This window comes from Lithobates pipiens, unplaced genomic scaffold (genome assembly GCF_037356315.1).
Source record: "Lithobates pipiens isolate NorthernLeopardFrog02 unplaced genomic scaffold, aLitPip1_a1.2 Scaffold_28, whole genome shotgun sequence".
Lineage (NCBI taxonomy): Eukaryota > Metazoa > Chordata > Amphibia > Anura > Ranidae > Lithobates > Lithobates pipiens.
The window spans coordinates 81843554-81973947 of record NW_027507789.1 but is presented as its reverse complement, the minus strand read 5'-3'; the positions used below and the strand labels follow the sequence as shown (position 1 = coordinate 81973947).

The 130394-nt window shown below is 47.7% G+C and overlaps 31 pseudogenes; 20 read left to right on the top strand and 11 right to left on the bottom strand.

Annotated features, from left to right (window-relative positions):
• The first annotated feature begins 1940 nt into the window (after positions 1–1940).
• LOC143936481 (5S ribosomal RNA) lies at positions 1941–2059 on the top strand (annotated as a pseudogene).
• Positions 2060–16698: 14639 nt separating this feature from the next.
• Positions 16699–16817, top strand: LOC143936822 (5S ribosomal RNA; annotated as a pseudogene).
• Positions 16818–17433: 616 nt separating this feature from the next.
• LOC143936961 (5S ribosomal RNA) lies at positions 17434–17552 on the top strand (annotated as a pseudogene).
• A 3399-nt stretch (positions 17553–20951) lies between these two features.
• Positions 20952–21070, top strand: LOC143937391 (5S ribosomal RNA; annotated as a pseudogene).
• A 103-nt stretch (positions 21071–21173) lies between these two features.
• On the top strand, positions 21174–21292 carry LOC143936711 (5S ribosomal RNA; annotated as a pseudogene).
• Positions 21293–29923: 8631 nt separating this feature from the next.
• LOC143937355 (5S ribosomal RNA) lies at positions 29924–30042 on the top strand (annotated as a pseudogene).
• A 322-nt stretch (positions 30043–30364) lies between these two features.
• On the top strand, positions 30365–30483 carry LOC143936666 (5S ribosomal RNA; annotated as a pseudogene).
• A 320-nt stretch (positions 30484–30803) lies between these two features.
• LOC143937448 (5S ribosomal RNA) lies at positions 30804–30922 on the top strand (annotated as a pseudogene).
• Positions 30923–31244: 322 nt separating this feature from the next.
• On the top strand, positions 31245–31363 carry LOC143936537 (5S ribosomal RNA; annotated as a pseudogene).
• Positions 31364–40555: 9192 nt separating this feature from the next.
• Positions 40556–40674, top strand: LOC143937032 (5S ribosomal RNA; annotated as a pseudogene).
• A 3944-nt stretch (positions 40675–44618) lies between these two features.
• Positions 44619–44737, top strand: LOC143936480 (5S ribosomal RNA; annotated as a pseudogene).
• A 95-nt stretch (positions 44738–44832) lies between these two features.
• Positions 44833–44952, top strand: LOC143936583 (5S ribosomal RNA; annotated as a pseudogene).
• An 8348-nt stretch (positions 44953–53300) lies between these two features.
• On the bottom strand, positions 53301–53419 carry LOC143937454 (5S ribosomal RNA; annotated as a pseudogene).
• Positions 53420–53522: 103 nt separating this feature from the next.
• Positions 53523–53641, bottom strand: LOC143937485 (5S ribosomal RNA; annotated as a pseudogene).
• Positions 53642–66077: 12436 nt separating this feature from the next.
• LOC143937678 (5S ribosomal RNA) lies at positions 66078–66196 on the bottom strand (annotated as a pseudogene).
• A 322-nt stretch (positions 66197–66518) lies between these two features.
• LOC143937765 (5S ribosomal RNA) lies at positions 66519–66637 on the bottom strand (annotated as a pseudogene).
• Positions 66638–70163: 3526 nt separating this feature from the next.
• On the bottom strand, positions 70164–70282 carry LOC143936622 (5S ribosomal RNA; annotated as a pseudogene).
• Positions 70283–70948: 666 nt separating this feature from the next.
• On the bottom strand, positions 70949–71067 carry LOC143936821 (5S ribosomal RNA; annotated as a pseudogene).
• Positions 71068–84829: 13762 nt separating this feature from the next.
• LOC143937079 (5S ribosomal RNA) lies at positions 84830–84949 on the bottom strand (annotated as a pseudogene).
• Positions 84950–85044: 95 nt separating this feature from the next.
• LOC143936937 (5S ribosomal RNA) lies at positions 85045–85163 on the bottom strand (annotated as a pseudogene).
• A 3935-nt stretch (positions 85164–89098) lies between these two features.
• On the bottom strand, positions 89099–89217 carry LOC143936889 (5S ribosomal RNA; annotated as a pseudogene).
• A 1772-nt stretch (positions 89218–90989) lies between these two features.
• LOC143936796 (5S ribosomal RNA) lies at positions 90990–91108 on the top strand (annotated as a pseudogene).
• Positions 91109–91428: 320 nt separating this feature from the next.
• Positions 91429–91547, top strand: LOC143936358 (5S ribosomal RNA; annotated as a pseudogene).
• A 101-nt stretch (positions 91548–91648) lies between these two features.
• On the top strand, positions 91649–91767 carry LOC143936654 (5S ribosomal RNA; annotated as a pseudogene).
• Positions 91768–101141: 9374 nt separating this feature from the next.
• Positions 101142–101260, top strand: LOC143936479 (5S ribosomal RNA; annotated as a pseudogene).
• A 95-nt stretch (positions 101261–101355) lies between these two features.
• Positions 101356–101475, top strand: LOC143936990 (5S ribosomal RNA; annotated as a pseudogene).
• Positions 101476–117180: 15705 nt separating this feature from the next.
• Positions 117181–117299, top strand: LOC143937021 (5S ribosomal RNA; annotated as a pseudogene).
• Positions 117300–120829: 3530 nt separating this feature from the next.
• Positions 120830–120948, top strand: LOC143937484 (5S ribosomal RNA; annotated as a pseudogene).
• Positions 120949–121270: 322 nt separating this feature from the next.
• On the top strand, positions 121271–121389 carry LOC143937300 (5S ribosomal RNA; annotated as a pseudogene).
• Positions 121390–128563: 7174 nt separating this feature from the next.
• Positions 128564–128682, bottom strand: LOC143936960 (5S ribosomal RNA; annotated as a pseudogene).
• Positions 128683–129298: 616 nt separating this feature from the next.
• On the bottom strand, positions 129299–129417 carry LOC143936819 (5S ribosomal RNA; annotated as a pseudogene).
• Positions 129418–130394: the final 977 nt, after the last annotated feature.

The following is a 130394-nucleotide window of genomic DNA, read 5'->3' as shown; positions in this document are numbered from 1 at the left end:
GTTCCTCAAGGCCGGGCATGCCCAGAAAATGTGTCCCATGGTCCCCGTATCTGAATTGCACCTCCAACAAACATCCGGAATCGATCTATTCATTTTATTCAGAAGGTATGGGACTCTATACCAGCGTGAGACTATCTTGTATCCTGATTCTTGATATTGGTTTGCGATGGAAGCTTTATGTACTAATGTCAGGATATTCCCTATCTGTTGTGGGGTAAATGTGATGCCAAATGCAATCTCCCATTTGTGGATAAATGGTGGGGTCGACTCCTCCTCCTGACTACTTAATAGGTTGTACAGGAGGGAGAGGGTGTGTTGCACAGGTTCCTTTTTGTGACAGATGGATTCATAGGGCGTCAGGTCTCTAGGAGTGTAGGGGGCCCTTTGTATGGCCAGAAGAAAGTGACGAAGTTGATAAGCATTAAACAAGTCAAGCGGAGGGTCAGAAAGCTCGGCGACAGTTTGCGTGGTCGGGAGCCCTCCCGAGGACCACACCTCTCCCAGACGCTGTTTCCCCACCACTGTCAACTGTCGCAGTTTCTTGTTGGTAAATCCCGGTGGGAAGTCTGGATTACCTATAACCGGAGTCATTGGTGACGGCAGGGGAGCAATGTGTGTGCAGCGGAACAACCTCCGCACAACAGCCAACGTAGCTCCCACTACGGGGTGATCTCTGAGGTCTTTTGGTAGGGAGGACAGGAGCCACGGGGAGGTCAATAGGGGAATGGATCCATCCTCAATCTCCATCTCCACCCACTGCTTGTGTGGGCCATTACAATGCCAATCAACGACTCTCGCTAGCAGAGTCGCTCTGTTGTATTGTCTCAGATCTGGGAGACCCAGACCCCCCTTGTCCTTTGGTCTGGCAAGCAATTGCAAACGGGCTCTGGGCGGTTTGCGCGCCCAAATAAAGTCCAGGAGCAGCACCTGCTGATGTCTGAAAAAGATTAGGGGTAACCGGATCGATAATGTCTGGAACAAGTATAAGATCCGCGGGAGGGCCGTCATTTTGAATGCATTACAGCGCCCGAACCAGGTCAGTGTTAAATCATGCCAGTTTCCCAAATCAGATTTCAGTCTATTCAGGAGAGGAAGAAAATTAAGCGGGTACAATTGCACCAAATCCGCTGCGATGTCAACGCCCAGGTAACGTATAGATTTTTCAGCTCAGTAGAATGGAAAAGCGGAGCATAGCCTCTTGGCCTCACCATCCGGGACCGATATATTCAATACAGCCGATGGTGCAATTGATTTTATAGTTTGATAGGCTGCCGTATCGCCGGAGAGCCACGAGTATATTGGGAAGCGAAATGTGTGGATTGGAGACGAAAAAAATTAGATCGTCAGCGTACGCCGCAATTTTGTGGTGTGCCGAGGGTTTGGATATGCCAGTAATATTCGGGTCATTCCGAACGTGACACATAAGTGGTTCCAGTGTCAGAATAAAAATTAGGGGAGACAGAGGGCACCCCTGCCTCGTCCCATTAGTGATGGGGAAAGAGTCCGAGCACTCTGAAAGCACCCAATCTCGTCTGATCTTGGAGGCTAAGAAGAGTCAGGCCTGGTTAGTACCTGGATGGGAGACCACCTGGGAATACCAGTTATTGTAGGCTTCTTTTTATGTTGTTGGCCTTGATTCGTTTTGTTTTTTTTTCGCTTGTTTCCCAAGGTGACCATCTTGGCATTTGTCAAGAGGGTTGAGAGTGCCCAAAGAGATTGCCTATGGGCACATAAGCCTGAAAGCGCCCGATCTCCTCTGATCTCAGAGGCTAAACAGGGTCGGGCCTTGCTAGTACCTGGATTGGAGACCACCTGGGAATACTAGGTGCTGAAGGCTTATTTTTATGTTGTTGGCGTTGACTTGTTTTTTTTTTTTTGTTTGTTTACCAAGGTGACCATCTTGGTGTTTGTCAAGAGGGTTGAGAGTGCTTGAAGAGCTCGCCTATGGCCACATAACCCTGAAAGCACCAGATCTCGTCTGATCTCAGAGACTAAACAGGGTCGGGCCTTGTTAATACCTGGATGGGAGACCACCTGGGAATACTAGGTGCTGTAGACTTCTTCTCATGTTGTTGGCGTTGACTTGATTTTTTTGTTTGTTTCCCAAGGTGACCATATTGGCGTTAGTCAAGGTTGAGAGTGCCTGAAGAAATCTCCTACGGCCACACCACCCTAAAAGAGCCCAATCTCATCTGATCTCAGAGGCTAAGCAGGGTTGGGACCAGTTTAGTATCTGGATGGGAGACCGCCTGGGATTTCCAGATGCCGTAGGCTTCTTTTTATGTTGTGGCCGTTGACCTATTTTTTTCCGCTTGTTTCCAAGGTGACCATCTTGGTGTTTGTCAAGAGAGTTGAGAGTGCCTGAAGATATCGGCTACGGCCACATCGCCCTGATTCTGTTCCATCTCGTCTGATCTTGGAGGCTAAGCAGGGTCAGGCCTGGTTAATGCCTGGATGGGAAACCGCCTGGGAATACCAGGTGTCGTAGGCTTCTTTTTTTTTTCAAATATAATTTTTTCTCCAAATAGGGGAAGACGGTCCCCCGAGTACATAATGCAACAGAGAAATACAGAGCAAAAAGCAGCTGAACAATACTTGATACAGGTATATTCGCAACTGTGAGTCTGCCTTCCATCAATCACAATGATTCGAGGCACGGATAAAGTACTGTACCAAGATCCAGGGTCACACAAACCCCCAGGTCCCTCCGGCATAATCCATCCAGAGGGGGGTGTGGGGCCGTCATTCCCAATTTTCCACTCTTTCCAAAAGAGAGAGGGGGTGGAGGGGGTGAGAGATAGGGGAGGAAGGCAGAAAAGAGAAGGGTTGAAAGATCAGAAAAGGAGAAGAGGGGACGAGACACGATGGCAGCCACTGTCCAAGGGGCCAGTCAAGGAAAGCTCAGAGCACTAAGGCGATAGCAGGCGACATCCTTCCAGTGAGAATATAAAGGTATTCCAGATGTCTCAGGTTTGTTTAAAAAATTCTTGTATACCTTGTGATGTGAGGATCAAGTCCTCCATTTTTTTTAATGTCCTCTATTTTCTTAAGCCAGTGAGTAATGAAAGGGGGGGAACATTTTTTCCAATAGAGAGGGATGCAGGATTTCGCCGCATTTATCACATGACGTAAAATAGATTTTTTTGTACTTCTTAATGGGAATCTGTGAATGGTGCAAGAGAAAGAATGCAGCCTCCTCCTGGATGGAGAAGTCTGTGAATTTTTGTGTTATGCATCGGATCTCTGTCCAGAAGTCCACCAAGCTGAGGCAGGACCAAAAAATGTGCAGCAACGTGCCCTCTTCTTCTCCACACCTCCAGCATATGTTCGAGGAAGAGGAGAAACATTTCTGCAGCTTTGATGGTGTCAAATACCACCTGGTGAGAAGTTTAAAATTCGTCTCCTGTATCTTCGTGCACAGCGACATTTTGAGAGCCAAAGTGATAATGCGTTGTCTCTGTGCTGGGGAAAATTAGCAATTAAGGTCCTTTTCCCAGTTGGACAGACAGGTTAAGTGTGGGTAATCTGTTTGAGAGAGAATGTGGGCCAAAGGGCCTTCGCTCCTGCATAGAGTCTCAAACTCCATCTGAGGGCGGGCGAACGTTTGAGGATTGGGGATGGAATGGAGAAAATGATGTCGTTGCGCCGCTCTCCAAAAAGGCAGTTGGAAAAGCCCTGTCGGATCTGTTAGGATTGAGAAAGAAGGCCATTTTCCATCAATGACGAATTTAGACGCATTGTCTAGGTTGGAATTTCTAAGTGGGTCCCCAGTTCAAAGGTTGGATGGCCACGTATAGGGAATAGGGGGGAAGTCAAAGACGTGAGTGTGTTTTGGGTAGCGATCAGGTGACTGACTTTCAACTAAGCCCCTATAGTGGGATGTGACATAAATTCTGTGGGTAAATACTTATAGAACTACATGGCGCTTCTTAGCGGAATTCGGGAGTGAGCTTAGAAAGTTTGTTTCGATTCCAGTCCAATACACGGCCCAGATGGGAGGCCAGGTAGTAGCGTCGCAAGTTAGGGAGAACCAACCCTCCCTGTTGTTTAGACAATGTCAGCTGTGACCGCTTAAGTCTGGGATTTTTGTGGGCCCAGTTAAATTGAGTGAGCAAGGATTGAGCTTGCTTAAAAAACAGGACTGGAATCTGGATCGGGAGAGCTTGGAAAAGATAAGTAAATTTAGGGAGTATGTTCATTTTAATGAGATTGCATCTGCTGAACCAGGAATGGAGGCCAGAATGCCACCCGTGAAGCAAACTGCGGATCTTAGTGACAAGGGGTGGGGGGAAGTTCAACATAAACGTACGCGCGATGTCCGGTGGAATGTAAGTACGTGAGTATATCTTACTTATCCATGCCAGCATCCGTTCACTCAGACCTATATGGCAAAGGACCGAGAACATTAATGTCCATTTGACCCGATCAAAAGCCTTCTCGACATCAGTACTCATGAAAAGACAAGGGGTCCCAGATGACTTTGCTTTACGGATCAGGGTAAGCACCTTAGTGGTGTTGTCCTTATCTTCCCTGGTGGGAATAAAACCTAACTGGTCAATATGTATAAGGGACTACAAGTGATGTGCCAATCACGTGGCGAGGAGTTAGAGAATAGTTTTAGGACCGAATTTTGGAGGGAAATGGGTCTGTAGCTCCCACATAGGCCCGGGTCTTTGCCCTCCTTAGGTATCAACGAGATGTGGGCTCTAAGGGTATCCTCAGGAAAATCCCCATTTGAGCTCAGAGTATTAAATAAATTCACCAAGCGCGGGCCGAGAATAGGGAGGAAGGTCTTAAAGTATTGTGCGGTATATCCGTCAGGGCCCGGAGCCTTACCCACCTTCGGAGGTCCCACGGCCGTCTGGACTTCTTCCAGTGTGATCGGGTCCTCCAAGTACTCCCGTGATTCCGATGAGAGGGTTGGTAGACCAGAACCGGTTACATATCTGTCTATATTGTCCTGTCCAGACCCTGAATCGGGCAGGTTGTAGAGATCAGAGTAACATTTTTCAAAGACTTCAACTATTTGGGTTGGGGTAGAGGCCCTCTGGCCATTCTCATCTATCAACTGTGGTATGTAAGAGCAAGATTTCAACTCCTTTACCGACCTGGCTAAGATTTTTCTGCATTTGTCCTCTGACTCCTACGTCAGTTTACGACAGAACTGGAGTGCCGCTTTCGCTTTATAATGGAGAAGGACAGCAATATGGGTATGGAGTGTCCCCAATTCAATCTCTAAGGTCCGTAAGGGGGTATGTTTATGTTTCGCTTCCACAGAGGCAAGTTCACGAAACAGATTAGCAAGCTGTTCCTGATAAGTACCCTGCGGAGTACTGACTTGTGAGCCTCCCAAATTATCCCCGGGTCACAGTCCTGCTTTAGTTTTCTTGGAAATAAAGGTTCAATTCCCTGGTCACATCTGCTAAAACTTCCGGTATCTGGATGAGGCTCTCATTAAGGTGCCAGAATAGAGACCTAGGTGAGGGGTAGGGAGCGAGGAGCAAGAGGCAGAAGTGTCAACCGATGGCGAAAGGGGACATTAAAGTCCCCACCTAATATCAATTGGCCCTCCCGAAAGTCACATAATCTGTGCAGGGTAGTTCTGAGGAACGTGTCTTGGTGATCATTGGGAGCGTACACAGTGGCAAATGTAAAAAGGCGCTCTCCAATGTGGCCCCTAAGAAAAAGATATTGGCCCCCAGGGTCCACCAGAGAATCCTGGAGAACCCAGGGGAGCCTGCTAGAGATCAGAATGGAGAGGAGGGGTTAGTAGAGTGGTAGACCTTAGGGAAGGATCTCGACCATAGAAAGGGGAGGCTAGTATTTTTAAAATGTGTTTCTTGTATAAAGGCCACATCAGTACAGGATGTGTTCAGTTTTCCCAGGAGGATCCACCGTTTTTCAGGGGAGTTCAGTCCCTTAACGTTTAGAGAGGTGACCTTGACTGAGTCTCCCATCGCTCCTCGGGGAGGGGGAGGGGGACGTCAGAGAAAAGCAAAGAAAGTTGAACCAAGGTAGGTTTTGGGTAGGTAATGCATGGCGGGAACTAAGGGGGAGAAAGGAAGGGCAAATGGAAGGAAAGGTAAAGGGAAAAAGAGGCCGGGCACCCCAACCCCAGGGGGAGAGGGAAATTAAGGGTTGTCCGCACTCAACAGTACAGGAAGGGTATACTAAAACAGCACAATTATGCTATAGCGCTTACCAGATGTACACTGGGTTTAAAGCGCTGTCCTACTTGGGTTATTGGGTAGACAGGTCGGAGAGGGAGCCCCCGAATCCTAGTCCCCCCAGTCCCGGCAGTGGTAAATGTCACGTCTGATACCGCTATGCAAATAAAAGACAATCAGTAACATCAAAGAAACAAAAAACAATAGTATAACCAAAACAGAGGTAGAGCATATAACTGTCAGCACTGAGGGGTCTCCTCGGCTCGCCCTAAACATAGGCATGCACGAGGGAGCCCGTCACAACAGAAAAGGCATCACAGAATGGGATCCACCACCCCCCAACCCATACCCCTAAAGTACATGCAGTCCCCGAACAAATGCATTTCTCCCTTTGGCAGATTGTCCTCTCCTTACCCCCTCTCCCCTGTCCACGCCCCGGGGGGAAAAGGGGCAGGGAAGGGGGGAAAGGGGGAGTGGAAGGGGGGAAAGGGGGAGTGGAAGGGGGAAAGGGGGAGGGAAAGGAGGGAAGGGAAGGGTGGGAAGGGGGGGAAGGGAGGGGGGAAACAGGGGAGAGGGGACAAACATGCAGAAATGTCAAGTCCTTTAGCGCACTCCCACCAGCAAACACCCGGACCCCATAAATTTCAACTCCTCCCCTCCATGGTCACCACATCAAGATGAAAGAGGAGCAGCCCTGGTCGGTGCATGGAAAATCCGGCAGGCAAGGGGCTGGGGCCACCATCCCTCCATCCAATGGGAGACTTCACCCGAGCAGCAGTCCTAGGGCCCGCCAATTAGTGTCTCTCCTGCATCGCCATCGGGGGCTGTGTAGAGCATCCAGAGGGAGGCTGGGACCGCCCAAACAGTAAGGGGTAAATCCTCCAGGGGGGTCCAGAGTCACCCTGGAGGGAAGCAGTGTCTCGTACCAATAGGCTCAATAAATAAGTCATCCAGGGTCCCCGAAAGCTGCAGAAGGCAATGTCGGCAAAGAGTAGGTGGGAGCCAGAGGGGGGGACAAGGGGCACATCCAGGGGGAGGGGACACATATGCGGGAATGTCAAGCCCTTCCAGTACAGCGCATTAGGTATCACTCAGACCCCCCAAAGTGCAACTCCCCCATCTAAGGTCAAGACTCCAGAAGGGAAGATGAGCCGCCCTGGTCTGTACATGAAAGAACCTGCTGCCAAGGGGTTGGGGCCATCATCCCTTCCTTCAATGGGAGATGCCACCGGAATGAAAGCCCTGTGTCCTGTCAAGTGGTGCCCCTCTGACAATGTCGTTGTGGTATATGTGGAGCATCCAGGGAGAGGCAGGGACCACCCAAACAGTGAGGGGTAAAGCCTCCAAGGGGGACCGGTGTCAGACAGGAGGATAGCTGTGTCTTGTACAAGTTGGTTAATTAGACAAGTCATCCAGTGTGTTCCTGTGAGCAGCGGAAAGAAAGGTCGGTAAGGATTATGAATGGGTGGGGGCCAGGGAGTGCATAAAACTGCCACCAGATGACCGGGGCAGAGAGGGCAAGGGGATGAAACTCAGATCTGGTAGGTGGGGGCGGGGGTGAGGAGTGTCCCTCATATTACTCACGTTGGCCATACCTTGAAGCTGAGCGCTCTGCATACCCAGGACGTTCTTCTGTATAATCTAGCCTATCTGTATACATTAGCCTGTCTTTTGTACACATTAGTCGGTCCTCTGTATACACTAGTCTGTCTGTATACACTAGTGTATACAGATAAACTAGATTATACAGAAGAACGTCCTGGGTATGCAGAGATGGAGGCTAGGGTATACAGAGAGAGAGGCTAGAGTATGCATACTTGCTAGTGTATACAGACGGACTAGTGTATACAGAAGACCGGCTAGTTTATATAGGGAGGCTAATGTGTGCAAAAGACAGGCTAGTGTATACAAATAGGCTAGATTATAGAGAAGAACATCTTGGGTATGCAGAGAGAGAGGCTGGGTTACACAGAGAGGCTGGTGTATGCAGACTTGCTAGTGTATACAGACGGACTAGTGTATAGAGAGGCTTGGGTATACAGAGAGCTAATGTATAAAGAGCAGCTAGTGTATACAAAAGACATCCAAGGGTATAAAGAGAGACTCGTGTATGCAGAAGACCGGCTAGTTTATACAGAGAGGCTAAAGTGTACAAAACACAGGCTAGATTATACAGAAGAACGTCATGGTTATGCAGAGATGGAGGCTAGGGTATACAGAGAGGGAGACTGTGTTACAAAGAGAGGCAGGAGTATGCAGACTTGCTAGTGTATACAGATGGACTAGTGTATACAGTAGACCGGCTAGTTTATACAGAGAGGCTAATGTGTACAAAAGACAGGCTAGTGTATACAGATAGGCTAGATTATACATAAGAAGGTCCTGGTTATGCAAGAGATGAAGGCTAGGGTATGCAGAGAGAGAGGCTTGGTTACACAGACTTGCTAATGTATACAGACGGACTAGTGTATACAGAGGACCGGCTAGTTTATATAGAGAGGCTAATGTGTACAAAAGACAGGCTAGTTTATACAGATAGGCTAGATTATACAAAAGAACGTCCTGGGTATGCAGAGATGGAGGCTAGGGTATACAGAGAGAGAGTGAGGCTGGGTTACACAGAGAGGCAGGAGTATGCAGACTTGCTAGGGTATACAGAGAGAGAGGCTAGAGTATGCATACTTGCTAGTGTATACAGGGGGACTAGTGTAATACAGAAGACCGGTTAGTTTATACAGAGAGGCAAATGTGTACAAAAGACAGGCTAGTGTATACAAATAGGCTAGATTATAGAGAAGAACGTCCTGGGTATGCAGAGATGGATGGCTAGTGTATACAGATAGGCTAGATTATACAGATAGGCTAGATTATAGAGAAGAACGTCCTGGGTATGCAGAGAGAGCAGTTGGGTTACAAAGAGAGGCTAGTGTAGGCAGACTTGCTAGTGTATACCGGTGCACTAGTGTATACAGAGAGGCTTGGGTATACAGAGAGCTAATGTATAAAGAGATGCTAGTGTATACCGACGGACTAGTGTATACAGAGGACCGGCTAGTTTATACAGAGAGGTTAATGTGTACAAAAGACAGGCTAGTTTATACAGATAGGCTAGATTATACAGAAGAACGTCCTTGGTATGCAGAGATGGAGGCTAGGGTATACAGAGAGAGAGAGCGAGGCTGGGTTACACAGAGAGGCAGGAGTATGCAGACTTGCTAGTGTATACAGATGGACTAGTGTATACAGTAGACCGGCTAGTTTACACAGAGAGGCTAATGTGTACAAAAGACAGGCTAGTGTATACAGATAGGCTAGATTATGCAGAAGAAGGTCCTGGTTTATGCAAGAGATGGAGGCTAGGGTATGCAGAGAGAGAGGCTTGGTTACACAGACTTGCTAGTGTATACAGACGGACTAGTATATACAGAGGACCGGCTAGTTTATACAGAGAGGTTAATGTGTACAAAAGACAGGCTAGTTTATACAGATAGGCTAGATTATACAGAAGAACGTCCTGGGTATGCAGAGATGGATGGCTAGTGTATACAGATAGGCTAGATTATACAGATAGGCTAGATTATACAGAAGAACGTCCTGGGTATGCAGAGATGGAGGCTAAGTTATACAGAGAGAGAGGCTAGAGTACGCATACTTGCTAGTGTATACAGATGGACTAGTGTATACAGTAGACCAGCTAGTTTATACAGGGAGGCTTATGTCTACAGAAGACCGGCTAGTGTATACACATAGGCTAGATTATAGAGAAGAACGTCCTGGGTATGCAGAGATGGAAGCTAAGGTATACAGAGAGAGAAGTTGAGTTACAAAGAGAGGATAGTGTAGGCAGACTTGCTAGTGTATACCGGTGGACTAGTGTATACAGAGAGGCTTGGGTATACAGAGAGCTGTATATGTATATGTATAAAGAGATGCTAGTGTATACAAAAGACAACCAAGAGTAGACAGTGAGGATCGTGTATACAGAAGACCGGTTACAGAGAAGCTAATTTGTACAAAAGACAGGCTAGTGTATACAGATAGGCTAGATTATACAGAGGAAGGTCCTGGGTATGCAGAGATGTAGGCTAGGGAATCCAGAAACACAGAGAGGCTAGAGTAGGCAGAAGAACGGCTATTTTTTTTTACAGATAGGCTTGTGTATACAGAACACAGTCTGGAGAATTCAGTGAGGCTAGTGTATGCAGAGAGGCTCGGACACCGAGACTATTGTAAAAAGAAGGCAGGCTAGTGTATATAGATTACGGGCACCTGTATACAGAAGACAGAGAGGCTAGTCTATATTGAGTGGCTGGTGTACACAGAGAGATTAATGTATACAGAAAAGCTAGCGTGTAAAGAAGACAGGACTTTATTTTTTGCTAATGCAACTACTTTTAAAACATATAAAGTGCTTTTTTCATATTTTGGTGCTGTTAAAAAGTGGTGTATTGTCAGTGGTGATATCAATGTGACAGTTAATGTGGAGAACTACAACTATTCAAAATAGAGCAAAAGAGTGCTAAGTTTATTTTGTTAAGTCATTGACTGATAGACGTTAAGTAATTGGCCGTTATTGGTTTGGCAGTACATGGTTTATTTTGATGTAAGATAGTTTTATTCTCTACTTATAGCCGAGTTTTAGACGACTTTATTATTAGCATTATTCGCATTATTCATATATATTATGCAGAGTGTAAGTATTGCAGTGAGACGATATTGCTTTTAAAAGATTTGTATTATTATACATAGCATTGTTAGCAGACCAATAGGACAATTTACATGGCTTAATATTGCAGAGCGTAATTTATCAGGAAAGAGATTCAAAGCGTTAGTTGCAGTAGCTTCATAAAACTGAGAAATCGTTGCATTACTCTAAATTTAAAATATGTTCCGGCAGCACTGAAAAGACGATATTAGATGAGTGATCTACACATTTCGTTTACTATTTCACTATACCGGCTAAATGTTAATATGTTAATATGTGCTGCGTGTAAGGTAGAAATTTGATGGTTTAGTGTGAGCTGGTTTACCAGGATTTAGAGATAGTAATCTGTTTTTACTAGTAATAAATATAGCAAAATAACTATAACGGGTTTAAGTGGAAATACACGAAATAACAGCAACAACGTGTGTAGGTTTTTATCAATCAAGTTCATTACGTGTCTTTAATCATGTAGTGAATATACCCCAATATTGGAGCACAAGGATGAGAAAGCATAATAACTAACAGAGGATGGCATGGCAAAAAGACAAACTGCATTAGAAATGTGAATATGAATTAGAGTTGAAATGCCAATCTCCAGGGCTACGTACAGCAAGGTGTGAGCTAAGCAGCTAAATATTCTGCAATAGCAGAGATTAAGTATTGCAGTCGAAATGAGATCGGAAGCGTTAGTTGCAGTAGCTCCAAAATGACTGAGAAATCATTTCATTACTCTAAATGTAAAAGTTATCCCGGTAGCACTGAGTGGACTGATATTAGATGAGTGATCGTTCTAGTACAAATTCAGTTTCCTATAGCAGAGAGATACCAGCTAAATGTGAGACGAGCAATTAAACTGTTCACGGTAGCTTTGCATTACTCTTAATATGTGCAGCGTGTAAAGAAGCAATAAGATGGTTTTGTATTATCCTAAAATTAGCAGTATACGTAATAAAGGTGAGTAGGTAACCTGGATTTAGACATAGCAAACTCTATAATCTAATTTAGCAAAATTAGAAAAGATAATATTGAGACAGTATATACAGGTCGAGTTTAACTGGAAATACACAAAATATCTAGCTTACCTTTACATTGTTCAATAGAGCGTTGCAAAGTAATACCAAGGCAGAATTGTCGGAATAGCAATTAGATGAGATGATTGCTGTAATCATGAAATATCAGCAACGACTAGGTTTCTATCGGATGAGAAAGTATAATAACTGGCAAAGTATGACATGGCAAAGAGACAAATTGCATTAGAGATGTGAGATGGACATGAAATGTCAATCCCCATTGGTTACTTACATGTAAACGCGGCTACATACAGCAAAGTGTGAGCTAAGCAGCTAAAGGGTATTTAAGAGTAAATTGACGTAGCTTGAAAATTCCAACGTGTAAATCGTTCCATTAAATATGTTACGCACGAAGACGGCTTACACTGACTGTTTTCCGTTTCCATTGGTCATCGGCATAATGTATCAGTAACCATGAACATTAATAGTGATAGACAGCTTACATTAGGATGTATGCATGATGTGAATGTAAAATGAATGTAAAATAGTTGCATTATGTGTTATTAATGTAATCAAACTGTATTGCTATGCTTTGCTACTGCAACCACTTCTCAATCAAGTCCCACTGCTTTTCTCACTTTTTGCCGCTGTTAAAAAATGTGTTGCAAGTGTTATGTGTTACAAATGGTTATCAGTGTGACAGTTAATGTGGAGAAAAAGTAATACACAAAATAGAGTCAGAAAGAGACTAGAGGTAGAGGTAGCATAGAGGTAGCGAGAGATGGTTGCATTAATCTTAATGTGCAGTGTGTAAAAGGTTTTAAAAAGATGGTTTTGTGTGACTTTTGCTTTAACGTAAAATTAGCTGTAGACATTATAATTTGTTACAATGATTTAGAGATAGTAATCTCTATAAAATAATAATTATAAGTATTGCAAAACAAATTAGGAAAATTTTGAGGCAGTATGTATAGTCGAGATATAGTGAATACACAAAAGGGATCAAGGGATAGTAGCAAAGTCAAGGGATAAGTGCAAAGGTACTCTATTTAACAGTAAATTGACGTAGCTTGCAAATTCCAACGTGTAAATCGTTCCATTAATTTTGATGCTCAAGAAGACGGCTTACACTGACTGTTTTCCGTTTCCACTGGAAAGAGAATCCTATTGCATAGAGGTAGCGAGAGATGGTTGCATATGGCAGAAAGACGGCTTACACTGCTTTTCTCACATTTTGCTGCGGTAAAAAGAAATGTTTTGTCACTGTGTTTTAACTGTGACAGATAAGGTGGAGAAAAAGAAGTAATACAGAAAATAGAGTCAAACAGTGGAAACTTTATTTGTCATGACAGCTGATACTTGGTTGAGCAATAAAACTGTTTTATTTAGATGTAAGACTAGTTTTATTATCTACATATAGGGTTTTCAGAGAGTTGTATAATATAGGCGACCAATAGGACATTTAAATGGCTTAATATTGTAGGGAGGAAGTATCGCTGTTCAAAGGTAAGAGATTGAAAGCTTAGCTTGAAAATGGCCGAGAAATAGTTGCGTTAGTCTAAATTTAAAGGATATGCCGGTACCAATGAGAAAGCTTATATTAGACTAGTTGATGTTTGCATTACACAATCCTATTATTATTATTATTATTATTATTATTATTAAGATCCAAGTGCAGAGAGATACTCAGTTAATGTCAGAGATACTCGGTCAATGTCAGAAAAGCAATAAAACTGTTTACATCGTTAGAGAGCGATATTTACATTACTCTTAGTATGTGCAGCATGTCTGGTAGCAAATGGATGGTTTTGTGAACATTTTGCATTAAGGTACAATTAGCGGTAGAACTCATCGAAGTGAATAGATTTAAGCGGATTTTGAGATAGTACTCTCCATTTCTAATAAGAAATATAGAAAAATAAGTCAGGATGGTGTGTCAGGACTGTCACATACTCACAGTCCCGTTACAAATATGCAAAATAGAGCGAAAGAGTACATGGTTTATTTTGATGTATGATAGTTTTATTGCATGCTTGATGTGGATGATTAAAATCGTGTAGTGATCTATATTTAGCATAAGAATGAAAAGGCATAACATGGCAATGAGACAAACTCCATTAGAGATGTGAGCTAGATGAAATGATGAAATGTCTCTGTATAGCCCAGATTGTCTTCTGTTATCACTTAGCATACCCTCTAAATTCACTAGCCTTCTCTATATACACCAGCATGTTTACACTAGCCGGTCTTCTGCATACAATAGCCTGTCTTCGATATACACTAGCCTATGTTCTGAATACACTAGCCCGTCTTCTGTATACATTAGTCTCTCTGTATAAACTAGCATCTCTGTATACCCCAAACTGTCTTCTGTAAAAACTTGTCTCTCTTTATAACCTGTCTAGCCTTTCTTCTGTACACACTAGCTTCTCTGTATACACTAACCAGGCTTCTATATACAATAGCTTCACTCTATGCACTAGCCTCTCTGTATAATCTAGCCTCTCTATATACCCTAGATAGTGTTCTGCATCTCCGTAGTGGTAGCCTCTCCGTAGAAGCCAGCCTTTATTCTGTATTCACTAGCCTTTCTTCTGTATGCTGTAGTCTTCTATATATACTAGCTTCTCTGTACACCCTTGCATCTCTGTAATACACTAAACCCTCTGTATACCACAGCCTGTCTTCTGTATACACTAGACTGTAAACACTAGCTAGAATACACCAGCCTGTCTTCTGTACCCACTAGAATCTCTGTATACACTACCCAGTCTTCTGTATACACTGTCAGCTTGGATGTATACCCAAGCCTGTCTTCTGTATACACTAGTCTCTCTATATGCACTGTCCTATCTGTATACACTCGACTCTCTCTATACACTAACCTCTCTATATACACTAACATCTTTGTATATACTAGCCTCTCTTTAAATTAGCCTCTCTGTGTACCCCAGCCTCATTGTTTACTCTAGCATCTCTGTATACTCAAGCCTATCTGCGTACACGAGTCTGTATTCTGTATTCACTAGCCTGTATTCACTAGCCTTATATATACTAGCTTCTCGCTTCTCTGTACACCCTTGCATCTCTGTACACTAGACTCTCTGAATACACTAAACCCTCAGTATACCACAGCCTGTCTTCTGTATACATTAGACTGTAAAAACTAGCTAGAATACACCAGCCTGTCTTCTTTACCCAATAGACTCTCTGTATGCACTACCCAGTCTTCTGTATAAACTGTCAGATTTGATGTATACCCAAGCCTGTCTTCTGTATACACTAGTTTCTCTATATGCACTGTCCTTACTGTATACTCTCGACCCTCTCTATACATTAACCTCTCTATATACACTAACATCTTTGTATATCTCTCTTTAAATTAGCCTCTCTGTGTACCCCAGCCTCACTGTTTACTCTAGCATCTCTGTATACTCAAGCCTATCTACATACACGAGTCTTCTGTATTGTGTATTAACTAGCCTTTCTTCTGTATGCTGTAGTCTTCTATATATACCAGCTTCTCTGTACACCCTTGCATCTCTGTAAACACTGTGTAAACTAGCCAGTCTTATGTATACACTAGACTCTCTGAATACACTAAACTCTCTGTATACCACAGCCTGTCTTCTGTATACACTAGACTGTAAAATCTAGCTAGAATACACCAGCCTGTCTTCTGTACCCACTAGACTCTCTGTATACACTACCCAGTCTTCTGTATAGAATGTCAGCTTTCATGTATACCCTTTCTGTATACACTAGCTTCTCTATATGCACTGTCCTTTCTGTATACACTCGACTCTCTCTATACACTAACCTCTCTATATACACTAACATCTTTGTATTTGTCTTTAAACTAGCCTCTCTGTGTACCCCAGCCTCACTGTTTACTCTAGCATCTCTGTATACTCAAGCCTATCTACATACACGAAACCTGTATTCTGTATTCACTAGCCTTTCTTCTGTATGCTGTAGTCTTCTATATATACCAGCTTCTCTGTACACCCTATCACTGTAACAGTGCTAGGTTCCTGTATTACAGAAACAGAACACCAGCAATAAGGTGTATACTGTGCAGGAGGCACACAACACCGACTCTAACTTCTGCACTGCAGATGCATGTATTGCAGAAATTGAACACCAGTAATAAAGGGTAGCTTCAGGTGTGTACTGTGCAGGAGGCACATAACACCCACTGTAACAGTGCTAGGTTCCCAAGCAGTAAAGACACTGTCCCTGCCTATCGTCCTCTTTCCCTGACCACCGCAACACACTATACAAGGCCGCCGTGCTGGCGGCCTTATATAGTGTGGGGTGTGTACTAAACCCCCCTGAGCTATAATTGGCCACAGGAATCCTGCCTGTGGTGAATTGTGGCTCTCCTCACACAGGATGTCACATCTGTTCTTATTATATAGAACCTATTATGCTCCTCGTAAACTTTTTCAGTTTGGCCGAACGGCTGGACGCAAGTTGCCCCCGGTGCGGGAACATGGGGGGAGACATGATGCACATGTTTTGGAGATGCCCGAAGTTGATCCGCTACTGGACAGAGGTGACAGGAACCATTGATCGGGTGGTTGGAACCTCCACCAGGATGGGGGCGAAGTATTGTCTCCTGGGATTAGTTGAAGGAGTTGGAAACTCGGGAAGTAGCCAGATGGCAGTTCTGAGATGCCTATTTCAGGCAAGGAAACTGATTGCCCAGCCCTGCTTAGCCTCCAATGTTGGCAATGACTTGTTTTTTTTCGCTTGTTTCCCAAGATGACCATGTTGGCGTTTGTCAAGATGGTTGAGAGTTCCCGAAGAGATCGCCTATGGCCCCATCACCTTGAAAGTGCCTGATCTTGTCTGATCTCGGAGGCTAAGCATTGTCGGGCCTGATTAGTAACTGGATGGGAGACCAACTGGGAATACCAGGTGCCGTAGGATTCTTTTTATGTTGTTGGCGTTGACATGGGGTTTTTTTTCCGCTTGTTTCCCAAGGTGATCATCTTGGCATTTGTCAAGAGGGCTGAGAGAGCCCAAAGAAATCTCCTACGGCCACATCCCCCTGAAAGCGCCCGATCTCATCTGATCTCAGAGGCTAAGCAGGGTCCGGCCTAGATAGTATTAAAGGTGCCGTAGGAATCTTTTTATATTGTTGGCTTTGACCTGTTTTTCTTTCGCTTGTTTCCCAAGGTGACCATTTTAGCATCAGTCAAGAGTTTTGAGTATGTCCCAAAGCGTTCGCCTGAGGTCACATCACCCTGAAAGCGCCCGATCTCAGAGGCTAAGCAGGGTCTGGGTCAGATGGGAGACCGGCAGGGTCTATGTTGTTGGCGTTGACCTTTTTTTTTTCACTTGTTTCCCAAGATAACCATCTTGGTATTTGTCAAGAGGGTTGAGAGTGTCTAAATAGAACACCTATGGCCACATCACCCTGAAAGCGCACAATCTCATCTGATCTCGGAGGCCTAGCAGTGTACGGCCTGGTTAATACCTGTATGGGAGACCATCTGTGAATACCAGGTGCCCAACAAGAGGGTTGAGAGTGCCCAAAGAGATCATCTACGGCCCCATCACCCTGAAAGCGCCCAATCTCATCTGATCTCAGAGGCTAAACAGTGTCGGGCCTGGTTAGTACCTGGATGGGAGACTGCCTGGAAATACCAGGTGCCATAGGCTTCTTTTTTTGTTGTTGGCTTTGAACTGTTTTTTTTCGCTTGTTTCTCAAGGCGACCATCTTGGCGTTTGTCAAGAGGGTTGGGCGTGTCTTGAAGAGAATGCTTACGGCCACATCACCCTAAAAGCACCCGATTTTGTCTGATTTCAGAGGCTTAGCAGCATCAGGCCTGGTTAGTACCTGGACGGGAGACTGCCTGGGAAGACCAGGTGACATAGAAGGATCTGGCCTGGTTAGTGTCTTGATTGGGAGATCGCCTGGGAATTCCGGATGCCGTAGGATTCTTTTTATGTTGTTGGCTTTGACCTGTTTTTTTTCCCTTGTTTCCCAAGGTGACCATCTTGGCATTTGTCAAGAGGGTTGAGAGTGCACAAAGAAATTGCCTACGGGCACAACACCCTGAAAGCGCCCAATCTCGTTTGGTCTCAGAGGCTAAGCAGGGTTGGGCCTGGTTTGTACCTGGATGAGAGACCTCCTGGGTTTTCCAGATGCCGCAGGCTTCTTTTTATGTTGTTGGCGTTGACTTGTTTTTTTTGTTTGTTTCCCAAAGTGGCCATCTTGGCGTTTGTCAAGAGGGTTGAGCGTGCATTTGATCTCAGAGGCTAAGCAGGGTTGGGACATGGTTAGTACCTGGATGGGAGACCGCCTGGGATTTCTCGATGCCATAGGCTTTAGTTTTAAGTTGTTGGCATTGACTTATTTTTTTATTTTTATTATTCTTTTATTAAGTAGAACAACATAAATATAACAGTCAACCATACAGCATGACCCAGGGTCACAATTACATGCTAACAAAAAAATAGGCAGCCAAATATTTCTGGGTTCTCAGAGGGGAGTCCTACAGTTTCATGCAGAAAATAGAGAAACCCCACCTCCGACATGTAGTACAGTATAACTAGTGCAGCTCTGTTCGGACAAATGTAATCATGGAGAACAACTGGGACCACAGCGAGCCAGCTTATCATGACCTACGTGAACTAGAGTAAAATATGAGCCGGTCATGTCCAGAACCCTGGGGTTCTTCTGGGTCCCGAAGGCTAGTAAGGAGACAAGGCATAGTCAAAAGGGAGGACGGGGGAAGAAGAGAGTGCAAAGACGGAGAGAGAGGAGGTGGGGGGATGGCGGCGGGGAAAAAATGAAAAATAAAGACAAAAAGGGAGGGGGGGAATGCCACCCAGGGCAGACATGGCCTACGTAGGTAAACGTTAGATGTTCAGTCGTTTTCTGGGACGGAGGCACTGCTCACCTCCCGAATGTAGTCTCGAGTACCAGTGAAATACCTCCAGGGCCTCCATGTAACACTAAATGCCTCTTCAGTGTTGTGAAGGGTGGCGGTCAATTCTTCCATCCGGAGAATATGATTGACTTTGGAATACCACAGCACCTTGGATGGGGGCTGAGGCTGCCTCCACAGTGCGGGAATGCAGGCCCGGGCGGCATTCAGGAGTTGCATTGTGAGGGTTTTTTTGTATTTTCGAACAGGCTGTTCGGTCAAGTGTAGAAGGCACGCTACTGGGAACCCAAAAGTTCCTCAAGGTCGGGCATGCCCAGAAAAGGTGTCCCATGGTCCCCATATCTGAATTTCACCTCCAACAAACATCCGGGATCGATCTATCCATTTTATTCAGAAGGTATGGGACTCTATACCAGCGTGAGACTATCTTGTATCTTGATATTGGTTTGCGATGGAAGCTTTATGTACTAAGGTCAGGATCTTCCCTATCTGTTGTGGGGTAAATGTGATGCCTAAGTCCCTCTCCCATTTGTGGATAAATGGTGGGGGTCGACTCCTCCTCCTGACTACTCAATAGTTTGTACAGGAGGGAGAGGGTGTGTCGCACAGGTTCCCTTTTGTGACAGATGGATTCATAGGGTGTCAGGTCTCTAGGAGTGTAGGGGGCCCTTTGTATGGCCAGAAGAAAGTGACAAAGTTTATAAGCACTAAACAAGTCAAGCGGAGGGTCAGAAAGCTCGGCGACAGTTTGCGTGGTCGGGAGCCCTCCCGTGGGCCACACCTCTCCCAGATGCTGTTTCCCCACCACTGTCAACTGTCGCAGTTTCTTGTTGGTAAATCCCGGTGGGAAGTCTGGATTACCTATAACCGGAGTCATTGGTGATGGCAGGGGAGCAATGTGTGTGCAGCGGAACAACCTCCGCACAACAGCCAACCTAGCTCCCACTACGGGGTGACCTCTGAGGTCTTTTGGTAGGGAGGACAGGAGCCACGGGGAGGTCAATAGGGGAATGGATCCATCCTCAATCTCCATCTCCACCCACTGCTTGTGTGGGCCATTACAATGCCAATCAACGACTCTCTCTAGCAGAGTCACTCTGTAGTATTGTCTGAGATCTGGGACACCCAGACCCCCCTTGTCCTTTGGTCTGGCAAGCAATTGCAAACGGGCTTTGGGCAGTTTGCGCGCCCAAATAAAGTCCCGGAGCAGCACCTGCAGTCGTCTGAAAAAAATTGGGGGTAACCGGATCGGTAATGTCTGGAACATGTATAAGATCCGAGGGAGGGCCATCATTTTGAATGCATTACAGCGCCCGAACCAGGTCAGTGTTAAACCATGCCAGTTTCCCAAATCAGATTTCAGTCTATCCAGGAGAGGAACAAAATTAAGCAGGTACAATTGCGCTAAATCCGCTGCGATGTTAACGTATAGATTTTTCAGCCCAGTAGAATGGAAAAGAGGTGCGGAGCCTCTTGGCCTCACCATCCGGGACCGATATATTCAATACAGCCGACTTGGCGCAATTGTTTTTATAGTTTGATAGGCTGCCGTGTCGCTGTAGAGACGCAAGTATTTTGGGAAGCAAAATGTGTGGATTGGAGACGGAAAAAATTAGATCGTCAGCGTACGCCGCAATTTTGTGGTGTGCCGAGGGTTTGGATATGCCAGTAATATTCGGGTCATTCCAAACGTGACACATAAGTGGTTCCAGTGTCAGAATTAAAATTAGGGGAGACAGAGACCACCCCTGCCTCGTCCCATTAGTGATGGGGAAAGAGTCCGAGCACCACTCGGTCACCCGTACCGCTGCCGATGGCGTGGAGTAAAGCGACATTACCCAGCTCATCATGTTGGGGCCAAGACCTATATGTTCCAGGGTGGCCTGCATAAAGTGCCAAGGTGACCATCTTGGCGTTTGTCAAGAGGGTTGAAAGTGCCTGAAGAGATTGCCTACGGGCACATCACCCTGAAAGCACCCGATCTCGTTTGATGTTGGAGGCTAATAGAGTCGGGCCTTGTTAGTACCTGGATGGGAGACCGCCTGGGAATACCAGGTGTCGTAGACTTCTTTTTATGTTGTTGGCGTTGACCTGTTTTTTTTTCGCTTATTTCCCAAAGTGACCATCTTGGTGTTTGTCAAGAGGGTTGAGAGTGCCTGAAGAGATTGCCTATGGCCACATCACTCTGAAAGCACCCAATCTCATCTGATCTTGGAGGCTAAGAAGAGTCGGGCCTGGTTAGTACCTGGATGGGAGACCACCTGGGATTACCAGTTATTGTAGGCTTCTTTTTATGTTGTTGGCGTTGATTCGTTTTCTTTTTTTTGCTTGTTTCCCAAGGTGACCATCTTGGCATTTGTCAAGAGGGTTGAGAGTGCCCAAAGAGATCGCTTACAGCAGCATCACCCTGAAAGAGCCCAATCTCGTCTGATCTCGGATGCTAAACAGTGTCGGGCCTGGTTAGTACCTGGATGGGAGACCGCCTGGGAATACCAGGTGCCATAGGCTTCTGTTTTTTTTTTTTTTTTATTTAGTAGTATGCGACATACAATGCAAAGGCAACTTCACAGAATGTGTGATACAAATAGTTACAAACAAATGATCATATTGCATGGATATCAGAGCCAATGGTAAGACGTCTGAGGAAAATAGCACGTGTACAGCTTTGCGGTCATATCAAGATGAGATTAAAGCTCCATCTCGTTGGGATCCTCTACCACTTAAAATATTATTGATACTAGCCCTGCTACCCTCGAAGAGTTTAGATATCCATAGATAGGGGAAGAGTATTGTGTAGTAGTCAAATGGGGTCGGAACATACCATTTTCTTTTCCCTTTTTTGAGTTAAGAAGGGAAATAGTAGAACTGAAAGGAGGGAGAAGGGCAAAGAGAAGATTGGGGAAGGAAATGGCAGAAAAGGAAAAGAAGGGGTAAGGGGGTGTCGTGGGTAGAGTGGATAGGATGGGGTCCCCTCCCAGGGAGCAAGAGACGCCCTCGGCTCACCAGCTCATCAGCTGTCCAACGTTTGGAACAGCGATCACCATGAGCTTACTATGTCTCGCGGAGGTATTCTTCCGAAAAGCGAAACTGGGTCCAGTAGAACCATCTGTTCCCATGCTCCTCCGTTTTATCCCTCATTGTGGCAGTCAGGTCTTCCATTCGTTCAATATCATTTACCCTTGCGAACCACTGGGTCACCATTGGAGCAGATTGCTCTTTCCACTGACTTGGGATGCAGGCCCTAGCTGCATTGAGGAGATGTTTAAGTAAGGACTTATGATAACGCTTTCTCGACATAGGAGTTAGATTGAGAAGAACTGCTGCGGGATCATTGGCTAAGGAAATGTCTGTGAACTTGTGGATGAGTCTCAGGACAGGCTGCCAGAATGTTTGTAATTTAGGGCTTTCCCAGAAAATGTGGAGAATGGGGCCACATTTGGTCCACAGCGACAGCAGCGGTCAGATTGACCGGGGAATATTTTGGCCAACACCACCGGTGTACGATACCAGCGTGTGATCAGCTTATATGAGATCTCCTGACATTTACTGCAGAGTGACGACTTTTGGGCGAAAAAGAGTATTCTGTCCTTCTGTGGTTTGGAGAATGTAGTTTGTAAGTCCCTTTTCCATTTAGCTAGGAAGGGTGGATCCGTGGAGGATTGTGCGTCTGTCAGGATTTGGTAGGACCTAGAGAGGGAACCACGAACTGGGCCATCATCCAGGCAAAGTTCCTCGAAGGGGTGGAATTGTCTAGAGAAGAACGAATGGTTAGGTAGTGATCCGAGGAAATGGATTAGCTGTCTAGCTCTCCAGCTATCCAATGCAACAGGTACTTGCTCTAGCAGTATGGTCCCCATGGGAATCAAGCCCGTGGGTCCAAGAAATAGGGCTGCTCTCAGAAGCCCTTTCGGGGCTTGCCTGGTAAAGGCCTGGTCAGACAGGCCCGGAGGGAATCTAGGATGTCCAATAATTGGGGTCATAGGAGAAGGGAAGTTAGTCAGGTGGGAAAGGTGAAAAAAACTATCCATCTCGGCGAGCGAGGGGCCAATTAACGGGTGAGTAGTCACACAGGGCTCCAATGGCCTCCCCGCCCAAGGCAGACCAGCCAGTGGAACCCGCGCCATCTCCTGCTCTAGCTTGACCCATAGCTTCAGTTCCCCATGCCGGTGTCTTATCACATATGGTCCCCCATCGGATAGTGTCCGCTGTGTACTGCGCATTCCGAAAATTGCCGAGCATGAACGGCGCCTGCGCACTGAGTCCAGGTTCTATCCCCACTATCCAAGTGGACATAGAGTAAGAATATAAAAGAGCCGAGCGCAGCGAGGCAAAGCCCGAAGCGTGGCGAGCGAAGCTCGCCTGCAAGGGACCCTCTAATATTCACAACCCTATGTCCGCTTGGATGGTGGGGCTACCACCTCCACTCACCGCGCAGGCGGCGTTCAGCTTTGGAGATTTTCCGAAGCTTCGTCTGCTCCGTACTGTGCATGCGCAGTACGGCGCGGACACTATATCATGACCGGACAGTATATGGCAGAACACCGGCACCAGTCAACCACCGGTGTCATGTGCGTCGCTGTGTAATATAGAGCAGGGTCCGGGAAGCCAATACCTCCCCGCAATTTCGGTCGCAATAGCATTGCCCTACCAATACGCATATGTTTTCCGCGCCAGAGGAACTTGATAAAGATTGAGCGAACCGCATGAAAGAAAGTCTGGGGTATTTTGATAGGTAAGGCTTGTAGTAGATACAGAAGTCGTGGCATCGTGTTCATCTTCAACACATTACAGCGTCCGAACCATGACAGAGCTAGTGGGTCCCATCTTTTAAGGTCCGCTGTAAGCCCATAGGCTTCTTTTTATGTTGTTGGCTTTGACCTGTTTTTTTTGCTTGTTTCTCAAGGCGACCATCTTGGCGTTTGTCAAGAGGGTTGGGCGTGTCTTGAAGAGAACGCTTACGGCCACATCAACCTGAAAGCACCCGATGTCGTCTGATTTCAGAGGCTAAGCAGCGTCAGGCCTGGTTAGTACCTGGATGGGAGACTCCCTGGGAAGACCAGGTGCCATAGAAGGATCTGGTCTGGTTAGTGACTTTTTTTTTTTTTTAATTCTTTATTTACGGATTGCAGGTAATACAGAGACAAACTGTAAAAGACATAGATCCCTCAGTTTTCCAGGTTAACAAAAATACATAGTTAATACTTTGTGGGGGACCGGGGGAAACCTAACAACTTATGTCAGCAGCAGCCCCAGCCGTGGCTAGGCCACCACATTATCCCACTCTAATGATCTGGCACCCCAGTGTCTACTTATAAACCAGGGCAGTCCCCGGGGCGATCCCCCTCAAGGCCCAAACTGAGGGGCCTCTAACATCGGTCACCTTCATTCTACTGGTCAAAGAGCTCAGCCGGGACCACCCCGAGGGCCGCCAACCCCTGGCTGGGAAATCGAGGGAACAAAACGAAAAGATCCTTGCAATCACCATGTATTTTAATTATACTTGGGAGTTAGGGGGTAGGGAAAGAGGGGGGAGCAAATGGGCAGGAGAAGGGTATGGGGGTAGAAAGAATGAAAGTTATAGGGGGCTAACAGTGCTACGAGGCAGACGGGGGAGAGAGTGAACCAGGGTGGTATACGAGAAGGGAGAGAAAGAAAGAGGACTCCGATGGGTTCCCGCGACCGGACCCTTCCCTCTATACACGTGCCAGAGCCTACAGATAGGATCTGTATGCATCGGAAAACCTGAACAGGCTCCAAGACAACCAACGAGCAGTGTGCTCTTCCTCCCTGTCGCCTAACGCTGATGTGAGCTGTTCCATACGGTAGATGTCGCAAACTCTTGCAAACCAGTGAGACTTCAGTGGAGCGGCCTGCTGTTTCCACATGCTAGGTATACATGCCTTGGCCCCACTCAGAAGATGTTTTAAGAGAGATTTATGGTACTTCTTGCTCGAGAGTGGGGTCAGATTGAGGAAGATCGCAGCTGCGTTGTTCTGGAGATCAATAGCCGTGAGGTCAAAAATGATATTGAGAACCTGTCTCCAGAAATGGGCCAGTTGAGGGCATTCCCAGAAGATATGTAGTAACGTGCCGGCTTGTTCACCGCATCTCCAGCACAAAGGGCTGTGACCGGGAAACATAGCCGCCAGGACAGTGGGGGTCCTGTACCATCGGGTCAAAATTTTATAAGCTATTTCCTGGTATTTACTACATAGGGATGACTTGTGCGCAAAAAGAAGCACGCGGTTCTTCTGGTCTGGCGAGAGCCGGACATGCAGGTCTCGCTCCCATTTTTCCACGAACACCAGGTTACCCTGGGAGAGTTGGTCCAGTAGGATGCGATATGACAGGGAAAGAGACCCTCGGGTCGGTTCCTCTCCTGAGCATACCTCCTCAAACGATGTTAGGGGTCTGCGGAATTCGCCACTGTTTGGCAAAGATTTCAAGAAGTGGGAGAGTTGGGCAAACTTCCACTGTCCCAGGGCCGTGGTTGCTAACGCCTCGTACATAGTGGAGACCGCTGTCCACGTCCTAGGGCCAAGAAAAGAAGAGGCCCGCACAAGGTCCCGGTCAGGGTCGAGGCGGAAAGACTTTTCCGTCATGCCGGGTTCAAAGCGTGGGTGTCCAATAATAGGAGTCATGGGCGAAGGGAAACTGGGCACGCCCGTCAGGGTAAAATATCTGTCTAGCTCTTGTAACGTTGGCTCAATGAGTGGGTGTGCCCACGTCGCTCCCGACCAGCCCGGTCCACTCCAGGGCAAACCCTCAAGTGGAAATGGTACGGATTCACGCTCCAGACGAACCCACAGCTTATCCTTCAGGTGTCTGCACCAGTCAACTACTCTGTTCATGTGCACCGCCGTATATTACCATGCCGGATCTGGGAGGCCAATCCCTCCCTTGTCTTTTGGTCTGAGCAGTAATGTTCGGCTGAGTCTTGGAGGCCTGCCCTGCCATACGTATCGAATAAAGATGGAGCGCATGGCTTTAAAAAATGATTGGGGGATTTTTATCGGTAAGGCTTGTAATAGATACAAGAGTCTGGGCATTACATTCATTTTGAGCACATTGCATCTCCCAAACCAAGAGGTCGCCAACTTTGACCACCTCTCTAGATCTACGGCAACATTTTTTAGAAGCGGCTGGAAATTCAATTGGAAAATCAGATGTGGGTCCGGGGGAACCAGCGACGGGAGGTTTGCCGAAGCTAGGTACTCGTCAATGGCCGCTGTGCCGGCCTGGAGGGCGTCTCCTGAGTCCCGGGGGTGCAAGTTATAAAGGGCTTCATAGAAAGATCGGAAACACTCCGCTATCTCCCGTGAATCATGAAGCTTGGCACCCGAAGGGGAGGTTATGGTTGGAATGAAGGACGCGTTGCGTTGGGCACGCAGGGAGTTCGCTAGGGACCTACTACACTTGACTCCATATTCATAATACGTCCTGCGGACCCACATGAGTCTGGTTCTAGCCTGAAAGAGAGAGAAATCTCTGATTTGTTCTCTAAGATCTCTCACCTCCACCTCCAGCGCAGCAGTCGGCTGGGATTTGTGTCGTTGTTCACACGCATGCAACTTGGCAATAAGTTTGGAGAGAGCCTCAGTTTTGGCCACTTTGAGTCTATGACCATGTTTAATAAGAATGCCCCTAATGTAGCATTTATGAGCCGCCCATAACATGAGGGGGTTGGAAACAGAATCACGGTTATGATCAAAGTAACTTTCTAATTCCCTAAGCAGGTCTGCGTGGGTCTCAGGGTCCTTCAGGAGAGACTCGTTCAGTCTCCACCAGGACTGACCACGCGACTCCTGTTGTAGCTTCAGCATCAAAGAAATCGGGGCATGGTCAGACAGGGCTATGTGGCCTATCTGAGCGTCTGTGACCGCCGGGATAGCATTGTGGGCGACTAAAAACATATCTATACGTGAGTAAGAACCACGAGCGGTGGAAAAGAACGTATAGTCCCTATCCTGTGGGTGAAGCGTACGCCACACATCGATCAGTCGGTGGGAGTGTAGCAGGTCTCTTATGTGTGAACGCGTTCTCGCAGAAATCGCAAAGGTGCCCGATGATGAGTCTCTGCGGGGGTCCAAGGTGAGGTTAAAGTCCCCCCCAATGATCAAAGTACCCTCTGAGAATGCAGCCAGGGCATCCAAGGATGCTTCTAAGGCCAGCAGCTGGTCCACATTCGGCATGTATAGGTTGGCAAGAGTAAAAGTTTGCGAGTGGAGAGTTCCCTTAATGAAGAGATATCTCCCTTCACTATCGGCTTGGACAGCTAACAGGCGCCACGGCAAGTTTTTAGCAAGAAGAACACACACTCCTCTCGATTTGGAAGTAGGGGACGTGCTGTGGTGGGCCAGGGGGAAGTGCTTACTATAAAGCCGTGGTATTTGGTCTGTCCTGAAATGGGTCTCCTGGAGGAAAACTATTTGGGGCTTCATCCGCCACAATTCTGTTAGGCAGCTGGACCTTTTTTCAGGTACATTCAGCCCTTTCACATTACAGGAAACCAGCTTCAGGGCCATGACGGCAGTGGTACCCGGCCGGCGGTCCCCACCAGAGTCAGTAGTAGATATAGAGTTCAAGCACAGAGGAAGAGGAGGAGAAAAAGGAAAAGCAGTAACGAAGCGGAGAAGGTCCGGAGTTAGTAGGGAGGAGGAGGGTAGGAGGGGTGGGGATAGATCGGGGAATTGCTAAAGCTCCTATCGGAGAGAACCTGCCGGTTAGGGCAGAGGGGCCTAGTGGGGGAAGAGGTAAGGCACTGCAGAGGGAGGAACTCGTCGGTGCAGTACCCCTCCAGCATCCCATGGTCCATGCAGTCGCAATCGGGCGTGCACGGAGCTTCTTTGGCATCTTAACTACGACATCAAACGCATTATAGAACATCACTGCAGCAGGTATCGGGCAGTTAACAACAGTAGAACAGTGCATAATTAGACCAACATATTAAACTTTTCAACACAGAGTATAGATAACTTTATACCACCCAGGCACCCACCCCTCCCCCCCCCCCAGAAAAAAAAAAAAAGGAAAAAAAAGGGGGGGGGGAGGAGGAGAGGGGGAGGGAGCAGGAACGCCGCCCAGGGGCACCCGGGGGCACCACCAGGCAGTCCAAAAACACAAAGAGCGCCGAGACTAGGGCACCTGTAGATAAACAGTAACGAGAATGGTGAACAGTACCGCCAATAACTCAGGGCTTCGTCCAGGAAGCGCAGTGTCCAACTCTGTTCTTCCAATGTCCTTCCTCTCCCCTAGCTGGGGCGCTGGGAACAATGGCCCGTGGCATGGTAAACAACACAAAGCTGGATACTCCAGCCGTCTATGTTGGTAGAGAAAAAGAAAACAAAAAAAAAAGGGTATAACACAGGAATAATGGAAAATTACTGTACTCTCTCAGGGTTCACGATCTTGAGGGGCCTGCGATCTCTGATGTTGGGATCGACGGTGGCGTCTCACTCTCTGTTGCCTGGTTGAGGGGTTGTTCGTCGGGGCCACTGCTCCCTGGGGGACAACAGGAGCCAACCAGTCGGGGACCTGAACCGAGGGCAGGCCCAAAGCCTCCAGAAAGGACGGGACCTCCGAAGGGTGTCGTAGCGCAAGGGGCCTCCCATTTTTGCGCACTATAAGGTGAAACGGATGGCCCCACTTGTATGGAATCCTCCGTTCAGTTAGGTGTTCCAGAAGGGGTCGCAGACAGCGTCTCATCTGGAGGGTCTTGCGGGATACATCTGGCAGAAGGGTGACTTGGGCCCCGTCAAAATCAATGCTGCCTTTGCGCCACGCCGCTTGCAGGACATCCTCCCTAACTGAGTAATTGTGGAGACAGCATAAAACGTCACGTGGCCGGTTCTCTGTGGGGCTCCTGGGGCCCAGGGTCCTGTGGACTCTATCAATGGCTATTACTGTGTCAGCAGCGCGGTCCAGACAGGCGTTAAATATAGCTGTAACTGTGGCTTTGAGGTCTGCCTGGCCAGCGGCTTCGGGCAAGTCTCTGATCCTGATGTTGCGTCTGCGGTTGCGATTCTCAAGGTCATCCACTAGGAGTTGCAACTGTGTGACTCTTTCAGCAAGGGTATCATGTGCGGCTTGCAGGCCAGAAACATCAGTGGTCAGGGAGGTCACATCCGATGCCAGGGTGGTCACCCGCTCGTTCGTAGCCGACACGTCACGTTTGACCCCTGCGATTTCATGTCGCAAGGTCGTTTCAATCCTGGCTGCCATACAGCTAAAGTCTGCTTTAGTGGGAAGGTTTTGGAGTAAAGCTAGGATGGCCTTGTCCCCCAATAATGCCGGTGCTGGTGGCAGCGGTGGGTCCCCCTGTGTGTCTGAGGTAAGAGCAGCCCGGCCATTCGGTCCTGGGATGAGGCTTCCACTGCGGGAGGGTCTCTGGGACAGTTGGGAGTTGTGAGGGAACCAGGGTGGCAGGCCGCTATGGTCCGGGCTGTCAAGCGAGGCCATGGACAGTGAGCGGGGGAGACACGGGGATAAGTCACTAGGCGGGGAGAACGGGGGCATGTCGTGTCCCTGCATAGCAGTCTGCTCACCTTCCCTCTGTACCGCGTGTCCCGGAGCGCCGGAGGCCGCGGGCGCCATCTTGACTGGATCCGGCGTGGAGGCCGGAGGCTGCAGCGGGACCAAGTACCTGTCCATGGCAGCAGCGGCGGACCCCGCTCGGCTGGCTGTGTTCCGCCGAAGCGCGGGGATGTCGGCGATGCCGAAATATGCGACCAGACTGTGGTAAAGGGGTGTGGAGGGGTCACGGACCGGGAGCTCCGGAAAAGAGCGTCCTCACTCCTTCATGCCTAGGTCACGCCCACCCTGGTTAGTGTCTTGATTGGGAGATCGCCTGGGAATACTGGATGCCGTAGGCTTCTTTTTATGTTGTTGGCTTTGACCTGTTTTTTTTAGCTTGTTTCCCAAGGTGACCATCTTGGCCTTTGTCAAGAGGCTTCAGAGTGCCCAAAGAGAGTGCCTACGGCCAAATCACCTATATAGTATCTTATATATAATAACTAAAAATATTATTTATTATTATAGATATAGATATATAGTATAGTGATTTGGCCGTAGGCACTCTCTTTGGGCACTCTGAAGCCTCTTGACAAAGGCCAAGATGGGTTGAGAGTGCCTGAAGAGATTGCCCATGGCCACATCACTCTGAAAGCACCCAATCTCGTCTGATCTTGGAGGCTAAGAAGAGTCGGGCCTGGTTAGTACCTGGATGGGAGACCACCTGGGAATACCAGTTATTGTAGGCTTCTTTTTATGTTGTTGGCGTTGATTCGTTTTTTTTTTTTTTGCTTGTTTCCCAAGGTGACCATCTTGGCATTTGACAAGAGGGTTGAGAGTGCCCAAAGAGATCACTTACAGCAGCATCACCCTGAAAGAGCCCTATCTCTTCTCTTCTCTGAGGCTAAGAAGGGTTGGGCCTAGTGGGTACCTGGATGGGAGATGGCGTTGGAATACCAGGTGCCGTATTCTTCTTTTTATGTTGTTGAAATTGACCTGTTTTTTTTCGCTTGTGTCTCAAGGTGACTATCTTGGCATTTGTCAAGAGGGTTGAGAATGCCCAAAGAGATTGCCTATGGGCACATAACCCTGAAAGCGCCCGATCTCCTCTGATCTCAGAAGGTAAACAGGGTTGGGCCTTGCTAGTACCTGGATTGGAGACCACCTGGGAATACTAGGTGCTGTAGGCTTCCTTTTATGTTGTTGGCCTTGACCTGTTTTTTTTTCCACTTGTTTCCCAAGGTGACCATCTTGGCTTTTGTCAAGAGGGTTGAAAGTGCCTGAAGAGATTGCCTACGGGCACATCACCCTGAAAGCACCCGATCTCGTTTGATGTTGGAGCCTAAGAAGAGTCGGGCCTTGTTAGTACCTGGATGGGAAACCGCCTGGGAATACCAGGTGTCGTAGACTTCTTTTTATGTTGTTGGCGTTGACCTGTTTTTTTTTCGCTTGTTTCCCAAAGTGACCATCTTGGTGTTTGTCAAGAGGGTTGAGAGTGCCTGAAGAGTTTGCCTATGGCCACATCACTCTGAAAGCACCCAATCTCGTCTGATCTTGGAGGCTAAGAAGAGTCGGGCCTGGTTAGTACCTGGATGGGAGACCACCAGGGAATACCAGTTATTGTAGACTTCTTTTTATGTTGTTGGCGTTGATTCGTTTTTTTTTTTTTTGCTTGTTTCCCAAGGTGACCATCTTGGCATTTGTCAAGAGGGTTGAGAGTGCCCAAAGAGATCGCTTACAGCAGCATCACCCTGAAAGAGCCCTATCTCTTCTCTTCTCTGAGGCTAAGAAGGGTTGGGCCTAGTTAGTACCTGGATGGGAGATGGCGTTGGAATACCAGGTGCCGTATTCTTCTTTTTATGTTGTTGACATTGACCTGTTTTTTATCGCTTGTATCTCAAGGTGACTATCTTGGCATTTGTCAAGAGGGTTGAGAATGCCCAAAGAGATTGCCTATGGGCACATAACCCTGAAAGCACCCGATCTCCTCTGATCTCAGAAGCTAAACAGGGTTGGGCCTTGCTAGTACCTGGATTGGAGACCACCTTGGAATACTAGGTGCTGTAGGCTTCTTTTCATGTTGTTGGCCTTGACCTGTTTTTTTTTTCACTTGTTTCCCAAGGTGACCATCTTGGCGTATGTCAAGAGGGTTGAGAGTGCCCGAAGAGATTACCTATGGCCCCATCACCCTGAAAGCACCCAATCTCGTCTGATCTCGGATGCTAAACAGTACGCTAAACAGTACCTGGATGGGAGACTGCCTGGGAATACCAGGTGCCATAGGCTTCTTTTTTTTTTTTTTTATTTAGTAGTATGCAACATACAATGCAAAGGCAACTTCACAGAATGTGTGATACAAATAGTTACAAACAAATGATCATATTGCATGGATATCAGAGCCAATGGTAAGAAGTCAGAGGAGAATAGCATGTGTACAGCTTTGCGGTCATATCAAGATGAGATTAAAGCTCCATCTCGTTGGGATCCTCTACCACTTAAAATATTATTGATACTAGCCCTGCTATCCTCGAAGAGTTTAGATATCCATAGATAGGGGAAGAGTATTGTGTAGTAGTCAAATGGGGTCGGAACATACCATTTTCTTTTCCCTTTTTTGAGTTAAGAAGGGAAATAGTAGAACTGAAAGGAGGGAGAAGGGGAAAGAGAAGATTGGGGAAGGAAATGGCAGAAAAGGAAAAGAAGGGGTAAGGGGGTGTCGTGGGTAGAGTGGATAGGATGGGGTCCCCTCCCAGGGAGCAAGAGACACCCTCGGCTCACCAGCTCATCAGCTGTCCAACGTTTGGAACAGCGATCTCCAACGATCACCATGAGCTTACTATGTCTCGCGGAGGTATTCTTCCGAAAAGCGAAAACTGGGTCCAGTAGAACCATCTGTTCCCATGCTCCTCCGTTTTATCCCTCATTGTGGCAGTCAGGTCTTCCATTCGTTCAATATCATTTACCCTTGCGAACCACTGGGTCACCATTGGAGCAGATTGCTCTTTCCACTGACTTGGGATACAGGCCCTAGCTGCATTGAGGAGATGTTTAAGTAAGGACTTATGATAACGCTTTCTCGACATAGGAGTTAGATTGAGAAGAACTGCTGTGGGATCATTGGCTAAGGAAATGTCTGTGAACTTGTGGATGAGTCTCAGGACAGGCTGCCAGAATGTTTGTAATTTAGGGCATTCCCAGAAAATGTGGAGAATGGTGCCAGCCTGTTGCCCACAGCGACAGCAGCGGTCAGATTGACCGGGGAATATTTTGGCCAACACCACCGGTGTACGATACCAGCGTGTGATCAGCTTATATGAGATCTCCTGATATTTACTGCAGAGTGACGACTTATAGGCGAAAAAGAGTATTCTGTCCTTCTGTGGTTTGGAGAATGTAGTTTGTAAGTCCCTTTTCCATTTAGCTAGGAAGGGTGGATCCGTGGAGGATTGTGCGTCTGTCAGGATTTGGTAGGACCTAGAGAGGAAACCACGAACTGGGCCATCATCCAGGCAAAGTTCCTCGAAGGGGTGGAATTGTCTAGAGAAGAACGAATGGTTAGGTAGTGATCCGAGGAAATGGATTAGCTGTCTAGCTCTCCAGCTATCCAATGCAACAGGTACTTGCTCTAGCAGTATGGTCCCCATGGGAATCAAGCCCGTGGGTCCAAGAAATAGGGCTGCTCTCAGAAGCCCTTTCGGGGGGCTTGCCTGGTAAAGGCCTGGTCAGACAGGCCCGGAGGGAATCTAGGATGTCCAATAATTGGGGTCATAGGAGAAGGAAAGTTAGTCAGGTGGGAAAGGTGAAAAAAACTATCCATCTTGGCGAGCGAGGGGCCAATTAACGGGTGAGTAGTCACACAGGGCTCCAATGGCCTCCCCGCCCAAGGCAGACCAGTCAGTGGAACCCGCACCATCTCCTGCTCTAGCTTGACCCTTAGCTTCAGTTCCCCATGCCGGTGTCTTATCACATATGGTCCCCCATCGGATAGTGTCCGCTGTGTGCTGCGCATGCGCAGTACACAGCAACACAGATTCCGAAAATTGCCGAGCATGAACGGCGCCTGCGCACTGAGTCCAGGTTCTATCCCCACTATCCAAGTGGACATAGAGTAAGAATATAAAAGAGCCGAGCGCAGTGAGGCCGAGCCCGAAGCGTGGCGAGCGAAGCTCGCCTGCGAGGGGCCCTCTAATATTCACAACCCTATGTCCGCTTGGATGGTGGGGCTACCGTTCGGCTTCGGAGATTTTCCGAAGCTTCGTCTGCTCCGTACTGGGCATGCGCAGTACGGCGCAGACACTATATCATGGCCCGACAGTATATGGCAGAACACCAGCACCAGTCAACCACCGGTGTCATGTGCGTCGCTGTGTAATATAGAGCAGGGTCCGGGAAGCCAATACCTCCCCGCAATTTCGGTCGCAACAGCATTGCCCTACCAATACGCATATGTTTTCCGCGCCAGAGGAACTTGATAAAGATTGAGCGAACCGCATGAAAGAAAGTCTGGGGTATTTTGATAGGTAAGGCTTGTAGTAGATACAGATGTCGTGGCATTTCGTTCATATTACAGCGTCCGAACCATGACAGAGCTAGTGGGTCCCATCTCTTAGGGTCCGCTGTAAGCCCATAGGCTTCTTTTTTTTTTTTTTTGTCAAATAACTTTTTATTATTTTAAAGTGAAACATTACACGTCAAACACTTCAGTTCAGCATTGGGGGAGCGGAAAAAAAGGGGATCAGAAAAATTACAGGGGAGAACATACCACAAAAGCATATTGGCCTACATAATACAGCCACCTGAAGCAGGTACCAGCCAGGCCAGGTATAGCTATTCACAGACAGCATGTTCTGCAACACATGTAAAACAGGGATACAGTCCATCCAGCAATAGATCTATCCTCTAGACTTAACCGCCAAACCAGGGTTGCAATCCGAGGATACGTGTGGTAGCGAATAATATAAGACACTTATAATACACTTTAATCCAAACAAACACCCCCCCTCAAGGGGGGGGGGGGTCTGGAAGAATAAAAGGCATAAGAGAAAGGAAGAAGGGAAAAAGAAAGAAGATGGATAGAAAGAGAGAGGAAAGGGGTACCTAAGGATAGAAAGAAAGATAGAGAGGAAAGGGAGGGGGTATGGGTGGGTAGTCATCCGAAAACTTCCGCTTGCCTGTCAGGGTCGATCGTCCTTAAGATTCCAGTGGTTCCAGACTGCGTCGTGTGCTTCCAGCCGGTCCTGTATCCTGGCGGTCATCCGCTCCATAAGCTCCACATCTCTGATGCGGGCGTATAATGCGTCCGGGGTAGGGGGGTGTGTTTTTTTCCAGTGGAGAGCAACCAGACACCTCGCTGCGGTCAGGATGTGGCGGGATAGTTTCTGTAGGGATTTGGACAATTTGGGGAAAGGGACTCCCAGTAAAAAGTGCTTTGGGTGTAAGTCCAGGGGTTGGTCCAGGATACTGGCCAAGAGCGTACGGACTTCCGTCCAGAAAGGGACTATACGAGGGCATTGCCAGTATATATGCAAGAGGGTGCCCTTATGTCCCACACATCGCCAGCACCGGTCTGTTGTAGAAGGGTAAATAGCGTGCAGGACGTCCGGGGTCATGTACCAGAAGAACAGTATTTTGTATGCGTTCTCCCTGTAGAGCGTACACATGGAGCTCTTGGATGCCTGCGACCAAATCATCCGCCATTGCTCCTCCGTGAACACTTCACCCAGAGCCTCCTCCCATTTAAGCATGTATGCATGTTTGCCGTTAGGGCCCATAGGAAAGGCGTTAATTATTTTATAAATATCCGATATCATCCCCTTCTGTGCCGTACCTGATGAGATTACTATTTCAAACATGGTAGGCGGGGAGAAACGGAGGTCAGAGGATATGGTCTGGGCAAAGTGACGGATTTGCAAGTAACTATAGAAGCTCTGCCGGGGGAGGTCAAACCGGGATTGGAGTTCAGTGTAAGTCAGTAGTCTCCTAGATCTGGGATCCACCAGAGATCTCAGCTGGAAAAGGTTCCGGGAGGACCAGGGGTGTTGCATCTGGCGAGATAGGCTATCTGGCACTAGAGGGTTGGATATAAAAGAGGTCAGGAGCGATTTAGCTGAGGTCAGGGCAAATGCCTTGGAAGACCTACGCCATAGGTTCTGCAGGTGGGACATAGGGCCCAACAATTGGGACTGAGGGATCGCTGCCGCCGCACTCCAGAGCATACTATTAGGGTGTGTAGGGGCCAACCACCGGGATTCAATTTCCGACCAACGATTGTGGGGCCTCTGGGTAGTCCAGGAGGCGACCGCGCGGAGTTGGGCAGCCTGATAATATCTGACTAGGTCCGGGAACGCTAACCCCCCATCCGATTTGGAGGCGGTCATGACCGAACGAGGTATCCTGTGCCTTTTATAATTCCATACAAATCGAAGTAGGTCCCTTTGCAATTTTTTCAGGTGAGAGGAGGGGACTGGAATGGGGAGGGTCTGAAAAAGGTAGAGGAGTTTCGGGAGGATAACCATCTTCACAGAGGCTATTCTACCAAGCAGAGATATCTGGTGTTTCCGCCACTTTAGCACGAGACGCCTAATATCTCCATAGAGGGATGGGTAGTTTGCCTGATAAAGGGAGGTATAGGTTGGGGTGATGTTTACCCCCAGGTATCGAAGGGAGGTGGACCTCCAATGGTAGGGGAAGTTGGATCGTAGGTGTTCCACCTCCAACGGTGGAATGTTAATCGGAAGGGCTTCGGATTTCGACGCATTAAGTTTGTAACCCGATAGCTCACTGTAACGATCCAGCTCCATGTGCAGGTTGGGCAGGGATATTCTGGGTTGGGTAAGAGTGAGAATTACGTCGTCCGCAAATAGTGATACCTTAAACTCCTGGCCTCGCACCGGAACCCCTCTTATAGCCTGGTTCCGCCTGATAGACGCCGCCAGGGGTTCAATACAGAGGGCAAATAGTAGGGGTGACAGCGGGCATCCCTGACGCGTGCCGTTGGAGATGGAAAAGGGGGAAGAGGTGGCAAAGGGAGTCTTCACTTGAGAAGACGGGTCGGTGTAAAGATGTTGTATGGCTCGCAGAAAAGGTCCCTCCATCCCTATGTGGGTCAGAGTGGCGAAGAGGAAGGGCCAACCCAGTCTATCAAATGCTTTTTCTGCGTCCAAGCTCAGGAGCAGGGACGGCACTTCCTCCCTGTTCGCCACCTCGACCAGGTCTATCACCTTCCGGGTGTTATCCCCCGCTTGTCGGAGGGGGACAAAGCCCACCTGGTCCTTATGGATCAAAGAGGGTAGGACCTTGTTAAGGCGCATAGATAGCAGTTTAGTAAAAATTTTTAGGTCCGCGTTCAGCAGCGCAATGGGTCTATAATTCGCACAGTGGATTGGGTCCTTATCTGGTTTGGGGATTAAGGTAAGGAAGGAACGTTGCATATCTGGGGGGACGGGTGTTTTCTGTAGAAAAGCATTAAAGAGTCTGCTCATATGCGGGGTTAAGAGGGGAGAAAATGCTTTGTAATATTCGTAGGGCAGCCCGTCTGGGCCTGGGGACTTATGTGCGGGGAGGGATTGAATGGTCTCTCCCACTTCGTCTTCCGTGACGGGCTTGTTCAAAATGAGCAAGTCCGAATCTCTAATTTTGGGAATGGCGCTGTCGGACAAATACTGCTGTATACGCTGTGAGACCTCCAGCGACACTGGGGTGCTAGGGATGTCAGGACTATTATAGAGCTCTGCGTAAAAGCCCGCAAACGTATCAACTATGTCTTTGGGGTGGGAGACAACCGCATTAGATCTAGTTTTTATCTGGTGTGGGGCAGAGAGAAGGGTTTTGTCTTTGAGCTTCCGCGCTAGAAGGGAGTGTGCCTTGTTGCCCCTGTCATAGTATGTCTGTTTGATCCTCAGAAGGGCCTTCTCGACGCGGCGAAGCGCCAGGTCCGCCAGCACCGTACGCAAATTAACAATTTTCCTAAGGAGTGGTACCGTCGGTGAGGCCTGCAGGTTCTGCTCTAACTGTCTAAGTTCCTTCTCGGTGTTAAGCTTGGTGGCCGCGACGTCTCGCTTCAAGGCCGAGGAAAGCGCAATGCATCTACCCCGCATCACCGCCTTATGGGCTTCCCACACAGTGGAGAGGGGGACGTCTGGGGTCAAATTCTCAGCAAAATATTGACGCAGGGTCATGGTTAATTCCGATTGAGAGGGAAGGTGCTGAAGAAGGAAGGTGTTCAGCTTCCAATTGTATGGCCGGGTTATCGGGGGGCCTATATCTAGGGTAAGTAAGATCGGGGCATGGTCCGACCAGGAGATCGGCAGGATAGATGCGGCACGCGTCGCTCTCAATGTAGCATTATTAGTGAAAAAATAGTCAATTCGAGAGTGCATGTGGTGAGGGGCTGAGTAATATGTGTACTGCCGATCCCCGGGCCGGAGAGCTCGCCACGCGTCGAACAATGCATAGCGGCGAGTGAGTTGCCGAAAAAGCCTCGAATCCCGAAGGGCTCTAGGCGGGGGGACGCGGGTGGGCGCTGTCTGCCGATCAGCCGTGGCCGAGTGAGCCAAGTTAAAGTCTCCTCCCACCACCAAATAACCGTGGTCTTCCTTAAATAGTCGCGCAAAAACCCTGGAGAGGAAGCTATGCTGATGGACATTAGGGGCGTATAGCGTGCACAGGGTGATCGGCCGTGACTGCCATGTACCCTTAAGTATCAGGAAACCCCCCCGAGGATCGCTGTAGTGATCAACATAGGTAAAGGGTGCTCCTTGTCGGATCAGGACAGCCACCCCCGCTCTCTTGTGGGATCCCGAGGATAGATACACAAGCGGAAAGCTCCTGGAGGCGAAGGCAAAAGATCCCCCTCTGTCAAAGTGCGTTTCCTGAACCAGGATAATATCCGCTCCCGACTGTTTAAACTCCCTTAGTGCCAGATGCCGTTTCCTGTTTGAATTTAAACCGTGAACATTCATAGATAGAATCTTAGCCATCAGTCAAGTCCGGGGGGGGTGGGGGGGGGTAGGGGAGCGGTCTGTGTTTAGTAAATCTTACCTGACCACCACGTCCAGGATGGGCCGCCAGGAGCCAGGAGCAGACGCTTTCCGGTCGTAGGGCCCCGCCACTACGTGTCCGATCCCTGCAGGCAGCGGAAGGATGACAGAGGAGAGAAAAGAGGGGGAAGTAGAAAGTGAGAGAAGGGAGAAAAACATTAGTACCACAAAAGAGGCATTGCATTGAAAACATGGGCCCATAACCGGACCAAACAAAGGGCAATATACGGCCCCGGGTAAAAAAGTTATCCGGGACTACGCGGATTCCCAGGGGGCCACCAGACCCAGGGCACAAGGCCTGGGCCTGGCGGCCGCATAGGAGTCCAGGTCTCCTCATTCAGGTCCTAAGGAGGAATAGAGGAGCTTAATATGTGTAAAAACTTGAACAGGAACAGAATCACTAAAGTATAGATAATATGAATAAAGTAACTAAAAATGAAAAGCAACCCCAAAAAAAAAGGGGTTAGAGGGAGGGTCGTGAGAGCAAGGGGGAACCCACTCTCCCGAATCTCCCAACCAGCAGCCTAAGTGCGGTTGATTGTTGAAAAGGCACCAAAGGGGAAAGGGTAATGAGTGCAACTAGAACTAGGGCAAAACAACGTCTGATCACTACGCCGCTAAGCGGTCCGGGACGCTGCAAATCTTCATCTCCACCGGCAACAGGTCGCGGAGGGCCAACTAGGCCGTGATGAGAAAAGTTAAAAGTCACTTGGAAAAGAGAAAAAGGGGGATGAAGGGCCGGGATCTTCAGCCAGGGCCTTGCCTCTTAGGTTTGTTTTGCGTATCCCGGTTTCTGGGTCGTTGGCGTGGGGGGACCTTTTGCCACAACGTCGGAGGGGTGGGTTGAGTAGCGATGAGGTCCCAATCGGGAAGCCTGGGTGGGCGGATGCCCAGGTCCTCGCAAAAAGTCGGCAGATCTTCAGGGTATCTCAGGGAGGCCGATTTACCCTGATGTTTGGCAGTGAGGCTAAATGGAAAACCCCAGCGGTACTGGATCTGGGCTTCTTGCAGGGTACGGAGCAAGGGTTGGAGAAGTCTACGTTTTTGCAGCGTAATCCAGGAGAGGTCCGGGAAGAGTTGCACTGGGTGGTTCCGGAAAGACACCTCTCGGGCTAAACGGGCTTGTCGCAGGATATCCTCCTTGAGGTGGAATGAGTTGACTCTGCAAATAAAGTCCCTGGGGCCAGAAGTAGCATTTTTGGGGCGTAGGGCCCTATGAGCTCTGTCCATCTCAATAAATTTAGTGGGGGGTTCTCCGAGGAGAGTGTTGAATAGCTCCTGCAAGATAATCTGAGCGTCCTCTGGGCCCTCCGACTCCGGAACCCCACGTACTCTGATGTTGTGCCGGCGCCCCCTATTGTCCAAATCCTCCACATGGCGCTGCATATCTCTCAGGAGCAAGTGGTGTTCAGCCCCTTGCGTTTGGGTTTTGTGGACCGCAATTTTGGTTTCTTGTATCTCCTCTTCAGCCATCTCCACCCTGTCCGCAAGGTGCTTAAGGCCCGAGTGGAGCGTTTGTATTTCCGCCCGACACGTGGATTTGACATCTTCAATCAGTTGTTTAAAATCCTCTTTAGTAGGGATCGCTTGTAAGTATTGTTGCCACTGAGGATACGGTGGTGTTGTGGTCATGTCTCCCGGGTCGTCCCGGTCTGTGTGATGACGTGGCGACAGTGGTCTAGGGTCTGCGGGGCCTGCAGTACGTGAGGGGGGGGCATGCTCAGGGAGGGAATCCCAGACCCCCGGCCACTCTGAAGCACAGGCCAAGGGAGGTGGCTGGTGTCGTCCCCTGGTATCCTGGGGTGGAAGGGCTGCGGACCCCCCCGGATAAGCCGTCCCATAGGCTTCTTTTTATGTTGTTGGCTTTGACCTGTTTTTTTTGCTTGTTTCTCAAGGCGACCATCTTGGCGTTTGTCAAGAGGGTTGGGCGTGTCTTGAAGAGAATGCTTACGGCCACATCAACCTGAAAGCACCCGATCTTGTCTGATTTCAGAGGCTAAGCAGCGTCAGGCCTGGTTTGTACCTGGATGGGAGACTGCCTGGGAAGACCAGGTGCCATAGAAGGATCTGGTCTGGTTAGTGTCTTGATTGGGAGATCGCCTGGGAATACTGGATGCCGTAGGCTTCTTTTTATGTTGTTGGCTTTGACCTGTTTTTTTTAACTTGTTTCCCAAGGTGACCATCTTGGCCTTTGTCAAGAGGCTTCAGAGTGCCCAAAGAGAGTGCCTACGGCCAAATCACCCTGAAAGAGTCCAATCTCATCTGATCTCTGAGGCTAAGCAGCAATGGGCCTGGTTAGTACCTGGATGGGAGACAGCTTGGGAATACCAGGTGCCGTAGGCTTCTCATTATGTTGTCGGCGTTGACCTGTTTTATTTTCCCTTGTTTCCCAAGGTGACCATCTTGGCATGTGTCCAGAGGGTTGAGAGTGCACAAAGAAATTGCCTATGAGCACAACACCCTGAAAGCGCCCAATCTCGTTTGGTCTCAGAGGCTAAGCAGGGTTGGGCCTGGTTTGTACCTGGATGGGAGACCGCCTGGGTTTTCCAGATGCCGCAGGCTTATTTTTATGTTGTTGGTGTTGACCTGTTTTTTTCGCTTGTTTCCCAAAGTGATCATCTTGGCATTTGTCAAGAGGGTTGAGAGTGCCTAAAGAGATCGCTTATAGCCGCATCACCCTGAAAGCACCCTATCTCTTCTGATCTCAGAGGCTAAGAAGGGTTGGGCCTAGTTAGTACTTGAATGGGAGACGGCCTTGGAATACTAGGTGCCGTAGTCTTCTTTCTATGTTGTTGGCGTTGACCTGTTTTTTTTCGCTTGTTTCCCAGGGTGACTATCTTGGCATTTTTCAAGAGGGATGAGAGTGCCCAAAGAGATTGCCTATGGGCACATCACCCTGAAAGCGCCCAATCTCCGCTGATCTCAGAGGCTAGAAAGGGTCGCGCCTTGTTAATACCTGGATGGGAGACCGTCTGGAAATACTAGGTGCGGTAGGCTTCTTTTTATGTTGTTGGCGTTGACTTGTTTTTTTTTGTTTGTTTCCCAAGGTGACCATCTTGGCGTTTGTCAAGAGGGTTGAGCGTGCCTGAAAAAATCTACTATGGCTGCATCACCCTGAAAGAGCCAAATCTCATTTGATCTCAGAGGCTAAGCAGGGTTGGGACTTGGTTAGTACCTGGATGGGAGAACGCCTGGGATTTTTCGATGCCATAGGCTTTTTTTAAGTTGTTGGCATTGACTTATTTTTTTTTGTTTTGTTTTATTCTTTTATTAAGTATAAGTAGAACAACATAAATATAACAGTCAACCATACAGCATGACCCAGGGTCACAATTACATGGTAACAAAAAATAGGCAGCCAGATAACTCAGGTTCTCAGAGGGGAGTCCTAGAGTTTCATGCAGAAAAGAGAGAAACCCCACCTCGGACATGTAGTACAGTATAACTAATGCAGCCCTGTTCGGACAAATGTAATCATGGAGAGCAACTGGGACCACAGCGAACCAGCTTATCATGACCTATGTGAACCAGAGTAAAATATGAGCCGGTCGTGTCCAGAACCCTGGGGCTCTTCTGGGTCCCAAAGGCTAGTAAGGAGACAAGGCATAGTCAAAAGGGAGGACGGGGGAAGAAGAGAGTGCAAAGACGGAGAGAGAGGAGGGGGGGGGGGTGGCGGCGGGGAAAAATAGAAAAATAAAGACAAAAAGGGAGGGGGGGGGATGCCACCCAGGGCAGACATGGCCTACGTAGGTAAACGTTAGATGTTCAGTCTTTTTCTGGGACAGGGGCGCTGCTCACCTCCCGAATGTAGTCTCAAGTACCAGAAAAATACCTCCAGGGCCTCCATGTAACACTAAATGCCTCTTCAGTGTTGTGAAGGGTGGCGGTCAATTCTTCCATCCGGAGAATATGATTGACTTTGGAATACCACAGCACCTTGGATGGGGGGCTGAGGCTGCCTCCACAGTGTGGGAATGCAGGCCCGGGCGGCATTCAGTAGTTGCATCGGGAGTGTTTTTTTGTATTTTCGAACAGGCTGTTCGGTCAAGTGTAGAAGGCAGGCTGCTGGGTTGTCTGCAATATCTACATTTCTGAGAGTTTTTATCGTCTCGGTCACCTCCACCCAAAAGTTCCTCAAGGCCGGGCATGCCCAGAAAATGTGTCCCATGGTCCCCGTATCTGAATTGCACCTCCAACAAACATCCGGGATCGATCTATTCATTTTATTCAGAAGGTATGGGACTCTATACCAGCGTGAGACTATCTTGTATCCTGATTCTTGATATTGGTTTGCAATGGAAGCTTTATGTACTAATGTCAGGATCTTTCCTATCTATTGTGGGGTAAATGTGATGCCAAAGTCCCTCTCCCATTTGTGGATAAATGGTGGGGGTCGACTCCTCCTCCTGACTACTTAATAGGTTGTACAGGAGGGAGAGGGTGTGTCGCACAGGTTCCTTTTTGTGACAGATGGATTCATAGGGCGTCAGGTCTCTAGGAGTGTAGGGGGCCCTTTGTATGGCCAGAAGAAAGTGATGAAGTTGATAAGCACTAAACAAGTCAAGCAGAGGGTCAGAAAGCTTGGCGACAGATTGCGTGGTCGGGAGCCCTCCCGAGGGCCACACCTCTCCCAGACGCTGTTTCCCCACCACTGTCAACTGTTGCAGTTTCTTGTTGGTAAATCCCGGTGGGAAGTCTGGATTACCTATAACCGGAGTCATTGGTGACGGCAGGGGAGCAATGTGTGTGCAGCGTAACAACCTCCGCACAACAGCCAACGTAGCTCCCACTACGGGGTGACCTCTGAGGTCTTTTGGTAGGGAGGACAGGAGCCACGGGGAGGTCAATAGGGGAATGGATCCATCCTCAATCTCCATCTCCACCCACTGCTTGTGTTGGCCATTACAATGCCAATCAACGACTCTCGCTAGCAGAGTCACTCTGTAGTATTGTCTCAGATCTGGGAGACCCAGACCCCCCTTGTCCTTTGGTCTGGCAAGCAATTGCAAACGGGCTCTGGGCGGTTTGCGCGGCCAAATAAAGTCCCGGAGCAGCACCTGCAGTTGTCTGAAAAAAATTGGGGGTAACCGGATCGGTAATGTCTGGAACAAGTATAAAATCCGCGGGAGGGCCGTCATTTTGAATGCATTACAGCGCCTGAACCAGGTCAGTGTTAAAGCATGCCAGTTTCCCAAATCAGATTTCAGTCTATTCAGGAGAGGGACAAAATTAAGCGGGTACAATTGCGCCAAATCCGCTGCGATGTCAACGCCCAGGTAACGTATAGATTTTTCAGCTCAGTAGAATGGAAAAGCGGAGCGTAGCCTCTTGGCCTCACCATCCGGGACCGATATATTCAATACAGACAAAGGTGCAATTGATTTTATAGTTTGATAGGCTGCCGTATCGCTGGAGAGTCGCGAGTATATTGGGAAGCGATATGTGTGGATTGAAGACGAAAGAAATTAGATCGTCAGCGTACGCCGCAATTTTGTGGTGTGCCGAGGGTTTGGATATGCCAGTAATATTCGGGTCATTCCGAACGTGACACATAAGTGGTTCCAGTGTCAGAATAAAAATTAGGGGAGACAGAGGGCACCCCTGCCTCGTCCCATTAGTGATGGGGAAAGAGTCCGAGCACTCTGAAAGCACCCAATCTCGTCTGATCTTGGAGGCTAAGAAGAGTCAGGCCTGGTTAGTACCTGGATGGGAGACCACCTGGGAATACCAGTTATTGTAGGCTTCTTTTTATGTTGTTGGCCTTGATTCGTTTTTGTTTTTTTTCGCTTGTTTCCCAAGGTGACCATCTGGGCATTTGTCAAGAGGGTTGAGAGTGCCCAAAGAGTTCGCTTACAGCAGCATCACCCTGAAAGAGCCCTATCTCTTCTCATCTCTGAGGCTAAGAAGGGTTGGGCCTAGTTAGTCCCTGGATGGGAGATGGCTTTGGAATACCAGGTGCCGTAGTCTTCTTTTTATGTTGTTGACATTGACCTGTTTTTTTTTTCGCTTGTTTCCCAAGGTGACTATCTTGGCATTTGTCAAGAGGGTTGAGAGTGCCCAAAGAGATTGCCTATGGGCACATAAGCCTGAAAGCGCCCGATCTCCTCTGATCTCAGAGGCTAAACAGGGTCGGGCCTTGCTAGTACCTGGATTGGAGACCAACTGGGAATACTAGGTGCTGGAGGCTTATTTTTATGTTGTTGGCGTTGACTTGTTTTTTTTTTTTTTGTTTACCAAGGTGACCATCTTGGTGTTTGTCAAGAGGGTTGAGAGTGCTTGAAGAGCTCGCCTATGGCCACATAACCCTGAAAGCACCAGATCTCGTCTGATCTCAGAGACTAAACAGGGTCGGGCCTTGTTAATACCTGGATGGGAGACCACCTGGGAATACTAGGTGCTGTAGACTTCTTCTCATGTTGTTGGCGTTGACTTGATTTTTTTGTTTGTTTCCCAAGGTGACCATATTGGCGTTAGTCAAGGTTGAGAGTGCCTGAAGAAATCTCCTACGGCCACACCACCCTGAAAGAGCCCAATCTCATCTGATCTCAGAGGCTAAGCAGGGTTGGGACCAGTTTAGTACCTGGATGGGAGACCGCCTGGGATTTCCAGATGCCGTAGGCTTCTTTTTATGTTGTGGCCATTGACCTATTTTTTTCTGCTTGTTTCCAAGGTGACCATCTTGGTGTTTGTCAAGAGAGTTGAGAGTGCCTGAAGATATTGGCTACGGCCACATCACCCTGAATCTGTTCCATCTCATGTGATCTTGGAGGCTAAGCAGGGTCCGGCCTGGTTAATGCCTGGATGGGAGACCGCCTGGGAATACCAGGTGTCGTAGGCTTCTTTTTTTTTCAAATATAATTTTTTCTCCAAATAGGGGAAGACAGTCCCCCGAGTACATAATGCAACAGAGAAATACAGAGCAAAAAGCAGCTGAACAATACTTGATACAGATATATTCGCAACTGTGAGTCTGCCTTCCATCAATCACAATGATTCGAGGCACGGATAAAGTACTGTACCAAGATCCAGGGTCACACAAACCCCAGGTCCCTCCGGCATAATCCATCCAGAGGGGGGTGTGGGGCCGTCATTCCCAATTTTCCACTCTTTCCAAAAGAGAGAGGGGGTGGAGGGGGTGAGAGATAGGGGAGGAAGGCCGAAAAGAGAAGGGTTGAAACATCAGAAAAGGAGAAGAGGGGACGAGACACGATGGCAGCCACTGTCCAAGGGGCCAGTCAAGGAAAGCTCAGAGCACTAAGGCGATAGCAGGCGACATCCTTCCAGCGAGAATATAAAGGTATTCCAGATGTCTCAGGTTTGTTTAAAAAATTCTTGTTTACCTTGTGATGTGAGGATCAAGTCCTCCATTTTTTTTAATGTCCTCTATTTTCCTAAGCCAGTCAGTAATGAAAGGGGGGGAACATTTTTTCCAATAGAGAGGGATGCAGGATTTCGCCGCATTTATCACATGCCGTAAAATAGATTTTTTTGTACTTCTTAATGGGAATCTGTGAATGGTGCAAGAGAAAGAATGCAGCCTCTTCCTGGATGGAGAAGTCTGTGAATTTTTGTGTCATGCATCGGATCTCTGTGCAGAAGTCCACCAAACTGAGGCAGGACCAAAAAATGTGCAGCAACGTGCCCTCTTCTTCTCCACACCTCCAGCATATGTTCGAGGAAGAGGGGAAACATTTCTGCAGCTTTGATGGTGTCAAATACCACCTGGTGAGAAGTTTAAAATTCGTCTCCTGTATCTTCGTGCACAGCGACATTTTGAGAGCCAAAGTGATAATGCGTTGTCTCTGTGCTGGGGAAAATTAGCAATTAAGGTCCTTTTCCCAGTTGGCCAGACAGGTTAAGTGTGGGTAATCTGTTTGAGAGAGAATGTGGGCCAAAGGGCCTTCGCTCCTGCATAGAGTCTCAAACTCCGTCTGAGGGCGGGCGAACGTTTGAGGATTGGGGATGGAATGGAGAAAATGATGTCGTTGCGCCGCTCTCCAAAAAGGCAGTTGGAAAAGCCCTGTCGGATCTGTTAGGGTTGAGAAAGAAGGCCATTTTCCATCAATGATGAATTTAGACGCATTGACTAGGTTGGAATTTCTAAGTGGGTCCGCAGTTCAAAGGTTGGATGGCCACGTATAGGGAATAGGGGGGAAGTCAAAGACGTGAGTGTGTTTTGGGTAGCGATCAGGTGACTGACTTTCAACTAAGCCCCTATAGTGAGATGTGACATAAATTCTGTGGGTAAATACTTATAGCACCACATGGCGCTTCTTAGCGGAATTCGGGAGTGAGCTTAGAAAGTTTGTTTCGATTCCAGTCCAATACACGCCCCAGATGGGAGGCCAGGTAGTAGCGTCGCAAGTTAGGGAGAACCAACCCTCCCTGTTGTTTAGACAATGTCAGCTGTGACCGCTTAAGTCTGGGATTTTTGTGGGCCCAGTTAAATTGAGTGAGCAAGGATGGAGCTTGCTTAAAAAACAGGACTGGAATCTGGATCGGGAGAGCTTGGAAAAGATAAGTAAATTTAGGGAGTATGTTCATTTTAATGAGATTGCATCTGCTGAACCAGGAATGGAGGCCAGAATGCCACCCGTGAAGCAAACTGCGGATCTTAGTGACAAGGGGTGGGGGGAAGTTCAACATAAACGTACGTGCGATGTCCGGTGGAATGTAAGTACGTGAGTATATCTTACTTATCCATGCCAGCATCCGTTCACTCAGACCTATATGGCGAAGGACCGAGAACATTAATGTCCATTTGACCCGATCAAAAGCCTTCTCGGCATCAGTACTCATGAAAAGACAAGGGGTCCCAGATGACTTTGCTTTATGGATCAGGGTAAGCACCTTAGTGGTGTTGTCCCTATCTTCCCTGGTGGGAATAAAACCTAACTGGTCAATATGTATAAGGGACTACAAGTGATGTGCCAATCACGTGGCGAGGAGTTAGAGAATAGTTTTAGGACCGAATTTTGGAGGGAAATGGGTCTGTAGCTCCCACATAGGCCCGGGTCTTTGCCCTCCTTAGGTATCAACGAGATGTGGGCTCTAAGGGTATCCTCAGGAAAATCCCCATTCGAGCTCAGAGTATTAAATAAATTCACCAAGCGCGGGCCGAGAATAGGGAGGAAGGTCTTAAAGTATTGTGCGGTATATCCGTCAGGGCCCGGAGCCTTACCCACCTTCGGAGGTCCCACGGCCGTCTGGACTTCTTCCAGTGTGATCGGGTCCTCCAAGTACTCCCGTGATTCCGATGAGAGGGTTGGTAGACCAGAACCGGTTACATATCTGTCTATATTGTCCTGTCCAGACCCTGAATCGGGCAGGTTGTAGAGATCAGAGTAACATTTTTCAAAGACTTCGACTATTTGGGTTGGGGTAGAGGCCCTCTGGCCATTCTCATCTATCAACTGTGGTATGTAAGAGCCAGATTTCAACTCCTTTACCGACCTGGCTAAGATTTTTCTGCATTTGTCCTCTGACTCCTACGCCAGTTTACGACAAAACTGGAGTGCCGCTTTCGCTTTATAATGGAGTAGGACAGCAATATGGGTATGGAGTGTCCCCAATTCAATCTCTAAGGTCCGTAAGGGGGTATGTTTATGTTTCGCTTCCACAGAGGCAAGTTCACGAAACAGATTAGCAAGCTGTTCCTTCCGTGTTCGTTTGATGCGCGCCCCGTGCCTGATAAGTACCCTGCGGAGTACTGACTTGTGAGCCTCCCAAATTATCCCCGGGTCACAGTCCTGCTTTAGTTTTCTTGGAAATAAAGGTCCAATTCCCTGGTCACATCTGCTAAAACTTCCGGTATCTGGAGGAGGCTCTCATTAAGGTGCCAGAATAGAGACCTAGGTGAGGGGAAGGGAGCGAGGAGCAAGAGGCAGAAGTATCAACCGATGGCGAAAGGGGACATTAAAGTCCCCACCTAATATCAATTGGCCCTCCCGAAAGTCACATAATCTGTGCAGGGTAGTTCTGAGGAACGTGTCTTGGTGATCATTGGGAGCGTACACAGTGGCAAATGTAAAAAGGCGCTCTCCAATGTGGCCCCTAAGAAAAAGATATTGGCCCCCAGGGTCCACCAGAGAATCCTGGAGAACCCAGGGGAGCCTGCTAGAGATCAGAATGGAGAGGAGGGGTTAGTAGAGTGGTAGACCTTAGGGAAGGATCTCGACCATAGAAAGGGGAGGCTAGTATTTTTAAAATGTGTTTCTTGTATAAAGGCCACATCAGTACAGGATGTGTTCAGTTCTCACAGGAGGATCCACCATTTTTCAGGGGAGTTCAGTCCCTTAACGTTTAGAGAGGTGACCTTGACTGAGTCTCCCATCGCTCCTCGGGGGAAGGGGAGGGGGACGTCAGAGAAAAGCAAAGAAAGTTGAACCAAGGTAGGTTTTGGGTAGGTAATGCATGGCGGGAACTAAGGGGGAGAAAGGAAGGGCAAATGGAAGGAAAGGTAAAGGGAAAAAGAGGCCGGGCACCTCAACCCCAGGGGGAGAGGGAAATTAAGGGTTGTCCGCACTCAACAGTACAGGAAGGGTATACTAAAACAGCACAATTATGCTATAGCGCTTACCAGATGTACACTGGGTTTAAAGCGCTGTCCTACTTGGGTTATTGGGTAGACAGGTCGGAGAGGGAGCCCCCGAATCCTAGTCCCCCCAGTCCCGGCAGTGGTAAATGTCACGTCTGATACCGGTATGCAAATAAAAGACAATCAGTAACATCAAAGAAACAAAAAACAGTAGTATAACCAAAACAGAGGTAGAGCATATAACTGTCAGCACTGAGGGGTCTCCTCGGCTCACCCTAAACATAGGCATGCACGAGGGAGCCCGTCACAACAGAAAAGGCATCACAGAATGGGATCCACCACCCCCGTCCCATACCCCTAAAGTACATGCAGTCCCCGAACAAATGCATTTCTCCCTTTGGCAGATTATCCTCTCCTTACCCCCTCTCCCCCGTCCACGCCCCGGGGGGAAAAGGGGCAGGGAAGGGGGGAAAGGGGGAGTGGAAGGGGGAAAGGGGGAGTGTAAGGGGGAAAGGGGGAGGGAAAGGAGGGAAGGGAAGGGTGGTAAGGGAGGGAAGGGAGGGGGAAACAGAGGAGAGGGGACAAACATGCAGAAATGTCAAGTCCTTTAGCGCACTCCCACCAGCAAACACCCGGACCCCATAAATTTCAACTCCTCCCCTCCATGGTCACCACATCAAGATGAAAGAGGAGCAGCCCTGGTCGGTGCATGGAAAATCCGGCAGGCAAGGGGCTAGGGCCACCATCCCTCCATCCAATGGGAGACTTCACCCGAGCAGCAGTCCTGGGGCCCGCCAATTAGTGTCTCTCCTGCATCGCCATCGGGGGCTGTGTAGAGCATCCAGAGGGAGGCTGGGACCGCCCAAACAGTAAGGGGTAAATCCTCCAGGGGGGTCCAGAGTCACCCTGGAGGGAAGCAGTGTCTCGTACCAATAGGCTCAATAAATAAGTCATCCAGGGTCCCCGAAAGCTGCAGAAGGCAATGTCGGCAAAGAGTAGGTGGGAGCCAGAGGGGGGGACAAGGGGCGCATCCAGGGGGAGGGGACACATATGCGGGAATGTCAAGCCCTTCCAGTACAGCGCATTAGGTATCACTCAGACCCCCCCAAAGTGCAACTCCCCCATCTAAGGTGAAGACTCCAGAAGGGAAGATGAGCCGCCCTGGTCTGTACATGAAAGAACCTGCTGCCAAGGGGTTGGGGCCATCATCCCTTCCTCCAATGGGAGATGCCACCGGAATGACAGCCCCGTGTCCTGTCAAGTGGTGCCCCTCTGACAATGTCGTTGTGGTATATGTGGAGCATCCAGGGAGAGGCAGGGACCACCCACACAGTGAGGGGTAAAGCCTCCAAGGAGGACCGGTGTCAGACAGGAGGATAGCGGTGTCTTGTACAAGTTGGTTAATTAGACAAGTCATCCAGTGTGTTCCTGTGAGCAGCGGAAAGAAAGGTCAGTAAGGATTATGAAAGGGTGGGGGCCAGGGAGTGCATAAAACTGCCACCAGATGACCGGGGCAAAGAGGGCAAGGGGATGAAACTCAGATCTGGTAGGTGGGGGCGGGGGTGAGGAGTGTCCCTCATATTACTCACGTTGGCCATACCTTGAAGCTGAGCGCTCTGCATACCCAGGACGTTCTTCTGTATAATCTAGCCTATCTGTATACATTAGCCTGTCTTTTGTACACATTAGTCGGTCCTCTGTATACACTAGTCTGTCTGTATACACTAGTGTATACAGATAAGCTAGATTATACAGAAGAACGTCCTGGGTATGCAGAGATGGAGGCTAGGGTATACAGAGAGAGAGGCTAGAGTATGCATACTTTCTAGTGTATACAGACGGACTAGTGTATACAGTAGACCGGCTAGTTTATATAGGGAGGCTAATGTGTGCAAAAGACAGGCTAGTGTATACAAATAGGCTAGATTATAGAGAAGAACATCTTGGGTATGCAGAGAGAGAATCTGGGTTACACAGAGAGGCTGGTGTATGCAGACTTGCTAGTGTATACAGACGGACTAGTGTATAGAGAGGCTTGGGTATACAGAGAGCTAATGTATAAAGAGCAGCTAGTGTATACAAAAGACATCCAAGGGTATACAGAGAGACTCGTGTATGCAGAAGACCGGCTAGTTTATACAGAGAGGCTAAAGTGTACAAAACACAGGCTAGATTATACAGAAGAACGTCCTGGGTATGCAGAGATGGAGGCTAGGGTATACAGAGAGAGAGACTGCGTTACACAGAGAGGCAGGAGTATGCAGACTTGCTAGTGTATACCGGTGGACTAGTGTATACAGAGAGGCTTGGGTATACAGAGAGCTAATGTATAAAGCGATGCTAGTGTATACCGACGGACTAGTGTATACAGAGGACCGGCTAGTTTATACAGAGAGGTTAATGTGTACAAAAGACAGGCTACTTTATACAGATAGGCTAGATTATACAGAAAAACGTCCTGGGTATGCAGAGATGGAGGCTAGGGTATACAGAGAGAGAGAGCGAGGCTGGGTTACAGAGAGAGGCAGGAGTATGCAGACTTGCTAGTGTATACAGATGGACTAGTGTATACAGTAGACCGGCTAGTTTACACAGAGAGGCTAATGTGTACAAAAGACAGGCTAGTGTATACAGATAGGCTAGATTATACAGAAGAAGGTCCTGGTTTATGCAAGAGATGGAGGCTAGGGTATGCAGAGAGAGAGGCTTGGTTACACAGACTTGCTAGTGTATACAGATGGACTAGTGTATACAGAGGACCGGCTAGTTTATACAGAGAGGCTAATGTGTACAAAAGACAGGCTAGTGTATACAGATAGGCTAGATTATACAGAAGAACGTCCTGGGTATGCAGAGATGGAGGCTAGGGTATACAGAGAGAGAGGCTAGAGTATGCATACTTGCTAGTGTATACAGGCGGACTAGTGTATACAGAAGACCGGTTAGTTTATACAGAGAGGCAAATGTGTACAAAAGACAGGCTAGTGTATACAGATAGGCTAGATTATACAGATAGGCTAGATTATACAGAAGAACGTCCTGGGTATGCAGAGATGGAGGCTAAGGTATACAGAGAGAGAGGCTAGAGTACGCATACTTGCTAGTGTATACAGATGGACTAGTGTATACAGAGGACCGGCTAGTTTATACAGAGAGGCTAATGTGTACAAAAGACAGGCTAGTGTATACAAATAGGCTAGATTATAGAGAAGAACGTCCTGGGTATGCAGAGATGGAGGCTGGGTTACACAGAGAGGCTAGTGTATGCAAGCTTGCTAGTGTATACAGACGGACTAGTGTATACAGTAGACCAGCTAGTTTATACAGGGAGGCTAATGTCTACAGAAGACCGGCTAGTGTATACACATAGGCTAGATTATAGAGAAGAACGTCCTGGGTATGCAGAGATGGAGGCTAAGGTATACAGAGAGAGAAGTTGAGTTGCAAAGAGAGGCTAGTGTATGAAGACTTGCTAGTGTATACCGGTGGACTAGTGTATACAGAGAGGCTTGGGTATACAGAGAGCTAATGTATAAAGAGATGCTAGTGTATACAAAAGACAACCAAGAGTAGACAGTGAGGCTCGTGTATACAGAAGACCGGCTACAGAGAAGCTAATTTGTACAAAAGACAGGCTAGTGTATACAGATAGGCTAGATTATACAGAGGAAGGTCCTGGGTATGCAGAGATGTAGGCTAGGGAATCCAGAGACTGTGTTACACAGAGAGGCTAGAGTATGCAGAAGACCGGCTATTTTTTTTTACAGATAGGCTTGTGTATACAGAAGACAGTCTGGGGAATTCAGTGAGGCTAGTGTATGCAGAGAGGCTGGGACACCGAGACTATCGTAAAAAGAAGGCAGGCTAGTGTATATAGATTACGGGCACCTGTATACAGAAGACAGAGAGGCTAGTCTATATTGAGTGGCTGGTGTACACAGAGAGATTAATGTATACAGAAAAGCTAGCGTGTAAAGAAGACAGGACTTTATTTTTTGCTAATGCAACTACTTTTGAAACATATAAAGTGCTTTTTTCATATTTTGGTGCTGTTAAAAAGTGGTGTGTTGTCAGTGGTGATATCAATGTGACAGTTAATGTGGAGAACTACAACTATTCAAAATATTTGTTAGACATTTGACTACTACAAAATACTCTTCCCCTATCTATGGATATCTAAACTCTTCGAGGGTAGCAGGGCTAGTATCAATAATATTTTAAGTGGTAGAGGATCCCAACGAGATGGAGCTTTAATCTCATCTTGATATGACCGCAAAGCTGTACACGTGCTATTCTCCTCAGACTTCTTACCATTGGCTCTGATATCCATGCAATATGATCATTTGTTTGTAACTATTTGTATCACACATTCTGTGAAGTTGCCTTTGCATTGTATGTCGCATACTACTAAATAAAAAATAAAAAAAACAGAAGCCTATGGCACCTGGTATTCCCAGGCGGTCTCCCATCCAGGTACTAACCAGGCCCGACACTGTTTAGCATCCGAGATCAGACAAGATTGGGCGTTTTCAGGGTGATGGGGCCATAGGTGATCTCTTCGGGCACTCTCAACCCTCTTGACAAATGCCAAGATGGTCACCTTGGGAAACAAGCAAAAAAAAGAAAACGAATCAACGCCAACAACATAAAAAAAAGCCTACAATAACTGGTAATCCCAGGTGGTCTCCCATCCAGGTACTAACCAGGCCCGACTCTTCTTAGCCTCCAAGATCAGACGAGATTGGGTGCTTTCAGAGTGATGTGGCCATAGGCAATCTCTTCAGGCACTCTCAACCCTCTTGACAAACACCAAGATGGTCACTTTGGGAAATAAGCGAAAAAAAAACAGGTCAACGCCAACATCATAAAAAGAAGTCTACGACACCTGGTATTCCCAGGCGGTCTCCCATCCAGGTACTAACAAGGCCCGACTCTATTAGCCTCCAACATCAAACGAGATCGGGTGCTTTCAGGGTGATGTGCCCGCAGGCAATCTCTTCAGGCACTTTCAACCCTCTTGACAAACGCCAAGATGGTCACCTTGGGAAACAAGCAAAAAAATATAAATAAGTCGGAAGCTAGAGACAATACGGCCCGAGTCCTCAATTTAATCCATGCGGCGCATGTACAGGGAAGGCCCTTGCTTATGTTGTCAACGGACGCGGAGAAGGCCTTTGACAGGGTGGCCTGGCACTTTATGCAGGACACCCTGGAACATATAGGTCTTGGCCCCAACATGATGAGCTGGGTAATGTCGCTTTACTCCACGCCGTCGGCAGCGGTACGGGTGACCGAGGGGTGCTCGGACTCTTTCCCCATCACTAATGGGACGAGGCAGGGGTGCCCTCTGTCTCCCCTAATTTTAATTCTGACACTGGAACCACTTATGTGTCACGTTCGGAATGACCCGAATATTAATGGCATATCCAAACCCTCGGCACACCACAAAATTGCAGCGTACGCTGACGATCTAATTTTTTCCGTCTCCAATCCACACATTTTGCTTCCCAAAATACTTGCATCTCTACAGCGACACGGCAGCCTATCAAACTATAAAAACAATTGCGCCAAGTCGGCTGTATTGAATATATTGGTCCCGGATGGTGAGGCCAAGAGGCTCCGGTCCGCTTTTCCATTCTACTGGGCTGAAAAATCTATACGTTAACTGGGCGTTGACATCGCAGCGGATTTAGCGCAATTGTACCTGCTTAATTTTGTCCCTCTCCTGGATAGACTGAAATCTGATTTGGGAAACTGGCATGCTTTAACACTGACCTGGTTCGGGCGCTGTAATGCATTCAAAATGATGGCCCTCCCTCGGATCTTATACATGTTCCAGACATTACCGATCCGGTTACCCCCAATTTTTTTCAGACAACTGCAGGTGCTGCTCCGGGACTTTATTTGGCCGCGCAAACCGCCCAGAGCCCGTTTGCAATTGCTTGCCAGACCAAAGGACAAGGGGGGTCTGGGTCTCCCAGATCTCAGACAATACTACAGAGTGACTCTGCTAGCGAGAGTCGTTGATTGGCATTGTAATGGCCCACACAAGCAGTGGGTGGAGATGGAGATTGAGGATGGTTCCATTCTCCTATTGACCTCCCCGTGGCTCCTGTCCTCCCTACCAAAAGACCTCAGACGTCACCCCGTAGTGGGAGCTACGTTGGCTGTTGTGCGGAGGTTGTTCCGCTGCACACACATTGCTCCCCTGCCATCACCAATGACTCCGGTTATAGGTAATCCAGACTTCCCACCGGGATTTACCAACAAGAAACTGCGACAGTTGACAGTGGTGGGGAAACAGCGTCTGGGAGAGGTGTGGCCCACGGGAGGGCTCCCGACCACGCAAACTGTCGCCGAGCTTTCTGACCCTCCGCTTGACTTGTTTAGTGCTTATCAACTTCGTCACTTTCTTCTGGCCATACAAAGGGCCCCCTACACTCCTAGAGACCTGACACCCTATAAATCCATCTGTCACAAAAGGGAACCTGTGCGACACACCCTCTCCCTCCTGTACAACCTATTGAGTAGTCAGGAGGAGGAGTCGACCCCACCATTTATCCACAAATGGGAGAGGGACTTAGGCATCACATTTACCCCACAACAGATAGGGAAGATCCTGACCTTAGTACATAAAGCTTCCATCGCAAACCAATATCAAGATACAAGATAGTCTCACGCTGGTATAGAGTCCCATACCTTCTGAATAAAATGGATAGATCGATCCCGGATGTTTGTTGGAGGTGAAATTCAGATATGGGGACCATGGGACACCTTTTCTGGGCATGCCCGACCTTGAGGAACTTTTGGGTTCCCAGTAGCGTTTCAACACAGATTCCGAAAATTGCCGAGCATGAACGGCGCCTGCGCACTGAGTCCAGGTTCTATCCCCACTATCCAAGTGGACATAGAGTAAGAATATAAAAGAGCCGAGCGCAGCGAGGCCAAGCCCGAAGCGTGGCGAGCGAAGCTCGCCTGCGAGGGGCCCTCTAATATTCACAACCCTATGTCCGCTTGGATGGTGGGGCTACCACCTCCACTCACCGCGCAGGCGCCGTTCAGCTTCGGAGATTTTCCGAAGCTTCGTCTGCTCCATACTGTGCATGCACAGTACGGCGCGGACACTATATCATGGCCGGACAGTATATGGCAGAACACCGGCACCAGTCAACCACCGGTGTCATGTGCGTCGCTGTGTAATATAGAGCAGGGTCCGGGGGCCAATACCTCCCCGCAATTTCGGTCGCAATAGCATTGCCCTACCAATACGCATATGTTTTCCGCGCCAGAGGAACTCGATAAAGATTGAGCGAACCGCATGTAAGAAAGTCTGGGGTATTTTGATAGGTAAGGCTTGTAGTAGATACAGAAGTCGTGGCATCGCGTTCATCTTCAACACATTACAGCGTCCGAACCATGACAGAGCTAGTGGGTCCCATCTTTTAAGGTCCGCTGTAAGCCCATAGGCTTCTTTTTATGTTGTTGGCTTTGACCTGTTTTTTTTTTGCTTGTTTCTCAAGGTGAGCATCTTGGCGTTTGTCAAGAGGGTTGGGCGTGTCTTGAGGAGAACGCTTACGGCCACATCAACCTGAAAGCACCCGATCTCGTCTGATTTCAGAGGCTAAGCAGCGTCAGGCCTGGTTAGTACCTGGATGGGAGACTCCCTGGGAAGACCAGGTGCCATAGAAGGATCTGGTCTGGTTAGTGTCTTGATTGGGAGATCGCCTGGGAATACTGGATGCCGTAGGCTTCTTTTTATGTTGTTGGCTTTGACCTGTTTTTTTTAGCTTGCTTCCCAAGGTGACCATCTTGGCCTTTGTCAAGAGGCTTCAGAGTGCCCAAAGAGAGTGCCTACGACCAAATCACTATACTATATATCTATATCTATAATAATAAATAATATTTTTAGTTATTATATATAAGATACTATATAGGTGATTTGGCCGTAGGCACTCTCTTCGGGCACTCTGAAGCCTCTTGACAAAGGCCAAGATGGTCACCTTGGGAAACAAGCTAAAAAAAACAGGTCAAAGCCAACAACATAAAAAGAAGCCTACGGCATCCAGTATTCCCAGGCGATCTCCCAATCAAGACACTAACCAGGGGGGCGTGGCCTAGGCATGAAGGAGTGAGGACACTCTTTTCCGGAGCTCCCGATCCGTGACCCCTCCGCACCCCTTTACCACAGTCTGGTCGCATATTTTGGCATCGCCGACATCCCCGCGCTTCGGTGGAACACAGCCAGCCGAGCGGGGTCCGCCGCTGCTGCCATGGACAGGTACTTGGTCCAGCTGCAGCCTCCGGCCTCCACGCCGGATCCAGCCAAGATGGCGCCCGCGGCCTCCGGCGCTCCAGGACACGCGGCACAGAGGGAAGGTGAGCAGACTGCTATGCAGGGACACGACATGCCCCCGTTCTCCCCGCCTAGTGACTTGTCCCCGTGTCTCCCCCGCTCACTGTCCATGGCCTCGCTTGACAGCCCGGACCATAGCGGCCTGCCACCCTGGTTCCCTCACAACTCCCAACTGTCCCAGAGACCCTCCCGCAGTGGAAGCCTCATCCCAGGACCGAATGGCCAGGCTGCTCTCGCCTCAGACACACAGGGGGACCCACCGCTGCCACCAGCACCGGCATTATTGGGGGACAAGGCCATCCTAGCTTTACTCCAAAACCTTCCCACTAAAGCAGACTTTAGCTGTATGGCAGCCAGGATTGAAACGACCTTGCGACATGAAATCGCAGGGGTCAAACGTGACGTGTCGGCTACGAACGAGCGGGTGACCACCCTGGCATCGGATGTGACCTCCCTGACCACTGATGTTTCTGGCCTGCAAGCCGCACATGATACCCTTGCTGACAGAGTGGCACAGTTGCAACTCCTAGTGGATGACCTTGAGAATCGCAACCGCAGACGCAACATCAGGATCAGAGACTTGCCCGAAGCCACTGGCCAGGCAGACCTCAAAGCCACAGTTACAGCTATATTTAACGCCTGTCTGGACCGCGCTGCTGACACAGTAATAGCCATTGATAGAGTCCACAGGACCCTGGGCCCCAGGAGCCCCACAGAGAACCGGCCACGTGACGTTTTATGCTGTCTCCACAATTACTCAGTTAGGGAGGATGTCCTGCAAGCGTCGTGGCGCAAAGGCAGCATTGATTTTGACGGGGCCCAAGTCACCCTTCTGCCAGATGTATCCCGCAAGACCTTCCAGATGAGACGCTGTCTGCGACCCCTTCTGGAACACCTAACTGAACGGAGGATTCCATACAAGTGGGGCCATCCGTTTCACCTTATAGTGCGCAAAAATGGGAGGCCCCTTGCGCTACGACACCCTTCGGAGGTCCCGTCCTTTCTGGAGGCTTTGGGCCTGCCCTCGGTTCAGGTCCCCGACTGGTTGGCTCCTGTTGTCCCCCAGGGAGCAGTGGCCCCGACGAACAACCCCTCAACCAGGCCACAGAGAGTGAGACGCCACCGTCGATCCCAACGTCAGAGATCGCAGGCCCCTCAAGATCGTGAACCCTGAGAGAGTACAGTAATTTTCCGTTATTCCTGTGTTATACCCTTTTTTTTTTGTTTTCTTTTTCTCTACCAACATAGACGGCTGGAGTATCCAGCTTTGTGTTGTTTACCATGCCACGGGCCATTGTTCCCAGCGCCCCCGCTAGGGGAGAGGAAGGACATTGGAAGAACAGAGTTGGACACTGCGCTTCCTGGACGAAGCCCTGAGTTATTGGCGGTACTGTTCACCATTCTCGTTACTGTTTATCTACAGGTGCCCTAGTCTCGGCGCTCTTTGTGTTTTTGGACTGCCTGGTGGTGCCCCCCGGGTGCCCCTGGGCGGCGTTCCCGCTCCCTCCCCCTCTCCTCCCCCCCCCCCTTTTTTCCATTTTTTTTTTTGGGGGGGGGGAGGGGCGGGTGCCTGGGTGGTATAAAGTTATCTATACTCTGTGTTGAAAAGTTTAATATGTTGGTCTAATTATGCACTGTTCTACTGTTGTTAACTGCCCGATACCTGCTGCAGTGATGTTCTATAATGCGTTTGATGTCGTAGTTAAGATGCCAAAGAAGCTCCGTGCACGCCCGATTGCGACTGCATGGACCATGGGATGCTGGAGGGGTACTGCACCGACGAGTTCCTCCCTCTGCAGTGCCTTACCTCTTCCCCCACTAGGCCCCTCTGCCCTAACCGGCAGGTTCTCTCCGATAGGAGCTTTAGCAATTCCCCGATCTATCCCCACCCCTCCTACCCTCCTCCTCCCTACTAACTCCGGACCTTCTCCGCTTCGTTACTGCTTTTCCTTTTTCTCCTCCTCTTCCTCTGTGCTTGAACTCTATATCTACTACTGACTCTGGTGGGGACCGCCGGCCGGGTACCACTGCCGTCATGGCCCTGAAGCTGGTTTCCTGGAATGTGAAAGGGCTGAATGTACCTGAAAAAAGGTCCAGCTGCCTGACAGAATTGTGGCGGATGAAGCCCCAAATAGTTTTCCTCCAGGAGACCCATTTCAGGACAGACCAAATACCACGGCTTTATAGTAAGCACTTCCCCCTGGCCCACCACAGCACGTCCCCTACTTCCAAATCGAGAGGAGTGTGTGTTCTTGCTAAAAACTTGCCGTGGCGCCTGTTAGCTGTCCAAGCCGATAGTGAAGGGAGATATCTCTTCATTAAGGGAACTCTCCACTCGCAAACTTTTACTCTTGCCAACCTATACATGCCGAATGTGGACCAGCTGCCGGCCTTAGAAGCATGCTTGGATGCCCTGGCTGCATTCTCAGAGGGTACTTTGATCGTTGGGGGGGACTTTAACCTCACCTTGGACCCCCGCAGAGACTCATCATCGGGCACCTCTGCGATTTCTGCGAGAACGCGTTCACACATAAGAGACCTGCTACACTCCCACCGACTGATCGATGTGTGGCGTACGCTTCACCCACAGGATAGGGACTATACGTTCTTTTTCACCGCTCATGGTTCTTACTCACGTATAGATATGTTTTTAGTCACCCACAATGCTATCCCGGCGGTCACAGACGCTCAGATAGGCCACATAGCCCTGTCTGACCATGCCCCGATTTCTTTGATGCTGAAGCTACAACAGGAGTCGCGTGGTCAGTCCTGGTGGAGACTGAACGAGTCTCTCCTGAAGGACCCTGAGACCCACGCAGACCTGCTTAGGGAATTAGAAAGTTACTTTGATCATAACCGTGATTCTGTTTCCAACCCCCTCATGTTATGGGCGGCTCATAAATGCTACATTAGGGGCATTCTTATTAAACATGGTCATAGACTCAAAGTGGCCAAAACTGAGGCTCTCTCCAAACTTATTGCCAAGTTGCATGCGTGTGAACAACGACACAAATCCCAGCCGACTGCTGCGCTGGAGGTAGAGGTGAGAGATCTTAGAGAACAAATCAGAGATTTCTCTCTCTTTCAGGCTAGAACCAGACTCATGTGGGTCCGCAGGACGTATTATGAATATGGAGACAAGTGTAGTAGGTCCCTAGCGAACTCCCTGCGTGCCCAACGCAACGCGTCCTTCATTCCAACCATAACCTCCCCTTCGGGTGCCAAGCTTCATGATTCACGGGAGATAGCGGAGTGTTTCCGATCTTTCTATGAAGCCCTTTATAACTTGCACCCCCGGGACTCAGGAGACGCCCTCCAGGCCGGCACAGCGGCCATTGACGAGTACCTAGCTTCGGCAAACCTCCCGTCGCTGACACAGGAAGAGATAGAGCTTCTCTCGCAACCTATCTCCCCGGAGGAATTGTCGGCAGCGTTAAGAGACTCACCCAAGGGCAAGGCACCAGGCCCAGATGGGTTTACGGTCCCTTATTATAAGGCCTTCCTCTCCCTGTTGTCCACGCCGTTTGTGTCAGCTTTTAACGCCCTATTGGAGGGCCAGACCTTTCCACCGGAGCTGTTGCAGGCAAGCATCTCGGTCATACTCAAGCCGGAGAAGGATCCGCTTCTCTGTGCGAACTACAGGCCCATCTCCTTATTAAACAGCGACCTTAAGCTCTTCACTAAGATACTGGCGGAGCGGTTGGCGCCCATTCTCCAACGCCTGATACCTCTGGATCAGGTGGGGTTTATTCGTAACAGGGAAGCCCGAGACAACACTACCAGGACAATCAATGTTATAGAACGCGCCAGACGCCTTAAACTACCGATTATGTTGCTCTCTGTGGACCCAGAAAAAGCGTTTGACAGGGTGAGCTGGCCTTTTTTGCTAGCCACCCTGCGAAGCTTGGGTGTACCCCCCCATGCTTTCATGGGTTACAGCTCTTTACTCGTCACCGACGGCGATGGTTAGGGTCAATGGGTTTGCCTCGTCGCGTTTCACTATTGGCAATGGAACGAGGCAGGGATGCCCGTTGTCCCCCCTTTTGTTTGTCCTATCGCTTGAACCCTTGCTGCACCACATCAGGCAGAACATAGACATCAAGGGCCTGGACACCCCCTCACACCACCATAAGGTCGCAGCCTTTGCAGATGACCTCTTTTTCTATGTCTCGGAGCCTCACATTACATTGCCGAATCTCTTAGCGGAAATAAGACGATATGGCACCCTGTCAAATTTTAAAATTAACTTACAGAAATCGGAAGCACTCAACGTCTCCCTGTCTACCAACGCCCAGACGAGTCTAAGCACTAATTTTCCCTTTCGTTGGGCAACTGGGGCTATACAATATCTGGGTACCAAGGTTCCCCCGGACCCACATCTGATTTTCCAATTGAATTTCCAGCCGCTTCTAAAAAATTTTGCCATAGATCTAGAGGTGGTCAAAGTTGGCGACCTCTTGGTTTGGGAGATGCAATGTGCTCAAAATGAATGTAATGCCCAGACTCTTGTACCTATTACAAGCCTTACCGATAAAAATCCCCCAATCATTTTTTAAAGCCATGCGCTCCATCTTTATTCGATACGTATGGCAGGGCAGGCCTCCAAGACTCAGCCGAACATTACTGCTCAGATCAAAAGACAAGGGAGGGATTGGCCTCCCAGATCCGGCATGGTACTATACGGCGGTGCACATGAACAGAGTAGTTGACTGGTGCAGACACCTGAAGGATAAGCTGTGGGTTCGTCTGGAGCGTGAATCCGTACCATTTCCAGGTTTGCCCTGGAGTGGACCGGGCTGGTCGGGAGCGACGCGGCACACCCACTCATTGAGCAAACGTTACAAGAGCTAGACAGATATTTTACCCTGACGGGCGTGCCCAGTTTCCCTTCGCCCATGACTCCTATTATTGGACACCCACGCTTTGAACCCGGCATGACGGAAAAGTCTTTCCGCCTCGACCCTGACCGGGACCTTGTGCGGGCCTCTTCTTTTCTTGGCACTAGGATGTGGACAGCGGTCTCCACTATGTACGAGGCGTTAGCAACCACGGCCCTGGGACAGTGGAAGCTTGCCCAACTCTCCCACTTCTTGAAATCTTTGTCAAACAGTGGCGAATTCCGCAGACCCCTAACATCGTTTGAGGAGGTATGCTCAGGAGAGGGACCGACCCGAGGGTCTCTTTCCCTGTCATATCGCATCCTACTGGACCAACTCTCCCAGGGTAACCTGGTGTTCGTGGAAAAATGGGAGCGAGACCTGCATGTCCGGCTCTCGCCAGACCAGAAGAACCGCGCGCTTCTTTTTGCGCACAAGTCATCCCTATGTAGTAAATACCAGGAAATAGCTTATAAAATTTTGACCCGATGGTACAGGACCCCCACTGTCCTGGCGGCTATGTTTCCCGGTCACAGCCCTTTGTGCTGGAGATGCGGTGAACAAGCCGGCACGTTACTACATATCTTTTGGGAATGCCCTCAACTGGCCCATTTCTGGAGACAGGTTCTCAATATCATTTATGACCTCACGGCTATTGATCTCCAGAACAACCCAGCTGCGATCTTCCTCAATCTGACTCCACTCTCGAGCAAGAAGTACCATAAATCTCTCTTAAAACATCTTCTGAGTGGGGCCAGGGCATGTATACCTAGCATGTGGAAACAGCAGGCCGCTCCACTGGTGTCTCACTGGTTTGCAAGAGTTTGCGACATCTACCGTATGGAACAGCTCACATCAGCGTTAGGCGACAGGGAGGAAGAGCACACTGCTCGTTGGTTGTCGTTGGTTGTCTTGGAGCCCCCCATCCCCTTCTCCTGCCCATTTGCTCCCCCCTCTTTCCCTACCCCCTAACTCCCAAGTATAATTAAAATACATGGTGATTGCAAGGATCTTTTCGTTTTGTTCCCTCGATTTCCCAGCCAGGGGTTGGCGGCCCTCGGGGTGGTCCCGGCTGAGCTCTTTGACCAATAGAATGAAGGTGACCGATGTTAGAGGCCCCTCAGTCTGGGCCTTGAGGGGGATCGCCCCGCGGACTGCCCTGGTTTATAAGTAGACACTGAGGTGCCAGATCATTAGAGTGGGATAATGTGGTGGCCTAGCCACGGCTGGGGCTGCTGCTGACATAAGTTGTTAGGTTTCCCCCGGTCCCCCACAAAGTATTAACTATGTATTTTTGTTAACCTGGAAAACTGAGGGATCTATGTCTTTTACAGTTTGTCTCTGTATTACCTGCAATCCGTAAATAAAGAATTAAAAAAAAAAAAGACACTAACCAGACCAGATTCTTCTATGGCACCTGGTCTTCCCAGGGAGTCTCCCATCCAGGTACTAACCAGGCCTGACGCTGCTTAGCCTCTGAAATCAGACGGCATCGGGTGCTTTCAGGTTGATGTGGCCGTAAGCGTTCTCTTCAAGACACGCCCAACCCTCTTGACAAATGCCAAGATGGTCGCCTTGAGAAACAAGCAAAAAACAACATAAAAAGAAGCCTATGGGCTTACAGCGGACCTTAAAAGATGGGACCCACTAGCTCTGTCGTGGTTCGGACGCTGTAATGTGTTGAAGATGAACGCGAGGCCACGACTTCTGTATCTACTACAAGCCTTACCTATCAAAATACCCCAGACTTTCTTTCATGCGGTTCGCTCAATCTTTATCAAGTTCCTCTGGCGCGGAAAACATATGCGTATTGGTAGGGCAATGCTATTGTGACCGAAATTGCGGGGAGGTATTGGCTTCCCGGACCCTGCTCTATATTACACAGCGACGCACATGACACCGGTGGTTGACTGGTGCCGGTGTTCTGCCATATACTGTCCGGCCATGATATAGTGTCCGCGCCGTACTGCGCATGCGCAGTATGGAGCAGACGAAGCTTCGGAAAATCTCCGAAGCTGAACGGCGCCTGCGCGGTGAGTGGAGGTGGTAGCCCCACCATCCAAGCGGACATAGGGTTGTGAATATTAGAGGGTCCCTCGCAGGCGAGCTTTGCTCGCCACGCTTCGGGCTCGGCCTCGCTGCGCTCGGCTCTTTTATATTCTTACTCTATGTCCACTTGGATAGTGGGGATAGAACCTGGACTCAGTGCGCAGGCGCCGTTCATGCTCGGCAATTTTCTGAATCTGTGTTGCTGTGTACTGCGCATGCGCAGTACACAGCGGTCACTATCCAATGGGGGACCATATGTGATAAGACACCGGCATGGGGAACTGAAGCTATGGGTCAAGCTAGAGCAGGAGATGGCGCGGGTTCCACTGGCTGGTATGCCTTGGGCGGGGAGGCCATTGGAGCCCTGTGTGACTACTCACCCGTTAATTGGCCCCTCGCTCGCCGAGATGGATAGTTTTTTTCACCTTTCCCACCTGACTAACTTCCCTTCTCCTATGACCCCAATTATTGGACATCCTAGATTCCCTCCGGGCCTGTCTGACCAGGCCTTTACCAGGCAAGCCCCGAAAGGGCTTCTGAGAGCAGCCCTATTTCTTGGACCCACGGGCTTGATTCCCATGGGGACCATACTGCTAGAGCAAGTACCTGTTGCATTGAATAGCTGGAGAGCTAGACAGCTAATCCATTTCCTCGGATCACTACCTAACCATTCGTTCTTCTCTAGACAGTTCCACCCCTTCGAGGAACTTTGCCTGGATGATGGCCCAATTCGTGGTTCCCTCTCTAGGTCCTACCAAATCCTGACAGACGCACAATCCTCCACGGATCCACCCTTCCTAGCTAAATGGAAAAGGGACTTACAAACTACATTCTCCAAACCACAGAAGGACAGAATACTCTTTTTCGCCCATAAGTCGTCACTCTGCAGTAAATATCAGGAGATCTCATTTAAGCTGATCACACGCTGGTATCGTACACCGGTGGTGTTGGCCAAAATATTCCCCGGTCAATCTGACCGCTGCTGTCGCTGTGGGCAACAGACTGGCACCATTCTCTACATTTTCTGGGAATGCCCTAAATTACAAACATTCTGGCAGCCTGTCCTGAGACTCATCCACAAGTTCACAGACATTTCCTTAGCCAATGATCCCGCAGCAGTTCTTCTCAATCTAACTCCTATGTCGAGAAAGCGTTATCATAAGTCCTTACTTAAACATCTCCTCAATGCAGCTAGGGCCTGCATCCCAAGTCAGTGGAAAGAGCAATCTGCTCCAATGGTGACCCAGTGGTTCGCAAGGGTAAATGATATTGAACGAATGGAAGACCTGACTGCCACAATGAGGGATAAAACATGGGAACAGATGGTTCTACTGGACCCAGTTTCGCTTTTCGGAAGAATACCTCCGTGAGACATAGTAAGCTCATGGTGATCGTTGGAGATCGCTGTTCCAAACGTTGGACAGCTGATGAGCTGGTGAGCCGAGCGCGTCTCTTGCTCCCTGGGAGGGGACCCCACCCTATCCACTCTACCCACGACACCCCCTTACCCCTTCTTTACCTTTTCTGCCATTTCCTTCCCCAATCTTCTCTTTCCCCTTCTCCCTCCTTTCAGTTCTACTATTTCCCTTCTTAACTCAAAAAAGGGAAAAGAAAATGGTATGTTCCGACCCCATTTGACTACTACACAATACTCTTCCCCTATCTATGGATATCTAAACTCTTCGAGGGTAGCAGGGCTAGTATCAATACTATTTTAAGTGATAGAGGATCCCAACGAGATGGAGCTTTAATCTCATCTTAATATGACCGCAAAGCTGTACACGTGCTATTCTCCTCAGACTTCTTACCATTGGCTCTGATATCCATGCAATATGATCGTTTGTTTGTAACTATTTGTATCACACATTCTGTGAAGTTGCCTTTGCATTGTATGTCGCATACTACTAAATAAAAAAAAAAAAAAAACAGAAGCCTATGGCACCTGGTATTCCCAGGCGGTCTCCCATCCAGGTACTAACCAGGCCCGACACTGTTTAGCATCCGAGATCAGACAAGATTGGGCGCTTTCAGGGTGATGGGGCCGTAGGTGATCTCTTCGGGCACTCTCAACCCTCTTGACAAATGCCAAGATGGTCACCTTGGGAAACAAGTGAAAAAAAAACAGGTCAATGTCAACAACATAAAAAGAAGAATACGGCACCTGGTATTCCAACGCCATCTCCCATCCAGGTACTAACTAGGCCCAACCCTTCTTAGCCTCAGAAAAGAGAAGAGATAGGGCTCTTTCAGGGTGATGCTGCTGTAAGCGATCTCTTTGGGCACTCTCAACCCTCTTGACAAATGCCAAGATGGTCACCTTGGGAAACAAGCAAAAAAAAGAAAACGAATCAACGCCAACAACATAAAAAGAAGCCTACAATAACTGGTAATCCCAGGTGGTCTCCCATCCAGGTACTAACCAGGTCCGACTCTTCTTAGCCTCCAAGATCAGACGAGATTGGGTGCTTTCAGAGTGATGTGGCCATAGGCAATCTCTTCAGGCACTCTCAACCCTCTTGACAAACACCAAGATGGTCACTTTGGGAAATAAGCGGAAAAAAAACAGGTCAACGCCAACAACATAAAAAGAAGTCTACGACACCTGGTATTCCCAGGCGTTCTCCCATCCAGGTACTAACAAGGCCCGACTCTATTAGCCTCCAACATCAAACGAGATCGGGTGCTTTCAGGGTGATGTGCCCGTAGGCAATCTCTTCAGGCACTTTCAACCCTCTTGACAAACGCCAAGATGGTCACCTTGGGAAACAAGCAAAAAAATAAAAATAAGTCGGAAGCTAGAGACAATACGGCCCGAGTCCTCAATTTAATCCATGCAGCGCATGTACAGGGAAGGCCCTTGCTTATGTTGTCAACGGACGCGGAGAAGGCCTTTGACAGGGTGGCCTGGCACTTTATGCAGGCCACCCTGGAACATATAGGTCTTGGCCCCAACATGATGAGCTGGGAAATGTCGCTTTACTCCACGCCATCGGCAGCGGTACGGGTGACCGAGTGGTGCTCGGACTCTTTCCCCATCACTAATGGGACGAGGCAGGGGTGCCCTCTGTCTCCCCTAATTTTAATTCTGACACTGGAACCACTTATGTGTCACGTTTGGAATGACCCGAATATTACTGGCATATCCAAACCCTCGGCACACCACAAAATTGCGGCGTACGCTGACGATCTAATTTTTTCCGTCTCCAATCCACACATTTTGCTTCCCAAAATACTTGCGTCTCTACAGCGACACGGCAGCCTATATGTATTGAATATATCGGTTCCGGATGGTGAGGCCAAGAGGCTCCGCTCCTCGTTTCCATTCTACTGGGCTGAAAAATCTATACGTTAACTGGGCGTTGACATCGCAGCGGATTTAGCGCAATTGTACCTGCTTAATTTTGTCCCTCTCCTGGATAGACTGAAATCTGATTTGGGAAACTGGCATGCTTTAACACTGACCTGGTTCGGGCGCTGTAATGCATTCAAAATGATGGCCCTCCCTCGGATCTTATACATGTTCCAGACATTACCGATCCGGTTACCCCCAATTTTTTTCAGACAACTGCAGGTGCTGCTCCGGGACTTTATTTGGGCGCGCAAACTGCCCAAAGCCCATTTGCAATTGCTTGCCAGACCAAAGGACAAGGGGGGTCTGGGTCTCCCAGATCTCAGACAATACTACAGAGTGACTCTGCTAGCGAGAGTCGTTGATTGGCATTGTAATGGCCCACACAAGCAGGGGGTGGAGATGGAGATTGAGGATGGATCCATTCCCCTATTGACCTCCCCGTGGCTCCTGTCCTCCCTACCAAAAGACCTCAGAGGTCACCCCGTAGTGGGAGCTACGTTGGCTGTTGTGCGGAGGTTGTTCCGCTGCACACACATTGCTCCCCTGCCATCACCAATGACTCCGGTTATAGGTAATCCAGACTTCCCACCGGGATTTACCAACAAGAAACTGCGACAGTTGACAGTGGTGGGGAAACAGCGTCTGGGAGAGATGTGGCCCACGGGAGGGCTCCCGACCACGCAAACTGTCGCCGAGCTTTCTGACCCTCCGCTTGACTTGTTTAGTGCTTATCAACTTCGTCACTTTCTTCTGGCCATACAAAGGGCCCCCTACACTCCTAGAGACCTGACACCCTATGAATCCATCTGTCACAAAAGGGAACCTGTGCGACACACCCTCTCCCTCCTGTACAACCTATTGAGTAGTCAGGAGGAGGAGTCAACCCCCACCATTTATCCACAAATGGGAGAGGGACTTTGGCATCACATTTACCCCACAACAGATAGGGAAGATCCTGACCTTAGTACATAAAGCTTCCATCGCAAACCAATATCACGATACAAGATAGTCTCACGCTGGTATAGAGTCCCATACCTTCTGAATAAAATGGATAGATCGATCCCGGATGTTTGTTGGAGGTGAAATTCAGATATGGGGACCATGGGACACCTTTTCTGGGCATGCCCGACCTTGAGGAACTTTTGGGTTCCCAGTAGTGTGCCTTCTACACTTGACCGAACAGCCTGTTCGAAAATACAAAAAAACCCTCACGATGCACCTCCTGAATGCCGCCCGGGCCTGCATTCCCGCACTGTGGAGGCAGCCTCAGCCCCCATCCAAGGTGCTGTGGTATTCCAAAGTCAATCATATTCTCCGGATGGAAGAATTGACCGCCACCCTTCACAACACTGAAGAGGCATTTAGTGTTACATGGAGGCCCTGGAGGTATTTTACTGTTACGCGAGACTACATTCGGGAGGTGAGCAGTGCCTCCGTCCCAGAAAACGACTGAACATCTAACGTTTACCTACGTAGGCCATGTCTGCCCTGGGTGGCATTCCCCCCCTCCCTTTTTGTCTTTATCTTTCTTTTTTTTCCCCGCCGCCATCCCCCCACCTCCTCTCTCTCCGTCTTTGCACTCTCTTCTTCCCCCGTCCTCCCTTTTGACTATGCCTTGTCTCCTTACTAGCCTTCGGGACCCAGAAGAACCCCAGGGTTCTGGACATGACCGGCTCATATTTTACTCTGGTTCACGTAGGTCATGATAAGCTGGCTCGCTGTGGTCCCAGTTGTTCTCCATGATTACATTTGTCCGAACGGAGTTGCACTAGTTATACTGTACTACATGTCGGAGGTGGGGTTTCTCTATTTTTTGCATGAAACTGTAGGACTCCCCTCTGAGAACCCAGAGTTATTTGGCTGCCTATTTTTTGTTAGCATGTAATTGTGACCCTGGCTCATGCTGTATGGTTGACTGTTATATTTATGTTGTTCTACTTAATAAAAGAATAATAAAAATTAAAAAAATAAGTCAATGTCAACAACTTAAAACTAAAGCCTATGGCATCGAGAAATCCCAGGCGGTCTCCCATCCATGTACTAACCATGTCCCAACCCTGCTTAGCCTCTGAGATCAAATGCACGCTCAACCCTCTTGACAAACGCCAAGATGGTCACCTTGGGAAACAAACAAAAAAAACAAGTCAACGCCAACAACATAAAAAGAAGCCTGCGGCATCTGGAAAACCCAGGCGGTCTCCCATCCAGGTACAAACCAGGCCCAACCCTGCTTAGCCTCTGAGACCAAACGAGATTGGGCACTTTCAGGGTGTTGTGCCCGTAGGCAATTTCTTTGTGCACTCTCAACCCTCTTGACAAATGCCAAGATGGTCACCTTGGGAAACAAGGGAAAAAAAACAGGTCAAAGCCAACAACATAAAAAGAAGCCTACGGCATCCGGAATTCCCAGGCGATCTCCCAATCAAGACACTAACCAGGCCAGATCCTTCTATGTCACCTGGTCTTCCCAGGCAGTCTCCCATTCAGGTACTAACCAGGCCTGATGCTGCTAAGCCTCTGAAATCAGACGAGATCGGGTGCTTTCAGGGTGATGTGGCCGTAAGCGTTCTCTTCAAGACACGCCCAACCCTCTTGACAAACGCCAAGATGGTCGCCTTGAGAAACAAGCGAAAAAAACAGTTCAAAGCCAACAACAAAAAAAGTAGCCTATGGCACCTGGTATTTCCAGGCGGTCTCCCATCCAGGTACTAACCAGGCCCGACACTGTTTAGCCTCTGAGATCAGATGAGATTGGGCGCTTTCAGGGTGATGGGGCCGTAGATGATCTCTTTGGGCACTTTCAACCCTCTTGTTAAACGCCAAGATGGTCACCTTGGGAAACAAGCGAAAATAAACAGGTAAACGCCAACAACATAAAAAGAAGCCTACGGCACCTGGTATTCACAGATGGTCTCCCATACAGGTATTAACCAGGCCGTACACTGCTAGGCCTCCGAGATCAGATGAGATTGTGCGCTTTCAGGGTGATGTGGCCATAGGTGTTCTATTTAGACACTCTCAACCCTCTTGACAAATACCAAGATGGTTATCTTGGGAAACAAGTGAAAAAAAAAAGGTCAACGCCAACAACATAGACCCTGGCGGTCTCCCATCTGACGCAGACCCTGCTTAGCCTCTGAGATCGGGCGCTTTCAGGGTGATGTGACCTCAGGCGAACGCTTTGGGACATACTCAAAACTCTTGACTGATGCTAAAATGGTCACCTTGGGAAACAAGCGAAAGAAAAACAGGTCAAAGCCAACAATATAAAAAGATTCCTACGGACCCTGCTTAGCCTCTGAGATCAGATGAGATCGGGCGCTTTCAGGGGAATGTGGCCGTAGGAGATTTCTTTGGGCACTCTCAGCCCTCTTGACAAATGCCAAGATGATCACCTTGGGAAACAAGCGGAAAAAAAAAAACATGTCAACGCCAACAACATAAAAAGAATCCTACGGCACCTGGTATTCCCAGTTGGTCTCCCATCCAGTTACTAATCAGGCCCGACAATGCTTAGCCTCCGAGATCAGACAAGATCAGGCACTTTCAAGGTGATGGGGCCATAGGCGATCTCTTCGGGCACTCTCAACCATCTTGACAAACGCCAACATGGTCATCTTGGGAAACAAGCGAAAAAAACCAAGTCATTGCCAACATTGGAGGCTAAGCAGGGTTGGGCAATCAGTTTCCTTGCCTGAAATAGGCATCTCAGAACTGCCATCTGGCTACTTCCCGGGTTTCCAACTCCTTCAACTAATCCCAGGAGACAATACTTCGCCTCCATCCTGGTGGAGGTTCCAACCACCCGATCAATGGTTCCTGTCACCTCTGTCCAGTAGCGGATCAATTTTGGGCCTCTCCAAAACATGTGCATCATGTCTCCCCTCATGTTCCCGCACCGGGGGCAACTTGCGTCCGGCCGTTCGGCCAAACTGAAAAAGTTTACGAGGAGCATAATAGGTTCTATATAATAAGAACAGATGTGACATCCTGTGTGAGGAGAGCCACAATTCACCACAGGCAGGATTCCTGTGGCCAATTATAGCTCGGGGGGTTTAGTACACACCCCACACTATATAAGGCCGCCAGCACGGCGGCCTTGTATAGTGTGTTGCGGTGGTCAGGGAAAGAGGACGATAGGCAGGGACAGTGTCTTTACTGCTTGGGAACCTAGCACTGTTACAGTGGGTGTTATGTGCCTCCTGCACAGTACACACCTGAAGCTACCCTTTATTACTGGTGTTCAATTTCTGCAATACATGCATCTGCAGTGCAGAAGTTAGAGTCGGTGTTGTGTGCCTCCTGCACAGTATACACCTTATTGCTGGTGTTCTGTTTCTGTAATACTGTTACAGTGCTAGGGTGTACAGAGAAGCTGGTATATATAGAAGACTACAGCATACAGAAGAAAGGCTAGTGAATACAGAATACAGGTTTCGTGTATGTAGATAGGCTTGAGTATACAGAGATGCTAGAGTAAACAGTGAGGCTGGGGTACACAGAGAGGCTAGTTTAAAGACAAATACAAAGATGTTAGTGTATATAGAGAGGTTAGTGTATAGAGAGAGTCGAGTGTATACAGAAAGGACAGTGCATATAGAGAAGCTAGTGTATACAGAAAGGGTATACATGAAAGCTGACATTCTATACAGAAGACTGGGTAGTGTATACAGAGAGTCTAGTGGGTACAGAAGACAGGCTGGTGTATTCTAGCTAGTTTTTACAGTCTAGTGTATACAGAAGACATAGAGCTTAGTGTATTCAGAGAGTCTAGTGTATACAGTCGGCGAGTGTATACATAAGACTGGCTAGTTTACACAGTGTTTACAGAGATGCAAGGGTGTACAGAGAAGCTGGTATATATAGAAGACTACAGCATACAGAAGAAAGGCTAGTTAATACAGAATACAGAAGACTCGTGAAGGCTTGAGTATACAGAGATGCTAGAGTAAACAGTGAGGCTGGGGTACACAGAGAGGCTAATTTAAAGAGAGGCTAGTATATACAAAGATGTTAGTGTATATAGAGAGGTTAATGTATAGAGAGGGTCGAGAGTATACAGAAAGGACAGTGCATATAGAGAAACTAGTGTATACAGAAGACAGGCTTGGGTATACATCCAAGCTGACAGTGTATACAGAAGACTGGGTAGTGTATACAGAGATTCTAGTGGGTACAGAAGACAGGCTGGTGTATTCTATCTAGTGTTTACAGTCTAGTGTATACAGAAGACAAGCTGTGGTATACAGAGGGTTTAGTGTATTACAGAGATGCAAGGGTGTACAGAGAAGCTAGTATATATAGAAGACTACAGCATACAGAAGAAAGGCTAGTGAATACAGAATAAAGGCTGGCTTCTACGGAGAGGCTACCACTACGGAGATGCAGAACACTACCTAGGGTATATAGAGAGGCTAGATTATACAGAGAGGCTAGTGCATAGAGTGAAGCTATTGTATATAGAAGCCTGGTTAGTGTATACAGAGAAGCTAGTGTGTACAGAAGAAAGGCTAGACAGGCTATAAAGAGAGACAAGTTTTTATAGAAGACAGTTTGGGGTATACAGAGATGCTAGTTTATACAGAGAGACTAATGTATACAGAAGACAGGCTAGGGCATACAGAAGACAGAAGACGGGCTAGTGTATTCAGAACATAGGCTAGTGTATATCGAAGACAGGCTATTGTATGCAGAAGACCGGCTAGTGTAAACATGCTGGTGTATATAGAGAGGCTAGAGAATTTAGAGGGTAGGCTAAGTGATAACAGAAGACAATCTGGGCTATACAGAGACATTTCATCATTTCATCTAGCTCACATCTCTAATGGAGTTTGTCTCATTGCCATGTTATGCCTTTTCATTCTTATGCTAAATATAGATCACTACACGATTTTAATCATCCACATCAAGCATGCAATAAAACTATCATACATCAAAATAAACCATGTACTCTTTTGCTCTATTTTGCATATTTGTACCGGGACTGTGATTATGTGACAGTCCTGACACACCATCCTGACTTATTTTTCTTTATTTCTTATTAGAAATGGAGAGTACTATCTCAAAATCCGCTTAAATCTATTCACTTCCATGAGTTCTACCTCTAATTGTACCTTAATGCAAAATGTTCACAAAACCATCCATTTGCTACCAGACATGCTGCACATACTAAGAGTAATGTAACTATCGCTCTCTAACGACGTAAACAGTTTTATTGCTTTTCTGACATTGACCGAGTATCTCTGACATTAACTGAGTATCTCTCTGCACTATGATCTTAATAATAATAATAATAATAATAGGATTGTGTAATGCAAAGATCAACTAGTCTAATATAAGCTTTCTCATTGGTACCGGCATATCCTTTAAATTTAGACTAACGCAACTATTTCTCGGCCATTTTCAAGCTAAGCTTTCAATCTCTTACCTTTGAACAGCGATACTTCCTCCCTACAATATTAAGCCATTTAAATGTCCTATTGGTCGCCTATATTATACAACTCTTTGAAAAGCCTATATGTAGAGAATAAAACTAGTCTTACATCTTAATAAAACAGTTTTATTGCTCAACCAGTATCAGCTGTCATGACAAATAAACGTTTCCACTGTTTGACTCTATTTTCTGTATTACTTCTTTTTCTCCACCTTATCTGTCACAGTTAAAACACAGTGACAAAACATTTCTTTTTACCGCAGCAAAATGTGAGAAAAGCAGTATAAGCCGTCTTTCTGCCATATGCAACCATCTCTCGCTACCTCTATGCAATAGGATTCTCTTTCCAGTGGAAACGGAAAACAGTCAGTGTAAGCCGTCTTCGTGCGTAACAAAATTAGTGGAACGATTTACACGTTGGAATTTGCAAGCTACGTCAATTTACTGTTAAATAGAGTACCTTTGCATTTATCCCTTGACTTTGCAACTATCCCTTGATCCCTTTTGTGTATTCACTTTATCTCGACCTATATATAATGCCTCAATATTTTCCTAATTTGTTTTGCTATACTTATTATTATATTATAGAGATTACTAACTCTAAATCATTGTAAACCTAACCATAGTTATAATGTCTACAGCTAATTTTACGTTAAAGCAAAATTCACACAAAACCATCTTTTTAAAACCTTTACACATTAAGAGTAATGCAACCATCTCTCGCTACCTCTATGCAATAGGATTCTCTTTCCAGTGGAAACGGAAAACAGTCAGTGAAAGCCGTCTTCGTGCGCAGCAAAATTAATGGAACGATTTACACGTTGGAATTTACAAGCTACGTCAATTTACTGTTAAATAGAGTACCTTTGCATTTATCCCTTGACTTTGCTACTATCCCTTGATCCCTTTTGTGTATTCACTATATCTCGACCTATACATACTGCCTCAAAATTTTCGTAATTTGTTTTGCTATACTTATTATTATTATTTTATAGAGATTACTATCTCTAAATCATTGTAACAAGTTATAATGTCTACAGCATTTTACGTTAAAGCAAAAGTCACACAAAACCATCTTTTTAAAACCTTTTACACACTGCACATTAAGATTAATGCAACCATCTCTCGCTACCTCTATGCAATAGGATTCTCTTTCTGACTCTATTTTGTGTATTACTTCTTCTCCACATTAACTGTCACACTGATAACCATTTGTAACACATAACACTTGCAACACATTTTTTAACAGCGGCAAAATGTGAGAAAAGCAGTGGGACGGTTTACTTGATTGAGAAGTGGTTGCAGTAGCAAAGCATAGCAATACAGTTTGATTACATTAATAACACATAATGCAACTATTTTACATTCATTTTACATTCACATCATGCATACATCCTAATGTAAGCTGTCTATCACTATTAATGTTCATGGTTACGGAAACATTATGCCGATGACCAGTGGAAACGGAAAACAGTCAGTGTAAGCCGTCTTCGTGCGTAACATAATTAATGGAACGATTTACACGTTGGAATTTTCAAGCTACGTCAATTTACTCTTAAATACCCTTTAGCTGCTTAGCTCACACTTTGCTGTATGTAGCCGCGTTTACATGTAAGTAACCAATGGGGATTGACATTTCATGTCCATCTCACATCTCTAATGCAATTTGTCTCTTTGCCATGTCATACTTTGCCAGTTATTATACTTTCTCATCCGATAGAAACCTAGGCGTTGCTGATATTTCATGATTACAGCAATCATCTCATCTAATTGCTATTCCGACATTCTGCCTTGGTATTACTTTGCAATGCTCTATTGAACAATGTAAAGGTAAGCTAGATATTTTGTGTATTTCCAGTTAAACTCGACCTGTATATACTGTCTCAATATTATCCTTTCTAATTTGGCTAAATTAGATTATAGAGTTTGCTATGTCTAAATCCAGGTTACCTTTATTACGTATACTGCTAATTTTAGGATAATACAAAACCATCTTATTGCTTCTTTACACGCTGCACATATTAAGAGTAATGCAATGCTACCGTGAACAGTTTAATTGCTCGGGATAACTATTACATTTAGAGTAATGAAATGATTTCTCAGTTTTTTTGGAGCTACTGCAACTTTCGCTTCCGATCTCATTTCGACTGCAATACTTAATCTCTGCTATTGCAGAATATTTAGCTGCTGACACGTAATTAACTTGATTGATAAAAACCTACACACGTTGTTGCTGTTATTTCACGTATTTCCACTTAAACTCGTTATAGTTATTTTGCTATATTTATTACTAGTATAAACAGATTACTATCTCTAAATCCTGGTAAACCAGCTCACACTAAACCATCTAATTTCTACCTTACACGCAGCACATATTAACATATTAACATTTAGCCGGTATAGTGAAATAGTAAACGAAATGTGTAGATCACTCATCTAATATCGTCTTTTCAGTGCTACCGGAACAACTTTTAAATTTAGAGTAATGCAACGATTTCTCAGTTTTATGAAACTACTGCAACTAACGCTTTGGATCTCTTTCCTGATAAATTACGCTCTGCAATATTAAGCCATGTAAATTGTCCTATTGGTCTGCTAACAATGCTATGTATAATAATACAAATCTTTTAAAAGCAATATCGTCTCACTGCAATACTTACACTCTGCATAATATATATGAATAATGCGAATAATGCTAATAATAAAGTCGTGTAAAACTCGGCTATAAGTAGAGAATAAAACTATCTTACATCAAAATAAACCATGTACTGCCAAACCAATAATGGCCAATTACTCAACGTCTATCAGTCAATGACTTAACAAAATAAACTTTAGCACTCTTTTGCTCTATTTTGAATAGTTGTAGTTCTCCACATTAACTGTCACATTGATATCACCACTGACAACACACCACTTTGTAACAGCACCAAAATATGAAAAAAGCATTTTACATGTTTCAGAAGTAGTTGCATTAGCAAAAAATAAAGTCCTGTTTTCTTTACACGCTAGCTTTTCTGTATACATGAATCTCTCTGTGTACACTAGCCACTCAATATAGACTAGCCTCTCTGTCTTCTGTATACAGGTGCCCGTAATCTATATACACTAGCCTGCCTTCTTTTTACAATAGTCTCGGTGTCCCAGCCTCTCTGCATACACTAGCCTCACTGAATTCCCCAGACTGTCTTCTGTATACACAAGTCTATCTGTAAAAAAAATAGCCGGTCTTCTGCATACTCTAGCCTCTCTGTGTAACACAGTCTCTCTCTGGATTCCCTAGCCTACATCTCTGCATACCCAGGACCTTCCTCTGTATAATCTAGCCTATCTGTATACACTAGCCTGTCTTTTGTACAAATTAGCTTCTCTGTAGCCGGTCTTCTGTATACACGAGCCTCACTGTCTACTATTGGTTGTCTTTTGTATACACTAGCATCTCTTTATACATTAGCTCTCTGTATACCCAAGCCTCTCTGTATACACTAGTCCACCAGTATACACTAGCAAGTCTGCATACACTAGCCTCTCTTTGTAACTCAACTTCTCTCTCTGTATACCTTAGCCTCCATCTCTGCATACCCAGGACGTTCTTCTCTATAATCTAGCCTATGTGTATACACTAGCCGGTCTTCTGTAGACATTAGCCTCCCTGTATAAACTAGCTGGTCTACTGTATACACTAGTCCGTCTGTATACACTAGCAAGCTTGCATACACTAGCCTCTCTGTGTAACCCAGCCTCCATCTCTGCATACCCAAGACGTTCTTCTCTATAATCTAGCCTATTTGTATACACTAGCCTGTCTTTTGTACACATTAGCCTCTCTGTATAAACTAGCCGGTCCTCTGTATACACTAGTCCATCTGTATACACTAGCAAGTATGCGTACTCTAGCCTCTCTCTCTCTGTATACCTTAGCCTCCATCTCTGCATACCCAGGACGTTCTTCTGTATAATCTAGCCTATCTGTATACAATTGCCTGTCTTTTGTACACATTAGACTCTCTGTATAAACTAGCCGGTCCTCTGTATACACTAGTCCGTCTGTATACACTAGCAAGTCTGTGTAACCAAGCCTCTCTCTCTGCATACCCTAGCCTCCATCTCTTGCATAAACCAGGACCTTCTTCTGTATAATCTAGCCTATCTGTATACACTAGCCTGTCTTTTGTACAGATTAGCCTCTCTGTGTAAACTAGCCGGTCTACTGTATACACTAGTCCATCTGTATACACTAGCAAGTCTGCATACTCCTGCCTCTCTGTGTAACCCAGTCTCTCTCTCTGTATACCCTAGCCTCCATCTCTGCATACCCAGGACGTTCTTCTGTATAATCTAGCCTGTGTTTTGTACACTTTAGCCTCTCTGTATAAACTAGCCGGTCTTCGGCATACACGAGTCTCTCTGTATACCATTGGATGTCTTTTGTATACACTAGCTGCTCTTTATACATTAGCTCTCTGTATACCCAAGCCTCTCTATACACTAGTCCGTCTGTATACACTAGCAAGTCTGCATACACCAGCCTCTCTTTGTAACCCAGCCTCTCTCTCTGCATACCCAAGATGTTCTTCTCTATAATCTAGCCTATTTGTATACACTAGCCTGTCTTTTGCACACATTAGCCTCCCTATATAAACTAGCCGGTCTTCTGTATACACTAGTCCGTCTGTATACACTCTAGCCTCCATCTCTGCATACCCAGGACGTTCTTCTGTATAATCTAGCTTATCTGTATACACTAGTGTATACAGACAGACTAGTGTATACAGAGGACCGACTAATGTGTACAAAAGACAGGCTAATGTATACAGATAGGCTAGATTATACAGAAGAACGTCCTGGGTATGCAGAGCGCTCAGCTTCAAGGTATGGCCAACGTGAGTAATATGAGGGACACTCCTCACCCCCGCCCCCACCTACCAGATCTGAGTTTCATCCCCTTGCCCTCTCTGCCCCGGTCATCTGGTGGCAGTTTTATGCACTCCCTGGCCCCCACCCATTCATAATCCTTACCGACCTTTCTTTCCGCTGCTCACAGGAACACACTGAATGACTTGTCTAATTAACCAACTTGTACAAGACACCGCTATCCTCCTGTCTGACACCGGTCCCCCTTGGAGGCTTTACCCCTCACTTTTTGGGTGGTCCCTGCCTCTCCCTGGATGCTCCACATATACCACAACGACATTGTCAGAGGGGCACCACTTGACAGGACACGGGGCTTTCATTCCGGTGCCATCTCCCATTGGAGGAAGGGATGATGGCCCCAACCCCTTGGCAGCAGGTTCTTTCATGTACAGACCAGGGCGGCTCATCTTCCCTTCTGGAGTCTTGACCTTAGATGGGGGAGTTGCACTTTGGGGGGTCTGAGTGATACCTAATGCGCTGTACTGGAAGGGCTTGACATTCCCGCATATGTGTCCCCTCCCCCTGGATGCGCCCCTTGTCCCCCCCTCTGACTCCCACCTACTCTTTGCTGACATTGCCTTCTGCAGCTTTCGGGGACCCTGGATGACTTATTTATTGAGCCTATTGGTACGAGACACTGCTTCCCTCCAGGGTGACTCTGGACCCCCCTGGAGGATTTACCCCTTACTGTTTGGGCGGTCCCAGCCTCCCTCTGGATGCTCTACACAGCCCCCGATGGCGATGCAGGAGAGACACTAATTGGCGGGCCCCAGGACTGCTGCTCAGGTGAAGTCTCCCGTTGGATGGAGGGATGGTGGCCCCAGCCCCTTGCCTGCCGGATTTTCCATGCACCGACCAGGGCTGCTCCTCTTTCATCTTGATGTGGTGACCATGGAGGGGAGGAGTTGAAATTTACGGGGTCCGGGTGTTTGCTGGTGGGAGTGCGCTAAAGGACTTGACATTTCTGCATGTTTGTCCCCTCTCCCCTGTTTCCCCCCTCCCTCCCCCCCCTTCCCACCCCCCCCTTCCCACCCTTCCCTTCCCTCCTTTCCCTCCCCCTTTCCCCCTTCCACTCCCCCTTTCCCCCTTTCCACTCCCCCTTTCCCCCCTTCCCTGCCCCTTTTCCCCCCGGGGCGTGGACGGGGGAGAGGGGGGTAAGGAGAGGACAATCTGCCAAAGGGAGAAATGCATTTGTCCGGGGACTGCATGTACTTTAGGGGTATGGGACGGGGGGTGGTGGATCCCATTCTGTGATGCCTTTTCTGTTGTGACGGGCTCCCTCGTGCATGCCTATGTTTAGGGCGAGCCGAGGAGACCCCTCAGTGCTGACAGTTATATGCTCTACCTCTGTTTTGGTTATACTATTGTTTTTTGTTTCTTTGATGTTACTGATTGTCTTTTATTTGCATACCGGTATCAGACGTGACATTTACCACTGCCGGGACTGGGGGGACTAGGATTCGGGGGCTCCCTCTCCGACCTGTCTACCCAATAACCCAAGTAGGACAGCGCTTTAAACCCAGTGTACATCTGGTAAGCGCTATAGCATAATTGTGCTGTTTTAGTATACCCTTCCTGTACTGTTGAGTGCGGACAACCCTTAATTTCCCTCTCCCCCTGGGGTTGAGGTGCCCGGCCTCTTTTTCCCTTTACCTTTCCTTCCATTTGCCCTTCCTTTCTCCCCCTTAGTTCCCGCCATGCATTACCTACCCAAAACCTACCTTGGTTCAACTTTCTTTGCTTTTCTCTGATGTCCCCCTCCCCCTCCCCGAGGAGCGATGGCAGACTCAGTCAAGGTCACCTCTCTAAACGTTAAGGGACTGAACTCCCCTGAAAAATGGTGGATCCTCCTGTGAGAACTGAACACATCCTGTACTGATGTGGCCTTTATACAAGAAACACATTTTAAAAATACTAGCCTCCCCTTTCTATGGTCGAGATCCTTCCCTAAGGTCTACCACTCTACTAACCCCTCCTCTCCATTCTGATCTCTAGCAGGCTCCCCTGGGTTCTCCAGGATTCTCTGGTGGACCCTGGGGGCCAATATCTTTTTCTTAGGGGCCACATTGGAGAGCGCCTTTTTACATTTGCCACTGTGTACGCTCCCAATGATCACCAAGACACGTTCCTCAGAACTACCCTGCACAGATTATGTGACTTTCGGGAGGGCCAATTGATATTAGGTGGGGACTTTAATGTCCCCTTTCGCCATCGGTTGACACTTCTGCCTCTTGCTCCTCGCTCCCTACCCCTCACCTAGGTCTCTATTCTGGCACCTTAATGAGAGCCTCCTCCAGATACCGTAAGTTTTAGCAGATGTGACCAGGGAATTGGACCTTTATTTCCAAGAAAACTAAAGCAGGACTGTGACCCGGGGATAATTTGGGAGGCTCACAAGTCAGTACTCCGCAGGGTACTTATCAGGCACGGGGCGCGCATCAAACGAACACGGAAGGAACAGCTTGCTAATCTGTTTCGTGAACTTGCCTCTGTGGAAGCGAAACATAAACATACCCCCTTACGGACCTTAGAGATTGAATTGGGGACACTCCATACCCATATTGCTGTCCTACTCCATTATAAAGCGAAAGCGGCACTCCAGTTTTGTCGTAAACTGACGTAGGAATCAGAGGACACATGCAGAAAAATCTTAGCCAGGTCGGTAAAGGAGTTGAAATTTGGCTCTTACATACCACAGTTGATAGATGAGAATGGCCAGAGGGCCTCTACCCCAACCCAAATAGTCGAAGTCTTTGAAAAATGTTACTCTGATCTCTACAACCTGCCCGATTCAGGGTCTGGACAGGACAATATAGACAGATATGTAACCGGTTCTGGTCTACCAACCCTCTCATCGGAATCACGGGAGTACTTGGAGGACCCGATCAAACTGGAAGAAGTCCAGACGGCCGTGGGACCTCCGAAGGTGGGTAAGGCTCCGGGCCCTGACGGATATACCGCACAATACTTTAAGACCTTCCTCCCTATTCTCGGCCTGCGCTTGGTGAATTTATTTTCCTGAGGATACCCTTAGAGCCCACATCTCGTTGATAACTAAGGAGGGCAAGGACCCAGGCCTATGTGGGAGCTACAGACCCATTTCCCTCCAAAATTCGGTCCTAAAACTATTCTCTAACTCCTCGCCACGTGATTGGCACATTACTTGTAGTCCCTTATACATATTGACCAGTTAGGTTTTATTCCCACCAGGGAAGATAGGGACAACACCACTAAGGTGCTTACCCTGATCCGTAAAGCAAAGTCATCTGGGACCCCTTGTCTTTTCATGAGTACTGATGCCGAGAAGGCTTTTGATCGGGTCAAATGGACATTAATGTTCTCGGTCCTTCGCCATATAGGTCTGAGTGAACGGATGCTGGCATGGATAAGTAAGATATACTCACGTACTTACATTCCACCGGACATCGCGCGTACGTTTATGTTGAACTTCCCCCCACCCCTTGTCACTAAGATCCGCAGTTTGCTTCACGGGTGGCATTCTGGCCTCCATTCCTGGTTCAGCAGATGCAATCTCATTAAAATGAACATACTCCCTAAATTTACTTATCTTTTCCAAGCTCTCCCGATCCAGATTCCAGTCCTGTTTTTTAAGCAAGCTCAATCCTTGCTCACTCATTTTAACTGGGCCCACAAAAATCCCAGACTTAAGCGGTCACAGCTGACATTGTCTAAACAACAGGGAGGGTTTGTTCTCCCTAACTTGCGACGCTACTACCTGGCCTCCCATCTGGGGCATGTATTGGACTGGAATCGAAACAAACTTTCTAAGCTCACTCCCGAATTCCGCTAAGAAGCGCCATGTGGTGTTATAAGTATTCCCCCACAGAATTTATGTCACATCCCACTATAGGGGCTTAGTTGAAAGTCAGTCACCTGATCGCTACCCAAAACACACTCACGTCTTTGACTTCCCCCCTATTCCCTATACGTGGCCATCCAACCTTTGAACTGGGGACCCACTTAGAAATTCCAACCTAGACAATGCGTCTAAATTCGTCATTGATGGAAAATGGCCTTCTTTCTCAACCCTAACAGATCCGACAGGGCTTTTCCAACTGCCTTTTTGGAGAGCGGCGCAACTACATCATTTTCTCCATTCCATCCCCAATCCTCAAACGTTCGCCCGCCCTCAGTCGGAGTTTGAGACTCTATGCAGGAGCGAAGGCCCTTTGGCCCACATTCTCTCTCAAACAGATTACCCACACTTAACCTGTCTGTCCAACTGGGAAAAGGACCTTAATTGCTAATTTTCCCCAGCACAGAGACAACGCATTATCACTTTGGCTCTCAAAATGTCGCTGTGCACGAAGATACAGGAGACGAATTTTAAACTTCTCACCAGGTGGTATTTGACACCATCAAAGCTGCAGAAATGTTTCGAACATATGCTGGAGGTGTGGAGAAGAAGAGGGCACGTTGCTGCACATTTTTTGGTCCTGCCTCAGCTTGGTGGACTTCTGGACAGAGATCCGATGCATAACACAAAAATTCACAGACTTCTCCATCCAGGAAGAGGCTGCATTCTTTCTCTTGCACCATTCACAGATTCCCATTAAAGTGGAGGGCCGGTTATAAAAAAAAAAAAAAAAAAAAAAAAAAAAGTCAGCAGCTGCAAACACTGCAGCTGCTGACTTAATAAACACACTCACCTGTCCAGGGCGCCCGCGATGTCGGCCGCCCGAGGCCGACCCGTCCCTCGGCTCTCGGGTCCCGGCGCCGCCATCCCTTGTAAGGGAAACAGGCAGCGGAGCCTTATGGCTTCACTGCCCGTTTCCTACTGCGCATGCGCGAGTCCCGCAGCTACTGCGCATGCGCGAGTCCCGCAGCGCTTTCTGAATGGGACGCGCTGTGTTCTGGAACACACAGTTCCCAGAACACAGCGCGACTCATTACCCAGAAGACGCCGCGACGAAGACAGAAGACAGAAGATCTCCGCGGAGGAGGAAGAGGAAGATTAGGAGAAAGTGCCTAGCAACAGGCATTTCTGGTAAGTAAAAAAAAAAAAAATTTTTCATTTTTTTTTTTTTTAGATTTTTTGTAATTTTTAACATTTTTTTGTTTTTCAGGGTGGCCCTCCCCTTTAAGAAGTACAAAAAAATCTATTTTACGGCATGTGATAAATGCGGCGAAATCCTGCATCCCTCTCTATTGGAAAAAATGTTCCCCCCCTTTCATTACCCACTGGCTTAGGAAAATAGAGGACATTAAAAAAAATGGAGGACTTGATCCTCACATCACAAGGTATACAAGAATTTTTTAAACAAACCTGAGACATCTGGAATACCTTTATATTCTCGCTGGAAGGATGTCGCCTGCTATCGCCTTAGTGCTCTGAGCTTTCCTTGACTGGCCCCTTGGACAGTGGCTGCCATCGTGTCTCGTCCCCTCTTCTCCTTTTCTGATCTTTCAACCCTTCTCTTTTCTGCCTACCTCCCCTATCTCTCACCCCCTCCACCCCCTCTCTCTTTTGGAAAGAGTGGAAAATTGGGAATGACGGCCCCACACCCCCCTCTGGATGGATTATGCCGGAGGGACCTGGGGGTTTGTGTGACCCTGGATCTTGGTACAGTACTTTATCCGTGCCTCGAATCATTGTGATTGATGGAAGGCAGACTCACAGTTGCGAATATACCTGTATCAAGTATTGTTCAGCTGCTTTTTGCTCTGTATTTCTCTGTTGCATTATGTACTCGGGGGACCGTCTTCCCCTATTTGGAGAAAAAATTATATTTGAAAAAAAAAAAGAAGCCTACGACACCTGGTATTCCCAGGCGGTTTCCCATACAGGCATTAACCAGGCCTGCTGGTCTGCTTAGCCTCCAAGATCAGACGAGATGGAACAGATTCAGGGTGATGTGGCCGTAGCCGATATCTTCAGGCACTCTCAACTCTCTTGACAAACACCAAGATGGTCACCTTGGAAACAAGCGGAAAAAAATAGGTCAATGGCCACAACATAAAAAGATGCCTACGGCATCTGGAAATCCCAGGCGGTCTCCCATCCAGGTACTAAACTGGTCCCAACCCTGCTTAGCCTCTGAGATCAGATGAGATTGGGCTCTTTTAGGGTGGTGTGGCCGTAGGAGATTTCTTCAGGCACTCTCAACCTTGACTAACGCCAATATGGTCACCTTGGGAAACAAACAAAAAAATCAAGTCAACGCCAACAACATGAGAAGAAGTCTACAGCACCTAGTATTCCCAGGTGGTCTCCCATCCAGGTATTAACAAGGCCCGACCCTGTTTAGTCTCTGAGATCAGACGAGATCTGTTGCTTTCAGGGTTATGTGGCCATAGGCGAGCTCTTCAAGCACTCTCAACCCTCTTGACAAACACCAAGATGGTCACCTTGGTAAACAAAAAAAAAAAAAAAACAAGTCAACGCCAACAACATAAAAATAAGCCTTCAGCACCTAGTATTCCCAGGTGGTCTCCAATCCAGGTACTAGCAAGGCCCGACCCTGTTTAGCCTCTGAGATCAGAGGAGATCGGGCGCTTTCAGGCTTATTTGCCCATAGGCAATCTCTTTGGGCACTCTCAACCCTCTTGACAAATGCCAAGATAGTCACCTTGGGAAACAAGCGAAAAAAAAACAGGTCAATGTCAACAACATAAAAAGAAGACTACGGCACCTGGTATTCCAAAGCCATCTCCCATCCAGGGACTAACTAGGCCCAACCCTTCTTAGCCTCAGAGATGCGAAGAGATAGGGCTCTTTCAGGGTGATGCTGCTGTAAGCGAACTCTTTGGGCACTCTCAACCCTCTTGACAAATGCCAAGATGGTCACCTTGGGAAACAAGCGAAAACAAAACAAAACGAATCAAGGCCAACAACATAAAAAGAAGCCTACAATAACTGGTATTCCCAGGTGGTCTCCCATCCAGGTACTAACCAGGCCTGACTCTTCTTAGCCTCCAAGATCAGATGAGATTGGGTGCTTTCAGAGTGCTCGGACTCTTTCCCCATCACTAATGGGACGAGGCAGGGGTGTACTCTGTCTCCCCTAATTTTTATTCTGACACTGGAACCACTTATGTGTCACGTTCGGAATGACCCGAATATTACTGGCATATCCAAACCCTCGGCACACCACAAAATTGCGGCATGCGCTGACGATCTAATTTTTTTCGTCTCCAATCCACACATTTCACTTCCCAATATACTCGCGGCTCTCCGGCGATACGGCAGCCTATCAAACTATAAAATCAATTGCACCGTCGGCTGTATTGAATATATCGGTCCCGGATGGTGAGGCCAGGAGGCTACGCTCCGCTTTTCCATTCTACTGAGCTGAAAAATCTATACGTTACCTGGGCGTTGACATCGCAGCGGATTTGGCGCAATTGTACCCGCTTAATTTTGTCCCTCTCCTGAATAGACTGAAATCTGATTTGGGAAACTGGCATGCTTTAACACTGACCCGGTTCGGGCGCTGTAATGCATTCAAAATGACGGCCCTCCCGCGGATCTTATACTTGTTCCAGACATTACCGATCCGGTTACCCCCAATTTTTTTCAGACAACTGCAGCTGCTGCTCCGGGACTTTATTTGGGCACGCAAACCGCCCAGAGCCCGTTTGCAATTGCTTGCCAGACCAAAGGACAGGGAGGGTCTGGGTCTCCCAGATCTGAGACAATACAACAGAGCGACTCTGCTAGCGAGAGTCGTTGATTGGCATTGTAATGGCCCACACAAGCAGTGGGTGGAGATGGAGATTGAGGATGGATCCATTCCCCTATTGAGCTCCCCGTGGCTCCTGTCCTCCCTACCAAAAGACCTCAGAGATCACCCCGTAGTGGGAGCTACGTTGGCTGTTGTGCGGAGGTTGTTCCGCTGCACACACATTGCTCCCCTGCCGTCACCAATGACTCCGGTTATAGGTAATCCAGACTTCCCACCGGGATTTACCAACAATAAACTGCGACAGTTGACAGTGGTGGGGAAACAGCGTCTGGGAGAGGTGTGGCCCTCGGGAGGGCTCCCGACCACGCAAACTGTCGCCGAGCTTTCTGACCCTCCGCTTGAATTGTTTAATGCTTATCAACTTCGTCACTTTCTTCTGGCCATACAAAGGGCCCCCTACACTCCTAGAGACCTGACGCCCTATGAGTCATCTGTCACAAAAAGGAACCTGTGCGACACACCCTCTCCCTCCTGTACAACATATTAAGTAGTCAGGAGGAAGAGTCGACCCCACCATTTATCCACAAATGGGAGATTGCATTTGGCAACACATTTACCCCACAACAGTTAGGGAAGATCCTGACATTAGTACATAAAGCTTCCATCGCAAACCAATATCAAGAATCAGGATACAAGATAGTCTCACGCTGGTATAGAGTCCCATACCTTCTGAATAAAATGAATAGATCGATCCCAGATGTTTGTTGGAGGTGCAATTCAGATACGGGGACCATGGGACACATTTTCTGGGCATGCCCGGCCTTGAGGAACTTTTGGGTGGAGGTGACCGGGACGATAAAAACTCTCAGAAATGTAGATATCGCAGACAACCCAGCAGCGTGCCTTCTACACTTGACCGAACAGCCTGTTCGAAAATACAAAAAAACCCTCACGATGCAACTCCTGAACGCCGCCCGGGTCTGCATTCCCACACTGTGGAGGCAGCCTCAGCCCCCATCCAAGGTGCTGTGGTATTCCAAAGTCAATCATATTCTCCGGATGAAAGAATTGACCGCCACCCTTCACAACACTGAAGAGGCATTTAGTGTTACATGGAGGCCCTGGAGGTATTTTACTGGTACTTGAGACTACATTCGGGAGGTGAGCAGCGCCCCTGTCCCAGAAAACGACTGAACATTTAACGTTTACCTACGTAGGCCATGTCTGCCCTGGGTGGCATTCCCCCCCCTCCCTTTTTGTCTTTATTTTTCTATTTTTCCCCGCCGCCATCCCCCCCCTCCTCTCTCTCCGTCTTTGCACTCTCTTCTTCCCCCGTCCTCCCTTTTGACTATGCCTTGTCTCCTTACTAGCCTTTGGGACCCAGAAGAACCCCAGGGTTCTGGACACGACCGGCTCATATTTTACTCTGGTTCACGTAGGTCATGATAAGCTGGCTCGCTGTGGTCCCAGTTGTTCTCCATGATTAAATTTGTCCGAACGGAGCTGCATTAGTTATACTGTACTACATGTCGGAGGTGGGGTTTCTCTCTTTTCTGCATGAAACTCTAGGACTCCCCTCTGAGAACCCAGAGTTATTTGGCTGCCTATTTTTTGTTACCATGTAATTGTGACCCTGGGTCATGCTGTATGGTTGACTGTTACATTTGTGTTGTTCTACTTATACTTAGTAAAAGAATAAAACAAAAAATAAAAAATAAGTCAATGCCAACAACTTAAAAAAAAAGCCTATGGCATCGAGAAATCCCAGGCGGTCTCCCATCCACGTACTAACCAGGTCCCAAACCTGCTTAGCCTCTGAGATCAAATGAGATTTGGCTCTTTCAGGGTGATGCAGCCATAGTAGATTTTTTCAGGCACGCTCAACCCTCTTGACAAACGCCAAGATGGTCACCTTGGGAAACAAACAAAAAAAACAAGTCAATGCCAACAACATAAAAAGAAGCCTACCGCACCTAGTATTTCCACGCGGTCTCCCATCCAGGTATTAACAAGGCGCGTCCCTTTCTAGCCTCTGAGATCAGCGGAGATTGGGCGCTTTCAGGGTGATGTGTCCATAGGCAATCTCTTTGGGCACTCTCATCCCTCTTGAAAAATGCCAAAACCCTGGGAAACAAGCGAAAAAAAACAGGTCAACGCCAACAACATAAAAAGAAGAATACGGCACCTGGTATTCCAAGGCCGTCTCCCATTCAAGTACTAACTAGGCCCAACCCTTCTTAGCCTCTGAGATCAGAAGAGATAGGGTGCTTTCAGGGTGATGTGGCTGTAAGCGATCTCTTTAGGCACTCTCAACCCTCTTGACAAATGGCAAGATGATCACTTTGGGAAACAAGCGAAAAAAACAGGTCAACACCAACAACATAAAAAGAAGCCTGCGGCATCTGGAAAACCCAGGCGGTCTCCCATCCAGGTACAAACCAGGCCCAACCCTGCTTAGCCTCTGAGACCAAGCGAGATTGGGCGCTTTCAGGTTGTTGTGCTCGTAGGCAATTTCTTTGTGCACTCTCAACCCTCTTGACACATGCCAAGATGGTCACCTTGGGAAACAAGGGAAAATAAAACAGGTCAACGCCGACAACATAATGAGAAGCCTATGGCACCTGGTATTCCCAAGCTGTCTCCCATCCAGGAACTAACCAGGCCCATCGCTGCTTAGCCTTCGAGATCAGATGAGATTGGGCTCTTTCAGGGTGATTTGGCCGTAGGCACTCTCTTTGGGTACTCTGAAGCCTCTTGACAAAGGCCAAGATGGTCACCTTGGGAAACAAGCTAAAAAAAACAGGTCAAAGCCAACAACATAAAAAGAAGCCTACGGCATCCAGTATTCCCAGGCGATCTCCCAATCAAGACACTAACCAGACCAGATCCTTCTATGGCACCTGGTCTTCCCAGGCAGTCTCCCATCCAGGTACTAACCAGGCCTGACGCTGCTTAGCCTCTGAAATCAGACGAGATCGGGTGCTTTCAGGTTGATGTGGCCGTAAGCGTTCTCTTCAAGACACGCCCAACCCTCTTGACAAATGGCAAGATGGTCGCCTTGAGAAACAAGCAAAAAAAACAGGTCAAAGCCAACAACATAAAAAGAAGCCTATGGGCTTACAGTGGACCCTAAAAGATGGGACCCACTAGCTCTGTCATGGTTCGGACGCTGTAATGTGTTGAAGATGAACGCGTTGCCACGACTTCTGTATCTACTACAAGCCTTACCTATCAAAATACCCCAGACTTTCTTTCATGCGGTTCGCTCAATCTTTATCAAGTTCCTCTGGCGTGGAAAACATATGCGTATTGGTAGGGCAATGCTATTGCGACCGAAATTGCGGGGAGGTATTGGCTTCCCGGACCCTGCTCTATATTACACAGCGACGCACATGACACCGGTGTTGACTGGTGCCGGTGTTCTGCCATATACTGTCCGGCCATGATATAGTGTCTGCGCCGTACTGCGCATGCGCAGTACGGAGCAGACGAAGCTTCGGAGATTTTCATGCGTGGTGAGTGGAGGTGGTAGCCCCACCATCCAAGTGGACATAGGGTTGTGAATATTAGAGGGCCCCTCGCAGGCGAGCTTCGCTCGCCACGCTTCGGGCTTGGCCTCGCTGCGCATGCGCAGTACACAGCGGACACTATCCGATGGGGGACCATATGTGATAAGACACCGGCATGGGGAACTGAAGCTATGGGTCAAGCTAGAGCAGGAGATGGTGCGGGTTCCACTGGCTGGTCTGCCTTGGGCGGGGAGGCCATTGGAGCCCTGTGTGACTACTCACCCGTTAATTGGCCCCTCGCTCGCCGAGATCGATAGTTTTTTTCACCTTTCCCACCTGACTAACTTCCCTTCTCCTATGACCCCAATTATTGGACATCCTAGATTCCCTCCGGGCCTGTCTGACCAGGCCTTTACCAGGCAAGCCCCGAAAGGGCTTCTGAGAGAAGCCCTATTTCTTGGACCCACGGGCTTGATTCCCATGGGGACCATACTGCTAGAGCAAGTACCTGTTGCATTGGATATATATATATATATTAGACCTATATGTTTCAGGGTGGCCTGCATAAAGTGCCAGGCCACCCTGTCAAAGGCCTTCTCCACGTCCGTTGACAACATAAGCAAGGGCCTTCCCTGTACATGCGCCGCATGGATTAAATTGAGGACTCGGGCCGTATTGTCTCTAGCTTCCGACTTATTTTTATTTTTTTGCTTGTTTCCCAAGGTGACCATCTTGGCGTTTGTCAAGAGGGTTGAAAGTGCCTGAAGAGATTGCCTACAGGCACATCACCCTGAAAGCACCCGATCACGTTTGATGTTGGAAGCTAAGAAGAGTCAGGCCTTGTTAGTACCTGGAGGGGAGACCGCCTGGGAATACCAGGTGTCGTAGACTTCTTTTTATGTTGTTGGCGTTGACCTGTTTTTTTTCCGCTTGTTTCCCAAAGTGACCATCTTGGTGTTTGTCAAGAGGGTTGAGAGTGCCTGAAGAGATTGCCTATGGCCACATCACTCTGAAAGCACCCAATCTCGTCTGACCTTGGAGGCTAAGAAGAGTCGGGCCTGGTTAGTACCTGGATGGGAGACCACCTGGGAATACCAGTTATTGTAGGCTTCTTTTTATGTTGTTGGCGTTGATTCGTTTTCTTTTTTCGCTTGTTTCCCAAGGTGACCATCTTGGCATTTGTCAAGAGGGATGAGAGTGCCCAAAGAGATCGCTTACAGCAGCATCACCCTGAAAGAGCCCTATCTCTTCTCTTCTCTGAGGCTAAGAAGGGTTGGGCCTAGTTAGTAGCTGGATGGGAGATGGCGTTGGAATACCAGGTGCCGTATTCTTCTTTTTATGTTGTTGACATTGACCTGTTTTTTTTCGCTTGTATCTCAAGGTGACTATCTTGGCATTTGTCAAGAGGGTTGAGAATGCCCAAAGAGATTGCCTATGGGCACATAACCCTGAAAGCGCCCGATCTCCTCTGATCTCAGAAGCTAAACAGGGTTGGGCCTTGCTAGTACCTGGATTGGAGACCACCTGGGAATACTAGGTGCTGTAGGCTTCTTTTTATGTTGTTGGCCTTGACCTGGTTTTTTTTTCACTTGTTTCCCAAGGTGACCATCTTGGCGTTTGTCAAGAGGGTTGAGAGTGCCCAAAGAGATCACCTACGGCCCCATCACCCTGAAAGCGCCCAATCTCGTCTGATCTCGGATGCTAAACAGTGTCGGGCCTGGTTAGTACCTGGATGGGAGACCGCCTGGAAATACCAGATGCCATAGGCTTTTTTTTTTTTTTTTTTTTTTATTTAGTAGTATGCGACATACAATGCAAAGGCAACTTCACAGAATGTGTGATACAAATAGTTACAAACAAACGATCATATTGCATGGATATCAGAGCCAATGGTAAGAAGTCCAAGGAGAATAGCACGTGTACAGCTTTGCGGTCATATCAAGATGAGATTAAAGCTCCATCTCGTTGGGATCCTCTACCACTTAAAATATTATTGATACTAGCCCTGCTACCTTCGAAGAGTTTAGATATCCATAGATAGAGGAAGAGTATTGTGTAGTAGTCAAATGGGGTCGGAACATACCATTTTCTTTTCCCTTTTTTGAGTTAAGAAGGGAAATAGTAGAACTGAAAGGAGGGAGAAGGGGAAAGAGAAGATTGGGGAAGGAAATGGCAGAAAAGGAAAAGAAGGGGTAAGGGGGTGTCGTGGGTAGAGTGGATAGGATGGGGTCCCCTCCCAGGGAGCAAGAGACGCCCTCGGCTCACCAGCTCATCAGCTGTCCAACGTTTGGAACAGCGATCTCCAACGATCACCATGAGCTTACTATGTCTCGCGGAGGTATTCTTCCGAAAAGCGAAACTGGGTCCAGTAGAACCATCTGTTCCCATGCTCCTCCGTTTTATCCCTCATTGTGGCAGTCAGGTCTTCCATTCGTTCAATATCATTAACCCTTGCGAACCACTGGGTCACCATTGGAGCAGATTGCTCTTTCCACTGACTTGGGATGCAGGCCCTAGCTGCCTTGAGGAGATGTTTAAGTAAGGACTTATGATAACGCTTTATCGACATAGGAGTTAGATTGAGAAGAACTGCTGCGGGATCATTGGCTAAGGAAATGTCTGTGAACTTGTGGATGAGTCTCAGGACAGGCTGCCCGAATGTTTGTAATTTAGGGCATTCCCAGAAAATGTGGAGAATGGTGCCAGCCTGTTGCCCACAGCGACAGCAGCGGTCAGATTGACCGGGGAATATTTTGGCCAACACCACCGGTGTACGATACCAGCATGTGATCAGCTTATATGAGATCTCCTGATATTTACTGCAGAGTGACGACTTATGGGCGAAAAAGAGTATTCTGTCCTTCTGTGGTTTGGAGAATGTAGTTTGTAAGTCCCTTTTCCATTTAGCTAGGAAGGGTGGATCCGTGGAGGATTGTGCATCTGTCAGGATTAGGTAGGACCTAGAGAGGGAACCATGAATTGGGCCATCATCCAGGCAAAGTTCCTTGAAGGGGTGGAATTGTCTAGAGAAGAACGAATGGTTAGGTAGTGATCCGAGGAAATGGATTAGCTGTCTAGCTCTCCAGCTATCCAATGCAACAGGTACTTGCTCTAGCAGTATGGTTCCCATGGGAATCAAGCCTGTGGGTCCAAGAAATAGGGCTGCTCTCAGAAGCCCTTTCGGGGCTTGCCTGGTAAAGGCCTGGTCAGACAGGCCCGGAGGGAATCTAGGATGTCCAATAATTGGGGTCATAGGAGAAGGGAAGTTAGTCAGGTGGGAAAGGTGAAAAAAACTATCCATCTCGGCGAGCGAGGGGCCAATTAATGGGTGAGTAGTCACACAGGACTCCAATGGCCTCCCCGCCCAAGGCAGACCAGCCAGTGGAACCCGCGCCATCTCCTGCTCTAGCTTGACCCATAGCTTCAGTTCCCCATGCCGGTGTCTTATCACATATGGTCCCCCATCGGATAGTGTCCGCTGTGTACTGCGCATGCGCAGTACACAGCAACACAGATTTCAAAAATTGCGAGCATGAACGGCACCTGCGCACTGAGTACAGGTTCTATCCCCACTATCCAAGTGGACATAGAGTAAGAATATAAAAGAGCCGAGCGCAGCGAAGCCAAGCCCGAAGCGTGGCGAGCGAAGCTCGCCTGCGAGGGGCCCTCTAACCACTTTCAGACCGGACCAATTTGCTGGTCAAAGACCAGACCACTTTTTGTGATTCGGCACTGCGTCGCTTTAACTGACAATTGCGCGGTCGTGCGACGTGGCTCTCAAACAAAATTAACGTCCTTTTTTTCCCACAAATAGAGCTTTCTTTTGGTGGTATTTGATCACCCCTGCGGTTTTTATTTTTTGCGCTATAAACAAAAATAGAGCGACAATTTTGAAAAAAACCCATTATTTTTTACTTTTTGTTATAATAAATATCCCCCAAAAATATATAAAAAAACATTTTTTTCCCTCAATTTAGGCCAATACGTATTCGTCTACATATTTTTGGTAAAAAAAATCGCAATAAGCGATTATTGATTGGTTTGCGCAAAAGTTATAGCGTTTACAAAATAGGGATAGTTTTATAGCATTTTTATTAACATTTTTTTATTATTTTATTTTTACTAGTAATGGCGGCGATCTGCGATTTTTATTGTGACTGCGACATTGTCGGGGACCCATCGGACATTTTTGACACATTTTTGGGACCATTGTCATTTATACAGTAATCACTGCTATATAAATGCAGTGATTCCTGTGTAAATGACACTGGCAGTGAAAGGGTTAACCAGTGAGTGGCAATGTAGGGGTTAAGTGTTCCTAGGGGAGTGTTACTAACTGTGGGGGGGTTGGGCTTTCATTTAGTGTACACTGTTCTCTGCTCCAATCACATGGAGCAGAGATCAGCGTCACTAGTTGCTAGGCAGAATGAGAAAATGTTGTTTATACAGCATTTCCTCACTTCCGCCGCTCCGTGAGACGATCGCGGGGATGCCCGCGGCGATCGAGTCCGCGGGTCCCGCGACCGGACTCACGGGGGTCCCGACCAGCGCGGGAGCATGGACGTACATGTACGCCAATATGCCTGCCCGTGCCATGCTGTCGACGTACATCGTCGTGTTCTGGTCGGGAAGTGGCTAATATTCACAACCCTATGTCCGCTTGGATGGTGGGGCTACCACCTCCACTCACCGCGCAGGAGCCGTTCAGCTTCGGAGTACACAGCGGACACTATATCATGGCCGGACAGTATATGGCAGAACACCGGCACCAGTCAACCACCGGTGTCATGTGCCTCGCTGTGTAATATAGAGCAGGGTGCGGGAAGCCAATACCTCCCCGCAATTTCGGTCGCAATAGCATTGCCCTACCAATACGCATATGTTTTCCGCGCCAGAGGAACTTGATAAAGATTGAGCGAACCGAATGAAAGAAAGTCTGGGGTATTTTGATAGGTAAGGCTTGTAGTAGATACAGAAGTCGTGGCAACGCGTTCATCTTCAACACATTACAGCGTCCGAACCATGACAGAGCTAGTGGGTCCCATCTTTTAAGGTCCGCTGTAAGCCCATAGGCTTCCTTTTATGTTGTTGGCTTTGTCTGTTGTTCTCAAGGCGACCATTTGGCGTTTGTCAAGAGGGTTAGGCGTGTCTTGAAGAGAACGCTTACGGCCACATCAACCTGAAAGCACCCGATCTCGTCTGATTTCAGAGGCTAAGCAGCGTCAGGCCTGGTTAGTACCTGGATGGGAGACTGCCTGGGAAGACCAGGTGCCATAGAAGGATCTGGTCTGGTTAGTGTCTTGATTGGGAGATCGCCTGGGAATACTGGATGCCGTAGGCTTCTTTTTATGTTGTTGGCTTTGACCTGTTTTTTTTAGCTTGTTTCCCAAGGTGACCATCTTGGCCTTTGTCAAGAGGCTTCAGAGTGCCCAAAGAGAGTGCCTACAGCCAAATCACCCTGAAAGAGCCTAATCTCATCTGATCCCGGAGGCTAAGCAGCGATGGGCCTGGTTAGTACCTGGATGGGAGAAAGCTTGGGAATACCAGGTGCCGTAGGCTTCTCATTATGTTGTCGCGTTGACCTGTTTTTTTTCCCTTGTTTCCCAAGGTGACCATCTTGGCATGTGTCAAGAGGGTTGAGAGTGCACAAAGAAATTGCCTATGGGCACAACACCCTGAAAGCGCCCAATCTCGTTTGGTCTCAGAGGCTAAGCAGGGTTGGGCCTGGTTTGTACCTGGATGGGAGACCGCCTGGGTTTTCCAGATGCCGCAGGCTTCTTTTTATGTTGTTGGTGTTGACCTGTTTTTTTCGCTTGTTTCCCAAAGGGATCATCTTGGCATTTGTCAAGAGGGTTGAGAGTGCCTAAAGAGATCGCTTACAGCCACATCACCCTGAAAGCACCCTATCTATTCTGATCTCAGAGGCTAAGAAGGGTTGGGCCTAGTTAGTACTTGAATGGGAGACGGCCTTGGAATACCAGGTGCCGTATTCTTCTTTTTATGTTGTTGGCGTTGACCTGTTTTTTTTCGCTTGTTTCCCAGGGTGACTATCTTGGCATTTTTCAAGAGGGATGAGAGTGCCCAAAGAGATTGCCTATGGGCACATCCCCCTGAAAGCGCCCAATCTCTGCTGATCTCAGAGGCTAGAAAGGGTCGCGCCTTGTTAATACCTGGATGGGAGACCGCCTGGAAATACTAGGTGCGGTAGGCTTCTTTTTATGTTGTTGGTGTTGACTTGTTTTTTTTGTTTGTTTCCTAAGGTGACCATCTTGGCATTTGTCAAGAGGGTTGAGCGTGCCTGAAAAAATCTACTATGGCTGCATCACCCTGAAAGAGCCAAATCTCATTTGATCTCAGAGCAGGGCCGGCGCTACCACTAGGCGAAGTAGGCAGCCGCCTAGGGCGCACTACCACCTAGGGCGCAACTACGGCCTCTGCCCAGTGTGAGCTCCTCTTCTGCTCTCTCGCCCCCCCTGTGGTGTTCCACCGGCGCCACCAATCCCCCATGTTTCCCGCTGAGCGCCCCACCGTACTCATCTCACAGCGCCGCTCCGGGACTCCTTTGCTCCAGCCTGTCCCTCTGGAGCTGCGCTGTGTGTCTGTGTGAGTGCAGCGGAGGGGCGGGGCTCGGCGGAGATGGGAGCTTCGAGAGGTCGGTCAGCTGACCTCCTGCCCGGCGGGGACATCATGGAGCGGGGTTGACGGCGCTGGCCTGGTCCCGGCGGGGATATGATGGAGGCGGAGCGGATGGATGGCGCTGGTGTGGCCCCGGCGGAGCGGGTGGACGGCGCTGGTGTGGCCCCGGCGGAGCGGATGGATGGCGCTGGCGTGGCCCCGGCGGAACGGGTGGACGGCGCTGGCAGTGCGGAGGAGTCGGAGAGGCCCGGTGGGATGATGGTCGCTGAAGGCAGCATCAAAGAGCAGAGGTAAGGAGGAGGATGGATCCATTGAGCTGTATGGAGGGGGTTTGTGTGTGAGTAATGCAGGAAGTAGGAGTCAGGTAGGTCAGTGTGATGTGTGTCAGTGTCATGCCAGTGTGGTGTGTCTGTGTATGTGTCATGTCAGTGTGATGTGTCTGTGTATGTGTCATGTCAGTGTGATGTGTCTGTGTATGTGTCATGCCAGTGTGATGTGTTTGTGTATGTGTCATGTCAGTGTGATGTGTCTGTGTATGTGTCATGTCAGTGTGATGTGTCTGTGTATGTGTCATGTCAGTGTGATGTGTCTGTGTATGTGTCATGTCAGTGTAATGTGTCAGTGTATGTGTCATGTCAGTGTAATGTGTCAGTGTATGTGTCATGCCAGTGTGATGTGTCAGTGTATGTGTCGTGTCAGTGTATGTGTCATGTCAGTGTAATGTGTCAGTGTATGTGTCATGTCAGTGTAATGTGTCTGTGTATGTGTCATGTCAGTGTGATGTGTCTGTGTATGTGTCATGTCAGTGTGATGTGTCTGTGTATGTGTCATGTCATTGTGATGTGTCTGTGTATGTGTCATGCCAGTGTGATGTGTCAGTGTATGTGTCGTGTCAGTGTATGTGTCATGTCAGTGTAATGTGTCAGTGTATGTGTCATGTCAGTGTGATGTGTCAGTGTATGTGTCATGTCAGTGTGATGTGTCTGTGTATGTGTCATGTCAGTGTATGTGTCATGTCAGTGTGATGTGTCTGTGTATGTGTCATGCCAGTGTGATGTGTCTGTGTATGTGTCATGCCAGTGTGATGTGTCAGTGTATGTGTCATGCCACTGTATGTGTCATGCCAGTGTGATGTGTCGTGTCAGTGTATGTGTCGTGTCAGTGTAATGTGTCAGTGTATGTGTCGTGTCAGTGTATGTGTCATGTCAGTGTATGCGTCAGTGTATGCGTCAGTGTATGCGTCAGTGCCATTTTATGTGTCAGGGTATGTGTTTTCAGGGTATGTGTTTTCAGGGTATGTGTTTTCAGGGTAGGTGTCAGCGTGATGGTCAGTGTAGGTGTCAGCGTGATGGTCAGTGTAGGTGTCAGCGCGATAGTCAGTGTAATTGGCAGTGTAGGTGCCAGGTGGGTTGGTGTAGGTGCCAGGTGGGTTGGTGTAGGTGCCAGGTGGGTCGGTGTAGGGGTCAATGTGATGTGAGTAGTGCAGGAAGTAGGAGTCAGGTGGATTAGTTTATGTGTCAGGGGGTCAGTGTAGGGGTCAGATAGGTCATGTGTAGCAAGGGCAGGTGGAGTCATGGGCGCAGCCGGGGGGGGGTGGCAAAATTAGGTTTTCGCCTAGGGTGTCAACGATCCTTGCACCAGCCCTGTCTCAGAGGCTAAGCAGGGTTGGGACCTGGTTAGTACCGGGATGGGAGACCGCCTGGGATTTCTCGATGCCATAGGCTTTTTTTTTAAGTTGTTGGCATTGACTTAATTTTTTTTTTTTGTTTTATTCTTTTATTAAGTATAAGTAGAACAACATAAATATAACAGTCAACCATACAGCATGACCCAGGGTCACAATTACATGGTAACAAAAAATAGGCAGCCAAATAACTCTGGGTTCTCAGAGGGGAGTCCTAGAGTTTCATGCAGAAAAGAGAGAAACCCCACCTCCGACATGTAGTACAGTATAACTAATGCAGCTCCGTTCGGACAAATGTAATCATGGAGAACAACTGGGACCACAGCGAGCCAGCTTATCATGACCTACGTGAACCAGAGTAAAATATGAGCCGGTCGTGTCCAGAACCCTGGGGTTCTTCTGGGTCCCAAAGGCTAGTAAGGAGACAAGGCATAGTCAAAAGGGAGGACGGGGGAAGAAGAGAGTGCAAAGACGGAGAGAGAAGAGGGGGGGGATGGCGGCAGGGAAAAAAAGAAAAATAAAGACAAAAAGGGAAGGGGGGGAATGCCACCCAGGGCAGACTTGGCCTACGTAGGTAAACGTTAGATGTTCAGTCGTTTTCTGGGACAGGGGCGCTGCTCACCTCCCAAATGTAGTCTCAAGTACCAGTAAAATACCTCCAGGGCCTCCATGTAACACTAAATGCCTCTTCAGTGTTGTGAAGGGTGGCGGTCAATTCTTCCATCCGGAGAATATGATTGACTTTGGAATACCACAGCACCTTGGATGGGGGCTGAGGCTGCCTCCACAGTGTGGGAATGCAGGCCCGGGCGGCGTTCAGGAGTTGCATCGTGAGGGTTTTTTTGTATTTTCGAACAGGCTGTTTTTATTGTCCCGGTCACCTCCACCCAAAAGTTCCTCAAGGCCGGGCATGCCCAGAAAATGTGTCCCATGGTCCCCGTATCTGAATTGCACCTCCAACAAACATCCGGAATCGATCTATTCATTTTATTCAGAAGGTATGGGACTCTATACCAGCGTGAGACTATCTTGTATCCTGATTCTTGATATTGGTTTGCGATGGAAGCTTTATGTACTAATGTCAGGATATTCCCTATCTGTTGTGGGGTAAATGTGATGCCAAATGCAATCTCCCATTTGTGGATAAATGGTGGGGTCGACTCCTCCTCCTGACTACTTAATAGGTTGTACAGGAGGGAGAGGGTGTGTTGCACAGGTTCCTTTTTGTGACAGATGGATTCATAGGGCGTCAGGTCTCTAGGAGTGTAGGGGGCCCTTTGTATGGCCAGAAGAAAGTTGATAAGCATTAAACAAGTCAAGCGGAGGGTCAGAAAGCTCGGCGACAGTTTGCGTGGTCGGGAGCCCTCCCGAGGACCACACCTCTCCCAGACGCTGTTTCCCCACCACTGTCAACTGTCGCAGTTTCTTGTTGGTAAATCCCGGTGGGAAGTCTGGATTACCTATAACCGGAGTCATTGGTGACGGCAGGGGAGCAATGTGTGTGCAGCGGAACAACCTCCGCACAACAGCCAACGTAGCTCCCACTACGGGGTGATCTCTGAGGTCTTTTGGTAGGGAGGACAGGAGCCACGGGGAGGTCAATAGGGGAATGGATCCATCCTCAATCTCCATCTCCACCCACTGCTTGTGTGGGCCATTACAATGCCAATCAACGACTCTCGCTAGCAGAGTCACTCTGTTGTATTGTCTCAGATCTGGGAGACCCAGACCCCCCTTGTCCTTTGGTCTGGCAAGCAATTGCAAACGGGCTCTGGGCGGTTTGCGCGCCCAAATAAAGTCCCGGAGCAGCACCTGCAGATGTCTGAAAAAGATTGGGGGTAACCGGATCGATAATGTCTGGAACAAGTATAAGATCCGCGGGAGGGCCGTCATTTTGAATGCATTACAGCGCCCGAACCAGGTCAGTGTTAAATCATGCCAGTTTCCCAAATCAGATTTCAGTCTATTCAGGAGAGGAAGAAAATTAAGCGGGTACAATTGCACCAAATCCGCTGCGATGTCAACGCCCAGGTAACGTATAGATTTTTCAGCTCAGTAGAATGGAAAAGCGGAGCATAGCCTCTTGGCCTCACCATCCGGGACCGATATATTCAATACAGCCGATGGTGCAATTGATTTTATAGTTTGATAGGCTGCCGTATCGCCGGAGAGCCACGAGTATATTGGGAAGCGAAATGTGTGGATTGGAGACGAAAAAAATTAGATCGTCAGCGTACGCCGCAATTTTGTGGTGTGCCGAGGGTTTGGATATGCCAGTAATATTCGGGTCATTCCGAACGTGACACATAAGTGGTTCCAGTGTCAGAATAAAAATTAGGGGAGACAGAGGGCACCCCTGCCTCGTCCCATTAGTGATGGGGAAAGAGTCCGAGCACTCTGAAAGCACCCAATCTCGTCTGATCTTGGAGGCTAAGAAGAGTCAGGCCTGGTTAGTACCTGGATGGGAGACCACCTGGGAATACCAGTTATTGTAGGCTTCTTTTTATGTTGTTGGCCTTGATTCGTTTTGTTTTTTTTTCGCTTGTTTCCCAAGGTGACTATCTTGGCATTTGTCAAGAGGGTTGAGAGTGCCCAAAGAGATTGCCTATGGGCACATAAGCCGAAAAGCGCCAGATCTCCTCTGATCTCAGAGGCTAAACAGGGTCGGGCCTTGCTAGTACCTGGATTGGAGACCACCTGGGAATACTAGGTGCTGAAGGCTTATTTTTATGTTGTTGGCGTTGACTTGTTTTTTTTTTTGTTTGTTTACCAAGGTGACCATCTTGGTGTTTGTCAAGAGGGTTGAGAGTGCTTGAAGAGCTCGCCTATGGCCACATAACCCTGAAAGCACCAGATCTCGTCTGATCTCAGAGACTAAACAGGGTCGGGCCTTGTTAATACCTGGATGGGAGACCACCTGGGAATACTAGGTGCTGTAGACTTCTTCTCATGTTGTTGGCGTTGACTTGATTTTTTTGTTTGTTTCCCAAGGTGACCATATTGGCGTTAGTCAAGGTTGAGAGTGCCTGAAGAAATCTCCTACGGCCACACCACCCTAAAAGAGCCCAATCTCATCTGATCTCAGAGGCTAAGCAGGGTTGGGACCAGTTTAGTACCTGGATGGGAGACCGCCTGGGATTTCCAGATGCCGTAGGCTTCTTTTTATGTTGTGGCCGTTGACCTATTTTTTTCCGCTTGTTTCCAAGGTGACCATCTTGGTGTTTGTCAAGAGAGTTGAGAGTGCCTGAAGATATCGGCTACGGCCACATCGCCCTGAATCTGTTCCATCTCGTCTGATCTTGGAGGCTAAGCAGGGTCAGGCCTGGTTAATGCCTGGATGGGAAACCGCCTGGGAATACCAGGTGTCGTAGGCTTCTTTTTTTTTTCAAATATAATTTTTTCTCCAAATAGGGGAAGACGGTCCCCCGAGTACATAATGCAACAGAGAAATACAGAGCAAAAAGCAGCTGAACAATACTTGATACAGGTATATTCGCAACTGTGAGTCTGCCTTCCATCAATCACAATGATTCGAGGCACGGATAAAGTACTGTACCAAGATCCAGGGTCACACAAACCCCCAGGTCCCTCCGGCATAATCCATCCAGAGGGGGGTGTGGGGCCGTCATTCCCAATTTTCCACTCTTTCCAAAAGAGAGAGGGGGTGGAGGGGGTGAGAGATAGGGGAGGAAGGCAGAAAAGAGAAGGGTTGAAAGATCAGAAAAGGAGAAGAGGGGACGAGACACGATGGCAGCCACTGTCCAAGGGGCCAGTCAAGGAAAGCTCAGAGCACTAAGGCGATAGCAGGCGACATCCTTCCAGTGAGAATATAAAGGTATTCCAGATGTCTCAGGTTTGTTTAAAAAATTCTTGTATACCTTGTGATGTGAGGATCAAGTCCTCCATTTTTTTTAATGTCCTCTATTTTCTTAAGCCAGTGAGTAATGAAAGGGGGGGAACATTTTTTCCAATAGAGAGGGATGCAGGATTTCGCCGCATTTATCACATGACGTAAAATAGATTTTTTTGTACTTCTTAATGGGAATCTGTGAATGGTGCAAGAGAAAGAATGCAGCCTCTTCCTGGATGGAGAAGTCTGTGAATTTTTGTGTTATGCATCGGATCTCTGTCCAGAAGTCCACCAAGCTGAGGCAGGACCAAAAAATGTGCAGCAACGTGCCCTCTTCTTCTCCACACCTCCAGCATATGTTCGAGGAAGAGGAGAAACATTTCTGCAGCTTTGATGGTGTCAAATACCACCTGGTGAGAAGTTTAAAATTCGTCTCCTGTATCTTCGTGCACAGCGACATTTTGAGAGCCAAAGTGATAATGCGTTGTCTCTGTGCTGGGGAAAATTAGCAATTAAGGTCCTTTTCCCAGTTGGACAGACAGGTTAAGTGTGGGTAATCTGTTTGAGAGAGAATGTGGGCCAAAGGGCCTTCGCTCCTGCATAGAGTCTCAAACTCCGTCTGAGGGCGGGCGAACGTTTGAGGATTGGGGATGGAATGGAGAAAATGATGTCGTTGCGCCGCTCTCCAAAAAGGCAGTTGGAAAAGCCCTGTCGGATCTGTTAGGGTTGAGAAAGAAGGCCATTTTCCATCAATGACGAATTTAGACGCATTGTCTAGGTTGGAATTTCTAAGTGGGTCCCCAGTTCAAAGGTTGGATGGCCACGTATAGGGAATAGGGGGGAAGTCAAAGACGTGAGTGTGTTTTGGGTAGCGATCAGGTGACTGACTTTCAACTAAGCCCCTATAGTGGGATGTGACATAAATTCTGTGGGTAAATACTTATAGCACTACATGGCGCTTCTTAGCAGAATTCGGGAGTGAGCTTAGAAAGTTTGTTTCGATTCCAGTCCAATACACGGCCCAGATGGGAGGCCAGGTAGTAGCGTCGCAAGTTAGGGAGAACCAACCCTCCCTGTTGTTTAGACAATGTCAGCTGTGACCGCTTAAGTCTGGGATTTTTGTGGGCCCAGTTAAATTGAGTGAGCAAGGATTGAGCTTGCTTAAAAAACAGGACTGGAATCTGGATCGGGAGAGCTTGGAAAAGATAAGTAAATTTAGGGAGTATGTTCATTTTAATGAGATTGCATCTGCTGAACCAGGAATGGAGGCCAGAATGCCACCCGTGAAGCAAACTGCGGATCTTAGTGACAAGGGGTGGGGGGAAGTTCAACATAAACGTACGCGCGATGTCCGGTGGAATGTAAGTACGTGAGTATATCTTACTTATCCATGCCAGCATCCGTTCACTCAGACCTATATGGCAAAGGACCGAGAACATTAATGTCCATTTGACCCGATCAAAAGCCTTCTCGGCATCAGTACTCATGAAAAGACAAGGGGTCCCAGATGACTTTGCTTTACGGATCAGGGTAAGCACCTTAGTGGTGTTGTCCTTATCTTCCCTGGTGGGAATAAAACCTAACTGGTCAATATGTATAAGGGACTACAAGTGATGTGCCAATCACGTGGCGAGGAGTTAGAGAATAGTTTTAGGACCGAATTTTGGAGGGAAATGGTCTGTAGCTTCCACATAGGCCCGGGTCTTTGCCCTCCTTAGGTATCAACGAGATGTGGGCTCTAAGGGTATCCTCAGGAAAATCCCCATTTGAGCTCAGAGTATTAAATAAATTCACCAAGCGCGGGCCGAGAATAGGGAGGAAGGTCTTAAAGTATTGTGCGGTATATCCGTCAGGGCCCGGAGCCTTACCCACCTTCGGAGGTCCCACGGCCGTCTGGACTTCTTCCAGTGTGATCGGGTCCTCCAAGTACTCCCGTGATTCTGATGAGAGGGTTGGTAGACCAGAACCGGTTACATATCTGTCTATATTGTCCTGTCCAGACCCTGAATCGGGCAGGTTGTAGAGATCAGAGTAACATTTTTCAAAGACTTCAACTATTTGGGTTGGGGTAGAGGCCCTCTGGCCATTCTCATCTATCAACTGTGGTATGTAAGAGCCAGATTTCAACTCCTTTACCGACCTGGCTAAGATTTTTCTGCATTTGTCCTCTGACTCCTACGTCAGTTTACGACAGAACTGGAGTGCCGCTTTCGCTTTATAATGGAGAAGGACAGCAATATGGGTATGGAGTGTCCCCAATTCAATCTCTAAGGTCCGTAAGGGGGTATGTTTATGTTTCGCTTCCACAGAGGCAAGTTCACGAAACAGATTAGCAAGCTGTTCCTGATAAGTACCCTGCGGAGTACTGACTTGTGAGCCTCCCAAATTATCCCCGGGTCACAGTCCTGCTTTAGTTTTCTTGGAAATAAAGGTCCAATTCCCTGGTCACATCTGCTAAAACTTCCGGTATCTGGATGAGGCTCTCATTAAGGTGCCAGAATAGAGACCTAGGTGAGGGGTAGGGAGCGAGGAGCAAGAGGCAGAAGTGTCAACCGATGGCGAAAGGGGACATTAAAGTCCCCACCTAATATCAATTGGCCCTCCCGAAAGTCACATAATCTGTGCAGGGTAGTTCTGAGGAACGTGTCTTGGTGATCATTGGGAGCGTACACAGTGGCAAATGTAAAAAGGCGCTCTCCAATGTGGCCCCTAAGAAAAAGATATTGGCCCCCAGGGTCCACCAGAGAATCCTGGAGAACCCAGGGGAGCCTGCTAGAGATCAGAATGGAGAGGAGGGGTTAGTAGAGTGGTAGACCTTAGGGAAGGATCTCGACCATAGAAAGGGGAGGCTAGTATTTTTAAAATGTGTTTCTTGTATAAAGGCCACATCAGTACAGGATGTGTTCAGTTTTCCCAGGAGGATCCACCGTTTTTCAGGGGAGTTCAGTCCCTTAACGTTTAGAGAGGTGACCTTGACTGAGTCTCCCATCGCTCCTCGGGGAGGGGGAGGGGGACGTCAGAGAAAAGCAAAGAAAGTTGAACCAAGGTAGGTTTTGGGTAGGTAATGCATGGCGGGAACTAAGGGGGAGAAAGGAAGGGCAAATGGAAGGAAAGGTAAAGGGAAAAAGAGGCCGGGCACCCCAACCCCAGGGGGAGAGGGAAATTAAGGGTTGTCCGCACTCAACAGTACAGGAAGGGTATACTAAAACAGCACAATTATGCTATAGCGCTTACCAGATGTACACTGGGTTTAAAGCGCTGTCCTACTTGGGTTATTGGGTAGACAGGTCGGAGAGGGAGCCCCCGAATCCTAGTCCCCCCAGTCCCGGCAGTGGTAAATGTCACGTCTGATACCGCTATGCAAATAAAAGACAATCAGTAACATCAAAGAAACAAAAAACAATAGTATAACCAAAACAGAGGTAGAGCATATAACTGTCAGCACTGAGGGGTCTCCTCGGCTCGCCCTAAACATAGGCATGCACGAGGGAGCCCGTCACAACAGAAAAGGCATCACAGAATGGGATCCACCACCCCCCATCCCATACCCCTAAAGTACATGCAGTCCCCGAACAAATGCATTTCTCCCTTTGGCAGATTGTCCTCTCCTTACCCCCTCTCCCCTGTCCACGCCCCGGGGGGAAAAGGGGCAGGGAAGGGGGGAAAGGGGGAGTGGAAGGGGGGAAAGGGGGAGTGGAAGGGGGAAAGGGGGAGGGAAAGGAGGGAAGGGAAGGGTGGGAAGGGGGGGAAGGGAGGGGGGGAAACAGGGGAGAGGGGACAAACATGCAGAAATGTCAAGTCCTTTAGCGCACTCCCACCAGCAAACACCCGGACCCCATAAATTTCAACTCCTCCCCTCCATGGTCACCAAATCAAGATGAAAGAGGAGCAGCCCTGGTCGGTGCATGGAAAATCCGGCAGGCAAGGGGCTGGGGCCACCATCCCTCCATCCAATGGGAGACTTCACCCGAGCAGCAGTCCTAGGGCCCGCCAATTAGTGTCTCTCCTGCATCGCCATCGGGGGCTGTGTAGAGCATCCAGAGGGAGGCTGGGACCGCCCAAACAGTAAGGGGTAAATCCTCCAGGGGGGTCCAGAGTCACCCTGGAGGGAAGCAGTGTCTCGTACCAATAGGCTCAATAAATAAGTCATCCAGGGTCCCCGAAAGCTGCAGAAGGCAATGTCAGCAAAGAGTAGGTGGGAGCCAGAGGGGGGGACAAGGGGCGCATCCAGGGGGAGGGGACACATATGCGGGAATGTCAAGCCCTTCCAGTACAGCGCATTAGGTATCACTCAGACCCCCCAAAGTGCAACTCCCCCATCTAAGGTCAAGACTCCAGAAGGGAAGATGAGCCGCCCTGGTCTGTACATGAAAGAACCTGCTGCCAAGGGGTTGGGGCCATCATCCCTTCCTCCAATGGGAGATGCCACCGGAATGAAAGCCCTGTGTCCTGTCAAGTGGTGCCCCTCTGACAATGTCGTTGTAGTATATGTGGAGCATCCAGGGAGAGGCAGGGACCACCCAAACAGTGAGGGGTAAAGCCTCCAAGGGGGACCGGTGTCGGACAGGAGGATAGCTGTGTCTTGTACAAGTTGGTTAATTAGACAAGTCATCCAGTGTGTTCCTGTGAGCAGCGGAAAGAAAGGTCGGTAAGGATTATGAATGGGTGGGGGCCAGGGAGTGCATAAAACTGCCACCAGATGACCGGGGCAGAGAGGGCAAGGGGATGAAACTCAGATCTGGTAGGTGGGGGCGGGGGTGAGGAGTGTCCCTCATATTACTCACGTTGGCCATACCTTGAAGCTGAGCGCTCTGCATACCCAGGACGTTCTTCTGTATAATCTAGCCTATCTGTATACATTAGCCTGTCTTTTGTACACATTAGTCGGTCCTCTGTATACACTAGTCTGTCTGTATACACTAGTGTATACAGATAAACTAGATTATACAGAAGAACGTCCTGGGTATGCAGAGATGGAGGCTAGGGTATACAGAGAGAGAGGCTAGAGTATGCATACTTGCTAGTGTATACAGACGGACTAGTGTATACAGAAGACCGGCTAGTTTATATAGGGAGGCTAATGTGTGCAAAAGACAGGCTAGTGTATACAAATAGGCTAGATTATAGAGAAGAACATCTTGGGTATGCAGAGAGAGAGGCTGGGTTACACAGAGAGGCTGGTGTATGCAGACTTGCTAGTGTATACAGACGGACTAGTGTATAGAGAGGCTTGGGTATACAGAGAGCTAATGTATAAAGAGCAGCTAGTGTATACAAAAGACATCCAAAGGTATAAAGAGAGACTCGTGTATGCAGAAGACCGGCTAGTTTATACAGAGAGGCTAAAGTGTACAAAACACAGGCTAGATTATATAGAAGAACGTCATGGTTATGCAGAGATGGAGGCTAGGGTATACAGAGAGAGAGACTGTGTTACACAGAGAGGCAGGAGTATGCAGACTTGCTAGTGTATACAGATGGACTAGTGTATACAGTAGACCGGCTAGTTTATACAGAGAGGCTAATGTGTACAAAAGACAGGCTAGTGTATACAGATAGGCTAGATTATACATAAGAAGGTCCTGGTTATGCAAGAGATGAAGGCTAGGGTATGCAGAGAGAGAGGCTTGGTTACACAGACTTGCTAATGTATACAGACGGACTAGTGTATACAGAGGACCGGCTAGTTTATATAGAGAGGCTAATGTGTACAAAAGACAGGCTAGTTTATACAGATAGGCTAGATTATACAAACGAACGTCCTGGGTATGCAGAGATGGAGGCTAGGGTATACAGAGAGAGAGTGAGGCTGGGTTACACAGAGAGGCAGGAGTATGCAGACTTGCTAGGGTATACAGAGAGAGAGGCTAGAGTATGCATACTTGCTAGTGTATACAGGGGGACTAGTGTAATACAGAAGACCGGTTAGTTTATACAGAGAGGCAAATGTGTACAAAAGACAGGCTAGTGTATACAAATAGGCTAGATTATAGAGAAGAACGTCCTGGGTATGCAGAGATGGATGGCTAGTGTATACAGATAAGCTAGATTATACAGATAGGCTAGATTATAGAGAAGAACGTCCTGGGTATGCAGAGAGAGCAGTTGGGTTACAAAGAGAGGCTAGTGTATGCAGACTTGCTGGTGTATACCGGTGCACTAGTGTATACAGAGAGGCTTGGGTATACAGAGAGCTAATGTATAAAGAGATGCTAGTGTATACCGACGGACTAGTGTATACAGAGGACCGGCTAGTTTATACAGAGAGGTTAATGTGTACAAAAGACAGGCTAGTTTATACAGATAGGCTAGATTATACAGAAGAACGTCCTTGGTATGCAGAGATGGAGGCTAGGGTATACAGAGAGAGAGAGCGAGGCTGGGTTACACAGAGAGGCAGGAGTATGCAGACTTGCTAGTGTATACAGATGGACTAGTGTATACAGTAGACCGGCTAGTTTACACAGAGAGGCTAATGTGTACAAAAGACAGGCTAGTGTATACAGATAGGCTAGATTATACAGAAGAAGGTCCTGGTTTATGCAAGAGATGGAGGCTAGGGTATGCAGAGAGAGAGGCTTGGTTACACAGACTTGCTAGTGTATACAGACGGACTAGTGTAGACAGAGGACCGGCTAGTTTATACAGAGAGGTTAATGTGTACAAAAGACAGGCTAGTTTATACAGATAGGCTAGATTATACAGAAGAACGTCCTGGGTATGCAGAGATGGATGGCTAGTGTATACAGATAGGCTAGATTATACAGATAGGCTAGATTATACAGAAGAACGTCCTGGGTATGCAGAGATGGAGGCTAAGTTATACAGAGAGAGAGGCTAGAGTACGCATAATTGCTAGTGTATACAGATGGACTAGTGTATACAGAGGACCGGCTAGTTTATACAGAGAGGCTAATGTGTACAAAAGACAGGCTAGTGTATACAAATAGGCTAGATTATAGAGAAGAACGTCCTGGGTATGCAGAGATGGAGGCTGGGTTACACAGAGAGGCTAGTGTATGCAAGCTTGCTAGTGTATACAGACGGACTAGTGTATACAGTAGACCAGCTAGTTTATACAGGGAGGCTAATGTCTACAGAAGACCGGCTAGTGTATACACATAGGCTAGATTATAGAGAAGAACGTCCTGGGTATGCAGAGATGGAAGCTAAGGTATACAGAGAGAGAAGTTGAGTTACAAAGAGAGGATAGTGTAGGCAGACTTGCTAGTGTATACCGGTGGACTAGTGTATACAGAGAGGCTTGGGTATACAGAGAGCTGTATATGTATATGTATAAAGAGATGCTAGTGTATACAAAAGACAACCAAGAGTAGACAGTGATGATCGTGTATACAGAAGACCGGCTACAGAGAAGCTAATTTGTACAAAAGACAGGCTAGTGTATACAGATAGGCTAGATTATACAGAGGAAGGTCCTGGGTATGCAGAGATGTAGGCTAGGGAATCCAGAGAGAGACTGTGTTACACAGAGAGGCTAGAGTATGCAGAAGAACGGCTATTTTTTTTTACAGATAGGCTTGTGTATACAGAATACAGTCTGGGGAATTCAGTGAGGCTAGTGTATGCAGAGAGGCTGGGACACCAAGACTATTGTAAAAAGAAGGCAGGCTAGTGTATATAGATTACGGGCACCTGTGTACAGAAGACAGAGAGGCTAGTCTATATTGAGTGGCTGGTGTACACAGAGAGATTAATGTATACAGAAAAGCTAGCGTGTAAAGAAGACAGGACTTTATTTTTTGCTAATGCAACTACTTTTGAAACATATAAAGTGCTTTTTTCATATTTTGGTGCTGTTAAAAAGTGGTGTATTGTCAGTGGTGATATCAATGTGACAGTTAATGTGGAGAACTACAACTATTCAAAATAGAGCAAAAGAGTGCTAAGTTTATTTTGTTAAGTCATTGACTGATAGACGTTAAGTAATTGGCCGTTATTGGTTTGGCAGTACATGGTTTATTTTGATGTAAGATAGTTTTATTCTCTACTTATAGCCGAGTTTTAGACGACTTTATTATTAGCATTATTCGCATTATTCATATATATTATGCAGAGTGTAAGTATTGCAGTGAGACGATATTGCTTTTAAAAGATTTGTATTATTATACATAGCATTGTTAGCAGACCAATAGGACAATTTACATGGCTTAATATTGCAGAGCGTAATTTATCAGGAAAGAGATTCAAAGCGTTAGTTGCAGTAGCTTCATAAAACTGAGAAATCGTTGCATTACTCTAAATTTAAAATATGTTCCGGCAGCACTGAAAAGACGATATTAGATGAGTGATCTACACATTTCGTTTACTATTTCACTATACCGGCTAAATGTTAATATGTTAATATGTGCTGCGTGTAAGGTAGAAATTTGATGGTTTAGTGTGAGCTGGTTTACCAGGATTTAGAGATAGTAATCTGTTTATACTAGTAATAAATATAGCAAAATAACTATAACGGGTTTAAGTGGAAATACACGAAATAACAGCAACAACGTGTGTAGGTTTTTATCAATCAAGTTCATTACGTGTCTTTAATCATGTAGTGAATATACCCCAATATTGGAGCACAAGGATGAGAAAGCATAATAACTAACAGAGGATGACATGGCAAAAAGACAAACTGCATTAGAAATGTGAATATGAATTAGAGTTGAAATGCCAATCGCCACGGCTACGTACAGCAAAGTGTGAGCTAAGCAGCTAAATATTCTGCAATAGCAGAGATTAAGTATTGCAGTCGAAATGAGATCGGAAGCGTTAGTTGCAGTAGCTCCAAAATGACTGAGAAATCATTTCATTACTCTAAATGTAAAAGTTATCCCGGTAGCACTGAGTGGACTGATATTAGATGAGTGATCGTTGTAGTACAAATTCAGTTTCCTATAGCAGAGAGATACCAGCTAAATGTGAGACGAGCAATTAAACTGTTCACGGTAGCATTGCATTACTCTTAATATGTGCAGCGTGTAAAGAAGCAATAAGATGGTTTTGTATTATCCTAAAATTAGCAGTATACGTAATAAAGGTGAGTAGGTAACCTGGATTTAGACATAGCAAACTCTATAATCTAATTTAGCAAAATTAGAAAAGATAATATTGAGAGAGTATATACAGGTCGAGTTTAAGTGGAAATACACAAAATATCTAGCTTACCTTTACATTGTTCAATAGAGCGTTGCAAAGAAATACCAAGGCAGAATGTCGGAATAGCAATTAGATGAGATGATTGCTGTAATCATGAAATATCAGCAACGCCTAGTTTAATATCGGATGAGAAAGTATAATAACTGGCAAAGTATGACATGGCAAAGAGACAAATTGCATTAGAGATGTGAGATGGACATGAAATGTCAATCCCCATTGGTTACTTACATGTAAACGCGGCTACATACAGCAAAGTGTGAGCTAAGCAGCTAAAGGGTATTTAAGAGTAAATTGACGTAGCTTGAAAATTCCAACGTGTAAATCGTTCCATTAATTATGTTACGCACGAAGACGGCTTACACTGACTGTTTTCCGTTTCCACTGGTCATCGGCATAATGTATCAGTAACCATGAACATTAATAATGATAGACAGCTTACATTAGGATGTATGCATGATGTGAATGTAAAATGAATGTAAAATAGTTGCATTATGTGTTATTAATGTATTGCTATGCTTTGCTACTGCAACCACTTCTCAATCAAGTAAACCGTCCCACTGCTTTTCTCACATTTTGCCGCTGTTAAAAAATGTGTTGCGAGTGTTATGTGTTACAAATGGTTATCAGTGTGACAGTTAATGTGGAGAAGAAGTAATACACAAAATAGAGTCAGAAAGAGAATCCTATTGCATAGAGGTAGCGAGATATGGTTGCATTAATCTTAATGTGCAGTGTGTAAAAGGTTTTAAAAAGATGGTTTTGTGTGACTTTTGCTTTAACGTAAAATTAGCTGTAGACATTATAACTTGTTACAATGATTTAGAGATAGTAATCTCTATAAAATAATAATAATAAGTATAGCAAAACAAATTAGGAAAATTCTGAGGCAGTATGTATAGGTCGAGATATAGTGAATACACAAAAGGGATCAAGGGATAGTAGCAAAGTCAAGGGATAAATGCAAAGGTACTCTATTTAACAGTAAATTGACGTAGCTTGCAAATTCCAACGTGTAAATCGTTCCATTCATTTTGCTGCTCAAGAAGACGGCTTACACTGACTGTTTTCCGTTTCCACTGGAAAGAGAATCCTATTGCATAGAGGTAGCGAGAGATGGTTGCATTACTCTTAATGTGTAAAGGTTTTAAAAAGATGGTTTTGTGTGAATTTTGCTTTAACGTAAAATTAGCTGTGGACATTATAACTATGGTTAGGTTTACAATGATTTAGAGTTAGTAATCTCTATGATATAATAATAATAAGTATAGCAAAACAAATTAGGAAAATATTGAGGCAGTATATATAGGTCGAGATAAAGTGAATACACAAAAGGGATCAAGGGATAGTTGCAAAGTCAAGGGATAAATGCAAAGGTACTCTATTTAATAGTAAATTGACGTAGCTTGCAAATTCTAACGTGTAAATCGTTCCATTAATTTTGTTACGCACGAAGACGGCTTACACTGACTGTTTTCCGTTTCCAATGGAAAGAGAATCCTATTGCATAGAGGTAGCGAGAGATGGTTGCATATGGCAGAAAGACGGCTTACACTGCTTTTCTCACATTTTGCTGCGGTAAAAAGAAATGTTTTGTCACTGTGTTTTAACTGTGACAGATAAGGTGGAGAAAAAGAAGTAATACAGAAAATAGAGTCAAAACGTGGAAACGTTTATTTGTCATGACAGCTGATACTGGTTGAGCAATAAAACTGTTTTATTAAGATGTAAGACTAGTTTTATTCTCTACATGTAGGCTTTTAACCGAGTTGTATAATATAGGCGACCAATAGGACATTTAAATGGCTTAATATTGTAGGGAGGAAGTATCGCTGTTCAAAGGTAAGAGATTGAAAGCTTAGCTTGAAAATGGCCGAGAAATAGTTGCGTTAGTCTAAATTTAAAGGATATGCCGGTACCAATGAGAAAGCTTATTGATTGACTAGTTGATCTTTGCATTACACAATCCTATTATTATTATTATTATTATTAAGATCATAGTGCAGAGAGATACTCAGTTAATGTCAGAGATACTCGGTCAATGTCAGAAAAGCAATAAAACTGTTTACATCGTTAGAGAGCGATGGTTACATTACTCTTAGTATGTGCAGCATGTCTGGTAGCAAAAAGCGGTAGAAGTGAATAGATTTAAGCGGATTTTGAGATAGTACTCTCCATTTCTAATAAGAAATAAAGAAAAATAAGTCAGGATGGTGTGTCAGGACTGTCACATACTCAAGGTCCCGGTACAAATATGCAAAATAGAGCAAAAGAGTACATGGTTTATTTTGATGTATGATAGTTTTATTGCATGCTTGATGTGGATGATTAAAATCGTGTAGTGATCTATATTTAGCATAAGAATGAAAAGGCATAACATGGCAATGAGACAAACTCCATTAGAGATGTGAGCTAGATGAAATGATGAAATGTCTCTGTATAGCCCAGATTGTCTTCTGTTATCACTTAGCCTACCCTCTAAATTCACTAGCCTCTCTATATACACCAGCATGTTTACACTAGCCGGTCTTCTGCATACAATAGCCTGTCTTCGATATACACTAGCCTATGTTCTGAATACACTAGCCCGTCTTCTGTATGCCCTAGCCTGTCTTCTGTATACATTAGTCTCTCTGTATAAACTAGCATCTCTGTATACCCCAAACTGTCTTCTGTAAAAACTTGTCTCTCTTTATAGCCTGTCTAGCCTTTCTTCTGTACACACTAGCTTCTCTGTATACACTAACCAGGCTTCTATATACAATAGCTTCACTCTATGCACTAGCCTCTCTGTATAATCTAGCCTCTCTATATACCCTCTCTCTATATATAGTGTTCTGCATCTCCGTAGTGGTAGCCTCTCCGTAGAAGCCAGCCTTTATTCTGTATTCACTAGCCTTTCTTCTGTATGCTGTAGTCTTTTATATATACTAGCTTCTCTGTACACCCTTGCATCTCTGTAATACACTAAACCCTCTGTATACCACAGCCTGTCTTCTGTATACACTAGACTGTAAACACTAGCTAGAATACACCAGCCTGTCTTCTGTACCCACTAGAATCTCTGTATACACTACCCAGTCTTCTGTATACACTGTCAGCTTGGATGTATACCCAAGCCTGTCTTCTGTATACACTCGACTCTCTCTATACACTAACCTCTCTATATACACTAACATCTTTGTATATACTAGCCTCTCTTTAAATTAGCCTCTCTGTGTACCCCAGCCTCATTGTTTACTCTAGCATCTCTGTATACTCAAGCCTATCTGCATTCACTAGCCTGTATTCACTAGCCTTATATATACTAGCTTCCTGCTTCTCTGTACACCCTTGCATCTCTGTACACTAGACTCTCTGAATACACTAAACCCTCAGTATACCACAGCCTGTCTTCTGTATAGATTAGACTGTAAAAACTAGCTAGAATACACCAGCCTGTCTTCTTTACCCAATAGACTCTCTGTATGCACTACCCAGTCTTCTGTATACACTGTCAGCTTTGATGTATACCCAAGCCTGTCTTCTGTATACACTAGTTTCTCTATATGCACTGTCCTTTCTGTATACTCTCGACCCTCTAATTTATACCCTCTCCTTTATACACTCTATATACACTAACATCTTTGTATATACTAGCCTCTCTTTAAATTAGCCTCACTGTTTACTCTAGCATCTCTGTATACTCAAGCCTATCTACATACACGAGTCTTCTGTATTGTGTATTAACTAGCCTTTCTTCTGTATGCTGTAGTCTTCTATATATACCAGCTTCTCTGTACACCCTTGCATCTCTGTAAACACTGTGTAAACTAGCCAGTCTTATGTATACACTCGCCGACTGTATACACTAGACTCTCTGAATACACTAAACTCTCTGTATACCACAGCCTGTCTTCTGTATACACTAGACTGTAAAAACTAGCTAGAATACACCAGCCTGTCTTCTGTACCCACTAGACTCTCTGTATACACTACCCAGTCTTCTGTATAGAATGTCAGCTTTCATGTATACCCTTTCTGTATACACTAGCTTCTCTATATGCACTGTCCTTTCTGTATACACTCGACTCTCTCTATACACTAACCTCTCTATATACACTAACATCTTTGTATTTGTCTTTAAACTAGCCTCTCTGTGTACCCCAGCCTCACTGTTTACTCTAGCATCTCTGTATACTCAAGCCTATCTACATACACGAAACCTGTATTCTGTATTCACTAGCCTTTCTTCTGTATGCTGTAGTCTTCTATATATACCAGCTTCTCTGTACACCCTAGCACTGTAACAGTACTGTATTACAGAAACAGAACACCAGCAATAAGGTGTATACTGTGCAGGAGGCACACAACACCGACTCTAACTTCTGCACTGCAGATGCATGTATTGCAGAAATTGAACACCAGTAATAAAGGGTAGCTTCAGGTGTGTACTGTGCAGGAGGCACATAACACCCATTGTAACAGTGCTAGGTTCCCAAGCAGTAAAGACACTGTCCCTGCCTATCGTCCTCTTTCCCTGACCACCGCAACACACTATACAAGGCCGCCATGCTGGCGGCCTTATATAGTGTGGGGTGTGTACTAAACCCCCCTGAGCTATAATTGGCCGCAGGAATCCTGCCTGTGGTGAATTGTGGCTCTCCTCACACAGGATGTCACATCTGTTCTTATTATATAGAACCTATTATGCTCCTCGTAAACTTTTTCAGTTTGGCCAAACGGCCGGACGCAAGTTGCCCCCGGTGCGGGAACATGGGGGGAGACATGATGCACATGTTTTGGAGATGCCCGAAGTTGATCCGCTACTGGACAGAGGTGACAGGAACCATTGATCGGGTGGTTGGAACCTCCACCATGATGGAGGCGAAGTATTGTCTCCTGGGATTAGTTGAAGGAGTTGGAAACCCGGGAAGTAGCCAGATGGCAGTTCTGAGATGCCTATTTCAGGCAAGGAAACTGATTGCCCAACCCTGCTTAGCCTCCAATGTTGGCAATGACTTGGTTTTTTTCGCTTGTTTCCCAAGATGACCATGTTGGCGTTTGTCAAGATGGTTGAGAGTGCCCGAAGAGATCGCCTATGGCCCCATCACCTTAAAAGTGCCTGATCTTGTCTGATCTCGGAGGCTAAGCATTGTCGGGCCTGATTAGTAACTGGATGGGAGACCAACTGGGAATACCAGGTGCCGTAGCATTCTTTTTATGTTGTTGGCGTTGACATGCTTTTTTTTTTCCGCTTGTTTCCCAAGGTGATCATCTTGGCATTTGTCAAGAGGGCTGAGAGAGCCCAAAGAAATCTCTTACGGCCACATCCCCCTGAAAGCGCCCGATCTCATCTGATCTCAGAGGCTAAGCAGGGTCCGGCCTGGATAGTACTTTGACCTGTTTTTCTTTCGCTTGTTTCCCAAGGTGACCATTTTAGCATCAGTCAAGAGTTTTGAGTATGTCCCAAAGCGTTCGCCTGAGGTCACATCACCCTGAAAGCGCCCGATCTCAGAGGCTAAGCAGGGTCTGGGTCAGATGGGAGACCGCCAGGGTCTATGTTGTTGGCGTTGACCTTTTTTTTTTCACTTGTTTCCCAAGATAACCATCTTGGTATTTGTCAAGAGGGTTGAGAGTGTCTAAATAGAACACCTATGGCCACATCACCCTGAAAGTGCACAATCTCATCTGATCTCGGAGGCCTAGCAGTGTACGGCCTGGTTAATACCTGTATGGGAGACCATCTGTGAATACCAGGTGCCGTAGGCTTCTTTTTATGTTGTTGGCATTTACCTGTTTATTTTCGCTTGTTTCCCAAGGTGACCATCTTGGTGTTTAACAAGAGGGTTGAGAGTGCCCAAAGAGATCACCTACGGCCCCATCACCCTGAAAGCGCCCAATCTCATCTGATCTCAGAGGCTAAACAGTGTCGGGCCTGGTTAGTACCTGAATGGGAGACCGCCTGGAAATACCAGGTGCCATAGACTTCTTTTTTTGTTGTTGGCTTTGAACTGTTTTTTTCGCTTGTTTCTCAAGGCGACCATCTTGGCGTTTGTCAAGAGGGTTGGCCGTGTCTTGAAGAGAACGCTTACGGCCACATCACACTGAAAGCACCCGATCTCGTCTGATTTCAGAGGCTTAGCAGCATCAGGCCTGGTTAGTACCTGGATGGGAGACTGCCTGGGAAGACCAGGTTACATAGAAGGATCTGGTCTGGTAGTGTCTTGATTGGGAGATCGCCTGGGAATACCGGATGCCGTAGGATTCTTTTTATGTTGTTGGCTTTGACCTGTTTTTTTTCCCTTTTTTCCCAAGGTGACCATCTTGGCATTTGTCAAGAGGGTTAAGAGTACACAAAGAAATTGCCTACGGGCACAACACCCTGAAAGCGCCCAATCTCGTTTGGTCTCAGAGGCTAAGCAGGGTTGGGCCTGGTTTGTACCTGGATGGGAGACCGCCTGGGTTTTCCAAATGCTGCAGGCTTCTTTTTATGTTGTTGGCATTGACTTGTTTTTTTTTGTTTGTTTCCCAAGGTGACCATCTTGGCGTTTGTCAAGAGGGTTGAGCGTGCATTTGATCTCAGAGGCTAAGCAGGGTTGGGACCTGGTTAGTACCGGGATGGGAGACCGCCTGGGATTTCTCGATGCCATAGGCTTTTTTTTTAAGTTGTTGGCATTGACTTATTTATTTTTTTTGTTTTATTCTTTTATTAAGTATAAGTAGAACAATATAAATATAACAGTCAACCATACAGCATGACCCAGGGTCACAATTACATGCTAACAAAAAATAGGCAGCCAAATAACTCTGGGTTCTCAGAGGGGAGTCCTACAGTTTCATGCAGAAAATAGAGAAACCCCACCTCCGACATGTAGTACAGTATAACTAGTGCAGCTCCGTTCGGACAAATGTAATCATGGAGAACAACTGGGACCACAGCGAGCCAGCTTATCATGACCTACGTGAACCAGAGCAAAATATGAGCCGGTCATGTCCAGAACCCTGGGGTTCTTCTGGGTCCCGAAGGCTAGTAAGGAGACAAGGCATAGTCAAAAGGGAGGACGGGGGAAGAAGAGAGTGCAAAGACGGAGAGAGAGGAGGTGGGGGGATGGCGACGGGGAAAAAAAGAAAAATAAAGACAAAAAGGAGGGGGGGAATGCCACCCAGGGCAGACATGGCCTACGTAGGTAAACGTTAGATGTTCAGTCGTTTTCTGGGACGGAGGCACTGCTCACCTCCCGAATGTAGTCTCGAGTACCAGTAAAATACGTCCAGGGCCTCCATGTAACACTAAATGCCTCTTCAGTGTTGTGAAGGGTGGCGGTCAATTCTTCCATCCGGAGAATATGATTGACTTTGGAATACCACAGCACCTTGGATGGGGGCTGAGGCTGCCTCCACAGTGCGGGAATGCAGGCCCGGGCGGCATTCAGGAGTTGCATCGTGAGGGTTTTTTTGTATTTTCGAACAGGCTGTTCGGTCAAGTGTAGAAGGCACGCTACTGGGAACCCAAAAGTTCCTCAAGGTCGGGCATGCCCAGAAAAGGTGTCCCATGGTCCCCATATCTGAATTTCACCTCCAACAAACATCCAGGATCGATCTATCCATTTTATTCAGAAGGTATGGGACTCTATACCAGCGTGAGACTATCTTGTATCTTGATATTGGTTTGCGATGGAAGCTTTATGTACTAAGGTCAGGATCTTCCCTATCTGTTGTGGGGTAAATGTGATGCCTAAGTCCCTCTCCCATTTGTGGATAAATGGTGGGGGTCGACTCCTCCTCCTGACTACTCAATAGGTTGTACAGGAGGGAGAGGGTGTGTCGCACAGGTTCCCTTTTGTGACAGATGGATTTATAGGGTGTCAGGTCTCTAGGAGTGTAGGGGGCCCTTTGTATGGCCAGAAGAAAGTGACGAAGTTGATAAGCACTAAACAAGTCAAGCGGAGGGTCAGAAAGCTCGGCGACAGTTTACGTGGTCGGGAGCCCTCCCGTGGGCCACACCTCTCCCAGACGCTGTTTCCCCACCACTGTCAACTGTCGCAGTTTCTTGTTGGTAAATCCCGATGGGAAGTCTGGATTACCTATAACCGGAGTCATTGGTGATGGCAGGGGAGCAATGTGTGTGCAGCGGAACAACCTCCGCACAACAGCCAACGTAGCTCCCACTACGGGGTGACCTCTGAGGTCTTTTGGTAGGGAGGACAGGAGCCACGGGGAGGTCAATAGGGGAATGGATCCATCCTCAATCTCCATCTCCACCCACTGCTTGTGTGGGCCATTACAATGCCAATCAACGACTCTCGCTAGCAGAGTCACTCTGTAGTATTGTCTGAGATCTGGGAGACCCAGACCCCCCTTGTCCTTTGGTCTGGCAAGCAATTGCAAACGGGCTCTGGGCGGTTTGCGCGCCCAAATAAAGTCCCGGAGCAGCACCTGCAGTTGTCTGAAAAAAATTGGGGGTAACCGGATCGGTAATGTCTGGAACATGTATAAGATCCGAGGGAGGGCCATCATTTTGAATGCATTACAGCGCCCGAACCAGGTCAGTGTTAAAGCATTCCAGTTTCCCAAATCAGATTTCAGTCTATCCAGGAGAGGGACAAAATTAAGCAGGTACAATTGCGCTAAATCCGCTGCGATGTCAACGCCCAGTTAACGTATAGATTTTTCAGCCCAGTAGAATGGAAAAGAGGAGCGGAGCCTCTTGGCCTCACCATCCGGAACCGATATATTCAATACATATAGGTTGTCGTGTCGCTGTAGAGACGCAAGTATTTTGGGAAGCAAAATGTGTGGATTGGAGACGGAAAAAATTAGATCGTCAGCGTACGCCGCAATTTTGTGGTGTGCCGAGGGTTTGGATATGCCAGTAATATTCGGGTCATTCCGAACGTGACACATAAGTGGTTCCAGTGTCAGAATTAAAATTAGGGGAGACAGAGGGCACCCCTGCCTCGTCCCATTAGTGATGGGGAAAGAGTCCGAGCACCACTCGGTCACCCGTACCGCTGCCGATGGCGTGGAGTAAAGCGAAATTACCCAGCTCATCATGTTGGGGCCAAGACCTATATGTTCCAGGGTGGCCTGCATAAAGTGCCAGGCCACCCTGTCAAAGGCCTTCTCCGTGTCCGTTGACAACATAAGCAAGGGCCTTCCCTGTACATGCGCCGCATGGATTAAATTGAGGACTCGGGCCGTATTGTCTCTAGCTTCCGACTTATTTTTATTTTTTTGCTTGTTTCCCAAGGTGACTATCTTGGCGTTTGTCAAGAGGGTTGAAAGTGCCTGAAGAGATTGCCTACGGGCACATCACCCTGAAAGCACCCGATCTCGTTTGATGTTGGAGGCTAATAGAGTCGGGCCTTGTTAGTACCTGGATGGGAGACCGCCTGGGAATACCAGGTGTCGTAGACTTCTTTTTATGTTGTTGGCGTTGACCTGTTTTTTTTCCGCTTATTTCCCAAAGTGACCATCTTGGTGTTTGTCAAGAGGGTTGAGAGTGCCTGAAGAGATTGCCTATGGCCACATCACTCTGAAAGCACCCAATCTCGTCTGATCTTGGAGGCTAAGAAGAGTCGGGCCTGGTTAGTACCTGGATGGGAGACCACCTGGGATTACCAGTTATTGTAGGCTTCTTTTTATGTTGTTGGCGTTGATTCGTTTTTTTTTTTTTGCTTGTTTCCCAAGGTGACCATCTTGGCATTTGTCAAGAGGGTTGAGAGTGCCCAAAGAGATCGCTTACAGCAGCATCACCCTGAAAGAGCCCTATCTCTTCTCTTTTCTGAGGCTAAGAAGGGTTGGGCCTTGTTAGTACCTGGATGGGAGATGGCGTTGGAATACCAGGTGCCGTATTCTTCTTTTTATGTTGTTGACATTGACCTGTTTTTTTTTCACTTGTTTCCCAAGGTGACCATCTTGGCATTTGTCAAGAGGATTGAGAGTGCCAGAAGAGATCACCTACGGCCCCATCACCCTGAAAGCGCCCAATCTCGTCTGATCTCGGATGCTAAACAGTGTCGGGCCTGGTTAGTACCTGGATGGGAGACCGCCTGGGAATACCAGGTGCCATAGGCTTCTGTTTTTTTTGTTTTTTTATTTAGTAGTATGCGACATACAATGCAAAGGCAACTTCACAGAATGTGTGATACAAATAGTTACAAACAAACGATCATATTGCATGGATATCAGAGCCAATGGTAAGAAGTCTGAGGAGAATAGCACGTGTACAGCTTTACGGTCATATCAAGATGAGATTAAAGCTCCATCTCGTTGGGATCCTCTACCACTTAAAATATTATTGATACTAGCCCTGCTACCCTCGAAGAGTTTAGATATCCATAGATAGGGGAAGAGTATTGTGTAGTAGTCAAATGGGGTCGGAACATACCATTTTCTTTTCCCTTTTTTGAGTTAAGAAGGGAAATAGTAGAACTGAAAGGAGGGAGAAGGGGAAAGAGAAGATTGGGGAAGGAAATGGCAGAAAAGGAAAAGAAGGGGTAAGGGGGTGTCGTGGGTAGAGTGGATAGTGTGGGGTCCCCTCCCAGGGAGCAAGAGACGCCCTCGGCTCACCAGTTCATCAGCTGTCCAACGTTTGGAACAGCGATCTCCAACGATCACCATGAGCTTACTATGTCTCGCGGAGGTATTCTTACGAAAAGCGAAACTGGGTCCAGTAGAACCATCTGTTCCCATGCTCCTCCGTTTTATCCCTCATTTTGGCAGTCAGGTCTTCCATTCGTTCAATATCATTTACCCTTGCGAACCACTGGGTCACCATTGGAGCAGATTGCTCTTTCCACTGACTTGGGATGCAGGCCCTAGCTGCATTGAGGAGATGTTTAAGTAAGGACTTATGATAACGCTTTCTCGACATAGGAGTTAGATTGAGAAGAACTGCTGCGGGATCATTGGCTAAGGAAATGTCTGTGAACTTGTGGATGAGTCTCAGGACAGGCTGCCAGAATGTTTGTAATTTAGGGCATTCCCAGAAAATGTGGAGAATGGTGCCAGTCTGTTGCCCACAGTGACAGCAGCGGTCAGATTGACCGGGGAATATTTTGGCCAACACCACCGGTGTACGATACCAGCGTGTGATCAGCTTATATGAGATCTCCTGATATTTACTGCAGAGTGACGACTTATGGGCGAAAAAGAGTATTCTGTCCTTCTGTGGTTTGGAGAATGTAGTTTGTAAGTCCCTTTTCCATTTAGCTAGGAAGGGTGGATCCGTTGAGGATTGTGCGTCTGTCAGGATTTGGTAGGACCTAGAGAGGGAACCACGAATTGGGCCATCATCCAGGCAAAGTTCCTCGAAGGGGTGGAATTGTCTAGAGAAGAACGAATGGTTAGGTAGTGATCCGAGGAAATGGATTAGCTGTCTAGCTCTCCAGCTATCCAATGCAACAGGTACTTGCTCTAGCAGTATGGTCTCCACGGGAATCAAGCCCGTGGGTCCAAAAATAGGGCTGCTCTCAGAAGCCCTTTCGAGGCTTGCCTGGTAAAGGCCTGGTCAGACAGGCCCGGAGGGAATCTAGGATGTCCAATAATTGGGGTCATAGGAGAAGGGAAGTTAGTCAGGTGGGAAAGGTGAAAAAAACTATCCATCTCGGCGAGCGAGGGGCCAATTAACGGGTGAGTAGTCACACAGGGCTCCAATGGCCTCCCCGCCCAAGGCAGACCAGCCAGTGGAACCCGCGCCATCTCCTGCTCTAGCTTGACCCATAGCTTCAGTTCCCCATGCCGGTGTCTTATCACATATGGTCCCCCATCGGATAGTGTCCGCTGTGTACTGCGCATGCGCAGTACACAGCAACACAGATTCCGAAAATTGCGGAGCATGAACGGCGCCTGCGCACTGAGTCCAGGTTCTATCCCCACTATCCAAGTGGACATAGAGTAAGAATATAAAAGAGGCGAGCGCAGCGAGGCCGAGCCCGAAGCGTGGCGAGCAAAGCTCGCCTGCGAGGGACCCTCTAATATTCACAACCCTATGTCCGCTTGGATGGTGGGGCTACCACCTCCACTCACCGCGCAGGCGCCGTTCAGCTTCGGAGATTTTCCGAAGCTTCGTCTGCTCCGTACTGCGTATGCGCAGTACGGCGCGGACACTATATCATGGCCGGACAGTATATGGCAGAACACCGGCACCAGTCAACCACCGGTGTCATGTGCGTCGCTGTGTAATATAGAGCAGGGTCCGGGAAGCCATTACCTCCCCGCAATTTCGGTCGCAATAGCATTGTCCTACCAATACGCTTATGTTTTCCGCGCCAGAGGAACTTGATAAAGATTGAGCGAACCGCATGAAAGAAAGTCTGGGGTATTTTGATAGGTAAGGCTTGTAGTAGATACAGAAGTCGTGGCATCGCGTTCATCTTCAACACATTACAGCGTCCGAACCATGACAGAGCTAGTGGGTCCCATCTTTTAAGGTCCGCTGTAAGCCCATAGGCTTCTTTTTATGTTGTTTTTTGCTTGTTTCTCAAGGCGACCATCTTGGCGTTTGTCAAGAGGGTTGGGCGTGTCTTGAAGAGAACGCTTACGGCCACATCAACCTGAAAGCACCCGATGTCGTCTGATTTCAGAGGCTAAGCAGCGTCAGGCCTGGTTAGTACCTGGATGGGAGACTCCCTGGGAAGACCAGGTGCCATAGAAGGATCTGGTCTGGTCTGGTTAGTGTCTTTTTTTTTTTTTTATTCTTTATTTACGGATTGCAGGTAATACAGAGACAAACTTTAAAAGACATAGATCCCTCAGTTTTCCAGGTTAACAAAAATACATAGTTAATACTTCGTGGGGGACCGGGGGAAACCTAACAACTTATGTCAGCAGCAGCCCCAGCCGTGGCTAGGCCACCACATTATCCCACTCTAATGATCTGGCACCCCAGTGTCTACTTATAAACCAGGGCAGTCCGCGGGGCGATCCCCCTCAAGGCCCAGATTGAGGGGCCTCTAACATCGGTCACCTTCATTCTATTGGTCAAAGAGCTCAGCCGGGACCACCCCGAGGGCCGCCAACCCCTGGCTGGGAAATCGAGGGAACAAAACGAAAAGATCCTTGCAATCACCATGTATTTTAATTATACTTGGGAGTTAGGGGGTAGGGAAAGAGGGGGGAGCAAATGGGCAGGAGAAGGGGATGGGGGGCTCCAAGACAACCAACGACAACCAACGAGCAGTGTGCTCTTCCTCCCTGTCGCCTAACGCTGATGTGAGCTGTTCCATACGGTAGATGTCGCAAACTCTTGCAAACCAGTGAGACACCAGTGGAGCGGCCTGCTGTTTCCACATGCTAGGTATACATGCCCTGGCCCCACTCAGAAGATGTTTTAAGAGAGATTTATGGTACTTCTTGCTCGAGAGTGGGGTCAGATTGAGGAAGATCGCAGCTGGGTTGTTCTGGAGATCAATAGCCGTGAGGTCATAAATGATATTGAGAACCTGTCTCCAGAAATGGGCCAGTTGAGGGCATTCCCAGAAGATATGTAGTAACGTGCCGGCTTGTTCACCGCATCTCCAGCACAAAGGGCTGTGACCGGGAAACATAGCCGCCAGGACAGTGGGGGTCCTGTACCATCGGGTCAAAATTTTATAAGCTATTTCCTGGTATTTACTGCATAGGGATGACTTGTGCGCAAAAAGAAGCGCGCGGTTCTTCTGGTCTGGCGAGAGCCGGATATGCAGGTCTTGCTCCCATTTTTCCACGAACACCAGGTTACCCTGGGAGAGTTGGTCAAGTAGGATGCGATATGACAGGGAAAGAGACCCTCGGGTCGGTCCCTCTCCTGAGCATACCTCCTCAAACGATGTTAGGGGTCTGCGGAATTCGCCACTGTTTGGCAAAGATTTCAAGAAGTGGGAGAGTTGGGCAAGCTTCCACTGTCCCAGGGCAGTGGTTGCTAACGCCTCGTACATAGTGGAGACCGCTGTCCACGTCCTAGGGCCAAGAAAAGAAGAGGCCCGCACAAGGTCCCGGTCAGGGTCGAGGCGGAAAGACTTTTCCGTCATGCCGGGTTCAAAGCGTGGGTGTCCAATAATAGGAGTCATGGGCGAAGGGAAACTGGGCACGCCCATCAGGGTAAAATATCTGTCTAGCTCTTGTAACATTGGCTCAATGAGTGGGTGTGCCTGCGTCGCTCCCGACCAGCCCGGTCCACTCCAGGGCAAACCTGGAAATGGTACGGATTCACGCTCCAGACGAACCCACAGCTTATCCTTCAGGTGTCTGCACCAGTCAACTACTCTGTTCATGTGCACCGCCGTATAGTACCATGCCGGATCTGGGAGGCCAATCCCTCCCTTGTCTTTTGATCTGAGCAGTAATGTTCGGCTGAGTCTTGGAGGCCTGCCCTGCCATACGTATCGAATAAAGATGGAGCGCATGGCTTTAAAAAATGATTGGGGGATTTTTATCGGTAAGGCTTGTAATAGGTACAAGAGTCTGGGCATTACATTCATTTTGAGCACATTGCATCTCCCAAACCAAGAGGTCGCCAACTTTGACCACCTCTCTAGATCTACGGCAAAATTTTTTAGAAGCGGCTGGAAATTCAATTGGAAAATCAGATGTGGGTCCGGGGGAACCTTGGTACCCAGATATTGTATAGCCCCAGTTGCCCAACGAAAGGGAAAATTAGTGCTTAGACTCGTCTGGGCGTTGGTAGACAGGGAGACGTTGAGTGCTTCCGATTTCTGTAAGTTAATTTTAAAATTTGACAGGGTGCCATATCGTCTTATTTCCGCTAAGAGATTCGGCAATGTAATGTGAGGCTCCGAGACATAGAACAAGAGGTCATCTGCAAAGGCTGCGACCTTATGGTGGTGTGAGGGGGTGTCCAGTCCCTTGATGTCTATGTTCTGCCTGATGTGGTGCAGCAAGGGTTCAAGCGATAGGACAAACAAAAGGGGGGACAACGGGCATCCCTGCCTCGTTCCATTGCCAATAGTGAAACGCGACGAGGCAAACCCATTGACCCTAACCATCGCCGTCGGTGACGAGTAAAGAGCTGTAACGCATGAAAGCATGGGGGGGTACACCCAAGCTTCGCAGGGTGGCTAGCAAAAAAGGCCAGCTCACCCTGTCAAACGTTTTTTCTGCGTCCACAGAGAGCAACATAATCGGTAGTTTAAGGCGTCTGACGCGTTCTATAACATTGATTGTCCTGGTAGTGTTGTCTCGGGCTTCCCTGTTACGAATAAACCCCACCTGATCCAGAGGTATCAGGCGTTGGAGAATGGGCGCCAACCGCTCCGCCAGTATCTTAGTGAAGAGCTTAAGGTCGCTGTTTAATAAGGAGATGGGCCTGTAGTTCGCACAGAGAAGCGGATCCTTCTCCGGCTTGAGTATGACCGAGATGCTTGCCTGCAACAGCTCCGGTGGAAAGGTCTGGCCCTCCAATAGGGCGTTAAAAGCTGACACAAACGGCGTGGACAACAGGGAGAGGAAGGCCTTATAATAAGGGACCGTAAACCCATCTGGGCCTGGTGCCTTGCCCTTGGGTGAGTCTCTTAACGCTGCCGACAATTCCTCCGGGGAGATAGGTTGCGAGAGAAGCTCTATCTCTTCCTGTGTCAGCGACGGGAGGTTTGCCGAAGCTAGGTACTCGTCAATGGCCGCTGTGCCGGCCTGGAGGGCGTCTCCTGAGTCCCGGATGTTTGTTGGAGGTGAAATTCAGATATGGGGACCATGGGACACCTTTTCTGGGCATGCCCGACCTTGAGGAACTTTTGGGTTCCCAGGAGCGTGCCTTCTACACTTGACCGAACAGCCTGTTCGAAAATACAAAAAAACCCTCACAATGCAACTCCTGAATGCCGCCCGGGCCTGCATTCCCGCACTGTGGAGGCAGCCTCAGCCCCCATCCAAGGTGCTGTGGTATTCCAAAGTCAATCATATTCTCCGGATGGAAGAATTGACCGCCACCCTTCACAACACTGAAGAGGCATTTAGTGTTACATGGAGGCCCTGGAGGTATTTCACTGGTACTCGAAACTACATTCGGGAGGTGAGCAGTGCCTCCGTCCCAGAAAACGACTGAACATCTAACGTTTACCTACGTAGGCCATGTCTGCCCTGGGTGGCATTCCCCCCTCCCTTTTTGTCTTTATTTTTCTTTTTTTCCCCGTCGCCATCCCCCCACCTCCTCTCTCTCCGTCTTTGCACTCTCTTCTTCCCCCGTCCTCCCTTTTGACTATGCCTTGTCTCCTTACTAGCCTTCGGGACCCAGAAGAACCCCAGGGTTCTGGACATGACCGGCTCATATTTTACTCTAGTTCACGTAGGTCATGATAAGCTGGCTCGCTGTGGTCCCAGTTGTTCTCCATGATTACATTTGTCCGAACGGAGCTGCACTAGTTATACTGTACTACATGTCGGAGGTGGGGTTTCTCTATTTTCTGCATGAAACTGTAGGACTCCCCTCTGAGAACCCAGAAATATTTGGCTGCCTATTTTTTGTTAGCATGTAATTGTGACCCTGGGTCATGCTGTATGGTTGACTGTTATATTTATGTTGTTCTACTTAATAAAAGAATAATAAAAATAAAGAAAATAAGTCAATGCCAACAACTTAAAACTAAAGCCTATGGCATCGAGAAATCCCAGGCGGTCTCCCATCCAGGTACTAACCATGTCCCAACCCTGCTTAGCCTCTGAGATCAAATGCACGCTCAACCCTCTTGACAAACGCCAAGATGGCCACTTTGGGAAACAAACAAAAAAAACAAGTCAACGCCAACAACATAAAAAGAAGCCTGCGGCATCTGGAAAACCCAGGAGGTCTCTCATCCAGGTACAAACCAGGCCCAACCCTGCTTAGCCTCTGAGACCAAACGAGATTGGGCGCTTTCAGGGTGTTGTGCCCGTAGGCAATTTCTTTGTGCACTCTCAACCCTCTTGACAAATGCCAAGATGGTCACCTTGGGAAACAAGGGAAAAAAAACAGGTCAAAGCCAACAACATAAAAAGAATCCTACGGCATCCGGAATTCCCAGGCGATCTCCCAATCAAGACACTAACCAGGCCAGATCCTTCTATGTCACCTGGTCTTCCCAGGCAGTCTCCCGTCCAGGTACTAACCAGGCCTGATGCTGCTAAGCCTCTGAAATCAGACAAGATCGGGTGCTTTTAGGGTGATGTGGCCGTAAGCGTTCTCTTCAAGACACGCCCAACCCTCTTGACAAACGCCAAGATGGTCGCCTTGAGAAACAAGCGAAAAAAACAGTTCAAAGCCAACAACAAAAAAAGAAGCCTATGGCACCTGGTATTTCCAGGCAGTCTCCCATCCAGGTACTAACCAGGCCCGACACTGTTTAGCCTCTGAGATCAGATGAGATTGGGCGCTTTCAGGGTGATGGGGCCGTAGATGATCTCTTTGGGCACTCTCAACCCTCTTGTTGGGCACCTGGTATTCACAGATGGTCTCCCATACAGGTATTAACCAGGCCGTACACTGCTAGGCCTCCGAGATCAGATGAGATTGTGCGCTTTCAGGGTGATGTGGCCATAGGTGTTCTATTTAGACACTCTCAACCCTCTTGACAAATACCAAGATGGTTATCTTGGGAAACAAGTGAAAAAAAAAAGGTCAACGCCAACAACATAGACCCTGCCGGTCTCCCATCTGACCCAGACCCTGCTTAGCCTCTGAGATCGGGCGCTTTCAGGGTGATGTGACCTCAGGCGAACGCTTTGGGACATACTCAAAACTCTTGACTGATGCTAAAATGGTCACCTTGGGAAACAAGCGAAAGAAAAACAGGTCAAAGCCAACAATATAAAAAGATTCCTACGGCACCTTTAATACTATCTAGGCCGGACCCTGCTTAGCCTCTGAGATCAGATGAGATCGGGCGCTTTCAGGGGGATGTGGCCGTAGGAGATTTCTTTGGGCTCTCTCAGCCCTCTTGACAAATGCCAAGATGATCACCTTGGGAAACAAGCGGAAAAAAAAACCCATGTCAACGCCAACAACATAAAAAGAATCCTACGGCACCTGGTATTCCCAGTTGGTCTCCCATCCAGTTACTAATCAGGCCCGACAATGCTTAGCCTCCGAGATCAGACAAGATCAGGCACTTTCAAGGTGATGGGGCCATAGGCGATCTCTTCGGGCACTCTCAACCATCTTGACAAACGCCAACATGGTCATCTTGGGAAACAAGCGAAAAAAAACAAGTCATTGCCAACATTGGAGGCTAAACAGGGTTGGGCAATCAGTTTCCTTGCCTGAAATAGGCATCTCAGAACTGCCATCTGGCTACTTCCCGAGTTTCCAACTCCTTCAACTAATCCCAGGAGACAATACTTCGCCCCCATCCTGGTGGAGGTTCCAACCACCCGATCAATGGTTCCTGTCACCTCTGTCCAGTAGCGGATCAACTTCGGGCATCTCCAAAACATGTGCATCATGTCTCCCCCCATGTTCCCGCACCGGGGGCAACTTGCGTCCGGCCGTTCGGCCAAACTGAAAAAGTTTACGAGGAGCATAATAGGTTCTATATAATAAGAACAGATGTGACATCCTGTGTGAGGAGAGCCACAATTCACCACAGGCAGGATTCCTGTGGCCAATTATAGCTCAGGGGGGTTTAGTACACACCCCACACTATATAAGGCCGCCAGCACGGCGGCCTTGTATAGTGTGTTGCGGTGGTCAGGGAAAGAGGACGATAGGCAGGGACAGTGTCTTTACTGCTTGGGAACCTAGCACTGTTACAGTGGGTGTTATGTGCCTCCTGCACAGTACACACCTGAAGCTACCCTTTATTACTGGTGTTCAATTTCTGCAATACATGCATCTGCAGTGCAGAAGTTAGAGTCGGTGTTGTGTGCCTCCTGCACAGTATACACCTTATTGCTGGTGTTCTGTTTCTGTAATACAGGAACCTAGCACTGTTACAGTGCTAGGGTGTACAGAGAAGCTGGTATATATAGAAGACTACAGCATACAGAAGAAAGGCTAGTGAATACAGAATACAGGTTTCGTGTATGTAGATAGGCTTGAGTATACAGAGATGCTAGAGTAAACAGTGAGGCTGGGGTACACAGAGAGGCTAGTTTAAAGACAAATACAAAGA